Below are 144,179 nucleotides of genomic sequence, written 5' to 3' on the forward strand. Positions count from 1 at the left end.
CTCTGATCCAAACTTGTAACTTTACATGCTGAATAGAATTGCAAAATTTGGAATCAATTTTTCATCCTCCTCTGTAGCCACTTTTTCAATTCCTTGCCTCCTTGAGTGAAAACCAGCTGATGTCTACTCTAACTTTAGCATCTTTCTTTTCAACCAAAGCAGAAAGTGCTTTCAAGTTGGGGTAAATGTTTGCTGACTGACTTCCCTGTGTCCATCTGGTTTGTATTTAGTTGTGTTTCATTTGAAGGAGACTCCCTAGATGACTACAAAGAGAAGCATTTGTCATTCCATGTAAGAATAAGTGCTTTACTTTGGGGCTGTCTTGCTGGTGATTGTTCATCAGTGGGTTCTCCCACTGCCTTGATTACAGCAGAATCCCAATTTAAACACTAGAGCGTGCTGTTTTACCCAAAGATTTGGCCTTGCGAACTTTGATTTTGTGTATAGTGTGATTCTATGCTTTAACAAGGATTGCATCATTTTCTACTTTCAGAAAACATTATAATGGTTGAATTTGCATGAAATGCTTTAAATGTGTGAAAAGTCCACCCAGCTCAAGAATGCTGAGGCATTCCAAAGATATTAACAGGGCAATCAAAGATTATTGGCCTTTCAAAACTACCCAGGTACCAACGACCACAGCAAAGCCAAAGAGGCATGGACATATTTATAATGGTTGTTGTTAACCAAACTGTTCAGATCAGCTCAGCCTCACTGCAGGCAGCATGCTCCTGGTGTCTCTGGTTGGATAAGTCCTCCTGTGATTCCACAGAATTGTAGTCTTCAAAATGGAAAAGATTTTAATTTGTCACTATCTGTACCCTCATAATGGCACTGACTTGTCTGTTGTAATAGGTAAGTGCTCATTGTTGGGGTAGTTTTAAGTGACCAGTGCTTCAGGAGATAATTGCTTTCTGGGACGCCAAACTGAGTTCTAAATTCAATGATCACTTAATCACAATATTCATCTCATTAAGATTACTTCAAATGGGAGCATTGATTGGTCCTATGTTCATAAGTGCTTCTCTTTGGGGTAGTAGTAATGAGGAAATGAAGAGCAGTTAAGGCTTCCCATATTTTCTATTTCTTATAGTTTCCAATCTTGTGATTTTTTTTATTTAATTTTTATTTCTTGTTTTGCAGACATATACCTCTGATCCAAACTTGTAACTTTACATGCTGAATATAATTGCAAAATTTGGAATCAATTTTGCATCCTCCTCTGTAGCCACTTTTTCAATTCCTTGCCTCCTTGAGTGAAAACCAGCTGATGTCTACTCTAACTTTAGCATCTTTCTTTTCAACCAAAGCAGAAAGTGCTTTCAAGTTGGGGTAAATGTTTGCTGACTGACTTCCCTGTGTCCATCTGGTTTGTATTTAGTTGTGTTTCATTTGAAGGAGACTCCCTAGATGACTACAAAGAGAAGCATTTGTGATTCCATGTAAGAATAAGTGCTTTACTTTGGGGCTGTCTTGCTGGTGATTGTTCATCAGTGGGTTTTCCCACTGCCTTGATTACAGCAGAATCCCAATTTAAACACTAGAGCGTGCTGTTTTACCCAAAGATTTGGCCTTGCGAACTTTGATTTTGTGTATAGTGTGATTCTATGCTTTAACAAGGATTGCATCATTTTCTACTTTCAGAAAACATTATAATGGTTGAATTTGCATGAAATGCTTTAAATGTGTGAAAAGTCCACCCAGCTCAAGAATGCTGAGGCATTCCAAAGATATTAACAGGGCAATCAAAGATTATTGGCCTTTCAAAACTACCCAGGTACCAACGACCACAGCAAAGCCAAAGAGGCATGGACATATTTATAATGGTTGTTGTTAACCAAACTGTTCAGATCAGCTCAGCCTCACTGCAGGCAGCATGCTCCTGGTGTCTCTGGTTGGATATGTCCTCCTGTGATTCCACAGAATTGTAGTCTTCAAAATGGAAAAGATTTTAATTTGTCACTATCGGTACCCTCATAATGGCACTGACTTGTCTGTTGTAATAGGTAAGTGCTCATTGTTGGGGTAGTTTTAAGTGACCAGTGCTTCAGGAGATAATTGCTTTCTGGGACGCCAAACTGAGTTCTAAATTCAATGATCACTTAATCACAATATTCATCTCATTAAGATTACTTCAAATGGGAGCATTGATTGGTCCTATGTTCATAAGTGCTTCTCTTTGGGGTAGTAGTAATGAGGAAATGAAGAGCAGTTAAGGCTTCACCTATTTTCTATTTCTTATAGTTTCCAATCTTGTGATTTTTTTTATTTAATTTTTATTTCTTGTTTTGCAGACATATACCTCTGATCCAAACTTGTAACTTTACATGCTGAATAGAATTGCAAAATTTGGAATCAATTTTGCATCCTCCTCTGTAGCCACTTTTTCAATTCCTTGCCTCCTTGAGTGAAAACCAGCTTATGTCTACTCTAACTTTAGCATCTTTCTTTTCAACCAAAGCAGAAAGTGCTTTCAAGTTGGGGTAAATGTTTGCTGACTGACTTCCCTGTGTCCATCTGGTTTGTATTTAGTTGTGTTTCATTTGAAGGAGACTCCCTAGATGACTACAAAGAGAAGCATTTGTGATTCCATGTAAGAATAAGTGCTTTACTTTGGGGCTGTCTTGCTGGTGATTGTTCATCAGTGGGTTCTCCCACTGCCTTGATTACAGCAGAATCCCAATTTAAACACTAGAGCGTGCTGTTTTACCCAAAGATTTGGCCTTGCGAACTTTGATTTTGTGTATAGTGTGATTCTATGCTTTAACAAGGATTGCATCATTTTCTACTTTCAGAAAACATTATAATGGTTGAATTTGCATGAAATGCTTTAAATGTGTGAAAAGTCCACCCAGCTCAAGAATGCTGAGGCATTCCAAAGATATTAACAGGGCAATCAAAGATTAATGGCCTTTCAAAACTACCCAGGAAACAACAACCACAGCAAAGCCAAAGAGGCATGGACATATTTATAATGGTTGTTGTTAACCAAACTGTTCAGATCAGCTCAGCCTGACTGCAGGCAGCATGCTCCTGGTGTCTCTGGTTGGATATGTCCTCCTGTGATTCCACAGAATTGTAGTCTTCAAAATGGAAAAGATTTTAATTTGTCACTATCGGTACCCTCATAATGGCACTGACTTGTCTGTTGTAATAGGTAAGTGCTCATTGTTGGGGTAGTTTTAAGTGACCAGTGCTTCAGGAGATAATTGCTTTCTGGGACGCCAAACTGAGTTCTAAATGCAATGATCATTTAATGACAGTATTCATCTCATTAAGATTACTTCAAATGGGAGCATTGATTGGTCTTATGTTCATAAGTGCTTCTCTTTGGGGTAGTAGTAATGAGGAAATGAAGAGCAGTCAAGGCTTCCCATATTTTCTATTTCTTATAGTTTCCAATCTTGTGATTTTTTTAATTTAATTTTTATTTCTTGTTTTGCAGACATATACCTCTGATCCAAACTTGTAACTTTAAATGAGGAATAAAATTGCAAAATTTGGACACAATTTCTCATCCTCCTCTGTAGCCACTTTTTCAATTCCTTGCCTCCTTGAGTGAAAACCAGCTGATGTCTACTCTAACTTTAGCATCTTTCTTTTCAACCAAAGCAGAAAGTGCTTTCAAGTTGGGGTAAATGTTTGCTGACTGACTTCACTGTGTACATCTGGTTTGTATTTAGTTCTGTTTAATTTGAAGGAGACTCCCTAGATGACTACAAAGAGAAGCGTTCGTGATTCCATGTAAGAATAAGTGCTTTACTTTGGGGCTGTCTTGCTGGTGATTGTTCATCAGTGGGTTCTCCCACTGCCTTGATTACAGCAGAATCCCAATTTAAACACTAGAGCGTGCTGTTTTACCCAAAGATTTGGCCTTGCAAACTTCGATTTTGTGTATAGTGTGATTCTATGCTTTAACAAGGATTGCATCATTTTCTACTTTCAGAAAACATTATAATGGTTGAATTTGCATGAAATGCTTTAAATGTGTGAAAAGTCCACCCATGCTCAAGAATGCTGAGGCATTCCAAAGATATTAACAGGGCAATCAAAGATTAATGGCCTTTCAAAACTACCCAGGTACCAACGACCACAGGAAAGCCAAAGAGGCATGGACATATTTATAATGGTTGCTGTTAACCAAACTGTTCAGATCAGCTCAGCCTGACTGCAGGCAGCATGCTCCTGGTGTCTCTGGTTGGATATGTCCTCCTGTGATTCCACAGAATTGTAGTCTTTAAAATGGAAAAGATTTTAATTTGTCACTATCAGTACCCTCATAATGGCACTGACTTGTCTGTTGTAATAGGTAAGTGCTCATTGTTGGGGTAGTTTCAAGTGACCAGTGCTTCAGGAGATAATTGCTTTCTGAGACACCAAACTGAGTTCTAAATGCAATGATCACTTAATCACAGTATTCATCTCATTAAGATTACTTCAAATGGGAGCATTGATTGGTCCTATGTTCATAAGTGCTTCTCTTTGGGGTAGTAGTAATGAGGAAATGAAGAGCAGTTAAGGCTTCACCTATTTTCTATTTCTTATAGTTTCCAATCTTGTGATTTTTTTTTATTTAATTTTTATTTCTTGTTTTGCAGACATATACCTCTGATCCAAACTTGTAACTTTAAATGCTGAATAGAATTGCAAAATTTGGAATCAATTTTGCATCCTCCTCTGTAGCCACTTTTTCAATTCCTTGCCCCCTTGAGTGAAAACCAGCTGATGTCTACTCTAACTTTAGCATCTTTCTTTTCAACCAAAAAAGAAAGTGCTATCAAGTTGGGGTAAATGTTTGCTGACTGACTTCCCTGTGTCCATCTGGTTTGTATTTAGTTCTGTTTAATTTGAAGGAGACTCCCTAGATGACTACAAAGAGAAGCATTTGTGATTCCATGTAAGAATAAGTGCTTTACTTTGGGGCTGTCTTGCTGGTGATTGTTCATCAGTGGGTTCTCCCACTGCCTTGATTACAGCAGAATCCCAATTTAAACACTAGAGCGTGCTGTTTTACCCAAAGATTTGGCCTTGCAAACTTCGATTTTGTGTATAGTGTGATTCTATGCTTTAACAAGGATTGCATCATTTTCTACTTTCAGAAAACATTATAATGGTTGAATTTGCATGAAATGCTTTAAATGTGTGAAAAGTCCACCCATGCTCAAGAATGCTGAGGCATTCCAAAGATATTAACAGGGCAATCAAAGATTAATGGCCTTTCAAAACTACCCAGGTACCAACGACCACAGGAAAGCCAAAGAGGCATGGACATATTTATAATGGTTGCTGTTAACCAAACTGTTCAGATCAGCTCAGCCTGACTGCAGGCAGCATGCTCCTGGTGTCTCTGGTTGGATATGTCCTCCTGTGATTCCACAGAATTGTAGTCTTTAAAATGGAAAAGATTTTAATTTGTCACTATCGGTACCCTCATAATGGCACTGACTTGTCTGTTGTAATAGGTAAGTGCTCATTGTTGGGGTAGTTTCAAGTGACCAGTGCTTCAGGAGATAATTGCTTTCTGGGACGCCAAACTGAGTTCTAAATGCAATGATCATTTAATGACAGTATTCATCTCATTAAGATTACTTCAAATGGGAGCATTGATTGGTCTTATGTTCATAAGTGCTTCTCTTTGGGGTAGTAGTAATGAGGAAATGAAGAGCAGTCAAGGCTTCCCATATTTTCTATTTCTTATAGTTTCCATTATTGTGATTTTTAATTTAATTTTTATTTCTTATTTTGGAGACATATACCTCTGATCCAAACTTGTAACTTTAAATGCGGAATAAAATTGCAAAATTTGGACACAATTTCTCATCCTCCTCTGTAGCCACTTTTTCAATTCCTTGCCTCCTTGAGTGAAAACCAGCTGATGTCTACTCTAACTTTAGCATCTTTCTTTTCAACCAAAGCAGCAAGTGCTTTCAAGTTGGGGTAAATGTTTGCTGACTGACTTCCCTGTGTCCATCTGGTTTGTATTTAGTTCTGTTTAATTTGAAGGAGACTCCCTAGATGACTACAAAGAGAAGCGTTCGTGATTCCATGTAAGAATAAGTGCTTTACTTTGGGGCTGTCTTGCTGGTGATTGTTCATCAGTGGGTTCTCCCACTGCCTTGATTACAGCAGAATCCCAATTTAAACACTAGAGCGTGCTGTTTTACCCAAAGATTTGGCCTTGCGAACTTTGATTTTGTGTATAGTGTGATTCTATGCTTTAACAAGGATTGCATTATTTTCTACTTTCAGAAAACATTATAATGGTTGAATTTGCATGAAATGCTTTAAATGTGTGAAAAGTCCACCCAGCTCAAGAATGCTGAGGCATTCCAAAGATATTAACAGGGCAATCAAAGATTAATGGCCTTTCAAAACTACCCAGGTACCAACGACCACAGCAAAGCCAAAGAGGCATGGACATATTTATAATGGTTGTTGTTAACCAAACTGTTCAGATCAGCTCAGCCTGACTGCAGGCAGCATGCTCCTGGTGTCTCTGGTTGGATATGTCCTCCTGTGATTCCACAGAATTGTAGTCTTCAAAATGGAAAAGATTTTAATTTGTCACTATCGGTACCCTCATAATGGCACTGACTTGTCTGTTGTAATAGGTAAGTGCTCATTGTTGGGGTAGTTTTAAGTGACCAGTGCTTCAGGAGATAATTGCTTTCTGGGACGCCAAACTGAGTTCTAAATTCAATGATCACTTAATCACAATATTCATCTCATTAAGATTACTTCAAATGGGAGCATTGATTGGTCCTATGTTCATAAGTGCTTCTCTTTGGGGTAGTAGTAATGAGGAAATGAAGAGCAGTTAAGGCTTCACCTATTTTCTATTTCTTATAGTTTCCAATCTTGTGATTTTTTTTATTTAATTTTTATTTCTTGTTTTGCAGACATATACCTCTGATCCAAACTTGTAACTTTACATGCTGAATAGAATTGCAAAATTTGGAATCAATTTTGCATCCTCCTCTGTAGCCACTTTTTCAATTCCTTGCCTCCTTGAGTGAAAACCAGCTGATGTCTACTCTAACTTTAGCATCTTTCTTTTCAACCAAAGCAGAAAGTGCTTTCAAGTTGGGGTAAATGTTTGCTGACTGACTTCCCTGTGTCCATCTGGTTTGTATTTAGTTGTGTTTCATTTGAAGGAGACTCCCTAGATGACTACAAAGAGAAGCATTTGTCATTCCATGTAAGAATAAGTGCTTTACTTTGGGGCTGTTTTGCTGGCGATTGTTCATCAGTGGGTTCTCCCACTGCCTTGATTACAGAAGAATCCCAATTTAAACACTAGAGCGTGCTGTTTTGCCCAAAGATTTGGCCTAGCTAACTTTGATTTTGTGCATAGTGTGATTCTATGCTTTAACAAGTATTGCATCATTTTCTACTTTCAGAAAACATTATAATGGTTCAATTTGCATGAAATGCTTTAAATGTGTGAAATGTCCACCCATGCTCAAGAATGCTGAGGCATTCCAAAGATATTAACAGGGCAATCAAAGACTAATGGCCTTTCAAAACTACCCAGGTACCAACGACCACAGCAAAGCCAAAGAGGCATGGACATATTTATAATGGTTGCTGTTACCCAAACTGTTCAGATCAGCTCAGCCTGACTGCAGGCAGCATGCTCCTGGTGTCTCTGGTTGGATATGTCCTCCTCTGATTCCACAGAATTGTAGTCTTCAAAATGGAAAAGATTTTAATTTGTCACTATCGGTACCCTCATAATGGCACTGACTTGTCTGTTGTAATAGGTAAGTGCTCATTGTTGGGGTAGTTTTAAGTGACCAGTGCTTCAGGAGATAATTGCTTTCTGGGACGCCAAACTGAGTTCTAAATGCAATGATCATTTAATGACAGTATTCATCTCATTAAGATTACTTCAAATGGGAGCATTGATTGGTGTTATGTTCATTAGTGTTCTCTTTGGCGTAGTAATGAGGAAATGAAGAGCAGTCAAGGCTTCCCATATTTTCTATTTCTTATAGTTTCCATTATTGTGATTTTTTTATTTAATTTTTATTTCTTATTTTGCAGACATATACCTCTGATCCAAACTTGTAACTTTAAATGCGGAATAAAATTGCAAAATTTGGACACAATTTCTCATCCTCCTCTGTAGCCACTTTTTCAATTCCTTGCCTCCTTGAGTGAAAACCAGCTGATGTCTACTCTAACTTTAGCATCTTTCTTTTCAACCAAAGCAGAAAGTGCTATCAAGTTGGGGTAAATGTTTGCTGACTGACTTCTCTGTGTCCATCTGGTTTGTATTTAGTTCTGTTTAATTTGAAGGAGACTCCCTAGATGACTACAAAGAGAAGCATTTGTGATTCCATGTAAGAATAAGTGCTTTACTTTGGGGCTGTCTTGCTGGTGATTGTTCATCAGTGGGTTCTCACACTGCCTTGATTACAGAAGAATCCCAATTTAAACATTAGAGCGTGCTGTTTTGCCTAAAGATTTGGCCTTGCGAACTTTGATTTTGTGCATAGTGTGATTCTATGCTTTAACAAGTATTGCATCATTTTCTACTTTCAGAAAACATTGTAATGGTTCAATTTGCATGAAATGCTTTAAATGTGTGAAAAATCCACCCATGCTCAAGAATGCTGAGGCATTCCAAAGATATTAACAGGGCAATCAAAGACTAATGGCCTTTCAAAACTACCCAGGTACCAACGACCACAGCAAAGCCAAAGAGGCATGGACATATTTATAATGGTTGCTGTTAACCAAACTGTTCAGATCAGCTCAGCCTGACTGCAGACAGCATGCTCCTGGTGTCTCTTGTTGGAAATGTCCTCCTCTGATTCCACAGAATTGTAGTCTTCAAAATGGAAAAGATTTTAATTTGTCACTATCGGTACCTTCATAATGGCACTGACTTGTCTGTTGTAATAGGTAAGTGCTCATTGTTGGGGTATTTTTAAGTGACCAGTGCTTCAGGATATAATTGCTTTCTGGGACGCCAAACTGAGCTCTAAATGCAATGATCATTTAATCACAGTATTCATCTCATTCAGATAACTTCAAATGGGAGCATTGATTGGTCCTATGTTCATAAGTGCTTCTCTTTGGGGTAGTAGTAATGAGGAAATGAAGAGCAGTCAAGGCTTCCCATATTTTCTATTTCTTATAGTTTCCATTATTGTGATTTTTTAATTTAATTTGTATTTCTTATTTTGCAGACATATACCTCTGATCCAAACTTGTAACTTTAAATGCGGAATAAAATTGCAAAAATTTGGACACAATTTCTCATCCTCCTCTGTAGCCACTTTTTTAATTCCTTGTCTCCTTGAGTGAAAACCAGCCGATGTCTACTCTAACTTTAGCATCTTTCTTTTCAACCAAAGCAGAAAAAGCTATCAAGTTGGGGTAAATGTTTGCTGACTGACTTCCCTGTGTCCATCTGGTTTGTATTTAGTTGTGTTTCATTTGAAGGAGACTCCCTAGATGACTACAAAAAGAAGCATTTGCGATTCCATGTAAGAATAAGTGCTTTACTTTGGGGCTGTCTTGGTGGTGATTGTTCATCAGTGGGTTTTCCCACTGCCTTGATTACAGCAGAATCCCAATTTAAACACTAGAGCGTGCTGTTTTGCCCAAAGATTTGGCCTTGCGAACTTTGATTTTGTGCATAGTGTGATTCTATGCTTTAACAAGGATTGCATCATTTTCTACTTTCAGAAAACATTATAATGGTTGAATTTGCATGAAATGCTTTAAATGTGTGAAAAGTCCACCCATGCTCAAGAATGCTGAGGCAATCCAAAGATATTAACAGGGCAATCAAAGATTAATGGCCTTTCAAAACTACCCAGGAACCAATGACCACAGGCAAAGCCAAAGAGGCATGGACATATTTATAATGGTTGCTGTTAACCAAACTGCTCAGATCAGCTCAGCCTGACTGCAGGCAGCATGCTCCTGGTGTCTCTGGTTGGATATGTCCTCCTCTGATTCCACAGAATTGTAGTCTTCAAAATGGAAAATATTTTAATTTGTCACTATCGGTACCCTCATAATGGCACTGACTTGTCTGTTGTAATAGGTAAGTGCTCTTTGTTGGGGTAGTTTCAAGTGACCAGTGCTTCAGGAGATAATTGCTTTCTGAGACACCAAACTGAGTTCTAAATGCAATGATCATTTAATCACAGTATTCATCTCATTAAGATTACTTCAAATGGGAGCATTGATTTGTCCTATGTTCATAAGTGCTTCTCTTTGGGGTAGTAGTAATGAGGAAATGAAGAGCAGTTAAGGCTTCACCTACTTTCTATTTCTTATAGTTTCCAATCTTGTGATTTTTTTATTTAATTTTTATTTCTTATTTTGCAGACATATACCTATGATCCAAACTTGTAACATTAAATGCTAAATAGAATTGCAAAATTTGGAACCAATTTTGGATCCTCCTCTGTAGCCACTTTTTCAATTCCTTGCCTCCTTGAGTGAAAACCAGCTGATGTCTACTCTAACTTTAGCATCTTTCTTTTCAACCAAAGCAGAAAGTGCTATCAAGTTGGGGTAAATGTTTGCTGACTGACTTCCCTGTGTCCATCTGGTTTGTATTTAGTTCTGTTTAATTTGAAGGAGACTCCCTAGATGACTACAAAGAGAAGCATTTGTGATTCCATGAAAGAATAAGTGCTTTACTTTGGGGCTGTCTTGCTGGTGATTGTTCATCAGTGGGTTCTCCCACTGCCTTGATTACAGAAGAATCCCAATTTAAACACTAGAGCGTGCTGTTTTGCCCAAAGATTTGGCCTAGCTAACTTTGATTTTGTGCATAGTGTGATTCTATGCTTTAACAAGTATTGCATCATTTTCTACTTTCAGAAAACATTATAATGGTTCAATTTGCATGAAATGCTTTAAATGTGTGAAATGTCCACCCATGCTCAAGAATGCTGAGGCATTCCAAAGATATTAACAGGGCAATCAAAGACTAATGGCCTTTCAAAACTACCCAGGTACCAACGACCACAGCAAAGCCAAAGAGGCATGGACATATTTATAATGGTTGCTGTTACCCAAACTGTTCAGATCAGCTCAGCCTGACTGCAGGCAGCATGCTCCTGGTGTCTCTGGTTGGATATGTCCTCCTCTGATTCCACAGAATTGTAGTCTTCAAAATGGAAAAGATTTTAATTTGTCACTATCGGTACCCTCATAATGGCACTGACTTGTCTGTTGTAATAGGTAAGTGCTCATTGTTGGGGTAGTTTTAAGTGACCAGTGCTTCAGGAGATAATTGCTTTCTGGGACGCCAAACTGAGTTCTAAATGCAATGATCATTTAATGACAGTATTCATCTCATTAAGATTACTTCAAATGGGAGCATTGATTGGTGTTATGTTCATTAGTGTTCTCTTTGGGGTAGTAATGAGGAAATGAAGAGCAGTCAAGGCTTCCCATATTTTCTATTTCTTATAGTTTCCATTATTGTGATTTTTTTATTTAATTTTTATTTCTTATTTTGCAGACATATACCTCTGATCCAAACTTGTAACTTTAAATGCGGAATAAAATTGCAAAATTTGGACACAATTTCTCATCCTCCTCTGTAGCCACTTTTTCAATTCCTTGCCTCCTTGAGTGAAAACCAGCTGATGTCTACTCTAACTTTAGCATCTTTCTTTTCAACCAAAGCAGAAAGTGCTATCAAGTTGGGGTAAATGTTTGCTGACTGACTTCTCTGTGTCCATCTGGTTTGTATTTAGTTCTGTTTAATTTGAAGGAGACTCCCTAGATGACTACAAAGAGAAGCATTTGTGATTCCATGTAAGAATAAGTGCTTTACTTTGGGGCTGTCTTGCTGGTGATTGTTCATCAGTGGGTTCTCACACTGCCTTGATTACAGAAGAATCCCAATTTAAACATTAGAGCGTGCTGTTTTGCCTAAAGATTTGGCCTTGCGAACTTTGATTTTGTGCATAGTGTGATTCTATGCTTTAACAAGTATTGCATCATTTTCTACTTTCAGAAAACATTGTAATGGTTCAATTTGCATGAAATGCTTTAAATGTGTGAAAAATCCACCCATGCTCAAGAATGCTGAGGCATTCCAAAGATATTAACAGGGCAATCAAAGACTAATGGCCTTTCAAAACTACCCAGGTACCAACGACCACAGCAAAGCCAAAGAGGCATGGACATATTTATAATGGTTGCTGTTAACCAAACTGTTCAGATCAGCTCAGCCTGACTGCAGACAGCATGCTCCTGGTGTCTCTTGTTGGAAATGTCCTCCTCTGATTCCACAGAATTGTAGTCTTCAAAATGGAAAAGATTTTAATTTGTCACTATCGGTACCTTCATAATGGCACTGACTTGTCTGTTGTAATAGGTAAGTGCTCATTGTTGGGGTATTTTTAAGTGACCAGTGCTTCAGGATATAATTGCTTTCTGGGACGCCAAACTGAGCTCTAAATGCAATGATCATTTAATCACAGTATTCATCTCATTCAGATAACTTCAAATGGGAGCATTGATTGGTCCTATGTTCATAAGTGCTTCTCTTTGGGGTAGTAGTAATGAGGAAATGAAGAGCAGTCAAGGCTTCCCATATTTTCTATTTCTTATAGTTTCCATTATTGTGATTTTTTAATTTAATTTGTATTTCTTATTTTGCAGACATATACCTCTGATCCAAACTTGTAACTTTAAATGCGGAATAAAATTGCAAAAATTTGGACACAATTTCTCATCCTCCTCTGTAGCCACTTTTTTAATTCCTTGTCTCCTTGAGTGAAAACCAGCCGATGTCTACTCTAACTTTAGCATCTTTCTTTTCAACCAAAGCAGAAAAAGCTATCAAGTTGGGGTAAATGTTTGCTGACTGACTTCCCTGTGTCCATCTGGTTTGTATTTAGTTGTGTTTCATTTGAAGGAGACTCCCTAGATGACTACAAAAAGAAGCATTTGCGATTCCATGTAAGAATAAGTGCTTTACTTTGGGGCTGTCTTGGTGGTGATTGTTCATCAGTGGGTTTTCCCACTGCCTTGATTACAGCAGAATCCCAATTTAAACACTAGAGCGTGCTGTTTTGCCCAAAGATTTGGCCTTGCGAACTTTGATTTTGTGCATAGTGTGATTCTATGCTTTAACAAGGATTGCATCATTTTCTACTTTCAGAAAACATTATAATGGTTGAATTTGCATGAAATGCTTTAAATGTGTGAAAAGTCCACCCATGCTCAAGAATGCTGAGGCAATCCAAAGATATTAACAGGGCAATCAAAGATTAATGGCCTTTCAAAACTACCCAGGAACCAATGACCACAGGCAAAGCCAAAGAGGCATGGACATATTTATAATGGTTGCTGTTAACCAAACTGCTCAGATCAGCTCAGCCTGACTGCAGGCAGCATGCCCCTGGTGTCTCTGGTTGGAAATGTCCTCCTCTGATTCCACAGAATTGTAGTCTTCAAAATGGAAAAGAATTTAATTTGTCACTATCGGTACCCTCATAATGGCACTGACTTGTCTGTTGTAATAGGTAAGTGCTCATTGTTGGGGTAGTTTCAAGTGACCAGTGCTTCAGGAGATAATTGCTTTCTGAGACATCAAACTGAGTTCTAAATGCAATGATCATTTAATCACAGTATTCATCTCATTAAGATTACTTCAAATGGGAGCATTGATTTGTCCTATGTTCATAAGTGCTTCTCTTTGGGGTAGTAGTAATGAGGAAATGAAGAGCAGTTAAGGCTTCACCTACTTTCTATTTCTTATAGTTTCCAATCTTGTGATTTATTTATTTAATTTTTATTTCTTATTTTGCAGACATATACCTATGATCCAAACTTGTAACATTAAATGCTAAATAGAATTGCAAAATTTGGAACCAATTTTGGATCCTCCTCTGTAGCCACTTTTTCAATTCCTTGCCTCCTTGAGTGAAAACCAGCTGATGTCTACTCTAACTTTAGCATCTTTCTTTTCAACCAAAGCAGAAAGTGCTATCAAGTTGGGGTAAATGTTTGCTGACTGACTTCCCTGTGTCCATCTGGTTTGTATTTAGTTCTGTTTAATTTGAAGGAGACTCCCTAGATGACTACAAAGAGAATCATTTGTGATTCCATGAAAGAATAAGTGCTTTACTTTGGGGCTGTCTTGCTGGTGATTGTTCATCAGTGGGTTCTCCCACTGTCTTGATTACAGAAGAAACCCAATTTAAACACTAGAGCGTGCTGTTTTGCCCAAAGATTTGGCCTTGCTAACTTTGATTTTGTGCATAGTGTGATTCTATGCTTTAACAAGTATTGCATCATTTTCTACTTTCAGAAAACATTATAATGGTTCAATTTGCATGAAATGCTTTAAATGTGTGAAATGTCCACCCATGCTCAAGAATGCTGAGGCATTCCAAAGATATTAACAGGGCAATCAAAGACTAATGGCCTTTCAAAACTACCCAGGTACCAACGACCACAGCAAAGCCAAAGAGGCATGGACATATTTATAATGGTTGCTGTTACCCAAACTGTTCAGATCAGCTCAGCCTGACTGCAGGCAGCATGCTCCTGGTGTCTCTGGTTGGATATGTCCTCCTCTGATTCCACAGAATTGTAGTCTTCAAAATGGAAAAGATTTTAATTTGTCACTATCGGTACCCTCATAATGGCACTGACTTGTCTGTTGTAATAGGTAAGTGCTCTTTGTTGGGGTAGTTTCAAGTGACCAGTGCTTCAGGAGATAATTGCTTTCTGAGACACCAAACTGAGTTCTAAATGCAATGATCATTTAATCACAGTATTCATCTCATTAAGATTACTTCAAATGGGAGCATTGATTTGTCCTATGTTCATAAGTGCTTCTCTTTGGGGTAGTAGTAATGAGGAAATGAAGAGCAGTTAAGGCTTCACCTACTTTCTATTTCTTATAGTTTCCAATCTTGTGATTTTTTTATTTAATTTTTATTTCTTATTTTGCAGACATATACCTATGATCCAAACTTGTAACATTAAATGCTAAATAGAATTGCAAAATTTGGAACCAATTTTGGATCCTCCTCTGTAGCCACTTTTTCAATTCCTTGCCTCCTTGAGTGAAAACCAGCTGATGTCTACTCTAACTTTAGCATCTTTCTTTTCAACCAAAGCAGAAAGTGCTATCAAGTTGGGGTAAATGTTTGCTGACTGACTTCCCTGTGTCCATCTGGTTTGTATTTAGTTCTGTTTAATTTGAAGGAGACTCCCTAGATGACTACAAAGAGAAGCATTTGTGATTCCATGAAAGAATAAGTGCTTTACTTTGGGGCTGTCTTGCTGGTGATTGTTCATCAGTGGGTTCTCCCACTGCCTTGATTACAGAAGAATCCCAATTTAAACACTAGAGCGTGCTGTTTTGCCCAAAGATTTGGCCTAGCTAACTTTGATTTTGTGCATAGTGTGATTCTATGCTTTAACAAGTATTGCATCATTTTCTACTTTCAGAAAACATTATAATGGTTCAATTTGCATGAAATGCTTTAAATGTGTGAAATGTCCACCCATGCTCAAGAATGCTGAGGCATTCCAAAGATATTAACAGGGCAATCAAAGACTAATGGCCTTTCAAAACTACCCAGGTACCAACGACCACAGCAAAGCCAAAGAGGCATGGACATATTTATAATGGTTGCTGTTACCCAAACTGTTCAGATCAGCTCAGCCTGACTGCAGGCAGCATGCTCCTGGTGTCTCTGGTTGGATATGTCCTCCTCTGATTCCACAGAATTGTAGTCTTCAAAATGGAAAAGATTTTAATTTGTCACTATCGGTACCCTCATAATGGCACTGACTTGTCTGTTGTAATAGGTAAGTGCTCATTGTTGGGGTAGTTTTAAGTGACCAGTGCTTCAGGAGATAATTGCTTTCTGGGACGCCAAACTGAGTTCTAAATGCAATGATCATTTAATGACAGTATTCATCTCATTAAGATTACTTCAAATGGGAGCATTGATTGGTGTTATGTTCATTAGTGTTCTCTTTGGGGTAGTAATGAGGAAATGAAGAGCAGTCAAGGCTTCCCATATTTTCTATTTCTTATAGTTTCCATTATTGTGATTTTTTTATTTAATTTTTATTTCTTATTTTGCAGACATATACCTCTGATCCAAACTTGTAACTTTAAATGCGGAATAAAATTGCAAAATTTGGACACAATTTCTCATCCTCCTCTGTAGCCACTTTTTCAATTCCTTGCCTCCTTGAGTGAAAACCAGCTGATGTCTACTCTAACTTTAGCATCTTTCTTTTCAACCAAAGCAGAAAGTGCTATCAAGTTGGGGTAAATGTTTGCTGACTGACTTCTCTGTGTCCATCTGGTTTGTATTTAGTTCTGTTTAATTTGAAGGAGACTCCCTAGATGACTACAAAGAGAAGCATTTGTGATTCCATGTAAGAATAAGTGCTTTACTTTGGGGCTGTCTTGCTGGTGATTGTTCATCAGTGGGTTCTCCCACTGCCTTGATTACAGCAGAATCCCAATTTAAACACTAGAGCGTGCTGTTTTACCCAAAGATTTGGCCTTGCGAACTTTGATTTTGTGTATAGTGTGATTCAATGCTTTAACAAGGATTGCATTATTTTCTACTTTCAGAAAACATTATAATGGTTGAATTTGCATGAAATGCTTTAAATGTGTGAAAAGTCCACCCAGCTCAAGAATGCTTGGGCATTCCAAAGATATTAACAGGGCAAACAAAGATTAATGGCCTTTCAAAACTACCCAGGTACCAACGACCACAGCAAAGCCAAAGAGGCATGGACATATTTATAATGGTTGTTGTTAACCAAACTGTTCAGATCAGCTCAGCCTGACTGCAGGCAGAATGCTCCTGGTGTCTCTGGTTGGATATGTCCTCCTGTGATTCCACAGAATTGTAGTCTTCAAAATGGAAAAGATTTTAATTTGTCACTATCGGTACCCTCATAATGGCACTGACTTGTCTGTTGTAATAGGTAAGTGCTCATTGTTGGGGTAGTTTTAAGTGACCAGTGCTTCAGGAGATAATTGCTTTCTGGGACGCCAAACTGAGTTCTAAATTCAATGATCACTTAATCACAATATTCATCTCATTAAGATTACTTCAAATGGGAGCATTGATTGGTCCTATGTTCATAAGTGCTTCTCTTTGGGGTAGTAGTAATGAGGAAATGAAGAGCAGTTAAGGCTTCACCTATTTTCTATTTCTTATAGTTTCCAATCTTGTGATTTTTTTAATTTAATTTTTATTTCTTGTTTTGCAGACATATACCTCTGATCCAAACTTGTAACTTTACATGCTGAATAGAATTGCAAAATTTGGAATCAATTTTGCATCCTCCTCTGTAGCCACTTTTTCAATTCCTTGCCTCCTTGAGTGAAAACCAGCTGATGTCTACTCTAACTTTAGCATCTTTCTTTTCAACCAAAGCAGAAAGTGCTTTCAAGTTGGGGTAAATGTTTGCTGACTGACTTCCCTGTGTCCATCTGGTTTGTATTTAGTTGTGTTTCATTTGAAGGAGACTCCCTAGATGACTACAAAGAGAAGCATTTGTGATTCCATGTAAGAATAAGTGCTTTACTTTGGGGCTGTCTTGCTGGTGATTGTTCATCAGTGGGTTCTCCCACTGCCTTGATTACAGCAGAATCCCAATTTAAACACTAGAGCGTGCTGTTTTACCCAAAGATTTGGCCTTGCAAACTTCGATTTTGTGTATAGTGTGATTCTATGCTTTAACAAGGATTGCATCATTTTCTACTTTCAGAAAACATTATAATGGTTGAATTTGCATGAAATGCTTTAAATGTGTGAAAAGTCCACCCATGCTCAAGAATGCTGAGGCATTCCAAAGATATTAACAGGGCAATCAAAGATTAATGGCCTTTCAAAACTACCCAGGTACCAACGACCACAGGAAAGCCAAAGAGGCATGGACATATTTATAATGGTTGCTGTTAACCAAACTGTTCAGATCAGCTCAGCCTGACTGCAGGCAGCATGCTCCTGGTGTCTCTGGTTGGATATGTCCTCCTGTGATTCCACAGAATTGTAGTCTTTAAAATGGAAAAGATTTTAATTTGTCACTATCGGTACCCTCATAATGGCACTGACTTGTCTGTTGTAATAGGTAAGTGCTCATTGTTGGGGTAGTTTTAAGTGACCAGTGCTTCAGGAGATAATTGCTTTCTGGGACGCCAAACTGAGTTCTAAATGCAATGATCATTTAATGACAGTATTCATCTCATTAAGATTACTTCAAATGGGAGCATTGATTGGTCTTATGTTCATAAGTGCTTCTCTTTGGGGTAGTAGTAATGAGGAAATGAAGAGCAGTCAAGGCTTCCCATATTTTCTATTTCTTATAGTTTCCATTATTGTGATTTTTAATTTAATTTTTATTTCTTATTTTGGAGACATATACCTCTGATCCAAACTTGTAACTTTAAATGCGGAATAAAATTGAAAAATTTGGACACAATTTCTCATCCTCCTCTGTAGCCACTTTTTCAATTCCTTGCCTCCTTGAGTGAAAACCAGCTGATGTCTACTCTAACTTTAGCATCTTTCTTTTCAACCAAAGCAGCAAGTGCTTTCAAGTTGGGGTAAATGTTTGCTGACTGACTTCCCTGTGTCCATCTGGTTTGTATTTAGTTCTGTTTAATTTGAAGGAGACTCCCTAGATGACTACAAAGAGAAGCGTTCGTGATTCCATGTAAGAATAAGTGCTTTACTTTGGGGCTGTCTTGCTGGTGATTGTTCATCAGTGGGTTCTCCCACTGCCTTGATTACAGCAGAATCCCAATTTAAACACTAGAGTGTGCTGTTTTACCCAAAGATTTGGCCTTGAGAACTTTGATTTTGTGTATAGTGTGATTCTATGCTTTAACAAGGATTGCATTATTTTCTACTTTCAGAAAACATTATAATGGTTGAATTTGCATGAAATGCTTTAAATGTGTGAAAAGTCCACCCAGCTCAAGAATGCTGAGGCATTCCAAAGATATTAACAGGGCAATCAAAGATTAATGGCCTTTCAAAACTACCCAGGTACCAACGACCACAGCAAAGCCAAAGAGGCATGGACATATTTATAATGGTTGTTGTTAACCAAACTGTTCAGATCAGCTCAGCCTGACTGCAGGCAGCATGCTCCTGGTGTCTCTGGTTGGATATGTCCTCCTGTGATTCCACAGAATTGTAGTCTTCAAAATGGAAAAGATTTTAATTTGTCACTATCGGTACCCTCATAATGGCACTGACTTGTCTGTTGTAATAGGTAAGTGCTCATTGTTGGGGTAGTTTTAAGTGACCAGTGCTTCAGGAGATAATTGCTTTCTGGGACGCCAAACTGAGTTCTAAATTCAATGATCACTTAATCACAATATTCATCTCATTAAGATTACTTCAAATGGGAGCATTGATTGGTCCTATGTTCATAAGTGCTTCTCTTTGGGGTAGTAGTAATGAGGAAATGAAGAGCAGTTAAGGCTTCACCTATTTTCTATTTCTTATAGTTTCCAATCTTGTGATTTTTTTTATTTAATTTTTATTTCTTGTTTTGCAGACATATACCTCTGATCCAAACTTGTAACTTTACATGCTGAATAGAATTGCAAAATTTGGAATCAATTTTGCATCCTCCTCTGTAGCCACTTTTTCAATTCCTTGCCTCCTTGATTGAAAACCAGCTGATGTCTACTCTAACTTTAGCATCTTTCTTTTCAACCAAAGCAGAAAGTGCTTTCAAGTTGGGGTAAATGTTTGCTGACTGACTTCCCTGTGTCCATCTGGTTTGTATTTAGTTGTGTTTCATTTGAAGGAGACTCCCTAGATGACTACAAAGAGAAGCATTTGTGATTCCATGTAAGAATAAGTGCTTTACTTTGGGGCTGTCTTGCTGGTGATTGTTCATCAGTGGGTTCTCCCACTGCCTTGATTACAGCAGAATCCCAATTTAAACACTAGAGCGTGCTGTTTTACCCAAAGATTTGGCCTTGCGAACTTTGATTTTGTGTATAGTGTGATTCTATGCTTTAACAAGGATTGCATCATTTTCTACTTTCAGAAAACATTATAATGGTTGAATTTGCATGAAATGCTTTAAATGTGTGAAAAGTCCACCCAGCTCAAGAATGCTGAGGCATTCCAAAGATATTAAAAGGGCAATCAAAGATTATTGGCCTTTCAAAACTACCCAGGAAACAACAACCACAGCAAAGCCAAAGAGGCATGGACATATTTATAATGGTTGTTGTTAACCAAACTGTTCAGATCAGCTCAGCCTGACTGCAGGCAGCATGCTCCTGGTGTCTCTGGTTGGATATGTCCTCCTGTGATTCCACAGAATTGTAGTCTTCAAAATGGAAAAGATTTTAATTTGTCACTATCTGTACCCTCATAATGGCACTGACTTGTCTGTTGTAATAGGTAAGTGCTCATTGTTGGGGTAGTTTTAAGTGACCAGTGCTTCAGGAGATAATTGCTTTCTGGGACGCCAAACTGAGTTCTAAATTCAATGATCACTTAATCACAATATTCATCTCATTAAGATTACTTCAAATGGGAGCATTGATTGGTCCTATGTTCATAAGTGCTTCTCTTTGGGGTAGTAGTAATGAGGAAATGAAGAGCAGTTAAGGCTTCCCATATTTTCTATTTCTTATAGTTTCCAATCTTGTGATTTTTTTTATTTAATTTTTTATTTCTTGTTTTGCAGACATATACCTCTGATCCAAACTTGTAACTTTACATGCTGAATATAATTGCAAAATTTGGAATCAATTTTGCATCCTCCTCTGTAGCCACTTTTTCAATTCCTTGCCTCCTTGAGTGAAAACCAGCTGATGTCTACTCTAACTTTAGCATCTTTCTTTTCAACCAAAGCAGAAAGTGCTTTCAAGTTGGGGTAAATGTTTGCTGACTGACTTCCCTGTGTCCATCTGGTTTGTATTTAGTTGTGTTTCATTTGAAGGAGACTCCCTAGATGACTACAAAGAGAAGCATTTGTGATTCCATGTAAGAATAAGTGCTTTACTTTGGGGCTGTCTTGCTGGTGATTGTTCATCAGTGGGTTTTCCCACTGCCTTGATTACAGCAGAATCCCAATTTAAACACTAGAGCGTGCTGTTTTACCCAAAGATTTGGCCTTGCGAACTTTGATTTTGTGTATAGTGTGATTCTATGCTTTAACAAGGATTGCATCATTTTCTACTTTCAGAAAACATTATAATGGTTGAATTTGCATGAAATGCTTTAAATGTGTGAAAAGTCCACCCAGCTCAAGAATGCCGAGGCATTCCAAAGATATTAACAGGGCAATCAAAGATTAATGGCCTTTCAAAACTACCCAGGAAACAACAACCACAGCAAAGCCAAAGAGGCATGGACATATTTATAATGGTTGTTGTTAACCAAACTGTTCAGATCAGCTCAGCCTGACTGCAGGCAGCATGCTCCTGGTGTCTCTGGTTGGATATGTCCTCCTGTGATTCCACAGAATTGTAGTCTTCAAAATGGAAAAGATTTTAATTTGTCACTATCGGTACCCTCATAATGGCACTGACTTGTCTGTCGTAATAGGTAAGTGCTCATTGTTGGGGTATTTTTAAGTGACCAGTGCTTCAGGAGATAATTGCTTTCTGGGACGCCAAACTGAGTTCTAAATTCAATGATCACTTAATCACAATATTCATCTCATTAAGATTACTTCAAATGGGAGCATTGATTGGTCCTATGTTCATAAGTGCTTCTCTTTGGGGTAGTAGTAATGAGGAAATGAAGAGCAGTTAAGGCTTCACCTATTTTCTATTTCTTATAGTTTCCAATCTTGTGATTTTTTTAATTTAATTTTTATTTCTTGTTTTGCAGACATATACCTCTGATCCAAACTTGTAACTTTACATGCTGAATAGAATTGCAAAATTTGGAATCAATTTTTCATCCTCCTCTGTAGCCACTTTTTCAATTCCTTGCCTCCTTGAGTGAAAACCAGCTGATGTCTACTCTAACTTTAGCATCTTTCTTTTCAACCAAAGCAGAAAGTGCTTTCAAGTTGGGGTAAATGTTTGCTGACTGACTTCCCTGTGTCCATCTGGTTTGTATTTAGTTGTGTTTCATTTAAAGGAGACTCCCTAGATGACTACAAAGAGAAGCATTTGTCATTCCATGTAAGAATAAGTGCTTTACTTTGGGGCTGTCTTGCTGGTGATTGTTCATCAGTGGGTTCTCCCACTGCCTTGATTACAGCAGAATCCCAATTTAAACACTAGAGCGTGCTGTTTTACCCAAAGATTTGGCCTTGCGAACTTTGATTTTATGTATAGTGTGATTCTATGCTTTAACAAGGATTGCATCATTTTCTACTTTCAGAAAACATTATAATGGTTGAATTTGCATGAAATGCTTTAAATGTGTGAAAAGTCCACCCAGCTCAAGAATGCTGAGGCATTCCAAAGATATTAACAGGGCAATCAAAGATTATTGGCCTTTCAAAACTACCCAGGTACCAACGACCACAGCAAAGCCAAAGAGGCATGGACATATTTATAATGGTTGTTGTTAACCAAACTGTTCAGATCAGCTCAGCCTCACTGCAGGCAGCATGCTCCTGGTGTCTCTGGTTGGATATGTCCTCCTGTGATTCCACAGAATTGTAGTCTTCAAAATGGAAAAGATTTTAATTTGTCACTATCGGTACCCTCATAATGGCACTGACTTGTCTGTTGTAATAGGTAAGTGCTCATTGTTGGGGTAGTTTTAAGTGACCAGTGCTTCAGGAGATAATTGCTTTCTGGGACGCCAAACTGAGTTCTAAATTCAATGATCACTTAATCACAATATTCATCTCATTAAGATTACTTCAAATGGGAGCATTGATTGGTCCTATGTTCATAAGTGCTTCTCTTTGGGGTAGTAGTAATGAGGAAATGAAGAGCAGTTAAGGCTTCACCTATTTTCTATTTCTTATAGTTTCCAATCTTGTGATTTTTTTTATTTAATTTTTATTTCTTGTTTTGCAGACATATACCTCTGATCCAAACTTGTAACTTTACATGCTGAATAGAATTGCAAAATTTGGAATCAATTTTGCATCCTCCTCTGTAGCCACTTTTTCAATTCCTTGCCTCCTTGAGTGAAAACCAGCTTATGTCTACTCTAACTTTAGCATCTTTCTTTTCAACCAAAGCAGAAAGTGCTTTCAAGTTGGGGTAAATGTTTGCTGACTGACTTCCCTGTGTCCATCTGGTTTGTATTTAGTTGTGTTTCATTTGAAGGAGACTCCCTAGATGACTACAAAGAGAAGCATTTGTGATTCCATGTAAGAATAAGTGCTTTACTTTGGGGCTGTCTTGCTGGTGATTGTTCATCAGTGGGTTCTCCCACTGCCTTGATTACAGCAGAATCCCAATTTAAACACTAGAGCGTGCTGTTTTACCCAAAGATTTGGCCTTGCGAACTTTGATTTTGTGTATAGTGTGATTCTATGCTTTAACAAGGATTGCATCATTTTCTACTTTCAGAAAACATTATAATGGTTGAATTTGCATGAAATGCTTTAAATGTGTGAAAAGTAAACCCAGCTCAAGAATGCTGAGGCATTCCAAAGATATTAACAGGGCAATCAAAGATTAATGGCCTTTCAAAACTACCCAGGAAACAACAACCACAGCAAAGCCAAAGAGGCATGGACATATTTATAATGGTTGTTGTTAACCAAACTGTTCAGATCAGCTCAGCCTGACTGCAGGCAGCATGCTCCTGGTGTCTCTGGTTGGATATGTCCTCCTGTGATTCCACAGAATTGTAGTCTTCAAAATGGAAAAGATTTTAATTTGTCACTATCTGTACCCTCATAATGGCACTGACTTGTCTGTTGTAATAGGTAAGTGCTCATTGTTGGGGTAGTTTTAAGTGACCAGTGCTTCAGGAGATAATTGCTTTCTGGGACGCCAAACTGAGTTCTAAATTCAATGATCACTTAATCACAATATTCATCTCATTAAGATTACTTCAAATGGGAGCATTGATTGGTCCTATGTTCATAAGTGCTTCTCTTTGGGGTAGTAGTAATGAGGAAATGAAGAGCAGTTAAGGCTTCCCATATTTTCTATTTCTTATAGTTTCCAATCTTGTGATTTTTTTTATTTAATTTTTATTTCTTGTTTTGCAGACATATACCTCTGATCCAAACTTGTAACTTTACATGCTGAATATAATTGCAAAATTTGGAATCAATTTTGCATCCTCCTCTGTAGCCACTTTTTCAATTCCTTGCCTCCTTGAGTGAAAACCAGCTGATGTCTACTCTAACTTTAGCATCTTTCTTTTCAACCAAAGCAGAAAGTGCTTTCAAGTTGGGGTAAATGTTTGCTGACTGACTTCCCTGTGTCCATCTGGTTTGTATTTAGTTGTGTTTCATTTGAAGGAGACTCCCTAGATGACTACAAAGAGAAGCATTTGTGATTCCATGTAAGAATAAGTGCTTTACTTTGGGGCTGTCTTGCTGGTGATTGTTCATCAGTGGGTTTTCCCACTGCCTTGATTACAGCAGAATCCCAATTTAAACACTAGAGCGTGCTGTTTTACCCAAAGATTTGGCCTTGCGAACTTTGATTTTGTGTATAGTGTGATTCTATGCTTTAACAAGGATTGCATCATTTTCTACTTTCAGAAAACATTATAATGGTTGAATTTGCATGAAATGCTTTAAATGTGTGAAAAGTCCACCCAGCTCAAGAATGCTGAGGCATTCCAAAGATATTAACAGGGCAATCAAAGATTAATGGCCTTTCAAAACTACCCAGGAAACAACAACCACAGCAAAGCCAAAGAGGCATGGACATATTTATAATGGTTGTTGTTAACCAAACTGTTCAGATCAGCTCAGCCTGACTGCAGGCAGCATGCTCCTGGTGTCTCTGGTTGGATATGTCCTCCTGTGATTCCACAGAATTGTAGTCTTCAAAATGGAAAAGATTTTAATTTGTCACTATCGGTACCCTCATAATGGCACTGACTTGTCTGTCGTAATAGGTAAGTGCTCATTGTTGGGGTATTTTTAAGTGACCAGTGCTTCAGGAGATAATTGCTTTCTGGGACGCCAAACTGAGTTCTAAATTCAATGATCACTTAATCACAATATTCATCTCATTAAGATTACTTCAAATGGGAGCATTGATTGGTCCTATGTTCATAAGTGCTTCTCTTTGGGGTAGTAGTAATGAGGAAATGAAGAGCAGTTAAGGCTTCACCTATTTTCTATTTCTTATAGTTTCCAATCTTGTGATTTTTTTAATTTAATTTTTATTTCTTGTTTTGCAGACATATACCTCTGATCCAAACTTGTAACTTTACATGCTGAATAGAATTGCAAAATTTGGAATCAATTTTTCATCCTCCTCTGTAGCCACTTTTTCAATTCCTTGCCTCCTTGAGTGAAAACCAGCTGATGTCTACTCTAACTTTAGCATCTTTCTTTTCAACCAAAGCAGAAAGTGCTTTCAAGTTGGGGTAAATGTTTGCTGACTGACTTCCCTGTGTCCATCTGGTTTGTATTTAGTTGTGTTTCATTTGAAGGAGACTCCCTAGATGACTACAAAGAGAAGCATTTGTCATTCCATGTAAGAATAAGTGCTTTACTTTGGGGCTGTCTTGCTGGTGATTGTTCATCAGTGGGTTCTCCCACTGCCTTGATTACAGCAGAATCCCAATTTAAACACTAGAGCGTGCTGTTTTACCCAAAGATTTGGCCTTGCGAACTTTGATTTTGTGTATAGTGTGATTCTATGCTTTAACAAGGATTGCATCATTTTCTACTTTCAGAAAACATTATAATGGTTGAATTTGCATGAAATGCTTTAAATGTGTGAAAAGTCCACCCAGCTCAAGAATGCTGAGGCATTCCAAAGATATTAACAGGGCAATCAAAGATTATTGGCCTTTCAAAACTACCCAGGTACCAACGACCACAGCAAAGCCAAAGAGGCATGGACATATTTATAATGGTTGTTGTTAACCAAACTGTTCAGATCAGCTCAGCCTCACTGCAGGCAGCATGCTCCTGGTGTCTCTGGTTGGATAAGTCCTCCTGTGATTCCACAGAATTGTAGTCTTCAAAATGGAAAAGATTTTAATTTGTCACTATCTGTACCCTCATAATGGCACTGACTTGTCTGTTGTAATAGGTAAGTGCTCATTGTTGGGGTAGTTTTAAGTGACCAGTGCTTCAGGAGATAATTGCTTTCTGGGACGCCAAACTGAGTTCTAAATTCAATGATCACTTAATCACAATATTCATCTCATTAAGATTACTTCAAATGGGAGCATTGATTGGTCCTATGTTCATAAGTGCTTCTCTTTGGGGTAGTAGTAATGAGGAAATGAAGAGCAGTTAAGGCTTCCCATATTTTCTATTTCTTATAGTTTCCAATCTTGTGATTTTTTTTATTTAATTTTTATTTCTTGTTTTGCAGACATATACCTCTGATCCAAACTTGTAACTTTACATGCTGAATATAATTGCAAAATTTGGAATCAATTTTGCATCCTCCTCTGTAGCCACTTTTTCAATTCCTTGCCTCCTTGAGTGAAAACCAGCTGATGTCTACTCTAACTTTAGCATCTTTCTTTTCAACCAAAGCAGAAAGTGCTTTCAAGTTGGGGTAAATGTTTGCTGACTGACTTCCCTGTGTCCATCTGGTTTGTATTTAGTTGTGTTTCATTTGAAGGAGACTCCCTAGATGACTACAAAGAGAAGCATTTGTGATTCCATGTAAGAATAAGTGCTTTACTTTGGGGCTGTCTTGCTGGTGATTGTTCATCAGTGGGTTTTCCCACTGCCTTGATTACAGCAGAATCCCAATTTAAACACTAGAGCGTGCTGTTTTACCCAAAGATTTGGCCTTGCGAACTTTGATTTTGTGTATAGTGTGATTCTATGCTTTAACAAGGATTGCATCATTTTCTACTTTCAGAAAACATTATAATGGTTGAATTTGCATGAAATGCTTTAAATGTGTGAAAAGTCCACCCAGCTCAAGAATGCTGAGGCATTCCAAAGATATTAACAGGGCAATCAAAGATTATTGGCCTTTCAAAACTACCCAGGTACCAACGACCACAGCAAAGCCAAAGAGGCATGGACATATTTATAATGGTTGTTGTTAACCAAACTGTTCAGATCAGCTCAGCCTCACTGCAGGCAGCATGCTCCTGGTGTCTCTGGTTGGATATGTCCTCCTGTGATTCCACAGAATTGTAGTCTTCAAAATGGAAAAGATTTTAATTTGTCACTATCGGTACCCTCATAATGGCACTGACTTGTCTGTTGTAATAGGTAAGTGCTCATTGTTGGGGTAGTTTTAAGTGACCAGTGCTTCAGGAGATAATTGCTTTCTGGGACGCCAAACTGAGTTCTAAATTCAATGATCACTTAATCACAATATTCATCTCATTAAGATTACTTCAAATGGGAGCATTGATTGGTCCTATGTTCATAAGTGCTTCTCTTTGGGGTAGTAGTAATGAGGAAATGAAGAGCAGTTAAGGCTTCACCTATTTTCTATTTCTTATAGTTTCCAATCTTGTGATTTTTTTTATTTAATTTTTATTTCTTGTTTTGCAGACATATACCTCTGATCCAAACTTGTAACTTTACATGCTGAATAGAATTGCAAAATTTGGAATCAATTTTGCATCCTCCTCTGTAGCCACTTTTTCAATTCCTTGCCTCCTTGAGTGAAAACCAGCTTATGTCTACTCTAACTTTAGCATCTTTCTTTTCAACCAAAGCAGAAAGTGCTTTCAAGTTGGGGTAAATGTTTGCTGACTGACTTCCCTGTGTCCATCTGGTTTGTATTTAGTTGTGTTTCATTTGAAGGAGACTCCCTAGATGACTACAAAGAGAAGCATTTGTGATTCCATGTAAGAATAAGTGCTTTACTTTGGGGCTGTCTTGCTGGTGATTGTTCATCAGTGGGTTCTCCCACTGCCTTGATTACAGCAGAATCCCAATTTAAACACTAGAGCGTGCTGTTTTACCCAAAGATTTGGCCTTGCGAACTTTGATTTTGTGTATAGTGTGATTCTATGCTTTAACAAGGATTGCATCATTTTCTACTTTCAGAAAACATTATAATGGTTGAATTTGCATGAAATGCTTTAAATGTGTGAAAAGTCCACCCAGCTCAAGAATGCTGAGGCATTCCAAAGATATTAACAGGGCAATCAAAGATTAATGGCCTTTCAAAACTACCCAGGAAACAACAACCACAGCAAAGCCAAAGAGGCATGGACATATTTATAATGGTTGTTGTTAACCAAACTGTTCAGATCAGCTCAGCCTGACTGCAGGCAGCATGCTCCTGGTGTCTCTGGTTGGATATGTCCTCCTGTGATTCCACAGAATTGTAGTCTTCAAAATGGAAAAGATTTTAATTTGTCACTATCGGTACCCTCATAATGGCACTGACTTGTCTGTTGTAATAGGTAAGTGCTCATTGTTGGGGTAGTTTTAAGTGACCAGTGCTTCAGGAGATAATTGCTTTCTGGGACGCCAAACTGAGTTCTAAATGCAATGATCATTTAATGACAGTATTCATCTCATTAAGATTACTTCAAATGGGAGCATTGATTGGTCTTATGTTCATAAGTGCTTCTCTTTGGGGTAGTAGTAATGAGGAAATGAAGAGCAGTCAAGGCTTCCCATATTTTCTATTTCTTATAGTTTCCAATCTTGTGATTTTTTTAATTTAATTTTTATTTCTTGTTTTGCAGACATATACCTCTGATCCAAACTTGTAACTTTAAATGAGGAATAAAATTGCAAAATTTGGACACAATTTCTCATCCTCCTCTGTAGCCACTTTTTCAATTCCTTGCCTCCTTGAGTGAAAACCAGCTGATGTCTACTCTAACTTTAGCATCTTTCTTTTCAACCAAAGCAGAAAGTGCTTTCAAGTTGGGGTAAATGTTTGCTGACTGACTTCACTGTGTACATCTGGTTTGTATTTAGTTCTGTTTAATTTGAAGGAGACTCCCTAGATGACTACAAAGAGAAGCGTTCGTGATTCCATGTAAGAATAAGTGCTTTACTTTGGGGCTGTCTTGCTGGTGATTGTTCATCAGTGGGTTCTCCCACTGCCTTGATTACAGCAGAATCCCAATTTAAACACTAGAGCGTGCTGTTTTACCCAAAGATTTGGCCTTGCGAACTTTGATTTTGTGTATAGTGTGATTCTATGCTTTAACAAGGATTGCATTATTTTCTACTTTCAGAAAACATTATAATGGTTGAATTTGCATGAAATGCTTTAAATGTGTGAAAAGTCCACCCAGCTCAAGAATGCTTGGGCATTCCAAAGATATTAACAGGGCAATCAAAGATTAATGGCCTTTCAAAACTACCCAGGTACCAACGACCACAGCAAAGCCAAAGAGGCATGGACATATTTATAATGGTTGTTGTTAACCAAACTGTTCAGATCAGCTCAGCCTGACTGCAGGCAGAATGCCCCTGGTGTCTCTGGTTGGATATGTCCTCCTCTGATTCCACAGAATTGTAGTCTTCAAAATGGAAAAGATTTTAATTTGTCACTATCGGTACCCTCATAATGGCACTGACTTGTCTGTTGTAATAGGTAAGTGCTCATTGTTGGGGTAGTTTCAAGTGACCAGTGCTTCAGGAGATAATTGCTTTCTGAGACACCAAACTGAGTTCTAAATGCAATGATCACTTAATCACAGTATTCATCTCATTAAGATTACTTCAAATGGGAGCATTGATTGGTCCTATGTTCATAAGTGCTTCTCTTTGGGGTAGTAGTAATGAGGAAATGAAGAGCAGTTAAGGCTTCACCTATTTTCTATTTCTTATAGTTTCCAATCTTGTGATTTTTTTTTATTTAATTTTTATTTCTTGTTTTGCAGACATATACCTCTGATCCAAACTTGTAACTTTAAATGCTGAATAGAATTGCAAAATTTGGAATCAATTTTGCATCCTCCTCTGTAGCCACTTTTTCAATTCCTTGCCCCCTTGAGTGAAAACCAGCTGATGTCTACTCTAACTTTAGCATCTTTCTTTTCAACCAAAAAAGAAAGTGCTATCAAGTTGGGGTAAATGTTTGCTGACTGACTTCCCTGTGTCCATCTGGTTTGTATTTAGTTCTGTTTAATTTGAAGGAGACTCCCTAGATGACTACAAAGAGAAGCATTTGTGATTCCATGTAAGAATAAGTGCTTTACTTTGGGGCTGTCTTGCTGGTGATTGTTCATCAGTGGGTTCTCCCACTGCCTTGATTACAGCAGAATCCCAATTTAAACACTAGAGCGTGCTGTTTTACCCAAAGATTTGGCCTTGCAAACTTCGATTTTGTGTATAGTGTGATTCTATGCTTTAACAAGGATTGCATCATTTTCTACTTTCAGAAAACATTATAATGGTTGAATTTGCATGAAATGCTTTAAATGTGTGAAAAGTCCACCCATGCTCAAGAATGCTGAGGCATTCCAAAGATATTAACAGGGCAATCAAAGATTAATGGCCTTTCAAAACTACCCAGGTACCAACGACCACAGGAAAGCCAAAGAGGCATGGACATATTTATAATGGTTGCTGTTAACCAAACTGTTCAGATCAGCTCAGCCTGACTGCAGGCAGCATGCTCCTGGTGTCTCTGGTTGGATATGTCCTCCTGTGATTCCACAGAATTGTAGTCTTTAAAATGGAAAAGATTTTAATTTGTCACTATCGGTACCCTCATAATGGCACTGACTTGTCTGTTGTAATAGGTAAGTGCTCATTGTTGGGGTAGTTTCAAGTGACCAGTGCTTCAGGAGATAATTGCTTTCTGGGACGCCAAACTGAGTTCTAAATGCAATGATCATTTAATGACAGTATTCATCTCATTAAGATTACTTCAAATGGGAGCATTGATTGGTCTTATGTTCATAAGTGCTTCTCTTTGGGGTAGTAGTAATGAGGAAATGAAGAGCAGTCAAGGCTTCCCATATTTTCTATTTCTTATAGTTTCCATTATTGTGATTTTTAATTTAATTTTTATTTCTTATTTTGGAGACATATACCTCTGATCCAAACTTGTAACTTTAAATGCGGAATAAAATTGCAAAATTTGGACACAATTTCTCATCCTCCTCTGTAGCCACTTTTTCAATTCCTTGCCTCCTTGAGTGAAAACCAGCTGATGTCTACTCTAACTTTAGCATCTTTCTTTTCAACCAAAGCAGCAAGTGCTTTCAAGTTGGGGTAAATGTTTGCTGACTGACTTCCCTGTGTCCATCTGGTTTGTATTTAGTTCTGTTTAATTTGAAGGAGACTCCCTAGATGACTACAAAGAGAAGCGTTCGTGATTCCATGTAAGAATAAGTGCTTTACTTTGGGGCTGTCTTGCTGGTGATTGTTCATCAGTGGGTTCTCCCACTGCCTTGATTACAGCAGAATCCCAATTTAAACACTAGAGCGTGCTGTTTTACCCAAAGATTTGGCCTTGCGAACTTTGATTTTGTGTATAGTGTGATTCTATGCTTTAACAAGGATTGCATTATTTTCTACTTTCAGAAAACATTATAATGGTTGAATTTGCATGAAATGCTTTAAATGTGTGAAAAGTCCACCCAGCTCAAGAATGCTGAGGCATTCCAAAGATATTAACAGGGCAATCAAAGATTAATGGCCTTTCAAAACTACCCAGGTACCAACGACCACAGCAAAGCCAAAGAGGCATGGACATATTTATAATGGTTGTTGTTAACCAAACTGTTCAGATCAGCTCAGCCTGACTGCAGGCAGCATGCTCCTGGTGTCTCTGGTTGGATATGTCCTCCTGTGATTCCACAGAATTGTAGTCTTCAAAATGGAAAAGATTTTAATTTGTCACTATCGGTACCCTCATAATGGCACTGACTTGTCTGTTGTAATAGGTAAGTGCTCATTGTTGGGGTAGTTTTAAGTGACCAGTGCTTCAGGAGATAATTGCTTTCTGGGACGCCAAACTGAGTTCTAAATTCAATGATCACTTAATCACAATATTCATCTCATTAAGATTACTTCAAATGGGAGCATTGATTGGTCCTATGTTCATAAGTGCTTCTCTTTGGGGTAGTAGTAATGAGGAAATGAAGAGCAGTTAAGGCTTCACCTATTTTCTATTTCTTATAGTTTCCAATCTTGTGATTTTTTTTATTTAATTTTTATTTCTTGTTTTGCAGACATATACCTCTGATCCAAACTTGTAACTTTACATGCTGAATAGAATTGCAAAATTTGGAATCAATTTTGCATCCTCCTCTGTAGCCACTTTTTCAATTCCTTGCCTCCTTGAGTGAAAACCAGCTGATGTCTACTCTAACTTTAGCATCTTTCTTTTCAACCAAAGCAGAAAGTGCTTTCAAGTTGGGGTAAATGTTTGCTGACTGACTTCCCTGTGTCCATCTGGTTTGTATTTAGTTGTGTTTCATTTGAAGGAGACTCCCTAGATGACTACAAAGAGAAGCATTTGTCATTCCATGTAAGAATAAGTGCTTTACTTTGGGGCTGTTTTGCTGGCGATTGTTCATCAGTGGGTTCTCCCACTGCCTTGATTACAGCAGAATCCCAATTTAAACACTAGAGCGTGCTGTTTTACCCAAAGATTTGGCCTTGCGAACTTTGATTTTGTGTATAGTGTGATTCTATGCTTTAACAAGGATTGCATCATTTTCTACTTACAGAAAACATTATAATGGTTGAATTTGCATGAAATGCTTTAAATGTGTGAAAAGTCCACCCAGCTCAAGAATGCTGAGGCATTCCAAAGATATTAACAGGGCAATCAAAGATTATTGGCCTTTCAAAACTACCCAGGTACCAACGACCACAGCAAAGCCAAAGAGGCATGGACATATTTATAATGGTTGTTGTTAACCAAACTGTTCAGATCAGCTCAGCCTCACTGCAGGCAGCATGCTCCTGGTGTCTCTGGTTGGATATGTCCTCCTGTGATTCCACAGAATTGTAGTCTTCAAAATGGAAAAGATTTTAATTTGTCACTATCGGTACCCTCATAATGGCACTGACTTGTCTGTTGTAATAGGTAAGTGCTCATTGTTGGGGTAGTTTTAAGTGACCAGTGCTTCAGGAGATAATTGCTTTCTGGGACGCCAAACTGAGTTCTAAATTCAATGATCACTTAATCACAATATTCATCTCATTAAGATTACTTCAAATGGGAGCATTGATTGGTCTTATGTTCATAAGTGCTTCTCTTTGGGGTAGTAGTAATGAGGAAATGAAGAGCAGTCAAGGCTTCCCATATTTTCTATTTCTTATAGTTTCCAATCTTGTGATTTTTTTAATTTAATTTTTATTTCTTGTTTTGCAGACATATACCTCTGATCCAAACTTGTAACTTTAAATGAGGAATAAAATTGCAAAATTTGGACACAATTTCTCATCCTCCTCTGTAGCCACTTTTTCAATTCCTTGCCTCCTTGAGTGAAAACCAGCTGATGTCTACTCTAACTTTAGCATCTTTCTTTTCAACCAAAGCAGAAAGTGCTTTCAAGTTGGGGTAAATGTTTGCTGACTGACTTCACTGTGTACATCTGGTTTGTATTTAGTTCTGTTTAATTTGAAGGAGACTCCCTAGATGACTACAAAGAGAAGCGTTCGTGATTCCATGTAAGAATAAGTGCTTTACTTTGGGGCTGTCTTGCTGGTGATTGTTCATCAGTGGGTTCTCCCACTGCCTTGATTACAGCAGAATCCCAATTTAAACACTAGAGCGTGCTGTTTTACCCAAAGATTTGGCCTTGCGAACTTTGATTTTGTGTATAGTGTGATTCTATGCTTTAACAAGGATTGCATTATTTTCTACTTTCAGAAAACATTATAATGGTTGAATTTGCATGAAATGCTTTAAATGTGTGAAAAGTCCACCCAGCTCAAGAATGCTTGGGCATTCCAAAGATATTAACAGGGCAATCAAAGATTAATGGCCTTTCAAAACTACCCAGGTACCAACGACCACAGCAAAGCCAAAGAGGCATGGACATATTTATAATGGTTGTTGTTAACCAAACTGTTCAGATCAGCTCAGCCTGACTGCAGGCAGAATGCCCCTGGTGTCTCTGGTTGGATATGTCCTCCTCTGATTCCACAGAATTGTAGTCTTCAAAATGGAAAAGATTTTAATTTGTCACTATCGGTACCCTCATAATGGCACTGACTTGTCTGTTGTAATAGGTAAGTGCTCATTGTTGGGGTAGTTTCAAGTGACCAGTGCTTCAGGAGATAATTGCTTTCTGAGACACCAAACTGAGTTCTAAATGCAATGATCACTTAATCACAGTATTCATCTCATTAAGATTACTTCAAATGGGAGCATTGATTGGTCCTATGTTCATAAGTGCTTCTCTTTGGGGTAGTAGTAATGAGGAAATGAAGAGCAGTTAAGGCTTCACCTATTTTCTATTTCTTATAGTTTCCAATCTTGTGATTTTTTTTTATTTAATTTTTATTTCTTGTTTTGCAGACATATACCTCTGATCCAAACTTGTAACTTTAAATGCTGAATAGAATTGCAAAATTTGGAATCAATTTTGCATCCTCCTCTGTAGCCACTTTTTCAATTCCTTGCCTCCTTGAGTGAAAACCAGCTGATGTCTACTCTAACTTTAGCATCTTTCTTTTCAACCAAAAAAGAAAGTGCTATCAAGTTGGGGTAAATGTTTGCTGACTGACTTCCCTGTGTCCATCTGGTTTGTATTTAGTTCTGTTTAATTTGAAGGAGACTCCCTAGATGACTACAAAGAGAAGCATTTGTGATTCCATGTAAGAATAAGTGCTTTACTTTGGGGCTGTCTTGCTGGTGATTGTTCATCAGTGGGTTCTCCCACTGCCTTGATTACAGCAGAATCCCAATTTAAACACTAGAGCGTGCTGTTTTACCCAAAGATTTGGCCTTGCAAACTTCGATTTTGTGTATAGTGTGATTCTATGCTTTAACAAGGATTGCATCATTTTCTACTTTCAGAAAACATTATAATGGTTGAATTTGCATGAAATGCTTTAAATGTGTGAAAAGTCCACCCATGCTCAAGAATGCTGAGGCATTCCAAAGATATTAACAGGGCAATCAAAGATTAATGGCCTTTCAAAACTACCCAGGTACCAACGACCACAGGAAAGCCAAAGAGGCATGGACATATTTATAATGGTTGCTGTTAACCAAACTGTTCAGATCAGCTCAGCCTGACTGCAGGCAGCATGCTCCTGGTGTCTCTGGTTGGATATGTCCTCCTGTGATTCCACAGAATTGTAGTCTTTAAAATGGAAAAGATTTTAATTTGTCACTATCGGTACCCTCATAATGGCACTGACTTGTCTGTTGTAATAGGTAAGTGCTCATTGTTGGGGTAGTTTCAAGTGACCAGTGCTTCAGGAGATAATTGCTTTCTGGGACGCCAAACTGAGTTCTAAATGCAATGATCATTTAATGACAGTATTCATCTCATTAAGATTACTTCAAATGGGAGCATTGATTGGTCTTATGTTCATAAGTGCTTCTCTTTGGGGTAGTAGTAATGAGGAAATGAAGAGCAGTCAAGGCTTCCCATATTTTCTATTTCTTATAGTTTCCATTATTGTGATTTTTAATTTAATTTTTATTTCTTATTTTGGAGACATATACCTCTGATCCAAACTTGTAACTTTAAATGCGGAATAAAATTGCAAAATTTGGACACAATTTCTCATCCTCCTCTGTAGCCACTTTTTCAATTCCTTGCCTCCTTGAGTGAAAACCAGCTGATGTCTACTCTAACTTTAGCATCTTTCTTTTCAACCAAAGCAGCAAGTGCTTTCAAGTTGGGGTAAATGTTTGCTGACTGACTTCCCTGTGTCCATCTGGTTTGTATTTAGTTCTGTTTAATTTGAAGGAGACTCCCTAGATGACTACAAAGAGAAGCGTTCGTGATTCCATGTAAGAATAAGTGCTTTACTTTGGGGCTGTCTTGCTGGTGATTGTTCATCAGTGGGTTCTCCCACTGCCTTGATTACAGCAGAATCCCAATTTAAACACTAGAGCGTGCTGTTTTACCCAAAGATTTGGCCTTGCGAACTTTGATTTTGTGTATAGTGTGATTCTATGCTTTAACAAGGATTGCATTATTTTCTACTTTCAGAAAACATTATAATGGTTGAATTTGCATGAAATGCTTTAAATGTGTGAAAAGTCCACCCAGCTCAAGAATGCTGAGGCATTCCAAAGATATTAACAGGGCAATCAAAGATTAATGGCCTTTCAAAACTACCCAGGTACCAACGACCACAGCAAAGCCAAAGAGGCATGGACATATTTATAATGGTTGTTGTTAACCAAACTGTTCAGATCAGCTCAGCCTGACTGCAGGCAGCATGCTCCTGGTGTCTCTGGTTGGATATGTCCTCCTGTGATTCCACAGAATTGTAGTCTTCAAAATGGAAAAGATTTTAATTTGTCACTATCGGTACCCTCATAATGGCACTGACTTGTCTGTTGTAATAGGTAAGTGCTCATTGTTGGGGTAGTTTTAAGTGACCAGTGCTTCAGGAGATAATTGCTTTCTGGGACGCCAAACTGAGTTCTAAATTCAATGATCACTTAATCACAATATTCATCTCATTAAGATTACTTCAAATGGGAGCATTGATTGGTCCTATGTTCATAAGTGCTTCTCTTTGGGGTAGTAGTAATGAGGAAATGAAGAGCAGTTAAGGCTTCACCTATTTTCTATTTCTTATAGTTTCCAATCTTGTGATTTTTTTTATTTAATTTTTATTTCTTGTTTTGCAGACATATACCTCTGATCCAAACTTGTAACTTTACATGCTGAATAGAATTGCAAAATTTGGAATCAATTTTGCATCCTCCTCTGTAGCCACTTTTTCAATTCCTTGCCTCCTTGAGTGAAAACCAGCTGATGTCTACTCTAACTTTAGCATCTTTCTTTTCAACCAAAGCAGAAAGTGCTTTCAAGTTGGGGTAAATGTTTGCTGACTGACTTCCCTGTGTCCATCTGGTTTGTATTTAGTTGTGTTTCATTTGAAGGAGACTCCCTAGATGACTACAAAGAGAAGCATTTGTCATTCCATGTAAGAATAAGTGCTTTACTTTGGGGCTGTTTTGCTGGCGATTGTTCATCAGTGGGTTCTCCCACTGCCTTGATTACAGCAGAATCCCAATTTAAACACTAGAGCGTGCTGTTTTACCCAAAGATTTGGCCTTGCGAACTTTGATTTTGTGTATAGTGTGATTCTATGCTTTAACAAGGATTGCATCATTTTCTACTTTCAGAAAACATTATAATGGTTGAATTTGCATGAAATGCTTTAAATGTGTGAAAAGTCCACCCAGCTCAAGAATGCTGAGGCATTCCAAAGATATTAACAGGGCAATCAAAGATTATTGGCCTTTCAAAACTACCCAGGTACCAACGACCACAGCAAAGCCAAAGAGGCATGGACATATTTATAATGGTTGTTGTTAACCAAACTGTTCAGATCAGCTCAGCCTCACTGCAGGCAGCATGCTCCTGGTGTCTCTGGTTGGATATGTCCTCCTGTGATTCCACAGAATTGTAGTCTTCAAAATGGAAAAGATTTTAATTTGTCACTATCGGTACCCTCATAATGGCACTGACTTGTCTGTTGTAATAGGTAAGTGCTCATTGTTGGGGTAGTTTTAAGTGACCAGTGCTTCAGGAGATAATTGCTTTCTGGGACGCCAAACTGAGTTCTAAATTCAATGATCACTTAATCACAATATTCATCTCATTAAGATTACTTCAAATGGGAGCATTGATTGGTCCTATGTTCATAAGTGCTTCTATTTGGGGTAGTAGTAATGAGGAAATGAAGAGCAGTTAAGGCTTCACCTATTTTCTATTTCTTATAGTTTCCAATCTTGTGATTTTTTTTATTTAATTTTTATTTCTTGTTTTGCAGACATATACCTCTGATCCAAACTTGTAACTTTACATGCTGAATAGAATTGCAAAATTTGGAATCAATTTTGCATCCTCCTCTGTAGCCACTTTTTCAATTCCTTGCCTCCTTGAGTGAAAACCAGCTGATGTCTACTCTAACTTTAGCATCTTTCTTTTCAACCAAAGCAGAAAGTGCTTTCAAGTTGGGGTAAATGTTTGCTGACTGACTTCCCTGTGTCCATCTGGTTTGTATTTAGTTGTGTTTCATTTGAAGGAGACTCCCTAGATGACTACAAAGAGAAGCATTTGTGATTCCATGTAAGAATAAGTGCTTTACTTTGGGGCTGTCTTGCTGGTGATTGTTCATCAGTGGGTTCTCCCACTGCCTTGATTACAGCAGAATCCCAATTTAAACACTAGAGCGTGCTGTTTTACCTAAAGATTTGGCCTTGCGAACTTTGATTTTGTGTATAGTGTGATTCTATGCTTTAACAAGGATTGCATCATTTTCTACTTTCAGAAAACATTATAATGGTTGAATTTGCATGAAATGCTTTAAATGTGTGAAAAGTCCACCCAGCTCAAGAATGCTGAGGCATTCCAAAGATATTAACAGGGCAATCAAAGATTAATGGCCTTTCAAAACTACCCAGGAAACAACAACCACAGGCAAAGCCAAAGAGGCATGGACATATTTATAATGGTTGCTGTTAACCAAACTGCTCAGATCAGCTCAGCCTGACTGCAGGCAGCATGCCCCTGGTGTCTCTGGTTGGAAATGTCCTCCTCTGATTCCACAGAATTGTAGTCTTTAAAATGGAAAAGATTTTAATTTGTCACTATCGGTACCCTCATAATGGCACTGACTTGTCTGTTGTAATAGGTAAGTGCTCATTGTTGGGGTAGTTTCAAGTGACCAGTTCTTCAGGAGATAATTGCTTTCTGGGACGCCAAACTGAGTTCTAAATTCAATGATCACTTAATCACAATATTCATCTCATTAAGATTACTTCAAATGGGAGTATTGATTGGTCCTATGTTCATAAGTGCTTCTCTTTGGGGTAGTAGTAATGAGGAAATGAAGAGCAGTTAAGGCTTCCCATATTTTCTATTTCTTATAGTTTCCAATCTTGTGATTTTTTTTATTTAATTTTTATTTCTTGTTTTGCAGACATATACCTCTGATCCAAACTTGTAACTTTACATGCTGAATATAATTGCAAAATTTGGAATCAATTTTGCATCCTCCTCTGTAGCCACTTTTTCAATTCCTTGCCTCCTTGAGTGAAAACCAGCTGATGTCTACTCTAACTTTAGCATCTTTCTTTTCAACCAAAGCAGAAAGTGCTTTCAAGTTGGAGTAAATGTTTGCTGACTGACTTCCCTGTGTCCATCTGGTTTGTATTTAGTTCTGTTTAATTTGAAGGAGACTCCCTAGATGACTACAAAGAGAAGCGTTCGTGATTCCATGTAAGAATAAGTGCTTTACTTTGGGGCTGTCTTGCTGGTGATTGTTCATCAGTGGGTTCTCCCACTGCCTTGATTACAGCAGAATCCCAATTTAAACACTAGAGCGTGCTGTTTTACCCAAAGATTTGGCCTTGCGAACTTTGATTTTGTGTATAGTGTGATTCTATGCTTTAACAAGGATTGCATTATTTTCTACTTTCAGAAAACATTATAATGGTTGAATTTGCATGAAATGCTTTAAATGTGTGAAAAGTCCACCCAGCTCAAGAATGCTGAGGCATTCCAAAGATATTAACAGGGCAATCAAAGATTAATGGCCTTTCAAAACTACCCAGGAAACAACAACCACAGCAAAGCCAAAGAGGCATGGACATATTTATAATGGTTGTTTGTCATTCCATGTAAGAATAAGTGCTTTACTTTGGGGCGGTGATTGTTCATCAGTGGGTTCTCCCACTGCCTTGATTACAGCAGAATTCCAATTTAAACACTAGAGCGTGCTGTTTTACCCAAAGATTTGGCCTTGCGAACTTTGATTTTGTGTATAGTGTGATTCTATGCTTTAACAAGGATTGCATCATTTTCTACTTTCAGAAAACATTATAATGGTTGAATTTGCATGAAATGCTTTAAATGTGTGAAAAGTCCACCCAGCTCAAGAATGCTGAGGCATTCCAAAGATATTAACAGGGCAATCAAAGATTAATGGCCTTTCAAAACTACCCAGGAAACAACAACCACAGGCAAAGCCAAAGAGGCATGGACATATTTATAATGGTTGCTGTTAACCAAACTGTTCAGATCAGCTCAGTCTAACTGCAGGCAGCATGCTCCTGGTGTCTCTGGTTGGATATGTCCTCCTCTGATTCCACAGAATTGTAGTCTTCAAAATGGAAAAGATTTTAATTTGTCACTATCAGTACCCTCATAATGGCACTGACTTGTCTGTTGTAATAGGTAAGTGCTCATTGTTGGGGTAGTTTCAAGTGACCAGTGCTTCAGGAGATAATTGCTTTCTGAGACACCAAACTGAGTTCTAAATGCAATGATCATTTAATCACAGTATTCATCTCATTAAGATTACTTCAAATGGGAGCATTGATTTGTCCTATGTTCATAAGTGCTTCTCTTTGGGGTAGTAGTAATGAGGAAATGAAGAGCAGTTAAGGCTTCACCTACTTTCTATTTCTTATAGTTTCCAATCTTGTGATTTTTTTTATTTAATTTTTATTTCTTATTTTTCAGACATATACCTCTGATCCAAACTTGTAACTTTACATGCTGAATATAATTGCAAAATTTGGAATCAATTTCTCATCCTCCTCTGTAGCCACTTTTTCAATTCCTTGCCTCCTTGAGTGAAAACCAGCTGATGTCTACTCTAACTTTAGCATCTTTCTTTTCAACCAAAGCAGAAAGTGCTTTCAAGTTGGGGTAAATGTTTGCTGACTGACTTCCCTGTGTCCATCTGGTTTGTATTTAGTTGTGTTTCATTTGAAGGAGACTCCCTAGATGACTACAAAGAGAAGCATTTGTGATTCCATGTAAGAATAAGTGCTTTACTTTGGGGCTGTCTTGCTGGTGATTGTTCATCAGTGGGTTTTCCCACTGCCTTGATTACAGCAGAATCCCAATTTAAACACTAGAGCGTGCTGTTTTACCCAAAGATTTGGCCTTGCGAACTTTGATTTTGTGTATAGTGTGATTCTATGCTTTAACAAGGATTGCATCATTTTCTACTTTCAGAAAACATTATAATGGTTGAATTTGCATGAAATGCTTTAAATGTGTGAAAAGTCCACCCAGCTCAAGAATGCTGAGGCATTCCAAAGATATTAACAGGGCAATCAAAGATTAATGGCCTTTCAAAACTACCCAGGAAACAACAACCACAGCAAAGCCAAAGAGGCATGGACATATTTATAATGGTTGTTGTTAACCAAACTGTTCAGATCAGCTCAGCCTGACTGCAGGCAGCATGCTCCTGGTGTCTCTGGTTGGATATGTCCTCCTGTGATTCCACAGAATTGTAGTCTTCAAAATGGAAAAGATTTTAATTTGTCACTATCGGTACCCTCATAATGGCACTGACTTGTCTGTCGTAATAGGTAAGTGCTCATTGTTGGGGTATTTTTAAGTGACCAGTGCTTCAGGAGATAATTGCTTTCTGGGACGCCAAACTGAGTTCTAAATTCAATGATCACTTAATCACAATATTCATCTCATTAAGATTACTTCAAATGGGAGCATTGATTGGTCCTATGTTCATAAGTGCTTCTCTTTGGGGTAGTAGTAATGAGGAAATGAAGAGCAGTTAAGGCTTCACCTATTTTCTATTTCTTATAGTTTCCAATCTTGTGATTTTTTTTATTTAATTTTTATTTCTTGTTTTGCAGACATATACCTCTGATCCAAACTTGTAACTTTACATGCTGAATAGAATTGCAAAATTTGGAATCAATTTTGCATCCTCCTCTGTAGCCACTTTTTCAATTCCTTGCCTCCTTGAGTGAAAACCAGCTGATGTCTACTCTAACTTTAGCATCTTTCTTTTCAACCAAAGCAGAAAGTGCTTTCAAGTTGGGGTAAATGTTTGCTGACTGACTTCCCTGTGTCCATCTGGTTTGTATTTAGTTGTGTTTCATTTGAAGGAGACTCCCTAGATGACTACAAAGAGAAGCATTTGTCATTCCATGTAAGAATAAGTGCTTTACTTTGGGGCTGTCTTGCTGGTGATTGTTCATCAGTGGGTTCTCCCACTGCCTTGATTACAGCAGAATCCCAATTTAAACACTAGAGCGTGCTGTTTTACCCAAAGATTTGGCCTTGCGAACTTTGATTTTGTGTATAGTGTGATTCTATGCTTTAACAAGGATTGCATCATTTTCTACTTTCAGAAAACATTATAATGGTTGAATTTGCATGAAATGCTTTAAATGTGTGAAAAGTCCACCCAGCTCAAGAATGCTGAGGCATTCCAAAGATATTAACAGGGCAATCAAAGATTAATGGCCTTTCAAAACTACCCAGGAAACAACAACCACAGGCAAAGCCAAAGAGGCATGGACATATTTATAATGGTTGCTGTTAACCAAACTGCTCAGATCAGCTCAGCCTGACTGCAGGCAGCATGCCCCTGGTGTCTCTGGTTGGAAATGTCCTCCTCTGATTCCACAGAATTGTAGTCTTTAAAATGGAAAAGATTTTAATTTGTCACTATCGGTACCCTCATAATGGCACTGACTTGTCTGTTGTAATAGGTAAGTGCTCATTGTTGGGGTAGTTTCAAGTGACCAGTTCTTCAGGAGATAATTGCTTTCTGGGACGCCAAACTGAGTTCTAAATTCAATGATCACTTAATCACAATATTCATCTCATTAAGATTACTTCAAATGGGAGCATTGATTGGTCCTATGTTCATAAGTGCTTCTCTTTGGGGTAGTAGTAATGAGGAAATGAAGAGCAGTTAAGGCTTCACCTATTTTCTATTTCTTATAGTTTCCAATCTTGTGATTTTTTTTATTTAATTTTTATTTCTTGTTTTGCAGACATATACCTCTGATCCAAACTTGTAACTTTACATGCTGAATAGAATTGCAAAATTTGGAATCAATTTTGCATCCTCCTCTGTAGCCACTTTTTCAATTCCTTGCCTCCTTGAGTGAAAACCAGCTAATGTCTACTCTAACTTTAGCATCTTTCTTTTCAACCAAAGCAGAAAGTGCTTTCAAGTTGGGGTAAATGTTTGCTGACTGACTTCCCTGTGTCCATCTGGTTTGTATTTAGTTGTGTTTCATTTGAAGGAGACTCCCTAGATGACTACAAAGAGAAGCATTTGTGATTCCATGTAAGAATAAGTGCTTTACTTTGGGGCTGTCTTGCTGGTGATTGTTCATCAGTGGGTTCTCCCACTGCCTTGATTACAGCAGAATCCCAATTTAAACACTAGAGCGTGCTGTTTTACCCAAAGATTTGGCCTTGCGAACTTTGATTTTGTGTATAGTGTGATTCTATGCTTTAACAAGGATTGCATCATTTTCTACTTTCAGAAAACATTATAATGGTTGAATTTGCATGAAATGCTTTAAATGTGTGAAAAGTCCACCCAGCTCAAGAATGCTGAGGCATTTCCAAAGATATTAACAGGGCAATCAAAGATTAATGGCCTTTCAAAACTACCCAGGAAACAACAACCACAGGCAAAGCCAAAGAGGCATGGACATATTTATAATGGTTGCTGTTAACCAAACTGCTCAGATCAGCTCAGCCTGACTGCAGGCAGCATGCCCCTGGTGTCTCTGGTTGGAAATGTCCTCCTCTGATTCCACAGAATTGTAGTCTTTAAAATGGAAAAGATTTTAATTTGTCACTATCGGTACCCTCATAATGGCACTGACTTGTCTGTTGTAATAGGTAAGTGCTCATTGTTGGGGTAGTTTCAAGTGACCAGTTCTTCAGGAGATAATTGCTTTCTGGGACGCCAAACTGAGTTCTAAATTCAATGATCACTTAATCACAATATTCATCTCATTAAGATTACTTCAAATGGGAGCATTGATTGGTCCTATGTTCATAAGTGCTTCTCTTTGGGGTAGTAGTAATGAGGAAATGAAGAGCAGTTAAGGCTTCCCATATTTTCTATTTCTTATAGTTTCCATTATTGTGATTTTTTTATTTAATTTTTATTTCTTATTTTGGAGACATATACCTCTGATCCAAACTTGTAACTTTAAATGCGGAATAAAATTGCAAAATTTGGACACAATTTCTCATCCTCCTCTGTAGCCACTTTTTCAATTCCTTGCCTCCTTGAGTGAAAACCAGCTGATGTCTACTCTAACTTTAGCATCTTTCTTTTCAACCAAAGCAGAAAGTGCTTTCAAGTTGGAGTAAATGTTTGCTGACTGACTTCCCTGTGTCCATCTGGTTTGTATTTAGTTCTGTTTAATTTGAAGGAGACTCCCTAGATGACTACAAAGAGAAGCGTTCGTGATTCCATGTAAGAATAAGTGCTTTACTTTGGGGCTGTCTTGCTGGTGATTGTTCATCAGTGGGTTCTCCCACTGCCTTGATTACAGCAGAATCCCAATTTAAACACTAGAGCGTGCTGTTTTACCCAAAGATTTGGCCTTGCGAACTTTGATTTTGTGTATAGTGTGATTCTATGCTTTAACAAGGATTGCATTATTTTCTACTTTCAGAAAACATTATAATGGTTGAATTTGCATGAAATGCTTTAAATGTGTGAAAAGTCCACCCAGCTCAAGAATGCTGAGGCATTCCAAAGATATTAACAGGGCAATCAAAGATTAATGGCCTTTCAAAACTACCCAGGAAACAACAACCACAGCAAAGCCAAAGAGGCATGGACATATTTATAATGGTTGTTTGTCATTCCATGTAAGAATAAGTGCTTTACTTTGGGGCGGTGATTGTTCATCAGTGGGTTCTCCCACTGCCTTGATTACAGCAGAATCCCAATTTAAACACTAGAGCGTGCTGTTTTACCCAAAGATTTGGCCTTGCGAACTTTGATTTTGTGTATAGTGTGATTCTATGCTTTAACAAGGATTGCATCATTTTCTACTTTCAGAAAACATTATAATGGTTGAATTTGCATGAAATGCTTTAAATGTGTGAAAAGTCCACCCAGCTCAAGAATGCTGAGGCATTCCAAAGATATTAACAGGGCAATCAAAGATTAATGGCCTTTCAAAACTACCCAGGAAACAACAACCACAGGCAAAGCCAAAGAGGCATGGACATATTTATAATGGTTGCTGTTAACCAAACTGTTCAGATCAGCTCAGTCTAACTGCAGGCAGCATGCTCCTGGTGTCTCTGGTTGGATATGTCCTCCTCTGATTCCACAGAATTGTAGTCTTCAAAATGGAAAAGATTTTAATTTGTCACTATCAGTACCCTCATAATGGCACTGACTTGTCTGTTGTAATAGGTAAGTGCTCATTGTTGGGGTAGTTTCAAGTGACCAGTGCTTCAGGAGATAATTGCTTTCTGAGACACCAAACTGAGTTCTAAATGCAATGATCATTTAATCACAGTATTCATCTCATTAAGATTACTTCAAATGGGAGCATTGATTTGTCCTATGTTCATAAGTGCTTCTCTTTGGGGTAGTAGTAATGAGGAAATGAAGAGCAGTTAAGGCTTAACCTACTTTCTATTTCTTATAGTTTCCAATCTTGTGATTTTTTTTATTTAATTTTTATTTCTTATTTTTCAGACATATACCTCTGATCCAAACTTGTAACTTTAAATGCGGAATAAAATTACAAAATTTGGACACAATTTCTCATCCTCCTCTGTAGCCACTTTTTCAATTCCTTGCCTCCTTGAGTGAAAACCAGCTGATGTCTACTCTAACTTTAGCATCTTTCTTTTCAACCAAAGCAGAAAGTGCTTTCAAGTTGGGATAAATGTTTGCTGACTGACTTCCCTGTGTCCATCTGGTTTGTATTTAGTTCTGTTTAATTTGAAGGAGACTCCCTAGATGACTACAAAGAGAAGCATTTGTGATTCCATGTAAGAATAAGTGCTTTACTTTGGGGCTGTCTTGCTGGTGATTGTTCATCAGTGGGTTCTCCCACTGCCTTGATTACAGCAGAATCCCAATTTAAACACTAGAGCGTGCTGTTTTACCCAAGGATTTGGCCTTGCGAACTTTGATTTTGTGTATAGTGTGATTCTATGCTTTAACAAGGATTGCATCATTTTCTACTTTCAGAAAACATTATAATGGTTGAATTTGCATGAAATGCTTTAAATGTGTGAAAAGTCCACCCAGCTCAAGAATGCTGAGGCATTCCAAATATATTAACAGGGCAATCAAAGATTAATGGCCTTTCAAAACTACCCAGGTACCAACGACCACAGCAAAGCCAAAGAGGCATGGACAAAATTATAATGGTTGTTGTTAACCAAACTGTTCAAATCAGCTCAGCCTGACTGCAGGCAGCATGCTCCTGGTGTCTCTGGTTGGATATGTCCTCCTGTGATTCCACAGAATTGTAGTCTTCAAAATGGAAAAGATTTTAATTTGTCACTATCGGTACCCTCATAATGGCACTGACTTGTCTGTTGTAATAGGTAAGTGCTCATTGTTGGGGTAGTTTTAAGTGACCAGTGCTTCAGGAGATAATTGCTTTCTGAGACGCCAAACTGAGTTCTAAATGCAATGATCATTTAATGACACTATTCATCTCATTAAGATTACTTCAAATGGGAGCATTGATTGGTCCTATGTTCATAAGTGCTTCTCTTTGGGGTAGTAGTAATGAGGAAATGAAGAGCAGTTAAGGCTTCACCTATTTTCTATTTCTTATAGTTTCCAATCTTGTGATTTGTTTTTTTTTTTTATTTCTTGTTTTGCAGACATATACCTCTGATCCAAACTTGTAACTTTACATGCTGAATAGAATTGCAAAATTTGGAATCAATTTTGCATCCTCCTCTGTAGCCACTTTTTCAATTCCTTGCCTCCTTGAGTGAAAACCAGCTGATGTCTACTCTAACTTTAGCATCTTTCTTTTCAACCAAAGCAGAAAGTGCTTTCAAGTTGGGGTAAATGTTTGCTGACTGACTTCCCTGTGTCCATCTGGTTTGTATTTAGTTGTGTTTCATTTGAAGGAGACTCCCTAGATGACTACAAAGAGAAGCATTTGTGATTCCATGTAAGAATAAGTGCTTTACTTTGGGGCTGTCTTGCTGGTGATTGTTCATCAGTGGGTTCTCCCACTGCCTTGATTACAGCAGAATCCCAATTTAAACACTAGAGCGTGCTGTTTTACCCAAAGATTTGGCCTTGCGAACTTTGATTTTGTGTATAGTGTGATTCTATGCTTTAACAAGGATTGCATCATTTTCTACTTTCAGAAAACATCATAATGGTTGAATTTGCATGAAATGCTTTAAATGTGTGAAAAGTCCACCCAGCTCAAGAATGCTGAGGCATTCCAAAGATATTAACAGGGCAATCAAAGATTAATGGCCTTTCAAAACTACACAGGTAACAACGACCACAACAAAGCCAAAGAGGCATGGACATATTTATAATGGTTGCTGTTAACCAAACTGTTCAGATCAGCTCAACCTGACTGCAGGCAGAATGCCCCTGGTGTCTCTGGTTGGAAATGTCCTGGTCTGATTCCACAGAATTGTAGTCTTCAAAATGGAAAAGATTTTAATTTGTCACTATCGGTACCCTCATAATGGCACTGACTTGTCTGTTGTAATAGGTAAGTGCTCATTGTTGGGGTAGTTTCAAGTGACCAGTGCTTCAGGAGATAATTGCTTTCTGAGACACCAAACTGAGTTCTAAATTCAATGATCACTTAATCACAGTATTCATCTCATTAAGATTACTTCAAATGGGAGCATTGATTGGTCCTATGTTCATAAGTGCTTCTCTTTGGGGTAGTAGTAATGATGAAATGAAGAGGAGTTAAGGCTTCACCTATTTTCTATTTCTCATAGTTTCCAATCTTGTGATTTTTTTAATTTAATTTTTACTTCTTGTTTTGCAGACATATACCTCTGATCCAAACTTGTAACTTTAAATGCTGAATAGAATTGCAAAATTTGGAATCAATTTTGCATCCTCCTCTGTAGCCACTTATTCAATTCCTTGCCTCCTTGAGTGAAAACCAGCTGATGTCTACTCTAACTTTAGCATCTTTCTTTTCAACCAAAGCAGAAAGTGCTTTCAAGTTGGGGTAAATGTTTGCTGACTGACTTCCCTGTGTCCATCTGGTTTGTATTTAGTTGTGTTTCATTTGAAGGAGACTCCCTAGATGACTACAAAGAGAAGCATTTGTCATTCCATGTAAGAATAAGTGCTTTACTTTGGGGCTGTCTTGCTGGTGATTGTTCATCAGTGGGTTCTCCCACTGCCTTGATTACAGCAGAATCCCAATTTAAACACTAGAGCGTGCTGTTTTACCCAAAGATTTGGCCTTGCGAACTTTGATTTTGTGTATAGTGTGATTCTATGCTTTAACAAGGATTGCATCATTTTCTACTTTCAGAAAACATTATAATGGTTGAATTTGCATGAAATGCTTTAAATGTGTGAAAATCCACCCAGCTCAAGAATGCTGAGGCATTCCAAAGATATTAACAGGGCAATCAAAGATTAATGGCCTTTCAAAACTACACAGGTAACAACGACCACAACAAAGCCAAAGAGGCATGGACATATTTATAATGGTTGCTGTTAACCAAACTGTTCAGATCAGCTCAGCCTGACTGCAGGCAGAATGCCCCTGGTGTCTCTGGTTGGAAATGTCCTGCTCTGATTCCACAGAATTGTAGTCTTCAAAATGGAAAAGATTTTAATTTGTCACTATCGGTACCCTCATAATGGCACTGACTTGTCTGTTGTAATAGGTAAGTGCTCATTGTTGGGGTAGTTTCAAGTGACCAGTGCTTCAGGAGATAATTGCTTTCTGGGACGCCAAACTGAGTTCTAAATTCAATGATCACTTAATCACAATATTCATCTCATTAAGATTACTTCAAATGGGAGCATTGATTGGTCCTATGTTCATAAGTGCTTCTCTTTGGGGTAGTAGTAATGAGGAAATGAAGAGCAGTTAAGGCTTCACCTATTTTCTATTTCTTATAGTTTCCAATCTTGTGATTTTTTTTATTTAATTTTTATTTCTTGTTTTGCAGACATATACCTCTGATCCAAACTTGTAACTTTACATGCTGAATAGAATTGCAAAATTTGGAATCAATTTTGCATCCTCCTCTGTAGCCACTTTTTCAATTCCTTGCCTCCTTGAGTGAAAACCAGCTGATGTCTACTCTAACTTTAGCATCTTTCTTTTCAACCAAAGCAGAAAGTGCTTTCAAGTTGGGGTAAATGTTTGCTGACTGACTTTCCTGTGTCCATCTGGTTTGTATTTAGTTGTGTTTCATTTGAAGGAGACTCCCTAGATGACTACAAAGAGAAGCATTTGTGATTCCATGTAAGAATAAGTGCTTTACTTTGGGGCTGTCTTGCTGGTGATTGTTCATCAGTGGGTTCTCCCACTGCCTTGATTACAGCAGAATCCCAATTTAAACACTAGAGCGTGCTGTTTTACCCAAAGATTTGGCCTTGCGAACTTTGATTTTGTGTATAGTGTGATTCTATGCTTTAACAAGGATTGCATCATTTTCTACTTTCAGAAAACATTATAATGGTTGAATTTGCATGAAATGCTTTAAATGTGTGAAAAGTCCACCCAGCTCAAGAATGCTGAGGCATTCCAAAGATATTAACAGGGCAATCAAAGATTAATGGCCTTTCAAAACTACCCAGGTACCAACGACCACAGCAAAGCCAAAGAGGCATGGACATATTTATAATGGTTGCTGTTAACCAAACTGTTCAGATCAGCTCAACCTGACTGCAGACAGCATGCTCCTGGTGTCTCTTGTTGGAAATGTCCTCCTCTGATTCCACAGAATTGTAGTCTTCAAAATGGAAAAGATTTTAATTTGTCACTATCGGTACCTTCATAATGGCACTGACTTGTCTGTTGTAATAGGTAAGTGCTCATTGTTGGGGTAGTTTTAAGTGACCAGTGCTTCAGGATATAATTGCTTTCTGGGACGCCAAACTGAGTTCTAAATGCAATGATCATTTAATCACAGTATTCATCTCATTAAGATAACTTCAAATGGGAGCATTGATTGGTCCTATGTTCATAAGTGCTTCTCTTTGGGGTAGTAGTAATGAGGAAATGAAGAGCAGTCAAGGCTTCCCATATTTTCTATTTCTTATAGTTTCCATTATTGTGATTTTTTTAATTTAATTTGTATTTCTTATTTTGCAGACATGTACCTCTGATCCAAACTTGTAACTTTAAATGCGGAATAAAATTGCAAAATTTGGAACCAATTTTGGATCCTCCTCTGTAGCCACTTTTTCAATTCCTTGCCTCCTTGAGTGAAAACCAGCTGATTTCTACTCTAACTTTAGCATCTTTCTTTTCAACCAAAGCAGAAAGTGCTATCAAGTTGGGGTAAATGTTTGCTGACTGACTTCCCTGTGTCCATCTGGTTTGTATTTAGTTGTGTTTTATTTGAAGGAGACTCCCTAGATGACTACAAAGAGAAGCATTTGCGATTCCATGTAAGAATAAGTGCTTTACTTTGGGGCTGTCTTGGTGGTGATTGTTCATCAGTGGGTTTTCCCACTGCCTTGATTACAGCAGAATCCCAATTTAAACACTAGAGCGTGCTGTTTTGCCCAAAGATTTGGCCCTGCGAACTTTGATTTTGTGCATAGTGTGATTCTATGCTTTAACAAGGATTGCATCATTTTTTACTTTCAGAAAACATTATAATGGTTGAATTTGCATGAAATGCTTTAAATGTGTGAAAAGTCCACCCATGCTCAAGAATGCTAAGGCATTCCAAAGATATTAACAGGGCAATCAAAGATTAATGGCCTTTCAAAACTACCCAGGTACCAACGACCACAGCAAAGCCAAAGAGGCATGGACATATTTATAATGGTTGTTGTTAACCAAACTGTTCAGATCAGCTCAGCCTGACTGCAGACAGCATGCTCCTGGTGTCTCTTGTTGGAAATGTCCTCCTCTGATTCCACAGAATTGTAGTCTTCAAAATGGAAAAGATTTTAATTTGTCACCAGCGGTACCTTCATAATGGCACTGACTTGTCTGTTGTAATAGGTAAGTGCTCATTGTTGGGGTAGTTTTAAGTGACCAGTGCTTCAGGAGATAATTGCTTTCTGGGACACCAAACTGAGTTCTAAATGCAATGATCATTTAATCACAGTATTCATCTCATTAAGATAACTTCAAATGGGAGCATTGATTGGTCCTATGTTCATAAGTGCTTCTCTTTGGGGTAGTAGTAATGAGGAAATGAAGAGCAGTCAAGGCTTCCCATATTTTCTATATCTTATAGTTTCCATTATTGTGATTTTTTAATTTAATTTTTATTTCTTATTTTGCAGACATATACCTCTGATCCAAACTTGTAACTTTAAATGCGGAATAAAATTGCAAAATTTGGACACAATTTCTCATCCTCCTCTGTAGCCACTTTTTTAATTCCTTGCCTCCTTGAGTGAAAACCAGCTGATGTCTACTCTAACTTTAGCATCTTTCTTTTCAACCAAAGCAGAAAGTGCTTTCAAGTTGGGTAAATGTTTGCTGACTGACTTCCCTGTGTCCATCTGGTTTGTATTTAGTTCTGTTTAATTTGAAGGAGACTCCCTAGATGACTACAAAGAGAAGCATTTGTGATTCCATGTAAGAATAAGTGCTTTACTTTGGGGCTGTCTTGCTGGTGATTGTTCATCAGTGGGTTCTCCCACTGCCTTGATTACAGCAGAATCCCAATTTAAACACTAAAGCGTGCTGTTTTACCCAAGGATTTGGCCTTGCGAACTTTGATTTTGTGTATAGTGTGATTCTATGCTTTAACAAGGATTGCATCATTTTCTACTTTCAGAAAACATTATAATGGTTGAATTTGCATGCAATGCTTTAAATGTGTGAAAAGTCCACCCATGCTCAAGAATGCTGAGGCATTCCAAAGATATTAACAGGGTAATCAAATATTAATGGCCTTTCAAAACTACCCAGGTACCAATGACCACAGCAAAGCCAAAGAGGCATGGACATATTTATAATGGTTGCTGTTAACCAAACTGTTCAGATCAGCTCAGTCTAACTGCAGGCAGCATGCTCCTGGTGTCTCTGGTTGGATATGTCCTCCTCTGATTCCACAGAATTGTAGTCTTCAAAATGGAAAAGATTTTAATTTGTCACTATCAGTACCCTCATAATGGCACTGACTTGTCTGTTGTAATAGGTAAGTGCTCATTGTTGGGTAGTTTCAAGTGACCAGTGCTTCAGGAGATAATTGCTTTCTGAGACACCAAACTGAGTTCTAAATGCAATGATCATTTAATCACAGTATTCATCTCATTAAGATTACTTCAAATGGGAGCATTGATTTGTCCTATGTTCATAAGTGCTTCTCTTTGGGGTAGTAGTAATGAGGAAATGAAGAGCAGTTAAGGCTTCACCTACTTTCTATTTCTTATAGTTTCCAATCTTGTGATTTTTTTTATTTAATTTTTATTTCTTATTTTTCAGACATATACCTCTGATCCAAACTTGTAACTTTAAATGCGGAATAAAATTACAAAATTTGGACACAATTTCTCATCCTCCTCTGTAGCCACTTTTTCAATTCCTTGCCTCCTTGAGTGAAATCCAGCTGATGTCTACTCTAACTTTAGCATCTTTCTTTTCAACCAAAGCAGAAAGTGCTTTCAAGTTGGGATAAATGTTTGCTGACTGACTTCCCTGTGTCCATCTGGTTTGTATTTAGTTCTGTTTAATTTGAAGGAGACTCCCTAGATGACTACAAAGAGAAGCATTTGTGATTCCATGTAAGAATAAGTGCTTTACTTTGGGGCTGTCTTGCTGGTGATTGTTCATCAGTGGGTTCTCCCACTGCCTTGATTACAGCAGAATCCCAATTTAAACACTAGAGCGTGCTGTTTTACCCAAGGATTTGGCCTTGCGAACTTTGATTTTGTGTATAGTGTGATTCTATGCTTTAACAAGGATTGCATCATTTTCTACTTTCAGAAAACATTATAATGGTTGAATTTGCATGAAATGCTTTAAATGTGTGAAAAGTCCACCCAGCTCAAGAATGCTGAGGCATTCCAAAGATATTAACAGGGCAATCAAAGATTAATGGCCTTTCAAAACTACCCAGGTACCAACGACCACAGCAAAGCCAAAGAGGCATGGACAAAATTATAATGGTTGTTGTTAACCAAACTGTTCAAATCAGCTCAGCCTGACTGCAGGCAGCATGCTCCTGGTGTCTCTGGTTGGATATGTCCTCCTGTGATTCCACAGAATTGTAGTCTTCAAAATGGAAAAGATTTTAATTTGTCACTATCGGTACCCTCATAATGGCACTGACTTGTCTGTTGTAATAGGTAAGTGCTCATTGTTGGGGTAGTTTTAAGTGACCAGTGCTTCAGGAGATAATTGCTTTCTGAGACGCCAAACTGAGTTCTAAATGCAATGATCATTTAATGACACTATTCATCTCATTAAGATTACTTCAAATGGGAGCATTGATTGGTCCTATGTTCATAAGTGCTTCTCTTTGGGGTAGTAGTAATGAGGAAATGAAGAGCAGTTAAGGCTTCACCTATTTTCTATTTCTTATAGTTTCCAATCTTGTGATTTTTTTTATTTAATTTTTATTTCTTGTTTTGCAGACATATACCTCTGCTCCAAACTTGTAACTTTAAATGCTGAATAGGATTGCAAAATTTGGAATCAATTTTGCATCCTCCTCTGTAGCCACTTTTTCAATTCCTTGCCTCCTTGAGTGAAAACCAGCTGATGTCTACTCTAACTTTAGCATCTTTCTTTTCAACCAAAGCAGAAAGTGCTATCAAGTTGGGGTAAATGTTTGCTGACTGACTTCCTTGTGTCCATCTGGTTTGTATTTAGTTGTGTTTCATTTGAAGGAGACTCCCTAGATGACTACAAAGAGAAGCATTTGCATTCCATGTAAGAATAAGTGCTTTACTTTGGGGCTGTCTTGCTGGTGATTGTTCATCAGTGGTTTCTCCCACTGCCTTGATTACAGCAGAATCCCAATTTAAACACTAGAGCGTGCTGTTTTACCCAAAGATTTGGCCTTGCAAACTTCGATTTTGTGTATAGTGTGATTCTATGCTTTAACAAGGATTGCATCATTTTCTACTTTCAGAAAACATTATAATGGTTGAATTTGCATGAAATGCTTTAAATGTGTGAAAAGTCCACCCATGCTCAAGAATGCTGAGGCATTCCAAAGATATTAACAGGGCAATCAAAGATTAATGGCCTTTCAAAACTACCCAGGTACCAACGACCACAGGAAAGCCAAAGAGGCATGGACATATTTATAATGGTTGCTGTTAACCAAACTGTTCAGATCAGCTCAGCCTGACTGCAGGCAGCATGCTCCTGGTGTCTCTGGTTTGGATATGTCCTCCTCTGATTCCACAGAATTGTAGTCTTCAAAATGGAAAAGATTTTAATTTGTCACTATCGGTACCCTCATAATGGCACTGACTTGTCTGTTGTAATAGGTAAGTGCTCATTGTTGGGGTAGTTTTAAGTGACCAGTGCTTCAGGAGATAATTGCTTTCTGGGACGCCAAACTGAGTTCTAAATGCAATGATCATTTAATGACAGTATTCATCTCATTAAGATTACTTCAAATGGGAGCATTGATTGGTCTTATGTTCATAAGTGCTTCTCTTTGGGGTAGTAGTAATGAGGAAATGAAGAGCAGTCAAGGCTTCCCATATTTTCTATTTCTTATAGTTTCCAATCTTGTGATTTTTTTTATTTAATTTTTATTTCTTGTTTTGCAGACATATACCTCTGATCCAAACTTGTAACTTTAAATGCGGAATAAAATTGCAAAATTTGGACACAATTTCTCATCCTCCTCTGTAGCCACTTTTTCAATTCCTTGCCTCCTTGAGTGAAAACCAGCTGATGTCTACTCTAACTTTAGCATCTTTCTTTTCAACCAAAGCAGAAAGTGCTTTCAAGTTGGGGTAAATGTTTGCTGACTGACTTCACTGTGTCCATCTGGTTTGTATTTAGTTCTGTTTAATTTGAAGGAGACTCCCTAGATGACTACAAAGAGAAGCGTTCGTGATTCCATGTAAGAATAAGTGCTTTACTTTGGGGCTGTCTTGCTGGTGATTGTTCATCAGTGGGTTCTCCCACTGCCTTGATTACAGCAGAATCCCAATTTAAACACTAGAGCGTGCTGTTTTACCCAAAGATTTGGCCTTGCGAACTTTGATTTTGTGTATAGTGTGATTCTATGCTTTAACAAGGATTGCATTATTTTCTACTTTCAGAAAACATTATAATGGTTGAATTTGCATGAAATGCTTTAAATGTGTGAAAAGTCCACCCAGCTCAAGAATGCTTGGGCATTCCAAAGATATTAACAGGGCAAACAAAGATTAATGGCCTTTCAAAACTACCCAGGTACCAACGACCACAGCAAAGCCAAAGAGGCATGGACATATTTATAATGGTTGTTGTTAACCAAACTGTTCAGATCAGCTCAGCCTGACTGCAGGCAGAATGCCCCTGGTGTCTCTGGTTGGATATGTCCTCCTCTGATTCCACAGAATTGTAGTCTTCAAAATGGAAAAGATTTTAATTTGTCACTATCGGTACCCTCATAATGGCACTGACTTGTCTGTTGTAATAGGTAAGTGCTCATTGTTGGGGTAGTTTCAAGTGACCAGTGCTTCAGGAGATAATTGCTTTCTGAGACACCAAACTGAGTTCTAAATTCAATGATCACTTAATCACAGTATTCATCTCATTAAGATTACTTCAAATGGGAGCATTGATTGGTCCTATGTTCATAAGTGCTTCTCTTTGGGGTAGTAGTAATGAGGAAATGAAGAGCAGTTAAGGCTTCACCTATTTTCTATTTCTTATAGTTTCCAATCTTGTGATTTTTTTATTTAATTTTTATTTCTTGTTTTGCAGACATATACCTCTGATCCAAACTTGTAACTTTAAATGCTGAATAGAATTGCAAAATTTGGAATCAATTTTGCATCCTCCTCTGTAGCCACTTTTTCAATTCCTTGCCTCCTTGAGTGAAAACCAGCTGATGTCTACTCTAACTTTAGCATCTTTCTTTTCAACCAAAGCAGAAAGTGCTTTCAAGTTGGGGTAAATGTTTGCTGACTGACTTTCCTGTGTCCATCTGGTTTGTATTTAGTTGTGTTTCATTTGAAGGAGACTCCCTAGATGACTACAAAGAGAAGCATTTGTGATTCCATGTAAGAATAAGTGCTTTACTTTGGGGCTGTCTTGCTGGTGATTGTTCATCAGTGGGTTCTCCCACTGCCTTGATTACAGCAGAATCCCAATTTAAACACTAGAGCGTGCTGTTTTACCCAAAGATTTGGCCTTGCGAACTTTGATTTTGTGTATAGTGTGATTCTATGCTTTAACAAGGATTGCATCATTTTCTACTTTCAGAAAACATTATAATGGTTGAATTTGCATGAAATGCTTTAAATGTGTGAAAAGTCCACCCAGCTCAAGAATGCTGAGGCATTCCAAAGATATTAACAGGGCAATCAAAGATTAATGGCCTTTCAAAACTACCCAGGTACCAACGACCACAGCAAAGCCAAAGAGGCATGGACATATTTATAATGGTTGCTGTTAACCAAACTGTTCAGATCAGCTCAACCTGACTGCAGACAGCATGCTCCTGGTGTCTCTTGTTGGAAATGTCCTCCTCTGATTCCACAGAATTGTAGTCTTCAAAATGGAAAAGATTTTAATTTGTCACTATCGGTACCTTCATAATGGCACTGACTTGTCTGTTGTAATAGGTAAGTGCTCATTGTTGGGGTAGTTTTAAGTGACCAGTGCTTCAGGATATAATTGCTTTCTGGGACGCCAAACTGAGTTCTAAATGCAATGATCATTTAATCACAGTATTCATCTCATTAAGATAACTTCAAATGGGAGCATTGATTGGTCCTATGTTCATAAGTGCTTCTCTTTGGGGTAGTAGTAATGAGGAAATGAAGAGCAGTCAAGGCTTCCCATATTTTCTATTTCTTATAGTTTCCATTAATGTGATTTTTTTAATTTAATTTGTATTTCTTATTTTGCAGACATATACCTCTGATCCAAACTTGTAACTTTAAATGCGGAATAAAATTGCAAAATTTGGAACCAATTTTGGATCCTCCTCTGTAGCCACTTTTTCAATTCCTTGCCTCCTTGAGTGAAAACCAGCTGATTTCTACTCTAACTTTAGCATCTTTCTTTTCAACCAAAGCAGAAAGTGCTATCAAGTTGGGGTAAATGTTTGCTGACTGACTTCCCTGTGTCCATCTGGTTTGTATTTAGTTGTGTTTTATTTGAAGGAGACTCCCTAGATGACTACAAAGAGAAGCATTTGCGATTCCATGTAAGAATAAGTGCTTTACTTTGGGGCTGTCTTGGTGGTGATTGTTCATCAGTGGGTTTTCCCACTGCCTTGATTACAGCAGAATCCCAATTTAAACACTAGAGCGTGCTGTTTTGCCCAAAGATTTGGCCCTGCGAACTTTGATTTTGTGCATAGTGTGATTCTATGCTTTAACAAGGATTGCATCATTTTCTACTTTCAGAAAACATTATAATGGTTGAATTTGCATGAAATGCTTTAAATGTGTGAAAAGTCCACCCATGCTCAAGAATGCTAAGGCATTCCAAAGATATTAACAGGGCAATCAAAGATTAATGGCCTTTCAAAACTACCCAGGTACCAACGACCACAGCAAAGCCAAAGAGGCATGGACATATTTATAATGGTTGCTGTTAACCAAACTGTTCAGATCAGCTCAGCCTGACTGCAGACAGCATGCTCCTGGTGTCTCTTGTTGGAAATGTCCTCCTCTGATTCCACAGAATTGTAGTCTTCAAAATGGAAAAGATTTTAATTTGTCACCAGCGGTACCTTCATAATGGCACTGACTTGTCTGTTGTAATAGGTAAGTGCTCATTGTTGGGGTAGTTTTAAGTGACCAGTGCTTCAGGAGATAATTGCTTTCTGAGACACCAAACTGAGTTCTAAATGCAATGATCATTTAATCACAGTATTCATCTCATTAAGATTACTTCAAATGGGAGCATTGATTTGTCCTATGTTCATAAGTGCTTCTCTTTGGGGTAGTAGTAATTAGGAAATGAAGAGCAGTTAAGGCTTCACCTACTTTCTATTTCTTATAGTTTCCAATCTTGTGATTTTTTTTATTTAATTTTTATTTCTTATTTTTCAGACATATACCTCTGATCCAAACTTGTAACTTTAAATGCGGAATAAAATTACAAAATTTGGACACAATTTCTCATCCTCCTCTGTAGCCACTTTTCAATTCCTTGCCTCCTTGAGTGAAAACCAGCTGATGTCTACTCTAACTTTAGCATCTTTCTTTTCAACCAAAGCAGAAAGTGCTTTCAAGTTGGGATAAATGTTTGCTGACTGACTTCCCTGTGTCCATCTGGTTTGTATTTAGTTCTGTTTAATTTGAAGGAGACTCCCTAGATGACTACAAATAGAAGCATTTGTGATTCCATGTAAGAATAAGTGCTTTACTTTGGGGCTGTCTTGCTGGTGATTGTTCATCAGTGGGTTCTCCCACTGCCTTGATTACAGCAGAATCCCAATTTAAACACTAGAGCGTGCTGTTTTACCCAAGGATTTGGCCTTGCGAACTTTGATTTTGTGTATAGTGTGATTCTATGCTTTAACAAGGATTGCATCATTTTCTACTTTCAGAAAACATTATAATGGTTGAATTTGCATGAAATGCTTTAAATGTGTGAAAAGTCCACCCAGCTCAAGAATGCTGAGGCATTCCAAAGATATTAACAGGGCAATCAAAGATTAATGGCCTTTCAAAACTATCCAGGTACCAACGACCACAGCAAAGCCAAAGAGGCATGGACAAAATTATAATGGTTGTTGTTAACCAAACTGTTCAAATCAGCTCAGCCTGACTGCAGGCAGCATGCTCCTGGTGTCTCTGGTTGGATATGTCCTCCTGTGATTCCACAGAATTGTAGTCTTCAAAATGGAAAAGATTTTAATTTGTCACTATCGGTACCCTCATAATGGCACTGACTTGTCTGTTGTAATAGGTAAGTGCTCATTGTTGGGGTAGTTTTAAGTGACCAGTGCTTCAGGAGATAATTGCTTTCTGAGACGCCAAACTGAGTTCTAAATGCAATGATCATTTAATGACACTATTCATCTCATTAAGATTACTTCAAATGGGAGCATTGATTGGTCCTATGTTCATAAGTGCTTCTCTTTGGGGTAGTAGTAATGAGGAAATGAAGAGCAGTTAAGGCTTCACCTATTTTCTATTTCTTATAGTTTCCAATCTTGTGATTTTTTTTATTTAATTTTTATTTCTTGTTTTGCAGACATATACCTCTGCTCCAAACTTGTAACTTTAAATGCTGAATAGAATTGCAAAATTTGGAATCAATTTTGCATCCTCCTCTGTAGCCACTTTTTCAATTCCTTGCCTCCTTGAGTGAAAACCAGCTGATGTCTACTCTAACTTTAGCATCTTTCTTTTCAACCAAAGCAGAAAGTGCTATCAAGTTGGGGTAAATGTTTGCTGACTGACTTCCCTGTGTCCATCTGGTTTGTATTTAGTTGTGTTTCATTTGAAGGAGACTCCCTAGATGACTACAAAGAGAAGCATTTGCATTCCATGTAAGAATAAGTACTTTACTTTGGGGCTGTCTTGCTGGTGATTGTTCATCAGTGGTTTCTCCCACTGCCTTGATTACAGCAGAATCCCAATTTAAACACTAGAGCGTGCTGTTTTACCCAAAGATTTGGCCTTGCAAACTTAGATTTTGTGTATAGTGTGATTCTATGCTTTAACAAGGATTGCATCATTTTCTACTTTCAGAAAACATTATAATGGTTGAATTTGCATGAAATGCTTTAAATGTGTGAAAAGTCCACCCATGCTCAAGAATGCTGAGGCATTCCAAAGATATTAACAGGGCAATCAAAGATTAATGGCCTTTCAAAACTACCCAGGTACCAACGACCACAGGAAAGCCAAAGAGGCATGGACATATTTATAATGGTTGCTGTTAACCAAACTGTTCAGATCAGCTCAGCCTGACTGCAGGCAGCATGCTCCTGGTGTCTCTGGTTTGGATATGTCCTCCTGTGATTCCACAGAATTGTAGTCTTCAAAATGGAAAAGATTTTAATTTGTCACTATCGGTACCCTCATAATGGCACTGACTTGTCTGTTGTAATAGGTAAGTGCTCATTGTTGGGGTAGTTTTAAGTGACCAGTGCTTCAGGAGATAATTGCTTTCTGGGACGCCAAACTTAGTTCTAAATGCAATGATCATTTAATGACAGTATTCATCTCATTAAGATTACTTCAAATGGGAGCATTGATTGGTCTTATGTTCATAAGTGCTTCTCTTTGGGGTAGTAGTAATGAGGAAATGAAGAGCAGTCAAGGCTTCCCATATTTTCTATTTCTTATAGTTTCCAATCTTGTGATTTTTTTATTTAATTTTTATTTCTTGTTTTGCAGACATATACGTCTGATCCAAACTTGTAACTTTAAATGCGGAATAAAATTGCAAAATTTGGACACAATTTCTCATCCTCCTCTGTAGCCACTTTTTCAATTCCTTGCCTCCTTGAGTGAAAACCAGCTGATGTCTACTCTAACTTTAGCATCTTTCTTTTCAACCAAAGCAGAAAGTGCTTTCAAGTTGGGGTAAATGTTTGCTGACTGACTTCACTGTGTCCATCTGGTTTGTATTTAGTTCTGTTTAATTTGAAGGAGACTCCCTAGATGACTACAAAGAGAAGCGTTCGTGATTCCATGTAAGAATAAGTGCTTTACTTTGGGGCTGTCTTGCTGGTGATTGTTCATCAGTGGGTTCTCCCACTGCCTTGATTACAGCAGAATCCCAATTTAAACACTAGAGCGTGCTGTTTTACCCAAAGATTTGGCCTTGCGAACTTTGATTTTGTGTATAGTGTGATTCTATGCTTTAACAAGGATTGCATTATTTTCTACTTTCAGAAAACATTATAATGGTTGAATTTGCATGAAATGCTTTAAATGTGTGAAAAGTCCACCCAGCTCAAGAATGCTTGGGCATTCCAAAGATATTAACAGGGCAAACAAAGATTAATGGCCTTTCAAAACTACCCAGGTACCAACCACCACAGCAAAGCCAAAGAGGCATGGACATATTTATAATGGTTGTTGTTAACCAAACTGTTCAGATCAGCTCAGCCTGACTGCAGGCAGAATGCCCCTGGTGTCTCTGGTTGGATATGTCCTCCTCTGATTCCACAGAATTGTAGTCTTCAAAATGGAAAAGATTTTAATTTGTCACTATCGGTACCCTCATAATGGCACTGACTTGTCTGTTGTAATAGGTAAGTGCTCATTGTTGGGGTAGTTTCAAGTGACCAGTGCTTCAGGAGATAATTGCTTTCTGAGACACCAAACTGAGTTCTAAATTCAATGATCACTTAATCACAGTATTCATCTCATTAAGATTACTTCAAATGGGAGCATTGATTGGTCCTATGTTCATAAGTGCTTCTCTTTGGGGTAGTAGTAATGAGGAAATGAAGAGCAGTTAAGGCTTCACCTATTTTCTATTTCTTATAGTTTCCAATCTTGTGATTTTTTTTATTTAATTTTTATTTCTTGTTTTGCAGACATATACCTCTGATCCAAACTTGTAACTTTAAATGCTGAATAGAATTGCAAAATTTGGAATCAATTTTGCATCCTCCTCTGTAGCCACTTTTTCAATTCCTTGCCTCCTTGAGTGAAAACCAGCTGATGTCTACTCTAACTTTAGCATCTTTCTTTTCAACCAAAGCAGAAAGTGCTATCAAGTTGGGGTAAATGTTTGCTGACTGACTTCCCTGTGTCCATCTGGTTTGTATTTAGTTCTGTTTGAAGGAGACTCCCTAGATGACTACAAAGAGAAGCATTTGTGATTCCATGTAAGAATAAGTGCTTTACTTTGGGGCTGTCTTGCTGGTGATTGTTCATCAGTGGGTTCTCCCACTGCCTTGATTACAGCAGAATCCCAATTTAAACACTAGAGCGTGCTGTTTTACCCAAAGATTTGGCCTTGCGAACTTTGATTTTGTGTATAGTGTCATTCTATGCTTTAACAAGGATTGCATTATTTTCTACTTTCAGAAAACATTATAATGGTTGAATTTGCATGAAATGCTTTAAATGTGTGAAAAGTCCACCCAGCTCAAGAATGCTTGGGCATTCCAAAGATATTAACAGGGCAAACAAAGATTAATGGCCTTTCAAAACTACCCAGGTACCAACGACCACAGCAAAGCCAAAGAGGCATGGACATATTTATAATGGTTGTTGTTAACCAAACTGTTCAGATCAGCTCAGCCTGACTGCAGGCAGAATGCCCCTGGTGTCTCTGGTTGGATATGTCCTCCTGTGATTCCACAGAATTGTAGTCTTCAAAATGGAAAAGATTTTAATTTGTCACTATCGGTACCCTCATAATGGCACTGACTTGTCTGTTGTAATAGGTAAGTGCTCATTGTTGGGGTAGTTTTAAGTGACCAGTGCTTCAGGAGATAATTGCTTTCTGGGACGCCAAACTGAGTTCTAAATTCAATGATCACTTAATCACAATATTCATCTCATTAAGATTACTTCAAATGGGAGCATTGATTGGTCCTATGTTCATAAGTGCTTCTCTTTGGGGTAGCAGTAATGAGGAAATGAAGAGCAGTTAAGGCTTCACCTATTTTCTATTTCTTATAGTTTCCAATCTTGTGATTTTTTTTATTTAATTTTTATTTCTTGTTTTGCAGACATATACCTCTGATCCAAACTTGTAACTTTACATGCTGAATAGAATTGCAAAATTTGGAATCAATTTTGCATCCTCCTCTGTAGCTACTTTTTCAATTCCTTGCCTCCTTGAGTGAAAACCAGCTGATGTCTACTCTAACTTTAGCATCTTTCTTTTCAACCAAAGCAGAAAGTGCTATCAAGTTGGGGTAAATGTTTGCTGACTGACTTCCCTGTGTCCATCTGGTTTGTATTTAGTTGTGTTTCATTTGAAGGAGACTCCCTAGATGACTACAAAGAGAAGCATTTGCATTCCATGTAAGAATAAGTACTTTACTTTGGGGCTGTCTTGCTGGTGATTGTTCATCAGTGGTTTCTCCCACTGCCTTGATTACAGCAGAATCCCAATTTAAACACTAGAGCGTGCTGTTTTACCCAAAGATTTGGCCTTGCAAACTTCGATTTTGTGTATAGTGTGATTCTATGCTTTAACAAGGATTGCATCATTTTCTACTTTCAGAAAACATTATAATGGTTGAATTTGCATGAAATGCTTTAAATGTGTGAAAAGTCCACCCATGCTCAAGAATGCTGAGGCATTCCAAAGATATTAACAGGGCAATCAAAGATTAATGGCCTTTCAAAACTACCCAGGTACCAACGACCACAGGAAAGCCAAAGAGGCATGGACATATTTATAATGGTTGCTGTTAACCAAACTGTTCAGATCAGCTCAGCCTGACTGCAGGCAGCATGCTCCTGGTGTCTCTGGTTTGGATATGTCCTCCTGTGATTCCACAGAATTGTAGTCTTCAAAATGGAAAAGATTTTAATTTGTCACTATCGGTACCCTCATAATGGCACTGACTTGTCTGTTGTAATAGGTAAGTGCTCATTGTTGGTGTAGTTTTAAGTGACCAGTGCTTCAGGAGATAATTGCTTTCTGGGACGCCAAACTGAGTTCTAAATGCAATGATCATTTAATGACAGTATTCATCTCATTAAGATTACTTCAAATGGGAGCATTGATTGGTCTTATGTTCATAAGTGCTTCTCTTTGGGGTAGTAGTAATGAGGAAATGAAGAGCAGTCAAGGCTTCCCATATTTTCTATTTCTTATAGTTTCCAATCTTGTGATTTTTTAATTTAATTTTTATTTCTTGTTTTGCAGACATATACCTCTGATCCAAACTTGTAACTTTAAATGCGGAATAAAATAGCAAAATTTGGACACAATTTCTCATCCTCCTCTGTAGCCACTTTTTCAATTCCTTGCCTCCTTGAGTGAAAACCAGCTGATGTCTACTCTAACTTTAGCATCTTTCTTTTCAACCAAAGCAGAAAGTGCTTTCAAGTTGGGGTAAATGTTTGCTGACTGACTTCACTGTGTCCATCTGGTTTGTATTTAGGTAAGAATAAGTGCTTTACTTTTGGCTGTCTTGGTGGTGATTGTTCATCAGTGGGTTCTCCCACTGCCTTGATTACAGCATAATCCCAATTTATACACTAGGGCGTGCTGTTTTGCCCAAAGATTTGGCCTTGCAAACTTTGATTTTGTGCATAGTGTGATTCTATGCTTTAACAAGTAATGCATCATTTTCTACTTTCAGAAAACATTATAATGGTTCAATTTGCATGAAATGCTTTAAATGTGTGAAAGGTCCACCCATGCTCAAGAATGCTGAGGCATTCCAAAGATATTAACAGGGCAATCAAAGACTAATGGCCTTTCAAAACTACCCAGGTACCAACGACCACAGCAAAGCCAAAGAGGCATGGACAAATTTATAATGGTTCCTGTTAACCAAACTGTTCAGATCAGCTCAGCCTGACTGCAGGCAGCATGCTTGGTGTCTCTAGTTGGAAATGTCCTCCTCTGATTCCACAGAATTGTAGTCTTCAAAATGGAAAAGATTTTAATTTGTCACTATCGGTACCCTCATAATGGCACTGACTTGTCTGTTGTAATAGGTAAGTGCTCATTGTTGGGGTAGTTTTAAGTGACCAGTGCTTCAGGAGATAATTGCTTTCTGGGACGCCAAACTGAGTTCTAAATGCAATGATCATTTAATCACAGTATTCATCTCATTAAGGTAACTTCAAATGGGAGCATTGATTGGTCCTATGTTCATAAGTGCTTCTCTTTGGGGTAGTAGTAATGAGGAAATGAAGAGCAGTCAAGGCTTCCCATATTTTCTATTTCTTATAGTTTCCATTATTGTGCTTTTTTAATTTAATTTTTATTTCTTATTTTGCAGACATATACCTCTGATCCAAACTTGTAACTTTAAATGCGGAATAAAATTGCAAAATTTGGACACAATTTCTCATCCTCCTCTGTAGCCACTTTTTTAATTCCTTGCCTCCTTGAGTGAAAACCAGCCGATGTCTACTCTAACTTTAGCATTTTTCTTTTCAACCAAAGCAGAAAATGTTATCAAGTTGGGGTAAATGTTTGCTGACTGACATCCATGTGTCCATCTGGTTTGTATTTAGTTGTGTTTCATTTGAAGGAGACTCCCTAGATGACTACAAAGACAAGCATTTGCGATTCCATGTAAGAATAAGTGCTTTACTTTGGGGCTGTCTTGATGGTGATTGTTCATCAGTGGGTTCTCCCACTGCCTTGATTACAGCAGAATCCCAATTTAAACACTAGAGCGTGCTGTTTTGCCCAAAGATTTGGCCTTGCAAACCTTGATTTTGTGCATAGTTTGATTCTATGCTTTAACAAGTATTGCATCATTTTCTACTTTCAGAAAACATTATAATGGTTCAATTTGCATGAAATGCTTTAAATGTGTGAAAAGTCCACCCATGCTCAAGAATGCTGAGGCAATCCAAAGATATTAACAGGGCAATCAAAGACTAATGGCCTTTCAAAACTACCCAGGTACCAACGACCACAGCAAAGCCAAAGAGGCATGGACATATTTATAATAGTTGCTGTTAACCAAACTGCTCAGATCAGCTCAGCCTGACTGCAGGCAGCATGCCCCTGGTGTCTCTGGTTGGAAATGTCCTCCTCTGATTCCACAGAATTGTAGTCTTCAAAATGGAAAAGATTTTAATTTGTCACTATCGGTACCCTCATAATGGCACTGACTTGTCTGTTGTAATAGGTAAGTGCTCATTGTTGGGGTAGTTTCAAGTGACCAGTGTAACTTGTAACTTTGTAACTTTAAATGCTGAATAGAATTGCAAAATTTGGAACCAATTTTGCATCCTCCTCTGTAGCCACTTTTTCAATTCCTTGCCTCCTTGAGTGAAAACCAGCTGATGTCTACTCTAACTTTAGCATCTTTCTTTTCAACCAAAGCAGAAAGTGCTATCAAGTTGGGGTAAATGTTTGCTGACTGACTTCCCTGTGTCCATCTGGTTTGTATTTAGTTGTGTTTCATTTGAAGGAGACTCCCTAGATGACTACAAAGAGAAGCATTTGCGATTCCATGTAAGAATAAGTGCTTTACTTTGGGGCTGTCTTGCTGGTGATTGTTCATCAGTGCTTCTCTTTGGGGTAGTAGTAATGAGGAAATGAAGAGCAGTTAAGGCTTCACCTATTTTCTATTTCTTATAGTTTCCAATCTTGTGATTTTTTTTATTTAATTTTTATTTCTTGTTTTGCAGACATATACCTCTGATCCAAACTTGTAACTTTAAATGCTGAATAGAATTGCAAAATTTGGAATCAATTTTGCATCCTCCTCTGTAGCCACTTTTTCAATTCCTTGCCTCCTTGAGTGAAAACCAGCTGATGTCTACTCTAACTTTAGCATCTTTCTTTTCAACCAAAGCAGAAAGTGCTATCAAGTTGGGGTAAATGTTTGCTGACTGACTTCCCTGTGTCCATCTGGTTTGTATTTAGTTCTGTTTGAAGGAGACTCCCTAGATGACTACAAAGAGAAGCATTTGTGATTCCATGTAAGAATAAGTGCTTTACTTTGGGGCTGTCTTGCTGGTGATTGTTCATCAGTGGGTTCTCCCACTGCCTTGATTACAGCAGAATCCCAATTTAAACACTAGAGCGTGCTGTTTTACCCAAAGATTTGGCCTTGCGAACTTTGATTTTGTGTATAGTGTGATTCTATGCTTTAACAAGGATTGCATTATTTTCTACTTTCAGAAAACATTATAATGGTTGAATTTGCATGAAATGCTTTAAATGTGTGAAAAGTCCACCCAGCTCAAGAATGCTTGGGCATTCCAAAGATATTAACAGGGCAAACAAAGATTAATGGCCTTTCAAAACTACCCAGGTACCAACGACCACAGCAAAGCCAAAGAGGCATGGACATATTTATAATGGTTGTTGTTAACCAAACTGTTCAGATCAGCTCAGCCTGACTGCAGGCAGAATGCCCCTGGTGTCTCTGGTTGGATATGTCCTCCTGTGATTCCACAGAATTGTAGTCTTCAAAATGGAAAAGATTTTAATTTGTCACTATCGGTACCCTCATAATGGCACTGACTTGTCTGTTGTAATAGGTAAGTGCTCATTGTTGGGGTAGTTTTAAGTGACCAGTGCTTCAGGAGATAATTGCTTTCTGGGACGCCAAACTGAGTTCTAAATTCAATGATCACTTAATCACAATATTCATCTCATTAAGATTACTTCAAATGGGAGCATTGATTGGTCCTATGTTCATAAGTGCTTCTCTTTGGGGTAGCAGTAATGAGGAAATGAAGAGCAGTTAAGGCTTCACCTATTTTCTATTTCTTATAGTTTCCAATCTTGTGATTTTTTTTATTTAATTTTTATTTCTTGTTTTGCAGACATATACCTCTGATCCAAACTTGTAACTTTACATGCTGAATAGAATTGCAAAATTTGGAATCAATTTTGCATCCTCCTCTGTAGCTACTTTTTCAATTCCTTGCCTCCTTGAGTGAAAACCAGCTGATGTCTACTCTAACTTTAGCATCTTTCTTTTCAACCAAAGCAGAAAGTGCTATCAAGTTGGGGTAAATGTTTGCTGACTGACTTCCCTGTGTCCATCTGGTTTGTATTTAGTTGTGTTTCATTTGAAGGAGACTCCCTAGATGACTACAAAGAGAAGCATTTGCATTCCATGTAAGAATAAGTACTTTACTTTGGGGCTGTCTTGCTGGTGATTGTTCATCAGTGGTTTCTCCCACTGCCTTGATTACAGCAGAATCCCAATTTAAACACTAGAGCGTGCTGTTTTACCCAAAGATTTGGCCTTGCAAACTTCGATTTTGTGTATAGTGTGATTCTATGCTTTAACAAGGATTGCATCATTTTCTACTTTCAGAAAACATTATAATGGTTGAATTTGCATGAAATGCTTTAAATGTGTGAAAAGTCCACCCATGCTCAAGAATGCTGAGGCATTCCAAAGATATTAACAGGGCAATCAAAGATTAATGGCCTTTCAAAACTACCCAGGTACCAACGACCACAGGAAAGCCAAAGAGGCATGGACATATTTATAATGGTTGCTGTTAACCAAACTGTTCAGATCAGCTCAGCCTGACTGCAGGCAGCATGCTCCTGGTGTCTCTGGTTTGGATATGTCCTCCTGTGATTCCACAGAATTGTAGTCTTCAAAATGGAAAAGATTTTAATTTGTCACTATCGGTACCCTCATAATGGCACTGACTTGTCTGTTGTAATAGGTAAGTGCTCATTGTTGGTGTAGTTTTAAGTGACCAGTGCTTCAGGAGATAATTGCTTTCTGGGACGCCAAACTGAGTTCTAAATGCAATGATCATTTAATGACAGTATTCATCTCATTAAGATTACTTCAAATGGGAGCATTGATTGGTCTTATGTTCATAAGTGCTTCTCTTTGGGGTAGTAGTAATGAGGAAATGAAGAGCAGTCAAGGCTTCCCATATTTTCTATTTCTTATAGTTTCCAATCTTGTGATTTTTTAATTTAATTTTTATTTCTTGTTTTGCAGACATATACCTCTGATCCAAACTTGTAACTTTAAATGCGGAATAAAATTGCAAAATTTGGACACAATTTCTCATCCTCCTCTGTAGCCACTTTTTCAATTCCTTGTCTCCTTGAGTGAAAACCAGCTGATGTCTACTCTAACTTTAGCATCTTTCTTTTCAACCAAAGCAGAAAGTGCTTTCAAGTTGGGGTAAATGTTTGCTGACTGACTTCACTGTGTCCATCTGGTTTGTATTTAGGTAAGAATAAGTGCTTTACTTTTGGCTGTCTTGGTGGTGATTGTTCATCAGTGGGTTCTCCCACTGCCTTGATTACAGCATAATCCCAATTTATACACTAGGGCGTGCTGTTTTGCCCAAAGATTTGGCCTTGCAAACTTTGATTTTGTGCATAGTGTGATTCTATGCTTTAACAAGTAATGCATCATTTTCTACTTTCAGAAAACATTATAATGGTTCAATTTGCATGAAATGCTTTAAATGTGTGAAAGGTCCACCCATGCTCAAGAATGCTGAGGCATTCCAAAGATATTAACAGGGCAATCAAAGACTAATGGCCTTTCAAAACTACCCAGGTACCAACGACCACAGCAAAGCCAAAGAGGCATGGACAAATTTATAATGGTTCCTGTTAACCAAACTGTTCAGATCAGCTCAGCCTGACTGCAGGCAGCATGCTTGGTGTCTCTAGTTGGAAATGTCCTCCTCTGATTCCACAGAATTGTAGTCTTCAAAATGGAAAAGATTTTAATTTGTCACTATCGGTACCCTCATAATGGCACTGACTTGTCTGTTGTAATAGGTAAGTGCTCATTGTTGGGGTAGTTTTAAGTGACCAGTGCTTCAGGAGATAATTGCTTTCTGGGACGCCAAACTGAGTTCTAAATGCAATGATCATTTAATCACAGTATTCATCTCATTAAGGTAACTTCAAATGGGAGCATTGATTGGTCCTATGTTCATAAGTGCTTCTCTTTGGGGTAGTAGTAATGAGGAAATGAAGAGCAGTCAAGGCTTCCCATATTTTCTATTTCTTATAGTTTCCATTATTGTGCTTTTTTAATTTAATTTTTATTTCTTATTTTGCAGACATATACCTCTGATCCAAACTTGTAACTTTAAATGCGGAATAAAATTGCAAAATTTGGACACAATTTCTCATCCTCCTCTGTAGCCACTTTTTTAATTCCTTGCCTCCTTGAGTGAAAACCAGCCGATGTCTACTCTAACTTTAGCATTTTTCTTTTCAACCAAAGCAGAAAATGTTATCAAGTTGGGGTAAATGTTTGCTGACTGACATCCATGTGTCCATCTGGTTTGTATTTAGTTGTGTTTCATTTGAAGGAGACTCCCTAGATGACTACAAAGACAAGCATTTGCGATTCCATGTAAGAATAAGTGCTTTACTTTGGGGCTGTCTTGATGGTGATTGTTCATCAGTGGGTTCTCCCACTGCCTTGATTACAGCAGAATCCCAATTTAAACACTAGAGCGTGCTGTTTTGCCCAAAGATTTGGCCTTGCAAACCTTGATTTTGTGCATAGTTTGATTCTATGCTTTAACAAGTATTGCATCATTTTCTACTTTCAGAAAACATTATAATGGTTCAATTTGCATGAAATGCTTTAAATGTGTGAAAAGTCCACCCATGCTCAAGAATGCTGAGGCAATCCAAAGATATTAACAGGGCAATCAAAGACTAATGGCCTTTCAAAACTACCCAGGTACCAACGACCACAGCAAAGCCAAAGAGGCATGGACATATTTATAATAGTTGCTGTTAACCAAACTGCTCAGATCAGCTCAGCCTGACTGCAGGCAGCATGCCCCTGGTGTCTCTGGTTGGAAATGTCCTCCTCTGATTCCACAGAATTGTAGTCTTCAAAATGGAAAAGATTTTAATTTGTCACTATCGGTACCCTCATAATGGCACTGACTTGTCTGTTGTAATAGGTAAGTGCTCATTGTTGGGGTAGTTTCAAGTGACCAGTGTAACTTGTAACTTTGTAACTTTAAATGCTGAATAGAATTGCAAAATTTGGAACCAATTTTGCATCCTCCTCTGTAGCCACTTTTTCAATTCCTTGCCTCCTTGAGTGAAAACCAGCTGATGTCTACTCTAACTTTAGCATCTTTCTTTTCAACCAAAGCAGAAAGTGCTATCAAGTTGGGGTAAATGTTTGCTGACTGACTTCCCTGTGTCCATCTGGTTTGTATTTAGTTGTGTTTCATTTGAAGGAGACTCCCTAGATGACTACAAAGAGAAGCATTTGCGATTCCATGTAAGAATAAGTGCTTTACTTTGGGGCTGTCTTGCTGGTGATTGTTCATCAGTGCTTCTCTTTGGGGTAGTAGTAATGAGGAAATGAAGAGCAGTTAAGGCTTCACCTATTTTCTATTTCTTATAGTTTCCAATCTTGTGATTTTTTTTATTTAATTTTTATTTCTTGTTTTGCAGACATATACCTCTGATCCAAACTTGTAACTTTAAATGCTGAATAGAATTGCAAAATTTGGAATCAATTTTGCATCCTCCTCTGTAGCCACTTTTTCAATTCCTTGCCTCCTTGAGTGAAAACCAGCTGATGTCTACTCTAACTTTAGCATCTTTCTTTTCAACCAAAGCAGAAAGTGCTATCAAGTTGGGGTAAATGTTTGCTGACTGACTTCCCTGTGTCCATCTGGTTTGTATTTAGTTCTGTTTGAAGGAGACTCCCTAGATGACTACAAAGAGAAGCATTTGTGATTCCATGTAAGAATAAGTGCTTTACTTTGGGGCTGTCTTGCTGGTGATTGTTCATCAGTGGGTTCTCCCACTGCCTTGATTACAGCAGAATCCCAATTTAAACACTAGAGCGTGCTGTTTTACCCAAAGATTTGGCCTTGCGAACTTTGATTTTGTGTATAGTGTGATTCTATGCTTTAACAAGGATTGCATTATTTTCTACTTTCAGAAAACATTATAATGGTTGAATTTGCATGAAATGCTTTAAATGTGTGAAAAGTCCACCCAGCTCAAGAATGCTTGGGCATTCCAAAGATATTAACAGGGCAAACAAAGATTAATGGCCTTTCAAAACTACCCAGGTACCAACGACCACAGCAAAGCCAAAGAGGCATGGACATATTTATAATGGTTGTTGTTAACCAAACTGTTCAGATCAGCTCAGCCTGACTGCAGGCAGAATGCCCCTGGTGTCTCTGGTTGGATATGTCCTCCTGTGATTCCACAGAATTGTAGTCTTCAAAATGGAAAAGATTTTAATTTGTCACTATCGGTACCCTCATAATGGCACTGACTTGTCTGTTGTAATAGGTAAGTGCTCATTGTTGGGGTAGTTTTAAGTGACCAGTGCTTCAGGAGATAATTGCTTTCTGGGACGCCAAACTGAGTTCTAAATTCAATGATCACTTAATCACAATATTCATCTCATTAAGATTACTTCAAATGGGAGCATTGATTGGTCCTATGTTCATAAGTGCTTCTCTTTGGGGTAGCAGTAATGAGGAAATGAAGAGCAGTTAAGGCTTCACCTATTTTCTATTTCTTATAGTTTCCAATCTTGTGATTTTTTTTATTTAATTTTTATTTCTTGTTTTGCAGACATATACCTCTGATCCAAACTTGTAACTTTACATGCTGAATAGAATTGCAAAATTTGGAATCAATTTTGCATCCTCCTCTGTAGCTACTTTTTCAATTCCTTGCCTCCTTGAGTGAAAACCAGCTGATGTCTACTCTAACTTTAGCATCTTTCTTTTCAACCAAAGCAGAAAGTGCTATCAAGTTGGGGTAAATGTTTGCTGACTGACTTCCCTGTGTCCATCTGGTTTGTATTTAGTTGTGTTTCATTTGAAGGAGACTCCCTAGATGACTACAAAGAGAAGCATTTGCATTCCATGTAAGAATAAGTACTTTACTTTGGGGCTGTCTTGCTGGTGATTGTTCATCAGTGGTTTCTCCCACTGCCTTGATTACAGCAGAATCCCAATTTAAACACTAGAGCGTGCTGTTTTACCCAAAGATTTGGCCTTGCAAACTTCGATTTTGTGTATAGTGTGATTCTATGCTTTAACAAGGATTGCATCATTTTCTACTTTCAGAAAACATTATAATGGTTGAATTTGCATGAAATGCTTTAAATGTGTGAAAAGTCCACCCATGCTCAAGAATGCTGAGGCATTCCAAAGATATTAACAGGGCAATCAAAGATTAATGGCCTTTCAAAACTACCCAGGTACCAACGACCACAGGAAAGCCAAAGAGGCATGGACATATTTATAATGGTTGCTGTTAACCAAACTGTTCAGATCAGCTCAGCCTGACTGCAGGCAGCATGCTCCTGGTGTCTCTGGTTTGGATATGTCCTCCTGTGATTCCACAGAATTGTAGTCTTCAAAATGGAAAAGATTTTAATTTGTCACTATCGGTACCCTCATAATGGCACTGACTTGTCTGTTGTAATAGGTAAGTGCTCATTGTTGGTGTAGTTTCAAGTGACCAGTGCTTCAGGAGATAATTGCTTTCTGGGACGCCAAACTGAGTTCTAAATGCAATGATCATTTAATGACAGTATTCATCTCATTAAGATTACTTCAAATGGGAGCATTGATTGGTCTTATGTTCATAAGTGCTTCTCTTTGGGGTAGTAGTAATGAGGAAATGAAGAGCAGTCAAGGCTTCCCATATTTTCTATTTCTTATAGTTTCCAATCTTGTGATTTTTTAATTTAATTTTTATTTCTTGTTTTGCAGACATATACCTCTGATCCAAACTTGTAACTTTAAATGCGGAATAAAATTGCAAAATTTGGACACAATTTCTCATCCTCCTCTGTAGCCACTTTTTCAATTCCTTGCCTCCTTGAGTGAAAACCAGCTGATGTCTACTCTAACTTTAGCATCTTTCTTTTCAACCAAAGCAGAAAGTGCTTTCAAGTTGGGGTAAATGTTTGCTGACTGACTTCACTGTGTCCATCTGGTTTGTATTTAGGTAAGAATAAGTGCTTTACTTTTGGCTGTCTTGGTGGTGATTGTTCATCAGTGGGTTCTCCCACTGCCTTGATTACAGCATAATCCCAATTTATACACTAGGGCGTGCTGTTTTGCCCAAAGATTTGGCCTTGCAAACTTTGATTTTGTGCATAGTGTGATTCTATGCTTTAACAAGTAATGCATCATTTTCTACTTTCAGAAAACATTATAATGGTTCAATTTGCATGAAATGCTTTAAATGTGTGAAAGGTCCACCCATGCTCAAGAATGCTGAGGCATTCCAAAGATATTAACAGGGCAATCAAAGACTAATGGCCTTTCAAAACTACCCAGGTACCAACGACCACAGCAAAGCCAAAGAGGCATGGACAAATTTATAATGGTTCCTGTTAACCAAACTGTTCAGATCAGCTCAGCCTGACTGCAGGCAGCATGCTTGGTGTCTCTAGTTGGAAATGTCCTCCTCTGATTCCACAGAATTGTAGTCTTCAAAATGGAAAAGATTTTAATTTGTCACTATCGGTACCCTCATAATGGCACTGACTTGTCTGTTGTAATAGGTAAGTGCTCATTGTTGGGGTAGTTTTAAGTGACCAGTGCTTCAGGAGATAATTGCTTTCTGGGACGCCAAACTGAGTTCTAAATGCAATGATCATTTAATCACAGTATTCATCTCATTAAGGTAACTTCAAATGGGAGCATTGATTGGTCCTATGTTCATAAGTGCTTCTCTTTGGGGTAGTAGTAATGAGGAAATGAAGAGCAGTCAAGGCTTCCCATATTTTCTATTTCTTATAGTTTCCATTATTGTGCTTTTTTAATTTAATTTTTATTTCTTATTTTGCAGACATATACCTCTGATCAAAACTTGTAACTTTAAATGCGGAATAAAATTGCAAAATTTGGACACAATTTCTCATCCTCCTCTGTAGCCACTTTTTTAATTCCTTGCCTCCTTGAGTGAAAACCAGCCGATGTCTACTCTAACTTTAGCATTTTTCTTTTCAACCAAAGCAGAAAATGTTATCAAGTTGGGGTAAATGTTTGCTGACTGACATCCATGTGTCCATCTGGTTTGTATTTAGTTGTGTTTCATTTGAAGGAGACTCCCTAGATGACTACAAAGACAAGCATTTGCGATTCCATGTAAGAATAAGTGCTTTACTTTGGGGCTGTCTTGATGGTGATTGTTCATCAGTGGGTTCTCCCACTGCCTTGATTACAGCAGAATCCCAATTTAAACACTAGAGCGTGCTGTTTTGCCCAAAGATTTGGCCTTGCAAACCTTGATTTTGTGCATAGTTTGATTCTATGCTTTAACAAGTATTGCATCATTTTCTACTTTCAGAAAACATTATAATGGTTCAATTTGCATGAAATGCTTTAAATGTGTGAAAAGTCCACCCATGCTCAAGAATGCTGAGGCAATCCAAAGATATTAACAGGGCAATCAAAGACTAATGGCCTTTCAAAACTACCCAGGTACCAACGACCACAGCAAAGCCAAAGAGGCATGGACATATTTATGATAGTTGCTGTTAACCAAACTGCTCAGATCAGCTCAGCCTGACTGCAGGCAGCATGCCCCTGGTGTCTCTGGTTGGAAATGTCCTCCTCTGATTCCACAGAATTGTAGTCTTCAAAATGGAAAAGATTTTAATTTGTCACTATCGGTACCCTCATAATGGCACTGACTTGTCTGTTGTAATAGGTAAGTGCTCATTGTTGGGGTAGTTTCAAGTGACCAGTGTAACTTGTAACTTTGTAACTTTAAATGCTGAATAGAATTGCAAAATTTGGAACCAATTTTGCATCCTCCTCTGTAGCCACTTTTTCAATTCCTTGCCTCCTTGAGTGAAAACCAGCTGATGTCTACTCTAACTTTAGCATCTTTCTTTTCAACCAAAGCAGAAAGTGCTATCAAGTTGGGGTAAATGTTTGCTGACTGACTTCCCTGTGTCCATCTGGTTTGTATTTAGTTGTGTTTCATTTGAAGGAGACTCCCTAGATGACTACAAAGAGAAGCATTTGCGATTCCATGTAAGAATAAGTGCTTTACTTTGGGGCTGTCTTGGTGGTGATTGTTCATCAGTGGGATCTCCCACTGCCTTGATTACAGCAGAATCGCAATTTAAACACTAGAGCGTGCTGTTTTTGCCCAAAGATTTGGCCTTGCGAACTTTGATTTTGTGCATAATGTGATTCTATGCTTTAACAAGTATTGCATCATTTTCTACTTTCAGAAAACATTATAATGGTTCAATTTGCATGAAATGCTTTAAATGTGTGAAAAGTCCACCCATGCTCAAGAATGCTGAGGCATTCCAAAGATATTAACAGGGCAATCAAAGACTAATGGCCTTTCAAAACTACCCAGGTACCAACGACCACAGCAAAGCCAAAGAGGCATGGACATATTTATAATGGTTCCTGTTAACCAAACTGCTCAGATCAGCTCAGCCTGACTGCAGGCAGCATGCTCCTGGTGTCTCTGTTTGGAAATGTCCTCCTCTGATTCCACAGAATTGTAGTCTTCAAAATGGAAAAGATTTTAATTTGTCACTATCGGTACCCTCATAATGGCACTGACTTGTCTGTTGTAATAGGTAAGTGCTCATTGTTGGGGTAGTTTTAAGTGACCAGTGCTTCAGGAGATAATTGCTTTCTGGGACGCCAAACTGAGTTCTAAATGCAATGATCATTTAATCACAGTATTCATCTCATTAAGGTAACTTCAAATGGGAGCATTGATTGGTCCTATGTTCATAAGTGCTTCTCTTTGCGGTAGTAGTAATGACGAAATGAAGAGCAGTCAAGGCTTCCCATATTTTCTATTTCTGATAGTTTCCGTTATTGTGATTTTTTAATTAATTTTTTATTTCTTATTTTGCAGACATATACCTCTGATCCAAACTTGAATGTTTAAATGCGGAATAAAATTGCAAAATTTGGACACAATTTCTCATCCTCCTCTGTAGCCACTTTTTTAATTCCTTGCCTCCTTGAGTGAAAACCAGCCGATGTCTACTCTAACTTTAGCATCTTTCTTTTCAACCAAAGCAGAAAGTGCTATCAAGTTGGGGAAAATGTTTGCTGACTGACTTCCCTGTGTCCATCTGGTTTGTATTTAGTTGTGTTTCATTTGAAGGAGACTCCCTAGATGACTACAAAGAGAAGCATTTGCGATTCCATGTAAGAATAAGTGCTTTACTTTGGGGCTGTCTTGGTGGTGATTGTTCATCAGTGGGTTCTCCCACTGCCTTGATTACAGCAGAATCCCAATTTAAACACTAGAGCGTGCTGTTTTTGCCCAAAGATTTGGCCTTGCAAACTTTCATTTTGTGCATAATGTGATTCTATGCTTTAACAAGTATTGCATCATTTTCTACTTTCAGAAAACATTATAATGGTTCAATTTGCATGAAATGCTTTAAATGTGTGAAAAGTCCACCCATGCTCAAGAATGCTGAGGCATTCCAAAGATATTAACAGGGCAATCAAAGACTAATGGCCTTTCAAAACTACCCAGGTACCAACGACCACAGCAAAGCCAAAGAGGCATGGACATATTTATAATGGTTGCTGTTAACCAAACTGCTCAGATCAGCTCAGCCTGACTGCAGGCAGCATGCTCCTGGTGTCTCTGTTTGGAAATGTCCTCCTCTGATTCCACAGAATTGTAGTCTTCAAATTGGAAAATATTTTAATTTGTCACTATCGGTACCCTCATAATGGCACTGACTTGTCTGTTGTAATAGGTAAGTGCTCATTGTTGGGGTAGTTTCAAGTGACCAGTGCTTCAGGAGATAATTGCTTTCTGAGACACCAAACTGAGTTCTTAATGCAATGATCGTTTAATCACAGTATTCATCTCATTAAGATTACTTCAAATGGGAGCATCGATTTGTCCTATGTTCATAAGTGCTTCTCTTTGGGGTAGTAGTAATGAGGAAATGAAGAGCAATTAAGGCTTCACCTATTTTCTATTTCTTATAGTTTCCAATCTTGTGATTTTTTTATTTAATTTTTATTTCTTATTTTGCAGACATATACCTCTGATCCAAACTTGTAACTTTAAATGCTGAATAGAATTGCAAAATTTGGAACCAATTTTGCATCCTCCTCTGTAGCCACTTTTTCAATTCCTTGCCTCCTTGAGTGAAAACCAGCTGATGTCTACTCTAACTTTAGCATCTTTCTTTTCAACCAAAGCAGAAAGTGCTATCAAGTTGGGGTAAATGTTTGCTGACTGACTTTCCTGTGTCCATCTGGTTTGTATTTAGTTCTGTTTAATTTGAAGGAGACTCCCTAGATGACTACAAAGAGAAGCATTTGCGATTCCATGTAAGAATAAGTGCTTTACTTTTGGCTGTCTTGGTGGTGATGGTTCATCAGTGGGTTCTCCCACTGCCTTGATTACAGCATAATCCCAATTTAAACACTAGGGCGTGCTGTTTTGCCCAAAGATTTGGCCTTGCAAACTTTGATTTTGTGCATAGTGTGATTCTATGCTTTAACAAGTATTGCATCATTTTCTACTTTCAGAAAACATTATAATGGTTCAATTTGCATGAAATGCTTTAAATGTGTGAAAAGTCCACCCATGCTCAAGAATGCTGAGGCAATCCAAAGATATTAACAGGGCAATCAAAGACTAATGGCCTTTCAAAACTACCCAGGTTCTAACGACCACAGCAAAGCCAAAGAGGCATGGACATATTTATAATGGTTCCTGTTAACCAGACTGCTCAGATCAGCTCAGCCTGACTGCAGGCAGCATGCCCCTGGTGTCTCTGGTTGGAAATGTCCTCCTCTGATTCCACAGAATTGTAGTCTTCAAAATGGAAAAGATTTTAATTTGTCACTATCGGTACCCTCATAATGGCACTGACTTGTCTGTTGTAATAGGTAAGTGCTCATTGTTGGGGTAGTTTCAAGTGACCAGTGTAACTTGTAACTTTGTAACTTTAAATGCTGAATAGAATTGCAAAATTTGGAACCAATTTTGCATCCTCCTCTGTAGCCACTTTTTCAATTCCTTGCCTCCTTGAGTGAAAACCAGCTGATCTCTACTCTAACTTTAGCATCTTTCTTTTCAACCAAAGCAGAAAGTGCTATCAAGTTGGGGTAAATGTTTGCTGACTGACTTCCCTGTGTCCATCTGGTTTGTATTTAGTTGTTTCATTTGAAGGAGACTCCCTAGATGACTACAAAGAGAAGCATTTGCGATTCCATGTAAGAATAAGTGCTTTACTTTGGGGCTGTTTTGCTGGTGATTGTTCATCAGTGGGTTCTCCCACTGCCTTGATTACAGCAAAATCCCAATTTAAAACTAGAGCGTGCTGTTTTGCCCAAAGATTTGGCCTTGCGAACTTTGATTTTGTGCATAGTGTGATTCTATGCTTTAACAAGGATTGCATCATTTTCTACTTTCAGAAAACATTATAATGGTTGAATTTGCATGAAATGCTTTAAATGTGTGAAAAGTCCACCCATGCTCAAGAATGCTGAGGCATTCCAAAGATATTAACAGGGCAATCAAAGATTAATGGCCTTTCAAAACTACCCAGGTACCAACGACCACAGGAAAGCCAAAGAGGCATGGACATATTTATAATGGTTGCTGTTAACCAAACTGTTCAGATCAGCTCAGCCTGACTGCAGGCAGCATGCTCCTGGTGTCTCTGGTTTGGATATGTCCTCCTGTGATTCCACAGAATTGTAGTCTTCAAAATGGAAAAGATTTTAATTTGTCACTATCGGTACCCTCATAATGGCACTGACTTGTCTGTTGTAATAGGTAAGTGCTCATTGTTGGTGTAGTTTTAAGTGACCAGTGCTTCAGGAGATAATTGCTTTCTGGGACGCCAAACTGAGTTCTAAATGCAATGATCATTTAATGACAGTATTCATCTCATTAAGATTACTTCAAATGGGAGCATTGATTGGTCTTATGTTCATAAGTGCTTCTCTTTGGGGTAGTAGTAATGAGGAAATGAAGAGCAGTCAAGGCTTCCCATATTTTCTATTTCTTATAGTTTCCAATCTTGTGATTTTTTAATTTAATTTTTATTTCTTGTTTTGCAGACATATACCTCTGATCCAAACTTGTAACTTTAAATGCGGAATAAAATTGCAAAATTTGGACACAATTTCTCATCCTCCTCTGTAGCCACTTTTTCAATTCCTTGCCTCCTTGAGTGAAAACCAGCTGATGTCTACTCTAACTTTAGCATCTTTCTTTTCAACCAAAGCAGAAAGTGCTTTCAAGTTGGGGTAAATGTTTGCTGACTGACTTCACTGTGTCCATCTGGTTTGTATTTAGGTAAGAATAAGTGCTTTACTTTTGGCTGTCTTGGTGGTGATTGTTCATCAGTGGGTTCTCCCACTGCCTTGATTACAGCATAATCCCAATTTATACACTAGGGTGTGCTGTTTTGCCCAAAGATTTGGCCTTGCAAACTTTGATTTTGTGCATAGTGTGATTCTATGCTTTAACAAGTAATGCATCATTTTCTACTTTCAGAAAACATTATAATGGTTCAATTTGCATGAAATGCTTTAAATGTGTGAAAGGTCCACCCATGCTCAAGAATGCTGAGGCATTCCAAAGATATTAACAGGGCAATCAAAGACTAATGGCCTTTCAAAACTACCCAGGTACCAACGACCACAGCAAAGCCAAAGAGGCATGGACAAATTTATAATGGTTCCTGTTAACCAAACTGTTCAGATCAGCTCAGCCTGACTGCAGGCAGCATGCTTGGTGTCTCTAGTTGGAAATGTCCTCCTCTGATTCCACAGAATTGTAGTCTTCAAAATGGAAAAGATTTTAATTTGTCACTATCGGTACCCTCATAATGGCACTGACTTGTCTGTTGTAATAGGTAAGTGCTCATTGTTGGGGTAGTTTTAAGTGACCAGTGCTTCAGGAGATAATTGCTTTCTGGGACGCCAAACTGAGTTCTAAATGCAATGATCATTTAATCACAGTATTCATCTCATTAAGGTAACTTCAAATGGGAGCATTGATTGGTCCTATGTTCATAAGTGCTTCTCTTTGGGGTAGTAGTAATGAGGAAATGAAGAGCAGTCAAGGCTTCCCATATTTTCTATTTCTTATAGTTTCCATTATTGTGCTTTTTTAATTTAATTTTTATTTCTTATTTTGCAGACATATACCTCTGATCCAAACTTGTAACTTTAAATGCGGAATAAAATTGCAAAATTTGGACACAATTTCTCATCCTCCTCTGTAGCCACTTTTTTAATTCCTTGCCTCCTTGAGTGAAAACCAGCCGATGTCTACTCTAACTTTAGCATTTTTCTTTTCAACCAAAGCAGAAAATGTTATCAAGTTGGGGTAAATGTTTGCTGACTGACATCCATGTGTCCATCTGGTTTGTATTTAGTTGTGTTTCATTTGAAGGAGACTCCCTAGATGACTACAAAGACAAGCATTTGCGATTCCATGTAAGAATAAGTGCTTTACTTTGGGGCTGTCTTGATGGTGATTGTTCATCAGTGGGTTCTCCCACTGCCTTGATTACAGCAGAATCCCAATTTAAACACTAGAGCGTGCTGTTTTGCCCAAAGATTTGGCCTTGCAAACCTTGATTTTGTGCATAGTTTGATTCTATGCTTTAACAAGTATTGCATCATTTTCTACTTTCAGAAAACATTATAATGGTTCAATTTGCATGAAATGCTTTAAATGTGTGAAAAGTCCACCCATGCTCAAGAATGCTGAGGCAATCCAAAGATATTAACAGGGCAATCAAAGACTAATGGCCTTTCAAAACTACCCAGGTACCAACGACCACAGCAAAGCCAAAGAGGCATGGACATATTTATAATAGTTGCTGTTAACCAAACTGCTCAGATCAGCTCAGCCTGACTGCAGGCAGCATGCCCCTGGTGTCTCTGGTTGGAAATGTCCTCCTCTGATTCCACAGAATTGTAGTCTTCAAAATGGAAAAGATTTTAATTTGTCACTATCGGTACCCTCATAATGGCACTGACTTGTCTGTTGTAATAGGTAAGTGCTCATTGTTGGGGTAGTTTCAAGTGACCAGTGTAACTTGTAACTTTGTAACTTTAAATGCTGAATAGAATTGCAAAATTTGGAACCAATTTTGCATCCTCCTCTGTAGCCACTTTTTCAATTCCTTGCCTCCTTGAGTGAAAACCAGCTGATGTCTACTCTAACTTTAGCATCTTTCTTTTCAACCAAAGCAGAAAGTGCTATCAAGTTGGGGTAAATGTTTGCTGACTGACTTCCCTGTGTCCATCTGGTTTGTATTTAGTTGTGTTTCATTTGAAGGAGACTCCCTAGATGACTACAAAGAGAAGCATTTGCGATTCCATGTAAGAATAAGTGCTTTACTTTGGGGCTGTCTTGGTGGTGATTGTTCATCAGTGGGTTCTCCCACTGCCTTGATTACAGCAGAATCCCAATTTAAACACTAGAGCGTGCTGTTTTTGCCCAAAGATTTGGCCTTGCGAACTTTGATTTTGTGCATAATGTGATTCTATGCTTTAACAAGTATTGCATCATTTTCTACTTTCAGAAAACATTATAATGGTTCAATTTGCATGAAATGCTTTAAATGTGTGAAAAGTCCACCCATGCTCAAGAATGCTGAGGCATTCCAAAGATATTAACAGGGCAATCAAAGACTAATGGCCTTTCAAAACTACCCAGGTACCAACGACCACAGCAAAGCCAAAGAGGCATGGACATATTTATAATGGTTCCTGTTAACCAAACTGCTCAGATCAGCTCAGCCTGACTGCAGGCAGCATGCTCCTGGTGTCTCTGTTTGGAAATGTCCTCCTCTGATTCCACAGAATTGTAGTCTTCAAAATGGAAAAGATTTTAATTTGTCACTATCGGTACCCTCATAATGGCACTGACTTGTCTGTTGTAATAGGTAAGTGCTCATTGTTGGGGTAGTTTTAAGTGACCAGTGCTTCAGGAGATAATTGCTTTCTGGGACGCCAAACTGAGTTCTAAATGCAATGATCATTTAATCACAGTATTCATCTCATTAAGGTAACTTCAAATGGGAGCATTGATTGGTCCTATGTTCATAAGTGCTTCTCTTTGCGGTAGTAGTAATGACGAAATGAAGAGCAGTCAAGGCTTCCCATATTTTCTATTTCTGATAGTTTCCGTTATTGTGATTTTTTAATTAATTTTTTATTTCTTATTTTGCAGACATATACCTCTGATCCAAACTTGAACGTTTAAATGCGGAATAAAATTGCAAAATTTGGACACAATTTCTCATCCTCCTCTGTAGCCACTTTTTTAATTCCTTGCCTCCTTGAGTGAAAACCAGCCGATGTCTACTCTAACTTTAGCATCTTTCTTTTCAACCAAAGCAGAAAGTGCTATCAAGTTGGGGAAAATGTTTGCTGACTGACTTCCCTGTGTCCATCTGGTTTGTATTTAGTTGTGTTTCATTTGAAGGAGACTCCCTAGATGACTACAAAGAGAAGCATTTGCGATTCCATGTAAGAATAAGTGCTTTACTTTGGGGCTGTCTTGGTGGTGATTGTTCATCAGTGGGTTCTCCCACTGCCTTGATTACAGCAGAATCCCAATTTAAACACTAGAGCGTGCTGTTTTTGCCCAAAGATTTGGCCTTGCAAACTTTCATTTTGTGCATAATGTGATTCTATGCTTTAACAAGTATTGCATCATTTTCTACTTTCAGAAAACATTATAATGGTTCAATTTGCATGAAATGCTTTAAATGTGTGAAAAGTCCACCCATGCTCAAGAATGCTGAGGCATTCCAAAGATATTAACAGGGCAATCAAAGACTAATGGCCTTTCAAAACTACCCAGGTACCAACGACCACAGCAAAGCCAAAGAGGCATGGACATATTTATAATGGTTGCTGTTAACCAAACTGCTCAGATCAGCTCAGCCTGACTGCAGGCAGCATGCTCCTGGTGTCTCTGTTTGGAAATGTCCTCCTCTGATTCCACAGAATTGTAGTCTTCAAATTGGAAAATATTTTAATTTGTCACTATCGGTACCCTCATAATGGCACTGACTTGTCTGTTGTAATAGGTAAGTGCTCATTGTTGGGGTAGTTTCAAGTGACCAGTGCTTCAGGAGATAATTGCTTTCTGAGACACCAAACTGAGTTCTTAATGCAATGATCGTTTAATCACAGTATTCATCTCATTAAGATTACTTCAAATGGGAGCATCGATTTGTCCTATGTTCATAAGTGCTTCTCTTTGGGGTAGTAGTAATGAGGAAATGAAGAGCAATTAAGGCTTCACCTATTTTCTATTTCTTATAGTTTCCAATCTTGTGATTTTTTTATTTAATTTTTATTTCTTATTTTGCAGACATATACCTCTGATCCAAACTTGTAACTTTAAATGCTGAATAGAATTGCAAAATTTGGAACCAATTTTGCATCCTCCTCTGTAGCCACTTTTTCAATTCCTTGCCTCCTTGAGTGAAAACCAGCTGATGTCTACTCTAACTTTAGCATCTTTCTTTTCAACCAAAGCAGAAAGTGCTATCAAGTTGGGGTAAATGTTTGCTGACTGACTTTCCTGTGTCCATCTGGTTTGTATTTAGTTCTGTTTAATTTGAAGGAGACTCCCTAGATGACTACAAAGAGAAGCATTTGCGATTCCATGTAAGAATAAGTGCTTTACTTTTGGCTGTCTTGGTGGTGATGGTTCATCAGTGGGTTCTCCCACTGCCTTGATTACAGCATAATCCCAATTTAAACACTAGGGCGTGCTGTTTTGCCCAAAGATTTGGCCTTGCAAACTTTGATTTTGTGCATAGTGTGATTCTATGCTTTAACAAGTATTGCATCATTTTCTACTTTCAGAAAACATTATAATGGTTCAATTTGCATGAAATGCTTTAAATGTGTGAAAAGTCCACCCATGCTCAAGAATGCTGAGGCAATCCAAAGATATTAACAGGGCAATCAAAGACTAATGGCCTTTCAAAACTACCCAGGTTCTAACGACCACAGCAAAGCCAAAGAGGCATGGACATATTTATAATGGTTCCTGTTAACCAGACTGCTCAGATCAGCTCAGCCTGACTGCAGGCAGCATGCCCCTGGTGTCTCTGGTTGGAAATGTCCTCCTCTGATTCCACAGAATTGTAGTCTTCAAAATGGAAAAGATTTTAATTTGTCACTATCGGTACCCTCATAATGGCACTGACTTGTCTGTTGTAATAGGTAAGTGCTCATTGTTGGGGTAGTTTCAAGTGACCAGTGTAACTTGTAACTTTGTAACTTTAAATGCTGAATAGAATTGCAAAATTTGGAACCAATTTTGCATCCTCCTCTGTAGCCACTTTTTCAATTCCTTGCCTCCTTGAGTGAAAACCAGCTGATCTCTACTCTAACTTTAGCATCTTTCTTTTCAACCAAAGCAGAAAGTGCTATCAAGTTGGGGTAAATGTTTGCTGACTGACTTCCCTGTGTCCATCTGGTTTGTATTTAGTTGTTTCATTTGAAGGAGACTCCCTAGATGACTACAAAGAGAAGCATTTGCGATTCCATGTAAGAATAAGTGCTTTACTTTGGGGCTGTTTTGCTGGTGATTGTTCATCAGTGGGTTCTCCCACTGCCTTGATTACAGCAAAATCCCAATTTAAAACTAGAGCGTGCTGTTTTGCCCAAAGATTTGGCCTTGCGAACTTTGATTTTGTGCATAGTGTGATTCTATGCTTTAACAAGGATTGCATCATTTTCTACTTTCAGAAAACATTATAATGGTTGAATTTGCATGAAATGCTTTAAATGTGTGAAAAGTCCACCCATGCTCAAGAATGCTGAGGCATTCCAAAGATATTAACAGGGCAATCAAAGATTAATGGCCTTTCAAAACTACCCAGGTACCAACGACCACAGGAAAGCCAAAGAGGCATGGACATATTTATAATGGTTGCTGTTAACCAAACTGTTCAGATCAGCTCAGCCTGACTGCAGGCAGCATGCTCCTGGTGTCTCTGGTTTGGATATGTCCTCCTGTGATTCCACAGAATTGTAGTCTTCAAAATGGAAAAGATTTTAATTTGTCACTATCGGTACCCTCATAATGGCACTGACTTGTCTGTTGTAATAGGTAAGTGCTCATTGTTGGTGTAGTTTTAAGTGACCAGTGCTTCAGGAGATAATTGCTTTCTGGGACGCCAAACTGAGTTCTAAATGCAATGATCATTTAATGACAGTATTCATCTCATTAAGATTACTTCAAATGGGAGCATTGATTGGTCTTATGTTCATAAGTGCTTCTCTTTGGGGTAGTAGTAATGAGGAAATGAAGAGCAGTCAAGGCTTCCCATATTTTCTATTTCTTATAGTTTCCAATCTTGTGATTTTTTAATTTAATTTTTATTTCTTGTTTTGCAGACATATACCTCTGATCCAAACTTGTAACTTTAAATGCGGAATAAAATTGCAAAATTTGGACACAATTTCTCATCCTCCTCTGTAGCCACTTTTTCAATTCCTTGCCTCCTTGAGTGAAAACCAGCTGATGTCTACTCTAACTTTAGCATCTTTCTTTTCAACCAAAGCAGAAAGTGCTTTCAAGTTGGGGTAAATGTTTGCTGACTGACTTCACTGTGTCCATCTGGTTTGTATTTAGGTAAGAATAAGTGCTTTACTTTTGGCTGTCTTGGTGGTGATTGTTCATCAGTGGGTTCTCCCACTGCCTTGATTACAGCATAATCCCAATTTATACACTAGGGTGTGCTGTTTTGCCCAAAGATTTGGCCTTGCAAACTTTGATTTTGTGCATAGTGTGATTCTATGCTTTAACAAGTAATGCATCATTTTCTACTTTCAGAAAACATTATAATGGTTCAATTTGCATGAAATGCTTTAAATGTGTGAAAGGTCCACCCATGCTCAAGAATGCTGAGGCATTCCAAAGATATTAACAGGGCAATCAAAGACTAATGGCCTTTCAAAACTACCCAGGTACCAACGACCACAGCAAAGCCAAAGAGGCATGGACAAATTTATAATGGTTCCTGTTAACCAAACTGTTCAGATCAGCTCAGCCTGACTGCAGGCAGCATGCTTGGTGTCTCTAGTTGGAAATGTCCTCCTCTGATTCCACAGAATTGTAGTCTTCAAAATGGAAAAGATTTTAATTTGTCACTATCGGTACCCTCATAATGGCACTGACTTGTCTGTTGTAATAGGTAAGTGCTCATTGTTGGGGTAGTTTTAAGTGACCAGTGCTTCAGGAGATAATTGCTTTCTGGGACGCCAAACTGAGTTCTAAATGCAATGATCATTTAATCACAGTATTCATCTCATTAAGGTAACTTCAAATGGGAGCATTGATTGGTCCTATGTTCATAAGTGCTTCTCTTTGGGGTAGTAGTAATGAGGAAATGAAGAGCAGTCAAGGCTTCCCATATTTTCTATTTCTTATAGTTTCCATTATTGTGCTTTTTTAATTTAATTTTTATTTCTTATTTTGCAGACATATACCTCTGATCCAAACTTGTAACTTTAAATGCGGAATAAAATTGCAAAATTTGGACACAATTTCTCATCCTCCTCTGTAGCCACTTTTTTAATTCCTTGCCTCCTTGAGTGAAAACCAGCCGATGTCTACTCTAACTTTAGCATTTTTCTTTTCAACCAAAGCAGAAAATGTTATCAAGTTGGGGTAAATGTTTGCTGACTGACATCCATGTGTCCATCTGGTTTGTATTTAGTTGTGTTTCATTTGAAGGAGACTCCCTAGATGACTACAAAGACAAGCATTTGCGATTCCATGTAAGAATAAGTGCTTTACTTTGGGGCTGTCTTGATGGTGATTGTTCATCAGTGGGTTCTCCCACTGCCTTGATTACAGCAGAATCCCAATTTAAACACTAGAGCGTGCTGTTTTGCCCAAAGATTTGGCCTTGCAAACCTTGATTTTGTGCATAGTTTGATTCTATGCTTTAACAAGTATTGCATCATTTTCTACTTTCAGAAAACATTATAATGGTTCAATTTGCATGAAATGCTTTAAATGTGTGAAAAGTCCACCCATGCTCAAGAATGCTGAGGCAATCCAAAGATATTAACAGGGCAATCAAAGACTAATGGCCTTTCAAAACTACCCAGGTACCAACGACCACAGCAAAGCCAAAGAGGCATGGACATATTTATAATAGTTGCTGTTAACCAAACTGCTCAGATCAGCTCAGCCTGACTGCAGGCAGCATGCCCCTGGTGTTTCTGGTTGGAAATGTCCTCCTCTGATTCCACAGAATTGTAGTCTTCAAAATGGAAAAGATTTTAATTTGTCACTATCGGTACCCTCATAATGGCACTGACTTGTCTGTTGTAATAGGTAAGTGCTCATTGTTGGGGTAGTTTCAAGTGACCAGTGTAACTTGTAACTTTGTAACTTTAAATGCTGAATAGAATTGCAAAATTTGGAACCAATTTTGCATCCTCCTCTGTAGCCACTTTTTCAATTCCTTGCCTCCTTGAGTGAAAACCAGCTGATGTCTACTCTAACTTTAGCATCTTTCTTTTCAACCAAAGCAGAAAGTGCTATCAAGTTGGGGTAAATGTTTGCTGACTGACTTCCCTGTGTCCATCTGGTTTGTATTTAGTTGTGTTTCATTTGAAGGAGACTCCCTAGATGACTACAAAGAGAAGCATTTGCGATTCCATGTAAGAATAAGTGCTTTACTTTGGGGCTGTCTTGGTGGTGATTGTTCATCAGTGGGTTCTCCCACTGCCTTGATTACAGCAGAATCCCAATTTAAACACTAGAGCGTGCTGTTTTTGCCCAAAGATTTGGCCTTGCGAACTTTGATTTTGTGCATAATGTGATTCTATGCTTTAACAAGTATTGCATCATTTTCTACTTTCAGAAAACATTATAATGGTTCAATTTGCATGAAATGCTTTAAATGTGTGAAAAGTCCACCCATGCTCAAGAATGCTGAGGCATTCCAAAGATATTAACAGGGCAATCAAAGACTAATGGCCTTTCAAAACTACCCAGGTACCAACGACCACAGCAAAGCCAAAGAGGCATGGACATATTTATAATGGTTCCTGTTAACCAAACTGCTCAGATCAGCTCAGCCTGACTGCAGGCAGCATGCTCCTGGTGTCTCTGTTTGGAAATGTCCTCCTCTGATTCCACAGAATTGTAGTCTTCAAAATGGAAAAGATTTTAATTTGTCACTATCGGTACCCTCATAATGGCACTGACTTGTCTGTTGTAATAGGTAAGTGCTCATTGTTGGGGTAGTTTTAAGTGACCAGTGCTTCAGGAGATAATTGCTTTCTGGGACGCCAAACTGAGTTCTAAATGCAATGATCATTTAATCACAGTATTCATCTCATTAAGGTAACTTCAAATGGGAGCATTGATTGGTCCTATGTTCATAAGTGCTTCTCTTTGCGGTAGTAGTAATGACGAAATGAAGAGCAGTCAAGGCTTCCCATATTTTCTATTTCTGATAGTTTCCGTTATTGTGATTTTTTAATTAATTTTTTATTTCTTATTTTGCAGACATATACCTCTGATCCAAACTTGAACGTTTAAATGCGGAATAAAATTGCAAAATTTGGACACAATTTCTCATCCTCCTCTGTAGCCACTTTTTTAATTCCTTGCCTCCTTGAGTGAAAACCAGCCGATGTCTACTCTAACTTTAGCATCTTTCTTTTCAACCAAAGCAGAAAGTGCTATCAAGTTGGGGAAAATGTTTGCTGACTGACTTCCCTGTGTCCATCTGGTTTGTATTTAGTTGTGTTTCATTTGAAGGAGACTCCCTAGATGACTACAAAGAGAAGCATTTGCGATTCCATGTAAGAATAAGTGCTTTACTTTGGGGCTGTCTTGGTGGTGATTGTTCATCAGTGGGTTCTCCCACTGCCTTGATTACAGCAGAATCCCAATTTAAACACTAGAGCGTGCTGTTTTTGCCCAAAGATTTGGCCTTGCAAACTTTCATTTTGTGCATAATGTGATTCTATGCTTTAACAAGTATTGCATCATTTTCTACTTTCAGAAAACATTATAATGGTTCAATTTGCATGAAATGCTTTAAATGTGTGAAAAGTCCACCCATGCTCAAGAATGCTGAGGCATTCCAAAGATATTAACAGGGCAATCAAAGACTAATGGCCTTTCAAAACTACCCAGGTACCAACGACCACAGCAAAGCCAAAGAGGCATGGACATATTTATAATGGTTGCTGTTAACCAAACTGCTCAGATCAGCTCAGCCTGACTGCAGGCAGCATGCTCCTGGTGTCTCTGTTTGGAAATGTCCTCCTCTGATTCCACAGAATTGTAGTCTTCAAATTGGAAAATATTTTAATTTGTCACTATCGGTACCCTCATAATGGCACTGACTTGTCTGTTGTAATAGGTAAGTGCTCATTGTTGGGGTAGTTTCAAGTGACCAGTGCTTCAGGAGATAATTGCTTTCTGAGACACCAAACTGAGTTCTTAATGCAATGATCGTTTAATCACAGTATTCATCTCATTAAGATTACTTCAAATGGGAGCATCGATTTGTCCTATGTTCATAAGTGCTTCTCTTTGGGGTAGTAGTAATGAGGAAATGAAGAGCAATTAAGGCTTCACCTATTTTCTATTTCTTATAGTTTCCAATCTTGTGATTTTTTTATTTAATTTTTATTTCTTATTTTGCAGACATATACCTCTGATCCAAACTTGTAACTTTAAATGCTGAATAGAATTGCAAAATTTGGAACCAATTTTGCATCCTCCTCTGTAGCCACTTTTTCAATTCCTTGCCTCCTTGAGTGAAAACCAGCTGATGTCTACTCTAACTTTAGCATCTTTCTTTTCAACCAAAGCAGAAAGTGCTATCAAGTTGGGGTAAATGTTTGCTGACTGACTTTCCTGTGTCCATCTGGTTTGTATTTAGTTCTGTTTAATTTGAAGGAGACTCCCTAGATGACTACAAAGAGAAGCATTTGCGATTCCATGTAAGAATAAGTGCTTTACTTTTGGCTGTCTTGGTGGTGATGGTTCATCAGTGGGTTCTCCCACTGCCTTGATTACAGCAGAATCCCAATTTAAACACTAGAGCGTGCTGTTTTACCCAAGGATTTGGCCTTGCGAACTTTGATTTTGTGTATAGTGTGATTCTATGCTTTAACAAGGATTGCATCATTTTCTACTTTCAGAAAACATTATAATGGTTGAATTTGCATGAAATGCTTTAAATGTGTGAAAAGTCCACCCAGCTCAAGAATGCTGAGGCATTCCAAAGATATTAACAGGGCAATCAAAGATTAATGGCCTTTCAAAACTATCCAGGTACCAACGACCACAGCAAAGCCAAAGAGGCATGGACAAAATTATAATGGTTGTTGTTAACCAAACTGTTCAAATCAGCTCAGCCTGACTGCAGGCAGCATGCTCCTGGTGTCTCTGGTTGGATATGTCCTCCTGTGATTCCACAGAATTGTAGTCTTCAAAATGGAAAAGATTTTAATTTGTCACTATCGGTACCCTCATAATGGCACTGACTTGTCTGTTGTAATAGGTAAGTGCTCATTGTTGGGGTAGTTTTAAGTGACCAGTGCTTCAGGAGATAATTGCTTTCTGAGACGCCAAACTGAGTTCTAAATGCAATGATCATTTAATGACACTATTCATCTCATTAAGATTACTTCAAATGGGAGCATTGATTGGTCCTATGTTCATAAGTGCTTCTCTTTGGGGTAGTAGTAATGAGGAAATGAAGAGCAGTTAAGGCTTCACCTATTTTCTATTTCTTATAGTTTCCAATCTTGTGATTTTTTTTATTTAATTTTTATTTCTTGTTTTGCAGACATATACCTCTGCTCCAAACTTGTAACTTTAAATGCTGAATAGAATTGCAAAATTTGGAATCAATTTTGCATCCTCCTCTGTAGCCACTTTTTCAATTCCTTGCCTCCTTGAGTGAAAACCAGCTGATGTCTACTCTAACTTTAGCATCTTTCTTTTCAACCAAAGCAGAAAGTGCTATCAAGTTGGGGTAAATGTTTGCTGACTGACTTCCCTGTGTCCATCTGGTTTGTATTTAGTTGTGTTTCATTTGAAGGAGACTCCCTAGATGACTACAAAGAGAAGCATTTGCATTCCATGTAAGAATAAGTACTTTACTTTGGGGCTGTCTTGCTGGTGATTGTTCATCAGTGGTTTCTCCCACTGCCTTGATTACAGCAGAATCCCAATTTAAACACTAGAGCGTGCTGTTTTACCCAAAGATTTGGCCTTGCAAACTTAGATTTTGTGTATAGTGTGATTCTATGCTTTAACAAGGATTGCATCATTTTCTACTTTCAGAAAACATTATAATGGTTGAATTTGCATGAAATGCTTTAAATGTGTGAAAAGTCCACCCATGCTCAAGAATGCTGAGGCATTCCAAAGATATTAACAGGGCAATCAAAGATTAATGGCCTTTCAAAACTACCCAGGTACCAACGACCACAGGAAAGCCAAAGAGGCATGGACATATTTATAATGGTTGCTGTTAACCAAACTGTTCAGATCAGCTCAGCCTGACTGCAGGCAGCATGCTCCTGGTGTCTCTGGTTTGGATATGTCCTCCTGTGATTCCACAGAATTGTAGTCTTCAAAATGGAAAAGATTTTAATTTGTCACTATCGGTACCCTCATAATGGCACTGACTTGTCTGTTGTAATAGGTAAGTGCTCATTGTTGGGGTAGTTTTAAGTGACCAGTGCTTCAGGAGATAATTGCTTTCTGGGACGCCAAACTTAGTTCTAAATGCAATGATCATTTAATGACAGTATTCATCTCATTAAGATTACTTCAAATGGGAGCATTGATTGGTCTTATGTTCATAAGTGCTTCTCTTTGGGGTAGTAGTAATGAGGAAATGAAGAGCAGTCAAGGCTTCCCATATTTTCTATTTCTTATAGTTTCCAATCTTGTGATTTTTTTATTTAATTTTTATTTCTTGTTTTGCAGACATATACGTCTGATCCAAACTTGTAACTTTAAATGCGGAATAAAATTGCAAAATTTGGACACAATTTCTCATCCTCCTCTGTAGCCACTTTTTCAATTCCTTGCCTCCTTGAGTGAAAACCAGCTGATGTCTACTCTAACTTTAGCATCTTTCTTTTCAACCAAAGCAGAAAGTGCTTTCAAGTTGGGGTAAATGTTTGCTGACTGACTTCACTGTGTCCATCTGGTTTGTATTTAGTTCTGTTTAATTTGAAGGAGACTCCCTAGATGACTACAAAGAGAAGCGTTCGTGATTCCATGTAAGAATAAGTGCTTTACTTTGGGGCTGTCTTGCTGGTGATTGTTCATCAGTGGGTTCTCCCACTGCCTTGATTACAGCAGAATCCCAATTTAAACACTAGAGCGTGCTGTTTTACCCAAAGATTTGGCCTTGCGAACTTTGATTTTGTGTATAGTGTGATTCTATGCTTTAACAAGGATTGCATTATTTTCTACTTTCAGAAAACATTATAATGGTTGAATTTGCATGAAATGCTTTAAATGTGTGAAAAGTCCACCCAGCTCAAGAATGCTTGGGCATTCCAAAGATATTAACAGGGCAAACAAAGATTAATGGCCTTTCAAAACTACCCAGGTACCAACCACCACAGCAAAGCCAAAGAGGCATGGACATATTTATAATGGTTGTTGTTAACCAAACTGTTCAGATCAGCTCAGCCTGACTGCAGGCAGAATGCCCCTGGTGTCTCTGGTTGGATATGTCCTCCTCTGATTCCACAGAATTGTAGTCTTCAAAATGGAAAAGATTTTAATTTGTCACTATCGGTACCCTCATAATGGCACTGACTTGTCTGTTGTAATAGGTAAGTGCTCATTGTTGGGGTAGTTTCAAGTGACCAGTGCTTCAGGAGATAATTGCTTTCTGAGACACCAAACTGAGTTCTAAATTCAATGATCACTTAATCACAGTATTCATCTCATTAAGATTACTTCAAATGGGAGCATTGATTGGTCCTATGTTCATAAGTGCTTCTCTTTGGGGTAGTAGTAATGAGGAAATGAAGAGCAGTTAAGGCTTCACCTATTTTCTATTTCTTATAGTTTCCAATCTTGTGATTTTTTTTATTTAATTTTTATTTCTTGTTTTGCAGACATATACCTCTGATCCAAACTTGTAACTTTAAATGCTGAATAGAATTGCAAAATTTGGAATCAATTTTGCATCCTCCTCTGTAGCCACTTTTTCAATTCCTTGCCTCCTTGAGTGAAAACCAGCTGATGTCTACTCTAACTTTAGCATCTTTCTTTTCAACCAAAGCAGAAAGTGCTATCAAGTTGGGGTAAATGTTTGCTGACTGACTTCCCTGTGTCCATCTGGTTTGTATTTAGTTCTGTTTGAAGGAGACTCCCTAGATGACTACAAAGAGAAGCATTTGTGATTCCATGTAAGAATAAGTGCTTTACTTTGGGGCTGTCTTGCTGGTGATTGTTCATCAGTGGGTTCTCCCACTGCCTTGATTACAGCAGAATCCCAATTTAAACACTAGAGCGTGCTGTTTTACCCAAAGATTTGGCCTTGCGAACTTTGATTTTGTGTATAGTGTCATTCTATGCTTTAACAAGGATTGCATTATTTTCTACTTTCAGAAAACATTATAATGGTTGAATTTGCATGAAATGCTTTAAATGTGTGAAAAGTCCACCCAGCTCAAGAATGCTTGGGCATTCCAAAGATATTAACAGGGCAAACAAAGATTAATGGCCTTTCAAAACTACCCAGGTACCAACGACCACAGCAAAGCCAAAGAGGCATGGACATATTTATAATGGTTGTTGTTAACCAAACTGTTCAGATCAGCTCAGCCTGACTGCAGGCAGAATGCCCCTGGTGTCTCTGGTTGGATATGTCCTCCTGTGATTCCACAGAATTGTAGTCTTCAAAATGGAAAAGATTTTAATTTGTCACTATCGGTACCCTCATAATGGCACTGACTTGTCTGTTGTAATAGGTAAGTGCTCATTGTTGGGGTAGTTTTAAGTGACCAGTGCTTCAGGAGATAATTGCTTTCTGGGACGCCAAACTGAGTTCTAAATTCAATGATCACTTAATCACAATATTCATCTCATTAAGATTACTTCAAATGGGAGCATTGATTGGTCCTATGTTCATAAGTGCTTCTCTTTGGGGTAGCAGTAATGAGGAAATGAAGAGCAGTTAAGGCTTCACCTATTTTCTATTTCTTATAGTTTCCAATCTTGTGATTTTTTTTATTTAATTTTTATTTCTTGTTTTGCAGACATATACCTCTGATCCAAACTTGTAACTTTACATGCTGAATAGAATTGCAAAATTTGGAATCAATTTTGCATCCTCCTCTGTAGCTACTTTTTCAATTCCTTGCCTCCTTGAGTGAAAACCAGCTGATGTCTACTCTAACTTTAGCATCTTTCTTTTCAACCAAAGCAGAAAGTGCTATCAAGTTGGGGTAAATGTTTGCTGACTGACTTCCCTGTGTCCATCTGGTTTGTATTTAGTTGTGTTTCATTTGAAGGAGACTCCCTAGATGACTACAAAGAGAAGCATTTGCATTCCATGTAAGAATAAGTACTTTACTTTGGGGCTGTCTTGCTGGTGATTGTTCATCAGTGGTTTCTCCCACTGCCTTGATTACAGCAGAATCCCAATTTAAACACTAGAGCGTGCTGTTTTACCCAAAGATTTGGCCTTGCAAACTTCGATTTTGTGTATAGTGTGATTCTATGCTTTAACAAGGATTGCATCATTTTCTACTTTCAGAAAACATTATAATGGTTGAATTTGCATGAAATGCTTTAAATGTGTGAAAAGTCCACCCATGCTCAAGAATGCTGAGGCATTCCAAAGATATTAACAGGGCAATCAAAGATTAATGGCCTTTCAAAACTACCCAGGTACCAACGACCACAGGAAAGCCAAAGAGGCATGGACATATTTATAATGGTTGCTGTTAACCAAACTGTTCAGATCAGCTCAGCCTGACTGCAGGCAGCATGCTCCTGGTGTCTCTGGTTTGGATATGTCCTCCTGTGATTCCACAGAATTGTAGTCTTCAAAATGGAAAAGATTTTAATTTGTCACTATCGGTACCCTCATAATGGCACTGACTTGTCTGTTGTAATAGGTAAGTGCTCATTGTTGGTGTAGTTTTAAGTGACCAGTGCTTCAGGAGATAATTGCTTTCTGGGACGCCAAACTGAGTTCTAAATGCAATGATCATTTAATGACAGTATTCATCTCATTAAGATTACTTCAAATGGGAGCATTGATTGGTCTTATGTTCATAAGTGCTTCTCTTTGGGGTAGTAGTAATGAGGAAATGAAGAGCAGTCAAGGCTTCCCATATTTTCTATTTCTTATAGTTTCCAATCTTGTGATTTTTTAATTTAATTTTTATTTCTTGTTTTGCAGACATATACCTCTGATCCAAACTTGTAACTTTAAATGCGGAATAAAATAGCAAAATTTGGACACAATTTCTCATCCTCCTCTGTAGCCACTTTTTCAATTCCTTGCCTCCTTGAGTGAAAACCAGCTGATGTCTACTCTAACTTTAGCATCTTTCTTTTCAACCAAAGCAGAAAGTGCTTTCAAGTTGGGGTAAATGTTTGCTGACTGACTTCACTGTGTCCATCTGGTTTGTATTTAGGTAAGAATAAGTGCTTTACTTTTGGCTGTCTTGGTGGTGATTGTTCATCAGTGGGTTCTCCCACTGCCTTGATTACAGCATAATCCCAATTTATACACTAGGGCGTGCTGTTTTGCCCAAAGATTTGGCCTTGCAAACTTTGATTTTGTGCATAGTGTGATTCTATGCTTTAACAAGTAATGCATCATTTTCTACTTTCAGAAAACATTATAATGGTTCAATTTGCATGAAATGCTTTAAATGTGTGAAAGGTCCACCCATGCTCAAGAATGCTGAGGCATTCCAAAGATATTAACAGGGCAATCAAAGACTAATGGCCTTTCAAAACTACCCAGGTACCAACGACCACAGCAAAGCCAAAGAGGCATGGACAAATTTATAATGGTTCCTGTTAACCAAACTGTTCAGATCAGCTCAGCCTGACTGCAGGCAGCATGCTTGGTGTCTCTAGTTGGAAATGTCCTCCTCTGATTCCACAGAATTGTAGTCTTCAAAATGGAAAAGATTTTAATTTGTCACTATCGGTACCCTCATAATGGCACTGACTTGTCTGTTGTAATAGGTAAGTGCTCATTGTTGGGGTAGTTTTAAGTGACCAGTGCTTCAGGAGATAATTGCTTTCTGGGACGCCAAACTGAGTTCTAAATGCAATGATCATTTAATCACAGTATTCATCTCATTAAGGTAACTTCAAATGGGAGCATTGATTGGTCCTATGTTCATAAGTGCTTCTCTTTGGGGTAGTAGTAATGAGGAAATGAAGAGCAGTCAAGGCTTCCCATATTTTCTATTTCTTATAGTTTCCATTATTGTGCTTTTTTAATTTAATTTTTATTTCTTATTTTGCAGACATATACCTCTGATCCAAACTTGTAACTTTAAATGCGGAATAAAATTGCAAAATTTGGACACAATTTCTCATCCTCCTCTGTAGCCACTTTTTTAATTCCTTGCCTCCTTGAGTGAAAACCAGCCGATGTCTACTCTAACTTTAGCATTTTTCTTTTCAACCAAAGCAGAAAATGTTATCAAGTTGGGGTAAATGTTTGCTGACTGACATCCATGTGTCCATCTGGTTTGTATTTAGTTGTGTTTCATTTGAAGGAGACTCCCTAGATGACTACAAAGACAAGCATTTGCGATTCCATGTAAGAATAAGTGCTTTACTTTGGGGCTGTCTTGATGGTGATTGTTCATCAGTGGGTTCTCCCACTGCCTTGATTACAGCAGAATCCCAATTTAAACACTAGAGCGTGCTGTTTTGCCCAAAGATTTGGCCTTGCAAACCTTGATTTTGTGCATAGTTTGATTCTATGCTTTAACAAGTATTGCATCATTTTCTACTTTCAGAAAACATTATAATGGTTCAATTTGCATGAAATGCTTTAAATGTGTGAAAAGTCCACCCATGCTCAAGAATGCTGAGGCAATCCAAAGATATTAACAGGGCAATCAAAGACTAATGGCCTTTCAAAACTACCCAGGTACCAACGACCACAGCAAAGCCAAAGAGGCATGGACATATTTATAATAGTTGCTGTTAACCAAACTGCTCAGATCAGCTCAGCCTGACTGCAGGCAGCATGCCCCTGGTGTCTCTGGTTGGAAATGTCCTCCTCTGATTCCACAGAATTGTAGTCTTCAAAATGGAAAAGATTTTAATTTGTCACTATCGGTACCCTCATAATGGCACTGACTTGTCTGTTGTAATAGGTAAGTGCTCATTGTTGGGGTAGTTTCAAGTGACCAGTGTAACTTGTAACTTTGTAACTTTAAATGCTGAATAGAATTGCAAAATTTGGAACCAATTTTGCATCCTCCTCTGTAGCCACTTTTTCAATTCCTTGCCTCCTTGAGTGAAAACCAGCTGATGTCTACTCTAACTTTAGCATCTTTCTTTTCAACCAAAGCAGAAAGTGCTATCAAGTTGGGGTAAATGTTTGCTGACTGACTTCCCTGTGTCCATCTGGTTTGTATTTAGTTGTGTTTCATTTGAAGGAGACTCCCTAGATGACTACAAAGAGAAGCATTTGCGATTCCATGTAAGAATAAGTGCTTTACTTTGGGGCTGTCTTGCTGGTGATTGTTCATCAGTGCTTCTCTTTGGGGTAGTAGTAATGAGGAAATGAAGAGCAGTTAAGGCTTCACCTATTTTCTATTTCTTATAGTTTCCAATCTTGTGATTTTTTTTATTTAATTTTTATTTCTTGTTTTGCAGACATATACCTCTGATCCAAACTTGTAACTTTAAATGCTGAATAGAATTGCAAAATTTGGAATCAATTTTGCATCCTCCTCTGTAGCCACTTTTTCAATTCCTTGCCTCCTTGAGTGAAAACCAGCTGATGTCTACTCTAACTTTAGCATCTTTCTTTTCAACCAAAGCAGAAAGTGCTATCAAGTTGGGGTAAATGTTTGCTGACTGACTTCCCTGTGTCCATCTGGTTTGTATTTAGTTCTGTTTGAAGGAGACTCCCTAGATGACTACAAAGAGAAGCATTTGTGATTCCATGTAAGAATAAGTGCTTTACTTTGGGGCTGTCTTGCTGGTGATTGTTCATCAGTGGGTTCTCCCACTGCCTTGATTACAGCAGAATCCCAATTTAAACACTAGAGCGTGCTGTTTTACCCAAAGATTTGGCCTTGCGAACTTTGATTTTGTGTATAGTGTGATTCTATGCTTTAACAAGGATTGCATTATTTTCTACTTTCAGAAAACATTATAATGGTTGAATTTGCATGAAATGCTTTAAATGTGTGAAAAGTCCACCCAGCTCAAGAATGCTTGGGCATTCCAAAGATATTAACAGGGCAAACAAAGATTAATGGCCTTTCAAAACTACCCAGGTACCAACGACCACAGCAAAGCCAAAGAGGCATGGACATATTTATAATGGTTGTTGTTAACCAAACTGTTCAGATCAGCTCAGCCTGACTGCAGGCAGAATGCCCCTGGTGTCTCTGGTTGGATATGTCCTCCTGTGATTCCACAGAATTGTAGTCTTCAAAATGGAAAAGATTTTAATTTGTCACTATCGGTACCCTCATAATGGCACTGACTTGTCTGTTGTAATAGGTAAGTGCTCATTGTTGGGGTAGTTTTAAGTGACCAGTGCTTCAGGAGATAATTGCTTTCTGGGACGCCAAACTGAGTTCTAAATTCAATGATCACTTAATCACAATATTCATCTCATTAAGATTACTTCAAATGGGAGCATTGATTGGTCCTATGTTCATAAGTGCTTCTCTTTGGGGTAGCAGTAATGAGGAAATGAAGAGCAGTTAAGGCTTCACCTATTTTCTATTTCTTATAGTTTCCAATCTTGTGATTTTTTTTATTTAATTTTTATTTCTTGTTTTGCAGACATATACCTCTGATCCAAACTTGTAACTTTACATGCTGAATAGAATTGCAAAATTTGGAATCAATTTTGCATCCTCCTCTGTAGCTACTTTTTCAATTCCTTGCCTCCTTGAGTGAAAACCAGCTGATGTCTACTCTAACTTTAGCATCTTTCTTTTCAACCAAAGCAGAAAGTGCTATCAAGTTGGGGTAAATGTTTGCTGACTGACTTCCCTGTGTCCATCTGGTTTGTATTTAGTTGTGTTTCATTTGAAGGAGACTCCCTAGATGACTACAAAGAGAAGCATTTGCATTCCATGTAAGAATAAGTACTTTACTTTGGGGCTGTCTTGCTGGTGATTGTTCATCAGTGGTTTCTCCCACTGCCTTGATTACAGCAGAATCCCAATTTAAACACTAGAGCGTGCTGTTTTACCCAAAGATTTGGCCTTGCAAACTTCGATTTTGTGTATAGTGTGATTCTATGCTTTAACAAGGATTGCATCATTTTCTACTTTCAGAAAACATTATAATGGTTGAATTTGCATGAAATGCTTTAAATGTGTGAAAAGTCCACCCATGCTCAAGAATGCTGAGGCATTCCAAAGATATTAACAGGGCAATCAAAGATTAATGGCCTTTCAAAACTACCCAGGTACCAACGACCACAGGAAAGCCAAAGAGGCATGGACATATTTATAATGGTTGCTGTTAACCAAACTGTTCAGATCAGCTCAGCCTGACTGCAGGCAGCATGCTCCTGGTGTCTCTGGTTTGGATATGTCCTCCTGTGATTCCACAGAATTGTAGTCTTCAAAATGGAAAAGATTTTAATTTGTCACTATCGGTACCCTCATAATGGCACTGACTTGTCTGTTGTAATAGGTAAGTGCTCATTGTTGGTGTAGTTTTAAGTGACCAGTGCTTCAGGAGATAATTGCTTTCTGGGACGCCAAACTGAGTTCTAAATGCAATGATCATTTAATGACAGTATTCATCTCATTAAGATTACTTCAAATGGGAGCATTGATTGGTCTTATGTTCATAAGTGCTTCTCTTTGGGGTAGTAGTAATGAGGAAATGAAGAGCAGTCAAGGCTTCCCATATTTTCTATTTCTTATAGTTTCCAATCTTGTGATTTTTTAATTTAATTTTTATTTCTTGTTTTGCAGACATATACCTCTGATCCAAACTTGTAACTTTAAATGCGGAATAAAATTGCAAAATTTGGACACAATTTCTCATCCTCCTCTGTAGCCACTTTTTCAATTCCTTGTCTCCTTGAGTGAAAACCAGCTGATGTCTACTCTAACTTTAGCATCTTTCTTTTCAACCAAAGCAGAAAGTGCTTTCAAGTTGGGGTAAATGTTTGCTGACTGACTTCACTGTGTCCATCTGGTTTGTATTTAGGTAAGAATAAGTGCTTTACTTTTGGCTGTCTTGGTGGTGATTGTTCATCAGTGGGTTCTCCCACTGCCTTGATTACAGCATAATCCCAATTTATACACTAGGGCGTGCTGTTTTGCCCAAAGATTTGGCCTTGCAAACTTTGATTTTGTGCATAGTGTGATTCTATGCTTTAACAAGTAATGCATCATTTTCTACTTTCAGAAAACATTATAATGGTTCAATTTGCATGAAATGCTTTAAATGTGTGAAAGGTCCACCCATGCTCAAGAATGCTGAGGCATTCCAAAGATATTAACAGGGCAATCAAAGACTAATGGCCTTTCAAAACTACCCAGGTACCAACGACCACAGCAAAGCCAAAGAGGCATGGACAAATTTATAATGGTTCCTGTTAACCAAACTGTTCAGATCAGCTCAGCCTGACTGCAGGCAGCATGCTTGGTGTCTCTAGTTGGAAATGTCCTCCTCTGATTCCACAGAATTGTAGTCTTCAAAATGGAAAAGATTTTAATTTGTCACTATCGGTACCCTCATAATGGCACTGACTTGTCTGTTGTAATAGGTAAGTGCTCATTGTTGGGGTAGTTTTAAGTGACCAGTGCTTCAGGAGATAATTGCTTTCTGGGACGCCAAACTGAGTTCTAAATGCAATGATCATTTAATCACAGTATTCATCTCATTAAGGTAACTTCAAATGGGAGCATTGATTGGTCCTATGTTCATAAGTGCTTCTCTTTGGGGTAGTAGTAATGAGGAAATGAAGAGCAGTCAAGGCTTCCCATATTTTCTATTTCTTATAGTTTCCATTATTGTGCTTTTTTAATTTAATTTTTATTTCTTATTTTGCAGACATATACCTCTGATCCAAACTTGTAACTTTAAATGCGGAATAAAATTGCAAAATTTGGACACAATTTCTCATCCTCCTCTGTAGCCACTTTTTTAATTCCTTGCCTCCTTGAGTGAAAACCAGCCGATGTCTACTCTAACTTTAGCATTTTTCTTTTCAACCAAAGCAGAAAATGTTATCAAGTTGGGGTAAATGTTTGCTGACTGACATCCATGTGTCCATCTGGTTTGTATTTAGTTGTGTTTCATTTGAAGGAGACTCCCTAGATGACTACAAAGACAAGCATTTGCGATTCCATGTAAGAATAAGTGCTTTACTTTGGGGCTGTCTTGATGGTGATTGTTCATCAGTGGGTTCTCCCACTGCCTTGATTACAGCAGAATCCCAATTTAAACACTAGAGCGTGCTGTTTTGCCCAAAGATTTGGCCTTGCAAACCTTGATTTTGTGCATAGTTTGATTCTATGCTTTAACAAGTATTGCATCATTTTCTACTTTCAGAAAACATTATAATGGTTCAATTTGCATGAAATGCTTTAAATGTGTGAAAAGTCCACCCATGCTCAAGAATGCTGAGGCAATCCAAAGATATTAACAGGGCAATCAAAGACTAATGGCCTTTCAAAACTACCCAGGTACCAACGACCACAGCAAAGCCAAAGAGGCATGGACATATTTATAATAGTTGCTGTTAACCAAACTGCTCAGATCAGCTCAGCCTGACTGCAGGCAGCATGCCCCTGGTGTCTCTGGTTGGAAATGTCCTCCTCTGATTCCACAGAATTGTAGTCTTCAAAATGGAAAAGATTTTAATTTGTCACTATCGGTACCCTCATAATGGCACTGACTTGTCTGTTGTAATAGGTAAGTGCTCATTGTTGGGGTAGTTTCAAGTGACCAGTGTAACTTGTAACTTTGTAACTTTAAATGCTGAATAGAATTGCAAAATTTGGAACCAATTTTGCATCCTCCTCTGTAGCCACTTTTTCAATTCCTTGCCTCCTTGAGTGAAAACCAGCTGATGTCTACTCTAACTTTAGCATCTTTCTTTTCAACCAAAGCAGAAAGTGCTATCAAGTTGGGGTAAATGTTTGCTGACTGACTTCCCTGTGTCCATCTGGTTTGTATTTAGTTGTGTTTCATTTGAAGGAGACTCCCTAGATGACTACAAAGAGAAGCATTTGCGATTCCATGTAAGAATAAGTGCTTTACTTTGGGGCTGTCTTGCTGGTGATTGTTCATCAGTGCTTCTCTTTGGGGTAGTAGTAATGAGGAAATGAAGAGCAGTTAAGGCTTCACCTATTTTCTATTTCTTATAGTTTCCAATCTTGTGATTTTTTTTATTTAATTTTTATTTCTTGTTTTGCAGACATATACCTCTGATCCAAACTTGTAACTTTAAATGCTGAATAGAATTGCAAAATTTGGAATCAATTTTGCATCCTCCTCTGTAGCCACTTTTTCAATTCCTTGCCTCCTTGAGTGAAAACCAGCTGATGTCTACTCTAACTTTAGCATCTTTCTTTTCAACCAAAGCAGAAAGTGCTATCAAGTTGGGGTAAATGTTTGCTGACTGACTTCCCTGTGTCCATCTGGTTTGTATTTAGTTCTGTTTGAAGGAGACTCCCTAGATGACTACAAAGAGAAGCATTTGTGATTCCATGTAAGAATAAGTGCTTTACTTTGGGGCTGTCTTGCTGGTGATTGTTCATCAGTGGGTTCTCCCACTGCCTTGATTACAGCAGAATCCCAATTTAAACACTAGAGCGTGCTGTTTTACCCAAAGATTTGGCCTTGCGAACTTTGATTTTGTGTATAGTGTGATTCTATGCTTTAACAAGGATTGCATTATTTTCTACTTTCAGAAAACATTATAATGGTTGAATTTGCATGAAATGCTTTAAATGTGTGAAAAGTCCACCCAGCTCAAGAATGCTTGGGCATTCCAAAGATATTAACAGGGCAAACAAAGATTAATGGCCTTTCAAAACTACCCAGGTACCAACGACCACAGCAAAGCCAAAGAGGCATGGACATATTTATAATGGTTGTTGTTAACCAAACTGTTCAGATCAGCTCAGCCTGACTGCAGGCAGAATGCCCCTGGTGTCTCTGGTTGGATATGTCCTCCTGTGATTCCACAGAATTGTAGTCTTCAAAATGGAAAAGATTTTAATTTGTCACTATCGGTACCCTCATAATGGCACTGACTTGTCTGTTGTAATAGGTAAGTGCTCATTGTTGGGGTAGTTTTAAGTGACCAGTGCTTCAGGAGATAATTGCTTTCTGGGACGCCAAACTGAGTTCTAAATTCAATGATCACTTAATCACAATATTCATCTCATTAAGATTACTTCAAATGGGAGCATTGATTGGTCCTATGTTCATAAGTGCTTCTCTTTGGGGTAGCAGTAATGAGGAAATGAAGAGCAGTTAAGGCTTCACCTATTTTCTATTTCTTATAGTTTCCAATCTTGTGATTTTTTTTATTTAATTTTTATTTCTTGTTTTGCAGACATATACCTCTGATCCAAACTTGTAACTTTACATGCTGAATAGAATTGCAAAATTTGGAATCAATTTTGCATCCTCCTCTGTAGCTACTTTTTCAATTCCTTGCCTCCTTGAGTGAAAACCAGCTGATGTCTACTCTAACTTTAGCATCTTTCTTTTCAACCAAAGCAGAAAGTGCTATCAAGTTGGGGTAAATGTTTGCTGACTGACTTCCCTGTGTCCATCTGGTTTGTATTTAGTTGTGTTTCATTTGAAGGAGACTCCCTAGATGACTACAAAGAGAAGCATTTGCATTCCATGTAAGAATAAGTACTTTACTTTGGGGCTGTCTTGCTGGTGATTGTTCATCAGTGGTTTCTCCCACTGCCTTGATTACAGCAGAATCCCAATTTAAACACTAGAGCGTGCTGTTTTACCCAAAGATTTGGCCTTGCAAACTTCGATTTTGTGTATAGTGTGATTCTATGCTTTAACAAGGATTGCATCATTTTCTACTTTCAGAAAACATTATAATGGTTGAATTTGCATGAAATGCTTTAAATGTGTGAAAAGTCCACCCATGCTCAAGAATGCTGAGGCATTCCAAAGATATTAACAGGGCAATCAAAGATTAATGGCCTTTCAAAACTACCCAGGTACCAACGACCACAGGAAAGCCAAAGAGGCATGGACATATTTATAATGGTTGCTGTTAACCAAACTGTTCAGATCAGCTCAGCCTGACTGCAGGCAGCATGCTCCTGGTGTCTCTGGTTTGGATATGTCCTCCTGTGATTCCACAGAATTGTAGTCTTCAAAATGGAAAAGATTTTAATTTGTCACTATCGGTACCCTCATAATGGCACTGACTTGTCTGTTGTAATAGGTAAGTGCTCATTGTTGGTGTAGTTTTAAGTGACCAGTGCTTCAGGAGATAATTGCTTTCTGGGACGCCAAACTGAGTTCTAAATGCAATGATCATTTAATGACAGTATTCATCTCATTAAGATTACTTCAAATGGGAGCATTGATTGGTCTTATGTTCATAAGTGCTTCTCTTTGGGGTAGTAGTAATGAGGAAATGAAGAGCAGTCAAGGCTTCCCATATTTTCTATTTCTTATAGTTTCCAATCTTGTGATTTTTTAATTTAATTTTTATTTCTTGTTTTGCAGACATATACCTCTGATCCAAACTTGTAACTTTAAATGCGGAATAAAATTGCAAAATTTGGACACAATTTCTCATCCTCCTCTGTAGCCACTTTTTCAATTCCTTGCCTCCTTGAGTGAAAACCAGCTGATGTCTACTCTAACTTTAGCATCTTTCTTTTCAACCAAAGCAGAAAGTGCTTTCAAGTTGGGGTAAATGTTTGCTGACTGACTTCACTGTGTCCATCTGGTTTGTATTTAGGTAAGAATAAGTGCTTTACTTTTGGCTGTCTTGGTGGTGATTGTTCATCAGTGGGTTCTCCCACTGCCTTGATTACAGCATAATCCCAATTTATACACTAGGGCGTGCTGTTTTGCCCAAAGATTTGGCCTTGCAAACTTTGATTTTGTGCATAGTGTGATTCTATGCTTTAACAAGTAATGCATCATTTTCTACTTTCAGAAAACATTATAATGGTTCAATTTGCATGAAATGCTTTAAATGTGTGAAAGGTCCACCCATGCTCAAGAATGCTGAGGCATTCCAAAGATATTAACAGGGCAATCAAAGACTAATGGCCTTTCAAAACTACCCAGGTACCAACGACCACAGCAAAGCCAAAGAGGCATGGACAAATTTATAATGGTTCCTGTTAACCAAACTGTTCAGATCAGCTCAGCCTGACTGCAGGCAGCATGCTTGGTGTCTCTAGTTGGAAATGTCCTCCTCTGATTCCACAGAATTGTAGTCTTCAAAATGGAAAAGATTTTAATTTGTCACTATCGGTACCCTCATAATGGCACTGACTTGTCTGTTGTAATAGGTAAGTGCTCATTGTTGGGGTAGTTTTAAGTGACCAGTGCTTCAGGAGATAATTGCTTTCTGGGACGCCAAACTGAGTTCTAAATGCAATGATCATTTAATCACAGTATTCATCTCATTAAGGTAACTTCAAATGGGAGCATTGATTGGTCCTATGTTCATAAGTGCTTCTCTTTGGGGTAGTAGTAATGAGGAAATGAAGAGCAGTCAAGGCTTCCCATATTTTCTATTTCTTATAGTTTCCATTATTGTGCTTTTTTAATTTAATTTTTATTTCTTATTTTGCAGACATATACCTCTGATCAAAACTTGTAACTTTAAATGCGGAATAAAATTGCAAAATTTGGACACAATTTCTCATCCTCCTCTGTAGCCACTTTTTTAATTCCTTGCCTCCTTGAGTGAAAACCAGCCGATGTCTACTCTAACTTTAGCATTTTTCTTTTCAACCAAAGCAGAAAATGTTATCAAGTTGGGGTAAATGTTTGCTGACTGACATCCATGTGTCCATCTGGTTTGTATTTAGTTGTGTTTCATTTGAAGGAGACTCCCTAGATGACTACAAAGACAAGCATTTGCGATTCCATGTAAGAATAAGTGCTTTACTTTGGGGCTGTCTTGATGGTGATTGTTCATCAGTGGGTTCTCCCACTGCCTTGATTACAGCAGAATCCCAATTTAAACACTAGAGCGTGCTGTTTTGCCCAAAGATTTGGCCTTGCAAACCTTGATTTTGTGCATAGTTTGATTCTATGCTTTAACAAGTATTGCATCATTTTCTACTTTCAGAAAACATTATAATGGTTCAATTTGCATGAAATGCTTTAAATGTGTGAAAAGTCCACCCATGCTCAAGAATGCTGAGGCAATCCAAAGATATTAACAGGGCAATCAAAGACTAATGGCCTTTCAAAACTACCCAGGTACCAACGACCACAGCAAAGCCAAAGAGGCATGGACATATTTATGATAGTTGCTGTTAACCAAACTGCTCAGATCAGCTCAGCCTGACTGCAGGCAGCATGCCCCTGGTGTCTCTGGTTGGAAATGTCCTCCTCTGATTCCACAGAATTGTAGTCTTCAAAATGGAAAAGATTTTAATTTGTCACTATCGGTACCCTCATAATGGCACTGACTTGTCTGTTGTAATAGGTAAGTGCTCATTGTTGGGGTAGTTTCAAGTGACCAGTGTAACTTGTAACTTTGTAACTTTAAATGCTGAATAGAATTGCAAAATTTGGAACCAATTTTGCATCCTCCTCTGTAGCCACTTTTTCAATTCCTTGCCTCCTTGAGTGAAAACCAGCTGATGTCTACTCTAACTTTAGCATCTTTCTTTTCAACCAAAGCAGAAAGTGCTATCAAGTTGGGGTAAATGTTTGCTGACTGACTTCCCTGTGTCCATCTGGTTTGTATTTAGTTGTGTTTCATTTGAAGGAGACTCCCTAGATGACTACAAAGAGAAGCATTTGCGATTCCATGTAAGAATAAGTGCTTTACTTTGGGGCTGTCTTGGTGGTGATTGTTCATCAGTGGGATCTCCCACTGCCTTGATTACAGCAGAATCGCAATTTAAACACTAGAGCGTGCTGTTTTTGCCCAAAGATTTGGCCTTGCGAACTTTGATTTTGTGCATAATGTGATTCTATGCTTTAACAAGTATTGCATCATTTTCTACTTTCAGAAAACATTATAATGGTTCAATTTGCATGAAATGCTTTAAATGTGTGAAAAGTCCACCCATGCTCAAGAATGCTGAGGCATTCCAAAGATATTAACAGGGCAATCAAAGACTAATGGCCTTTCAAAACTACCCAGGTACCAACGACCACAGCAAAGCCAAAGAGGCATGGACATATTTATAATGGTTCCTGTTAACCAAACTGCTCAGATCAGCTCAGCCTGACTGCAGGCAGCATGCTCCTGGTGTCTCTGTTTGGAAATGTCCTCCTCTGATTCCACAGAATTGTAGTCTTCAAAATGGAAAAGATTTTAATTTGTCACTATCGGTACCCTCATAATGGCACTGACTTGTCTGTTGTAATAGGTAAGTGCTCATTGTTGGGGTAGTTTTAAGTGACCAGTGCTTCAGGAGATAATTGCTTTCTGGGACGCCAAACTGAGTTCTAAATGCAATGATCATTTAATCACAGTATTCATCTCATTAAGGTAACTTCAAATGGGAGCATTGATTGGTCCTATGTTCATAAGTGCTTCTCTTTGCGGTAGTAGTAATGACGAAATGAAGAGCAGTCAAGGCTTCCCATATTTTCTATTTCTGATAGTTTCCGTTATTGTGATTTTTTAATTAATTTTTTATTTCTTATTTTGCAGACATATACCTCTGATCCAAACTTGAACGTTTAAATGCGGAATAAAATTGCAAAATTTGGACACAATTTCTCATCCTCCTCTGTAGCCACTTTTTTAATTCCTTGCCTCCTTGAGTGAAAACCAGCCGATGTCTACTCTAACTTTAGCATCTTTCTTTTCAACCAAAGCAGAAAGTGCTATCAAGTTGGGGAAAATGTTTGCTGACTGACTTCCCTGTGTCCATCTGGTTTGTATTTAGTTGTGTTTCATTTGAAGGAGACTCCCTAGATGACTACAAAGAGAAGCATTTGCGATTCCATGTAAGAATAAGTGCTTTACTTTGGGGCTGTCTTGGTGGTGATTGTTCATCAGTGGGTTCTCCCACTGCCTTGATTACAGCAGAATCCCAATTTAAACACTAGAGCGTGCTGTTTTTGCCCAAAGATTTGGCCTTGCAAACTTTCATTTTGTGCATAATGTGATTCTATGCTTTAACAAGTATTGCATCATTTTCTACTTTCAGAAAACATTATAATGGTTCAATTTGCATGAAATGCTTTAAATGTGTGAAAAGTCCACCCATGCTCAAGAATGCTGAGGCATTCCAAAGATATTAACAGGGCAATCAAAGACTAATGGCCTTTCAAAACTACCCAGGTACCAACGACCACAGCAAAGCCAAAGAGGCATGGACATATTTATAATGGTTGCTGTTAACCAAACTGCTCAGATCAGCTCAGCCTGACTGCAGGCAGCATGCTCCTGGTGTCTCTGTTTGGAAATGTCCTCCTCTGATTCCACAGAATTGTAGTCTTCAAATTGGAAAATATTTTAATTTGTCACTATCGGTACCCTCATAATGGCACTGACTTGTCTGTTGTAATAGGTAAGTGCTCATTGTTGGGGTAGTTTCAAGTGACCAGTGCTTCAGGAGATAATTGCTTTCTGAGACACCAAACTGAGTTCTTAATGCAATGATCGTTTAATCACAGTATTCATCTCATTAAGATTACTTCAAATGGGAGCATCGATTTGTCCTATGTTCATAAGTGCTTCTCTTTGGGGTAGTAGTAATGAGGAAATGAAGAGCAATTAAGGCTTCACCTATTTTCTATTTCTTATAGTTTCCAATCTTGTGATTTTTTTATTTAATTTTTATTTCTTATTTTGCAGACATATACCTCTGATCCAAACTTGTAACTTTAAATGCTGAATAGAATTGCAAAATTTGGAACCAATTTTGCATCCTCCTCTGTAGCCACTTTTTCAATTCCTTGCCTCCTTGAGTGAAAACCAGCTGATGTCTACTCTAACTTTAGCATCTTTCTTTTCAACCAAAGCAGAAAGTGCTATCAAGTTGGGGTAAATGTTTGCTGACTGACTTTCCTGTGTCCATCTGGTTTGTATTTAGTTCTGTTTAATTTGAAGGAGACTCCCTAGATGACTACAAAGAGAAGCATTTGCGATTCCATGTAAGAATAAGTGCTTTACTTTTGGCTGTCTTGGTGGTGATGGTTCATCAGTGGGTTCTCCCACTGCCTTGATTACAGCATAATCCCAATTTAAACACTAGGGCGTGCTGTTTTGCCCAAAGATTTGGCCTTGCAAACTTTGATTTTGTGCATAGTGTGATTCTATGCTTTAACAAGTATTGCATCATTTTCTACTTTCAGAAAACATTATAATGGTTCAATTTGCATGAAATGCTTTAAATGTGTGAAAAGTCCACCCATGCTCAAGAATGCTGAGGCAATCCAAAGATATTAACAGGGCAATCAAAGACTAATGGCCTTTCAAAACTACCCAGGTTCTAACGACCACAGCAAAGCCAAAGAGGCATGGACATATTTATAATGGTTCCTGTTAACCAGACTGCTCAGATCAGCTCAGCCTGACTGCAGGCAGCATGCCCCTGGTGTCTCTGGTTGGAAATGTCCTCCTCTGATTCCACAGAATTGTAGTCTTCAAAATGGAAAAGATTTTAATTTGTCACTATCGGTACCCTCATAATGGCACTGACTTGTCTGTTGTAATAGGTAAGTGCTCATTGTTGGGGTAGTTTCAAGTGACCAGTGTAACTTGTAACTTTGTAACTTTAAATGCTGAATAGAATTGCAAAATTTGGAACCAATTTTGCATCCTCCTCTGTAGCCACTTTTTCAATTCCTTGCCTCCTTGAGTGAAAACCAGCTGATCTCTACTCTAACTTTAGCATCTTTCTTTTCAACCAAAGCAGAAAGTGCTATCAAGTTGGGGTAAATGTTTGCTGACTGACTTCCCTGTGTCCATCTGGTTTGTATTTAGTTGTTTCATTTGAAGGAGACTCCCTAGATGACTACAAAGAGAAGCATTTGCGATTCCATGTAAGAATAAGTGCTTTACTTTGGGGCTGTTTTGCTGGTGATTGTTCATCAGTGGGTTCTCCCACTGCCTTGATTACAGCAAAATCCCAATTTAAAACTAGAGCGTGCTGTTTTGCCCAAAGATTTGGCCTTGCGAACTTTGATTTTGTGCATAGTGTGATTCTATGCTTTAACAAGGATTGCATCATTTTCTACTTTCAGAAAACATTATAATGGTTGAATTTGCATGAAATGCTTTAAATGTGTGAAAAGTCCACCCATGCTCAAGAATGCTGAGGCATTCCAAAGATATTAACAGGGCAATCAAAGATTAATGGCCTTTCAAAACTACCCAGGTACCAACGACCACAGGAAAGCCAAAGAGGCATGGACATATTTATAATGGTTGCTGTTAACCAAACTGTTCAGATCAGCTCAGCCTGACTGCAGGCAGCATGCTCCTGGTGTCTCTGGTTTGGATATGTCCTCCTGTGATTCCACAGAATTGTAGTCTTCAAAATGGAAAAGATTTTAATTTGTCACTATCGGTACCCTCATAATGGCACTGACTTGTCTGTTGTAATAGGTAAGTGCTCATTGTTGGTGTAGTTTTAAGTGACCAGTGCTTCAGGAGATAATTGCTTTCTGGGACGCCAAACTGAGTTCTAAATGCAATGATCATTTAATGACAGTATTCATCTCATTAAGATTACTTCAAATGGGAGCATTGATTGGTCTTATGTTCATAAGTGCTTCTCTTTGGGGTAGTAGTAATGAGGAAATGAAGAGCAGTCAAGGCTTCCCATATTTTCTATTTCTTATAGTTTCCAATCTTGTGATTTTTTAATTTAATTTTTATTTCTTGTTTTGCAGACATATACCTCTGATCCAAACTTGTAACTTTAAATGCGGAATAAAATTGCAAAATTTGGACACAATTTCTCATCCTCCTCTGTAGCCACTTTTTCAATTCCTTGCCTCCTTGAGTGAAAACCAGCTGATGTCTACTCTAACTTTAGCATCTTTCTTTTCAACCAAAGCAGAAAGTGCTTTCAAGTTGGGGTAAATGTTTGCTGACTGACTTCACTGTGTCCATCTGGTTTGTATTTAGGTAAGAATAAGTGCTTTACTTTTGGCTGTCTTGGTGGTGATTGTTCATCAGTGGGTTCTCCCACTGCCTTGATTACAGCATAATCCCAATTTATACACTAGGGTGTGCTGTTTTGCCCAAAGATTTGGCCTTGCAAACTTTGATTTTGTGCATAGTGTGATTCTATGCTTTAACAAGTAATGCATCATTTTCTACTTTCAGAAAACATTATAATGGTTCAATTTGCATGAAATGCTTTAAATGTGTGAAAGGTCCACCCATGCTCAAGAATGCTGAGGCATTCCAAAGATATTAACAGGGCAATCAAAGACTAATGGCCTTTCAAAACTACCCAGGTACCAACGACCACAGCAAAGCCAAAGAGGCATGGACAAATTTATAATGGTTCCTGTTAACCAAACTGTTCAGATCAGCTCAGCCTGACTGCAGGCAGCATGCTTGGTGTCTCTAGTTGGAAATGTCCTCCTCTGATTCCACAGAATTGTAGTCTTCAAAATGGAAAAGATTTTAATTTGTCACTATCGGTACCCTCATAATGGCACTGACTTGTCTGTTGTAATAGGTAAGTGCTCATTGTTGGGGTAGTTTTAAGTGACCAGTGCTTCAGGAGATAATTGCTTTCTGGGACGCCAAACTGAGTTCTAAATGCAATGATCATTTAATCACAGTATTCATCTCATTAAGGTAACTTCAAATGGGAGCATTGATTGGTCCTATGTTCATAAGTGCTTCTCTTTGGGGTAGTAGTAATGAGGAAATGAAGAGCAGTCAAGGCTTCCCATATTTTCTATTTCTTATAGTTTCCATTATTGTGCTTTTTTAATTTAATTTTTATTTCTTATTTTGCAGACATATACCTCTGATCCAAACTTGTAACTTTAAATGCGGAATAAAATTGCAAAATTTGGACACAATTTCTCATCCTCCTCTGTAGCCACTTTTTTAATTCCTTGCCTCCTTGAGTGAAAACCAGCCGATGTCTACTCTAACTTTAGCATTTTTCTTTTCAACCAAAGCAGAAAATGTTATCAAGTTGGGGTAAATGTTTGCTGACTGACATCCATGTGTCCATCTGGTTTGTATTTAGTTGTGTTTCATTTGAAGGAGACTCCCTAGATGACTACAAAGACAAGCATTTGCGATTCCATGTAAGAATAAGTGCTTTACTTTGGGGCTGTCTTGATGGTGATTGTTCATCAGTGGGTTCTCCCACTGCCTTGATTACAGCAGAATCCCAATTTAAACACTAGAGCGTGCTGTTTTGCCCAAAGATTTGGCCTTGCAAACCTTGATTTTGTGCATAGTTTGATTCTATGCTTTAACAAGTATTGCATCATTTTCTACTTTCAGAAAACATTATAATGGTTCAATTTGCATGAAATGCTTTAAATGTGTGAAAAGTCCACCCATGCTCAAGAATGCTGAGGCAATCCAAAGATATTAACAGGGCAATCAAAGACTAATGGCCTTTCAAAACTACCCAGGTACCAACGACCACAGCAAAGCCAAAGAGGCATGGACATATTTATAATAGTTGCTGTTAACCAAACTGCTCAGATCAGCTCAGCCTGACTGCAGGCAGCATGCCCCTGGTGTCTCTGGTTGGAAATGTCCTCCTCTGATTCCACAGAATTGTAGTCTTCAAAATGGAAAAGATTTTAATTTGTCACTATCGGTACCCTCATAATGGCACTGACTTGTCTGTTGTAATAGGTAAGTGCTCATTGTTGGGGTAGTTTCAAGTGACCAGTGTAACTTGTAACTTTGTAACTTTAAATGCTGAATAGAATTGCAAAATTTGGAACCAATTTTGCATCCTCCTCTGTAGCCACTTTTTCAATTCCTTGCCTCCTTGAGTGAAAACCAGCTGATGTCTACTCTAACTTTAGCATCTTTCTTTTCAACCAAAGCAGAAAGTGCTATCAAGTTGGGGTAAATGTTTGCTGACTGACTTCCCTGTGTCCATCTGGTTTGTATTTAGTTGTGTTTCATTTGAAGGAGACTCCCTAGATGACTACAAAGAGAAGCATTTGCGATTCCATGTAAGAATAAGTGCTTTACTTTGGGGCTGTCTTGGTGGTGATTGTTCATCAGTGGGTTCTCCCACTGCCTTGATTACAGCAGAATCCCAATTTAAACACTAGAGCGTGCTGTTTTTGCCCAAAGATTTGGCCTTGCGAACTTTGATTTTGTGCATAATGTGATTCTATGCTTTAACAAGTATTGCATCATTTTCTACTTTCAGAAAACATTATAATGGTTCAATTTGCATGAAATGCTTTAAATGTGTGAAAAGTCCACCCATGCTCAAGAATGCTGAGGCATTCCAAAGATATTAACAGGGCAATCAAAGACTAATGGCCTTTCAAAACTACCCAGGTACCAACGACCACAGCAAAGCCAAAGAGGCATGGACATATTTATAATGGTTCCTGTTAACCAAACTGCTCAGATCAGCTCAGCCTGACTGCAGGCAGCATGCTCCTGGTGTCTCTGTTTGGAAATGTCCTCCTCTGATTCCACAGAATTGTAGTCTTCAAAATGGAAAAGATTTTAATTTGTCACTATCGGTACCCTCATAATGGCACTGACTTGTCTGTTGTAATAGGTAAGTGCTCATTGTTGGGGTAGTTTTAAGTGACCAGTGCTTCAGGAGATAATTGCTTTCTGGGACGCCAAACTGAGTTCTAAATGCAATGATCATTTAATCACAGTATTCATCTCATTAAGGTAACTTCAAATGGGAGCATTGATTGGTCCTATGTTCATAAGTGCTTCTCTTTGCGGTAGTAGTAATGACGAAATGAAGAGCAGTCAAGGCTTCCCATATTTTCTATTTCTGATAGTTTCCGTTATTGTGATTTTTTAATTAATTTTTTATTTCTTATTTTGCAGACATATACCTCTGATCCAAACTTGAACGTTTAAATGCGGAATAAAATTGCAAAATTTGGACACAATTTCTCATCCTCCTCTGTAGCCACTTTTTTAATTCCTTGCCTCCTTGAGTGAAAACCAGCCGATGTCTACTCTAACTTTAGCATCTTTCTTTTCAACCAAAGCAGAAAGTGCTATCAAGTTGGGGAAAATGTTTGCTGACTGACTTCCCTGTGTCCATCTGGTTTGTATTTAGTTGTGTTTCATTTGAAGGAGACTCCCTAGATGACTACAAAGAGAAGCATTTGCGATTCCATGTAAGAATAAGTGCTTTACTTTGGGGCTGTCTTGGTGGTGATTGTTCATCAGTGGGTTCTCCCACTGCCTTGATTACAGCAGAATCCCAATTTAAACACTAGAGCGTGCTGTTTTTGCCCAAAGATTTGGCCTTGCAAACTTTCATTTTGTGCATAATGTGATTCTATGCTTTAACAAGTATTGCATCATTTTCTACTTTCAGAAAACATTATAATGGTTCAATTTGCATGAAATGCTTTAAATGTGTGAAAAGTCCACCCATGCTCAAGAATGCTGAGGCATTCCAAAGATATTAACAGGGCAATCAAAGACTAATGGCCTTTCAAAACTACCCAGGTACCAACGACCACAGCAAAGCCAAAGAGGCATGGACATATTTATAATGGTTGCTGTTAACCAAACTGCTCAGATCAGCTCAGCCTGACTGCAGGCAGCATGCTCCTGGTGTCTCTGTTTGGAAATGTCCTCCTCTGATTCCACAGAATTGTAGTCTTCAAATTGGAAAATATTTTAATTTGTCACTATCGGTACCCTCATAATGGCACTGACTTGTCTGTTGTAATAGGTAAGTGCTCATTGTTGGGGTAGTTTCAAGTGACCAGTGCTTCAGGAGATAATTGCTTTCTGAGACACCAAACTGAGTTCTTAATGCAATGATCGTTTAATCACAGTATTCATCTCATTAAGATTACTTCAAATGGGAGCATCGATTTGTCCTATGTTCATAAGTGCTTCTCTTTGGGGTAGTAGTAATGAGGAAATGAAGAGCAATTAAGGCTTCACCTATTTTCTATTTCTTATAGTTTCCAATCTTGTGATTTTTTTATTTAATTTTTATTTCTTATTTTGCAGACATATACCTCTGATCCAAACTTGTAACTTTAAATGCTGAATAGAATTGCAAAATTTGGAACCAATTTTGCATCCTCCTCTGTAGCCACTTTTTCAATTCCTTGCCTCCTTGAGTGAAAACCAGCTGATGTCTACTCTAACTTTAGCATCTTTCTTTTCAACCAAAGCAGAAAGTGCTATCAAGTTGGGGTAAATGTTTGCTGACTGACTTTCCTGTGTCCATCTGGTTTGTATTTAGTTCTGTTTAATTTGAAGGAGACTCCCTAGATGACTACAAAGAGAAGCATTTGCGATTCCATGTAAGAATAAGTGCTTTACTTTTGGCTGTCTTGGTGGTGATGGTTCATCAGTGGGTTCTCCCACTGCCTTGATTACAGCATAATCCCAATTTAAACACTAGGGCGTGCTGTTTTGCCCAAAGATTTGGCCTTGCAAACTTTGATTTTGTGCATAGTGTGATTCTATGCTTTAACAAGTATTGCATCATTTTCTACTTTCAGAAAACATTATAATGGTTCAATTTGCATGAAATGCTTTAAATGTGTGAAAAGTCCACCCATGCTCAAGAATGCTGAGGCAATCCAAAGATATTAACAGGGCAATCAAAGACTAATGGCCTTTCAAAACTACCCAGGTTCTAACGACCACAGCAAAGCCAAAGAGGCATGGACATATTTATAATGGTTCCTGTTAACCAGACTGCTCAGATCAGCTCAGCCTGACTGCAGGCAGCATGCCCCTGGTGTCTCTGGTTGGAAATGTCCTCCTCTGATTCCACAGAATTGTAGTCTTCAAAATGGAAAAGATTTTAATTTGTCACTATCGGTACCCTCATAATGGCACTGACTTGTCTGTTGTAATAGGTAAGTGCTCATTGTTGGGGTAGTTTCAAGTGACCAGTGTAACTTGTAACTTTGTAACTTTAAATGCTGAATAGAATTGCAAAATTTGGAACCAATTTTGCATCCTCCTCTGTAGCCACTTTTTCAATTCCTTGCCTCCTTGAGTGAAAACCAGCTGATCTCTACTCTAACTTTAGCATCTTTCTTTTCAACCAAAGCAGAAAGTGCTATCAAGTTGGGGTAAATGTTTGCTGACTGACTTCCCTGTGTCCATCTGGTTTGTATTTAGTTGTTTCATTTGAAGGAGACTCCCTAGATGACTACAAAGAGAAGCATTTGCGATTCCATGTAAGAATAAGTGCTTTACTTTGGGGCTGTTTTGCTGGTGATTGTTCATCAGTGGGTTCTCCCACTGCCTTGATTACAGCAAAATCCCAATTTAAAACTAGAGCGTGCTGTTTTGCCCAAAGATTTGGCCTTGCGAACTTTGATTTTGTGCATAGTGTGATTCTATGCTTTAACAAGGATTGCATCATTTTCTACTTTCAGAAAACATTATAATGGTTGAATTTGCATGAAATGCTTTAAATGTGTGAAAAGTCCACCCATGCTCAAGAATGCTGAGGCATTCCAAAGATATTAACAGGGCAATCAAAGATTAATGGCCTTTCAAAACTACCCAGGTACCAACGACCACAGGAAAGCCAAAGAGGCATGGACATATTTATAATGGTTGCTGTTAACCAAACTGTTCAGATCAGCTCAGCCTGACTGCAGGCAGCATGCTCCTGGTGTCTCTGGTTTGGATATGTCCTCCTGTGATTCCACAGAATTGTAGTCTTCAAAATGGAAAAGATTTTAATTTGTCACTATCGGTACCCTCATAATGGCACTGACTTGTCTGTTGTAATAGGTAAGTGCTCATTGTTGGTGTAGTTTTAAGTGACCAGTGCTTCAGGAGATAATTGCTTTCTGGGACGCCAAACTGAGTTCTAAATGCAATGATCATTTAATGACAGTATTCATCTCATTAAGATTACTTCAAATGGGAGCATTGATTGGTCTTATGTTCATAAGTGCTTCTCTTTGGGGTAGTAGTAATGAGGAAATGAAGAGCAGTCAAGGCTTCCCATATTTTCTATTTCTTATAGTTTCCAATCTTGTGATTTTTTAATTTAATTTTTATTTCTTGTTTTGCAGACATATACCTCTGATCCAAACTTGTAACTTTAAATGCGGAATAAAATTGCAAAATTTGGACACAATTTCTCATCCTCCTCTGTAGCCACTTTTTCAATTCCTTGCCTCCTTGAGTGAAAACCAGCTGATGTCTACTCTAACTTTAGCATCTTTCTTTTCAACCAAAGCAGAAAGTGCTTTCAAGTTGGGGTAAATGTTTGCTGACTGACTTCACTGTGTCCATCTGGTTTGTATTTAGGTAAGAATAAGTGCTTTACTTTTGGCTGTCTTGGTGGTGATTGTTCATCAGTGGGTTCTCCCACTGCCTTGATTACAGCATAATCCCAATTTATACACTAGGGTGTGCTGTTTTGCCCAAAGATTTGGCCTTGCAAACTTTGATTTTGTGCATAGTGTGATTCTATGCTTTAACAAGTAATGCATCATTTTCTACTTTCAGAAAACATTATAATGGTTCAATTTGCATGAAATGCTTTAAATGTGTGAAAGGTCCACCCATGCTCAAGAATGCTGAGGCATTCCAAAGATATTAACAGGGCAATCAAAGACTAATGGCCTTTCAAAACTACCCAGGTACCAACGACCACAGCAAAGCCAAAGAGGCATGGACAAATTTATAATGGTTCCTGTTAACCAAACTGTTCAGATCAGCTCAGCCTGACTGCAGGCAGCATGCTTGGTGTCTCTAGTTGGAAATGTCCTCCTCTGATTCCACAGAATTGTAGTCTTCAAAATGGAAAAGATTTTAATTTGTCACTATCGGTACCCTCATAATGGCACTGACTTGTCTGTTGTAATAGGTAAGTGCTCATTGTTGGGGTAGTTTTAAGTGACCAGTGCTTCAGGAGATAATTGCTTTCTGGGACGCCAAACTGAGTTCTAAATGCAATGATCATTTAATCACAGTATTCATCTCATTAAGGTAACTTCAAATGGGAGCATTGATTGGTCCTATGTTCATAAGTGCTTCTCTTTGGGGTAGTAGTAATGAGGAAATGAAGAGCAGTCAAGGCTTCCCATATTTTCTATTTCTTATAGTTTCCATTATTGTGCTTTTTTAATTTAATTTTTATTTCTTATTTTGCAGACATATACCTCTGATCCAAACTTGTAACTTTAAATGCGGAATAAAATTGCAAAATTTGGACACAATTTCTCATCCTCCTCTGTAGCCACTTTTTTAATTCCTTGCCTCCTTGAGTGAAAACCAGCCGATGTCTACTCTAACTTTAGCATTTTTCTTTTCAACCAAAGCAGAAAATGTTATCAAGTTGGGGTAAATGTTTGCTGACTGACATCCATGTGTCCATCTGGTTTGTATTTAGTTGTGTTTCATTTGAAGGAGACTCCCTAGATGACTACAAAGACAAGCATTTGCGATTCCATGTAAGAATAAGTGCTTTACTTTGGGGCTGTCTTGATGGTGATTGTTCATCAGTGGGTTCTCCCACTGCCTTGATTACAGCAGAATCCCAATTTAAACACTAGAGCGTGCTGTTTTGCCCAAAGATTTGGCCTTGCAAACCTTGATTTTGTGCATAGTTTGATTCTATGCTTTAACAAGTATTGCATCATTTTCTACTTTCAGAAAACATTATAATGGTTCAATTTGCATGAAATGCTTTAAATGTGTGAAAAGTCCACCCATGCTCAAGAATGCTGAGGCAATCCAAAGATATTAACAGGGCAATCAAAGACTAATGGCCTTTCAAAACTACCCAGGTACCAACGACCACAGCAAAGCCAAAGAGGCATGGACATATTTATAATAGTTGCTGTTAACCAAACTGCTCAGATCAGCTCAGCCTGACTGCAGGCAGCATGCCCCTGGTGTTTCTGGTTGGAAATGTCCTCCTCTGATTCCACAGAATTGTAGTCTTCAAAATGGAAAAGATTTTAATTTGTCACTATCGGTACCCTCATAATGGCACTGACTTGTCTGTTGTAATAGGTAAGTGCTCATTGTTGGGGTAGTTTCAAGTGACCAGTGTAACTTGTAACTTTGTAACTTTAAATGCTGAATAGAATTGCAAAATTTGGAACCAATTTTGCATCCTCCTCTGTAGCCACTTTTTCAATTCCTTGCCTCCTTGAGTGAAAACCAGCTGATGTCTACTCTAACTTTAGCATCTTTCTTTTCAACCAAAGCAGAAAGTGCTATCAAGTTGGGGTAAATGTTTGCTGACTGACTTCCCTGTGTCCATCTGGTTTGTATTTAGTTGTGTTTCATTTGAAGGAGACTCCCTAGATGACTACAAAGAGAAGCATTTGCGATTCCATGTAAGAATAAGTGCTTTACTTTGGGGCTGTCTTGGTGGTGATTGTTCATCAGTGGGTTCTCCCACTGCCTTGATTACAGCAGAATCCCAATTTAAACACTAGAGCGTGCTGTTTTTGCCCAAAGATTTGGCCTTGCGAACTTTGATTTTGTGCATAATGTGATTCTATGCTTTAACAAGTATTGCATCATTTTCTACTTTCAGAAAACATTATAATGGTTCAATTTGCATGAAATGCTTTAAATGTGTGAAAAGTCCACCCATGCTCAAGAATGCTGAGGCATTCCAAAGATATTAACAGGGCAATCAAAGACTAATGGCCTTTCAAAACTACCCAGGTACCAACGACCACAGCAAAGCCAAAGAGGCATGGACATATTTATAATGGTTCCTGTTAACCAAACTGCTCAGATCAGCTCAGCCTGACTGCAGGCAGCATGCTCCTGGTGTCTCTGTTTGGAAATGTCCTCCTCTGATTCCACAGAATTGTAGTCTTCAAAATGGAAAAGATTTTAATTTGTCACTATCGGTACCCTCATAATGGCACTGACTTGTCTGTTGTAATAGGTAAGTGCTCATTGTTGGGGTAGTTTTAAGTGACCAGTGCTTCAGGAGATAATTGCTTTCTGGGACGCCAAACTGAGTTCTAAATGCAATGATCATTTAATCACAGTATTCATCTCATTAAGGTAACTTCAAATGGGAGCATTGATTGGTCCTATGTTCATAAGTGCTTCTCTTTGCGGTAGTAGTAATGACGAAATGAAGAGCAGTCAAGGCTTCCCATATTTTCTATTTCTGATAGTTTCCGTTATTGTGATTTTTTAATTAATTTTTTATTTCTTATTTTGCAGACATATACCTCTGATCCAAACTTGAACGTTTAAATGCGGAATAAAATTGCAAAATTTGGACACAATTTCTCATCCTCCTCTGTAGCCACTTTTTTAATTCCTTGCCTCCTTGAGTGAAAACCAGCCGATGTCTACTCTAACTTTAGCATCTTTCTTTTCAACCAAAGCAGAAAGTGCTATCAAGTTGGGGAAAATGTTTGCTGACTGACTTCCCTGTGTCCATCTGGTTTGTATTTAGTTGTGTTTCATTTGAAGGAGACTCCCTAGATGACTACAAAGAGAAGCATTTGCGATTCCATGTAAGAATAAGTGCTTTACTTTGGGGCTGTCTTGGTGGTGATTGTTCATCAGTGGGTTCTCCCACTGCCTTGATTACAGCAGAATCCCAATTTAAACACTAGAGCGTGCTGTTTTTGCCCAAAGATTTGGCCTTGCAAACTTTCATTTTGTGCATAATGTGATTCTATGCTTTAACAAGTATTGCATCATTTTCTACTTTCAGAAAACATTATAATGGTTCAATTTGCATGAAATGCTTTAAATGTGTGAAAAGTCCACCCATGCTCAAGAATGCTGAGGCATTCCAAAGATATTAACAGGGCAATCAAAGACTAATGGCCTTTCAAAACTACCCAGGTACCAACGACCACAGCAAAGCCAAAGAGGCATGGACATATTTATAATGGTTGCTGTTAACCAAACTGCTCAGATCAGCTCAGCCTGACTGCAGGCAGCATGCTCCTGGTGTCTCTGTTTGGAAATGTCCTCCTCTGATTCCACAGAATTGTAGTCTTCAAATTGGAAAATATTTTAATTTGTCACTATCGGTACCCTCATAATGGCACTGACTTGTCTGTTGTAATAGGTAAGTGCTCATTGTTGGGGTAGTTTCAAGTGACCAGTGCTTCAGGAGATAATTGCTTTCTGAGACACCAAACTGAGTTCTTAATGCAATGATCGTTTAATCACAGTATTCATCTCATTAAGATTACTTCAAATGGGAGCATCGATTTGTCCTATGTTCATAAGTGCTTCTCTTTGGGGTAGTAGTAATGAGGAAATGAAGAGCAATTAAGGCTTCACCTATTTTCTATTTCTTATAGTTTCCAATCTTGTGATTTTTTTATTTAATTTTTATTTCTTATTTTGCAGACATATACCTCTGATCCAAACTTGTAACTTTAAATGCTGAATAGAATTGCAAAATTTGGAACCAATTTTGCATCCTCCTCTGTAGCCACTTTTTCAATTCCTTGCCTCCTTGAGTGAAAACCAGCTGATGTCTACTCTAACTTTAGCATCTTTCTTTTCAACCAAAGCAGAAAGTGCTATCAAGTTGGGGTAAATGTTTGCTGACTGACTTTCCTGTGTCCATCTGGTTTGTATTTAGTTCTGTTTAATTTGAAGGAGACTCCCTAGATGACTACAAAGAGAAGCATTTGCGATTCCATGTAAGAATAAGTGCTTTACTTTTGGCTGTCTTGGTGGTGATGGTTCATCAGTGGGTTCTCCCACTGCCTTGATTACAGCATAATCCCAATTTAAACACTAGGGCGTGCTGTTTTGCCCAAAGATTTGGCCTTGCAAACTTTGATTTTGTGCATAGTGTGATTCTATGCTTTAACAAGTATTGCATCATTTTCTACTTTCAGAAAACATTATAATGGTTCAATTTGCATGAAATGCTTTAAATGTGTGAAAAGTCCACCCATGCTCAAGAATGCTGAGGCAATCCAAAGATATTAACAGGGCAATCAAAGACTAATGGCCTTTCAAAACTACCCAGGTTCTAACGACCACAGCAAAGCCAAAGAGGCATGGACATATTTATAATGGTTCCTGTTAACCAGACTGCTCAGATCAGCTCAGCCTGACTGCAGGCAGCATGCCCCTGGTGTCTCTGGTTGGAAATGTCCTCCTCTGATTCCACAGAATTGTAGTCTTCAAAATGGAAAAGATTTTAATTTGTCACTATCGGTACCCTCATAATGGCACTGACTTGTCTGTTGTAATAGGTAAGTGCTCATTGTTGGGGTAGTTTCAAGTGACCAGTGTAACTTGTAACTTTGTAACTTTAAATGCTGAATAGAATTGCAAAATTTGGAACCAATTTTGCATCCTCCTCTGTAGCCACTTTTTCAATTCCTTGCCTCCTTGAGTGAAAACCAGCTGATCTCTACTCTAACTTTAGCATCTTTCTTTTCAACCAAAGCAGAAAGTGCTATCAAGTTGGGGTAAATGTTTGCTGACTGACTTCCCTGTGTCCATCTGGTTTGTATTTAGTTGTTTCATTTGAAGGAGACTCCCTAGATGACTACAAAGAGAAGCATTTGCGATTCCATGTAAGAATAAGTGCTTTACTTTGGGGCTGTTTTGCTGGTGATTGTTCATCAGTGGGTTCTCCCACTGCCTTGATTACAGCAAAATCCCAATTTAAAACTAGAGCGTGCTGTTTTGCCCAAAGATTTGGCCTTGCGAACTTTGATTTTGTGCATAGTGTGATTCTATGCTTTAACAAGGATTGCATCATTTTCTACTTTCAGAAAACATTATAATGGTTGAATTTGCATGAAATGCTTTAAATGTGTGAAAAGTCCACCCATGCTCAAGAATGCTGAGGCATTCCAAAGATATTAACAGGGCAATCAAAGATTAATGGCCTTTCAAAACTACCCAGGTACCAACGACCACAGGAAAGCCAAAGAGGCATGGACATATTTATAATGGTTGCTGTTAACCAAACTGTTCAGATCAGCTCAGCCTGACTGCAGGCAGCATGCTCCTGGTGTCTCTGGTTTGGATATGTCCTCCTGTGATTCCACAGAATTGTAGTCTTCAAAATGGAAAAGATTTTAATTTGTCACTATCGGTACCCTCATAATGGCACTGACTTGTCTGTTGTAATAGGTAAGTGCTCATTGTTGGTGTAGTTTTAAGTGACCAGTGCTTCAGGAGATAATTGCTTTCTGGGACGCCAAACTGAGTTCTAAATGCAATGATCATTTAATGACAGTATTCATCTCATTAAGATTACTTCAAATGGGAGCATTGATTGGTCTTATGTTCATAAGTGCTTCTCTTTGGGGTAGTAGTAATGAGGAAATGAAGAGCAGTCAAGGCTTCCCATATTTTCTATTTCTTATAGTTTCCAATCTTGTGATTTTTTAATTTAATTTTTATTTCTTGTTTTGCAGACATATACCTCTGATCCAAACTTGTAACTTTAAATGCGGAATAAAATTGCAAAATTTGGACACAATTTCTCATCCTCCTCTGTAGCCACTTTTTCAATTCCTTGCCTCCTTGAGTGAAAACCAGCTGATGTCTACTCTAACTTTAGCATCTTTCTTTTCAACCAAAGCAGAAAGTGCTTTCAAGTTGGGGTAAATGTTTGCTGACTGACTTCACTGTGTCCATCTGGTTTGTATTTAGGTAAGAATAAGTGCTTTACTTTTGGCTGTCTTGGTGGTGATTGTTCATCAGTGGGTTCTCCCACTGCCTTGATTACAGCATAATCCCAATTTATACACTAGGGTGTGCTGTTTTGCCCAAAGATTTGGCCTTGCAAACTTTGATTTTGTGCATAGTGTGATTCTATGCTTTAACAAGTAATGCATCATTTTCTACTTTCAGAAAACATTATAATGGTTCAATTTGCATGAAATGCTTTAAATGTGTGAAAGGTCCACCCATGCTCAAGAATGCTGAGGCATTCCAAAGATATTAACAGGGCAATCAAAGACTAATGGCCTTTCAAAACTACCCAGGTACCAACGACCACAGCAAAGCCAAAGAGGCATGGACAAATTTATAATGGTTCCTGTTAACCAAACTGTTCAGATCAGCTCAGCCTGACTGCAGGCAGCATGCTTGGTGTCTCTAGTTGGAAATGTCCTCCTCTGATTCCACAGAATTGTAGTCTTCAAAATGGAAAAGATTTTAATTTGTCACTATCGGTACCCTCATAATGGCACTGACTTGTCTGTTGTAATAGGTAAGTGCTCATTGTTGGGGTAGTTTTAAGTGACCAGTGCTTCAGGAGATAATTGCTTTCTGGGACGCCAAACTGAGTTCTAAATGCAATGATCATTTAATCACAGTATTCATCTCATTAAGGTAACTTCAAATGGGAGCATTGATTGGTCCTATGTTCATAAGTGCTTCTCTTTGGGGTAGTAGTAATGAGGAAATGAAGAGCAGTCAAGGCTTCCCATATTTTCTATTTCTTATAGTTTCCATTATTGTGCTTTTTTAATTTAATTTTTATTTCTTATTTTGCAGACATATACCTCTGATCCAAACTTGTAACTTTAAATGCGGAATAAAATTGCAAAATTTGGACACAATTTCTCATCCTCCTCTGTAGCCACTTTTTTAATTCCTTGCCTCCTTGAGTGAAAACCAGCCGATGTCTACTCTAACTTTAGCATTTTTCTTTTCAACCAAAGCAGAAAATGTTATCAAGTTGGGGTAAATGTTTGCTGACTGACATCCATGTGTCCATCTGGTTTGTATTTAGTTGTGTTTCATTTGAAGGAGACTCCCTAGATGACTACAAAGACAAGCATTTGCGATTCCATGTAAGAATAAGTGCTTTACTTTGGGGCTGTCTTGATGGTGATTGTTCATCAGTGGGTTCTCCCACTGCCTTGATTACAGCAGAATCCCAATTTAAACACTAGAGCGTGCTGTTTTGCCCAAAGATTTGGCCTTGCAAACCTTGATTTTGTGCATAGTTTGATTCTATGCTTTAACAAGTATTGCATCATTTTCTACTTTCAGAAAACATTATAATGGTTCAATTTGCATGAAATGCTTTAAATGTGTGAAAAGTCCACCCATGCTCAAGAATGCTGAGGCAATCCAAAGATATTAACAGGGCAATCAAAGACTAATGGCCTTTCAAAACTACCCAGGTACCAACGACCACAGCAAAGCCAAAGAGGCATGGACATATTTATAATAGTTGCTGTTAACCAAACTGCTCAGATCAGCTCAGCCTGACTGCAGGCAGCATGCCCCTGGTGTCTCTGGTTGGAAATGTCCTCCTCTGATTCCACAGAATTGTAGTCTTCAAAATGGAAAAGATTTTAATTTGTCACTATCGGTACCCTCATAATGGCACTGACTTGTCTGTTGTAATAGGTAAGTGCTCATTGTTGGGGTAGTTTCAAGTGACCAGTGTAACTTGTAACTTTGTAACTTTAAATGCTGAATAGAATTGCAAAATTTGGAACCAATTTTGCATCCTCCTCTGTAGCCAATTTTTCAATTCCTTGCCTCCTTGAGTGAAAACCAGCTGATGTCTACTCTAACTTTAGCATCTTTCTTTTCAACCAAAGCAGAAAGTGCTATCAAGTTGGGGTAAATGTTTGCTGACTGACTTCCCTGTGTCCATCTGGTTTGTATTTAGTTGTGTTTCATTTGAAGGAGACTCCCTAGATGACTACAAAGAGAAGCATTTGCGATTCCATGTAAGAATAAGTGCTTTACTTTGGGGCTGTCTTGGTGGTGATTGTTCATCAGTGGGTTCTCCCACTGCCTTGATTACAGCAGAATCCCAATTTAAACACTAGAGCGTGCTGTTTTTGCCCAAAGATTTGGCCTTGCGAACTTTGATTTTGTGCATAATGTGATTCTATGCTTTAACAAGTATTGCATCATTTTCTACTTTCAGAAAACATTATAATGGTTCAATTTGCATGAAATGCTTTAAATGTGTGAAAAGTCCACCCATGCTCAAGAATGCTGAGGCATTCCAAAGATATTAACAGGGCAATCAAAGACTAATGGCCTTTCAAAACTACCCAGGTACCAACGACCACAGCAAAGCCAAAGAGGCATGGACATATTTATAATGGTTCCTGTTAACCAAACTGCTCAGATCAGCTCAGCCTGACTGCAGGCAGCATGCTCCTGGTGTCTCTGTTTGGAAATGTCCTCCTCTGATTCCACAGAATTGTAGTCTTCAAAATGGAAAAGATTTTAATTTGTCACTATCGGTACCCTCATAATGGCACTGACTTGTCTGTTGTAATAGGTAAGTGCTCATTGTTGGGGTAGTTTTAAGTGACCAGTGCTTCAGGAGATAATTGCTTTCTGGGACGCCAAACTGAGTTCTAAATGCAATGATCATTTAATCACAGTATTCATCTCATTAAGGTAACTTCAAATGGGAGCATTGATTGGTCCTATGTTCATAAGTGCTTCTCTTTGCGGTAGTAGTAATGACGAAATGAAGAGCAGTCAAGGCTTCCCATATTTTCTATTTCTGATAGTTTCCGTTATTGTGATTTTTTAATTAATTTTTTATTTCTTATTTTGCAGACATATACCTCTGATCCAAACTTGAACGTTTAAATGCGGAATAAAATTGCAAAATTTGGACACAATTTCTCATCCTCCTCTGTAGCCACTTTTTTAATTCCTTGCCTCCTTGAGTGAAAACCAGCCGATGTCTACTCTAACTTTAGCATCTTTCTTTTCAACCAAAGCAGAAAGTGCTATCAAGTTGGGGAAAATGTTTGCTGACTGACTTCCCTGTGTCCATCTGGTTTGTATTTAGTTGTGTTTCATTTGAAGGAGACTCCCTAGATGACTACAAAGAGAAGCATTTGCGATTCCATGTAAGAATAAGTGCTTTACTTTGGGGCTGTCTTGGTGGTGATTGTTCATCAGTGGGTTCTCCCACTGCCTTGATTACAGCAGAATCCCAATTTAAACACTAGAGCGTGCTGTTTTTGCCCAAAGATTTGGCCTTGCAAACTTTCATTTTGTGCATAATGTGATTCTATGCTTTAACAAGTATTGCATCATTTTCTACTTTCAGAAAACATTATAATGGTTCAATTTGCATGAAATGCTTTAAATGTGTGAAAAGTCCACCCATGCTCAAGAATGCTGAGGCATTCCAAAGATATTAACAGGGCAATCAAAGACTAATGGCCTTTCAAAACTACCCAGGTACCAACGACCACAGCAAAGCCAAAGAGGCATGGACATATTTATAATGGTTGCTGTTAACCAAACTGCTCAGATCAGCTCAGCCTGACTGCAGGCAGCATGCTCCTGGTGTCTCTGTTTGGAAATGTCCTCCTCTGATTCCACAGAATTGTAGTCTTCAAATTGGAAAATATTTTAATTTGTCACTATCGGTACCCTCATAATGGCACTGACTTGTCTGTTGTAATAGGTAAGTGCTCATTGTTGGGGTAGTTTCAAGTGACCAGTGCTTCAGGAGATAATTGCTTTCTGAGACACCAAACTGAGTTCTTAATGCAATGATCGTTTAATCACAGTATTCATCTCATTAAGATTACTTCAAATGGGAGCATCGATTTGTCCTATGTTCATAAGTGCTTCTCTTTGGGGTAGTAGTAATGAGGAAATGAAGAGCAATTAAGGCTTCACCTATTTTCTATTTCTTATAGTTTCCAATCTTGTGATTTTTTTATTTAATTTTTATTTCTTATTTTGCAGACATATACCTCTGATCCAAACTTGTAACTTTAAATGCTGAATAGAATTGCAAAATTTGGAACCAATTTTGCATCCTCCTCTGTAGCCACTTTTTCAATTCCTTGCCTCCTTGAGTGAAAACCAGCTGATGTCTACTCTAACTTTAGCATCTTTCTTTTCAACCAAAGCAGAAAGTGCTATCAAGTTGGGGTAAATGTTTGCTGACTGACTTTCCTGTGTCCATCTGGTTTGTATTTAGTTCTGTTTAATTTGAAGGAGACTCCCTAGATGACTACAAAGAGAAGCATTTGCGATTCCATGTAAGAATAAGTGCTTTACTTTTGGCTGTCTTGGTGGTGATGGTTCATCAGTGGGTTCTCCCACTGCCTTGATTACAGCATAATCCCAATTTAAACACTAGGGCGTGCTGTTTTGCCCAAAGATTTGGCCTTGCAAACTTTGATTTTGTGCATAGTGTGATTCTATGCTTTAACAAGTATTGCATCATTTTCTACTTTCAGAAAACATTATAATGGTTCAATTTGCATGAAATGCTTTAAATGTGTGAAAAGTCCACCCATGCTCAAGAATGCTGAGGCAATCCAAAGATATTAACAGGGCAATCAAAGACTAATGGCCTTTCAAAACTACCCAGGTTCTAACGACCACAGCAAAGCCAAAGAGGCATGGACATATTTATAATGGTTCCTGTTAACCAGACTGCTCAGATCAGCTCAGCCTGACTGCAGGCAGCATGCCCCTGGTGTCTCTGGTTGGAAATGTCCTCCTCTGATTCCACAGAATTGTAGTCTTCAAAATGGAAAAGATTTTAATTTGTCACTATCGGTACCCTCATAATGGCACTGACTTGTCTGTTGTAATAGGTAAGTGCTCATTGTTGGGGTAGTTTCAAGTGACCAGTGTAACTTGTAACTTTGTAACTTTAAATGCTGAATAGAATTGCAAAATTTGGAACCAATTTTGCATCCTCCTCTGTAGCCACTTTTTCAATTCCTTGCCTCCTTGAGTGAAAACCAGCTGATCTCTACTCTAACTTTAGCATCTTTCTTTTCAACCAAAGCAGAAAGTGCTATCAAGTTGGGGTAAATGTTTGCTGACTGACTTCCCTGTGTCCATCTGGTTTGTATTTAGTTGTTTCATTTGAAGGAGACTCCCTAGATGACTACAAAGAGAAGCATTTGCGATTCCATGTAAGAATAAGTGCTTTACTTTGGGGCTGTTTTGCTGGTGATTGTTCATCAGTGGGTTCTCCCACTGCCTTGATTACAGCAAAATCCCAATTTAAAACTAGAGCGTGCTGTTTTGCCCAAAGATTTGGCCTTGCGAACTTTGATTTTGTGCATAGTGTGATTCTATGCTTTAACAAGTATTGCATCATTTTCTACTTTCAGAAAACATTATAATGGTTCAATCTGCATGAAATGCCTTAAATGTGTGTAAAGTCCACCCATGCTCAAGAATGCTGAGGCATTCCAAAGATATTAACAGGGCAATCAAAGACTAATGGCCTTTCAAAACTACCCAGGTACCAACGACCACAGCAAAGCCAAAGAGGCATGGACATATTTATAATGGTTGCTGTTAACCAAACTGTTCAGATCAGCTCAGCCTGACTGCAGGCAGCATGCTCCTGGTGTCTCTGGTTGGAAATGTCCTCCTCTGATTCCACAGAATTGTAGTCTTCAAAATGGAAAAGATTTTAATTTGTCACTATCGGTACCCTCATAATGGCACTGACTTGTCTGTTGAAATAGGTAAGTGCTCATTGTTGGGGTAGTTTTAAGTGACCAGTGCTTCAGGAGATAATTGCTTTCTGAGACACCAAACTGAGTTCTAAATGCAATGATCATTTAATCACAGTATTCATCTCATTAAGATAACTTCAAATGGGAGCATTGATTGGTCCTATGTTCATAAGTGCTTCTCTTTGGGGTAGTAGTAATGACGAAATGAAGAGCAGTCAAGGCTTCCCATATTTTCTATTTCTTATAGTTTCCATTATTGTGATTTTTTAATTAAATTTTTATTTCTTATTTTGCAGACATATACCTCTGATCCAAACTTGAACGTTTAAATGCGGAATAAAATTGCAAAATTTGGACACAATTTCTCATCCTCCTCTGTAGCCACTTTTTTAATTTCTTGCCTCCTTGAGTGAAAACCAGCCGATGTCTACTCTAACTTTAGCATCTTTCTTTTCAACCAAAGCAGAAAGTGCTATCAAGTTGGGGAAAATGTTTGCTGACTGACTTCCCTGTGTCCATCTGGTTTGTATTTAGTTGTGTTTCATTTGAAGGAGACTCCCTAGATGACTACAAAGAGAAGCATTTGCGATTCCATGTAAGAATAAGTGCTTTACTTTGGGGCTGTCTTGGTGGTGATTGTTCATCAGTGGGTTCTCCCACTGCCTTGATTACAGCAGAATCCCAATTTAAACACTAGAGCGTGCTGTTTTTGCCCAAAGATTTGGCCTTGCGAACTTTCATTTTGTGCATAATGTGATTCTATGCTTTAACAAGTATTGCATCATTTTCTACTTTCAGAAAACATTATAATGGTTCAATTTGCATGAAATGCTTTAAATGTGTGAAAAGTCCACCCATGCTCAAGAATGCTGAGGCATTCCAAAGATATTAACAGGGCAATCAAAGACTAATGGCCTTTCAAAACTACCCAGGTACCAACGACCACAGCAAAGCCAAAGAGGCATGGACATATTTATAATGGTTGCTGTTAACCAAACTGCTCAGATCAGCTCAGCCTGACTGCAGGCAGCATGCTCCTGGTGTCTCTGGTTGGAAATGTCCTCCTCTGATTCCACAGAATTGTAGTCTTCTAAATGGAAAAGATTTTAATTTGTCACTATCAGTACCCTCATAATGGCACTGACTTGTCTGTTGTAATAGGTAAGTGCTCATTGTTGGGGTAGTTTTAAGTGACCAGTGCTTCAGGAGATAATTGCTTTCTGGGACGCCAAACTGAGTTCTAAATGCAATGATCATTTAATCACAGTATTCATCTCATTAAGATAACTTCAAATGGGAGCGTTGATTGGTCCTATGTTCATAAGTGCTTCTCTTTGGGGTAGTAGTAATGAGGAAATGAAGAGCAGTCAAGGCTTCACCTATTTTCTATTTCTTATAGTTTCCAATCTTGTGATTTTTTAATTTAATTTTTATTTCTTATTTTGCAGAAATATACCTCTGATCCAAACTTGTAACTTTAAATGCTGAATAGAATTGCAAAATTTGGAACCAATTTTGCATCCACCTCTGTAGCCACTTTTTCAATTCCTTGCCTCCTTGAGTGAAAACCAGCTGATGTCTACTCTAACTTTAGCATCTTTCTTTTCAACCAAAGCAGAAAGTGCTATCAAGTTGAGGTAAATGTTTGCTGACTGACTTCCCTGTGTCCATCTGGTTTGTATTTAGTTGTGTTTCATTTGAAGGAGACTCCCTAGATGACTACAAAGAGAAGCATTTGCGATTCCATGTAAGAATAAGTGCTTTACTTTGGGGCTGTCTTGGTGGTGATTGTTCATCAGTGGGTTCTCCCACTGCCTTGATTACAGCAGAATCCCAATTTAAACACTAGAGCGTGCTGTTTTTGCCCAAAGATTTGGCCTTGCGAACTTTGATTTTGTGCATAATGTGATTCTATGCTTTAACAAGTATTGCATCATTTTCTACTTTCAGAAAACATTATAATGGTTCAATTTGCATGAAATGCTTTAAATGTGTGAAAAGTCCACCCATGCTCAAGAATGCTGAGGCATTCCAAAGATATTAACAGGGCAATCAAAGACTAATGGCCTTTCAAAACTACCCAGGTACCAACGACCACAGCAAAGCCAAAGAGGCATGGACATATTTATAATGGTTCCTGTTAACCAAACTGCTCAGATCAGCTCAGCCTGACTGCAGGCAGCATGCTCCTGGTGTCTCTGTTTGGAAATGTCCTCCTCTGATTCCACAGAATTGTAGTCTTCAAAATGGAAAAGATTTTAATTTGTCACTATCGGTACCCTCATAATGGCACTGACTTGTCTGTTGTAATAGGTAAGTGCTCATTGTTGGGGTAGTTTTAAGTGACCAGTGCTTCAGGAGATAATTGCTTTCTGGGACGCCAAACTGAGTTCTAAATGCAATGATCATTTAATCACAGTATTCATCTCATTAAGGTAACTTCAAATGGGAGCATTGATTGGTCCTATGTTCATAAGTGCTTCTCTTTGCGGTAGTAGTAATGACGAAATGAAGAGCAGTCAAGGCTTCCCATATTTTCTATTTCTGATAGTTTCCGTTATTGTGATTTTTTAATTAATTTTTTATTTCTTATTTTGCAGACATATACCTCTGATCCAAACTTGAACGTTTAAATGCGGAATAAAATTGCAAAATTTGGACACAATTTCTCATCCTCCTCTGTAGCCACTTTTTTAATTCCTTGCCTCCTTGAGTGAAAACCAGCCGATGTCTACTCTAACTTTAGCATCTTTCTTTTCAACCAAAGCAGAAAGTGCTATCAAGTTGGGGAAAATGTTTGCTGACTGACTTCCCTGTGTCCATCTGGTTTGTATTTAGTTGTGTTTCATTTGAAGGAGACTCCCTAGATGACTACAAAGAGAAGCATTTGCGATTCCATGTAAGAATAAGTGCTTTACTTTGGGGCTGTCTTGGTGGTGATTGTTCATCAGTGGGTTCTCCCACTGCCTTGATTACAGCAGAATCCCAATTTAAACACTAGAGCGTGCTGTTTTTGCCCAAAGATTTGGCCTTGCAAACTTTCATTTTGTGCATAATGTGATTCTATGCTTTAACAAGTATTGCATCATTTTCTACTTTCAGAAAACATTATAATGGTTCAATTTGCATGAAATGCTTTAAATGTGTGAAAAGTCCACCCATGCTCAAGAATGCTGAGGCATTCCAAAGATATTAACAGGGCAATCAAAGACTAATGGCCTTTCAAAACTACCCAGGTACCAACGACCACAGCAAAGCCAAAGAGGCATGGACATATTTATAATGGTTGCTGTTAACCAAACTGCTCAGATCAGCTCAGCCTGACTGCAGGCAGCATGCTCCTGGTGTCTCTGTTTGGAAATGTCCTCCTCTGATTCCACAGAATTGTAGTCTTCAAATTGGAAAATATTTTAATTTGTCACTATCGGTACCCTCATAATGGCACTGACTTGTCTGTTGTAATAGGTAAGTGCTCATTGTTGGGGTAGTTTCAAGTGACCAGTGCTTCAGGAGATAATTGCTTTCTGAGACACCAAACTGAGTTCTTAATGCAATGATCGTTTAATCACAGTATTCATCTCATTAAGATTACTTCAAATGGGAGCATCGATTTGTCCTATGTTCATAAGTGCTTCTCTTTGGGGTAGTAGTAATGAGGAAATGAAGAGCAATTAAGGCTTCACCTATTTTCTATTTCTTATAGTTTCCAATCTTGTGATTTTTTTATTTAATTTTTATTTCTTATTTTGCAGACATATACCTCTGATCCAAACTTGTAACTTTAAATGCTGAATAGAATTGCAAAATTTGGAACCAATTTTGCATCCTCCTCTGTAGCCACTTTTTCAATTCCTTGCCTCCTTGAGTGAAAACCAGCTGATGTCTACTCTAACTTTAGCATCTTTCTTTTCAACCAAAGCAGAAAGTGCTATCAAGTTGGGGTAAATGTTTGCTGACTGACTTTCCTGTGTCCATCTGGTTTGTATTTAGTTCTGTTTAATTTGAAGGAGACTCCCTAGATGACTACAAAGAGAAGCATTTGCGATTCCATGTAAGAATAAGTGCTTTACTTTTGGCTGTCTTGGTGGTGATGGTTCATCAGTGGGTTCTCCCACTGCCTTGATTACAGCATAATCCCAATTTAAACACTAGGGCGTGCTGTTTTGCCCAAAGATTTGGCCTTGCAAACTTTGATTTTGTGCATAGTGTGATTCTATGCTTTAACAAGTATTGCATCATTTTCTACTTTCAGAAAACATTATAATGGTTCAATTTGCATGAAATGCTTTAAATGTGTGAAAAGTCCACCCATGCTCAAGAATGCTGAGGCAATCCAAAGATATTAACAGGGCAATCAAAGACTAATGGCCTTTCAAAACTACCCAGGTTCTAACGACCACAGCAAAGCCAAAGAGGCATGGACATATTTATAATGGTTCCTGTTAACCAGACTGCTCAGATCAGCTCAGCCTGACTGCAGGCAGCATGCCCCTGGTGTCTCTGGTTGGAAATGTCCTCCTCTGATTCCACAGAATTGTAGTCTTCAAAATGGAAAAGATTTTAATTTGTCACTATCGGTACCCTCATAATGGCACTGACTTGTCTGTTGTAATAGGTAAGTGCTCATTGTTGGGGTAGTTTCAAGTGACCAGTGTAACTTGTAACTTTGTAACTTTAAATGCTGAATAGAATTGCAAAATTTGGAACCAATTTTGCATCCTCCTCTGTAGCCACTTTTTCAATTCCTTGCCTCCTTGAGTGAAAACCAGCTGATCTCTACTCTAACTTTAGCATCTTTCTTTTCAACCAAAGCAGAAAGTGCTATCAAGTTGGGGTAAATGTTTGCTGACTGACTTCCCTGTGTCCATCTGGTTTGTATTTAGTTGTTTCATTTGAAGGAGACTCCCTAGATGACTACAAAGAGAAGCATTTGCGATTCCATGTAAGAATAAGTGCTTTACTTTGGGGCTGTTTTGCTGGTGATTGTTCATCAGTGGGTTCTCCCACTGCCTTGATTACAGCAAAATCCCAATTTAAAACTAGAGCGTGCTGTTTTGCCCAAAGATTTGGCCTTGCGAACTTTGATTTTGTGCATAGTGTGATTCTATGCTTTAACAAGTATTGCATCATTTTCTACTTTCAGAAAACATTATAATGGTTCAATCTGCATGAAATGCCTTAAATGTGTGTAAAGTCCACCCATGCTCAAGAATGCTGAGGCATTCCAAAGATATTAACAGGGCAATCAAAGACTAATGGCCTTTCAAAACTACCCAGGTACCAACGACCACAGCAAAGCCAAAGAGGCATGGACATATTTATAATGGTTGCTGTTAACCAAACTGTTCAGATCAGCTCAGCCTGACTGCAGGCAGCATGCTCCTGGTGTCTCTGGTTGGAAATGTCCTCCTCTGATTCCACAGAATTGTAGTCTTCAAAATGGAAAAGATTTTAATTTGTCACTATCGGTACCCTCATAATGGCACTGACTTGTCTGTTGAAATAGGTAAGTGCTCATTGTTGGGGTAGTTTTAAGTGACCAGTGCTTCAGGAGATAATTGCTTTCTGAGACACCAAACTGAGTTCTAAATGCAATGATCATTTAATCACAGTATTCATCTCATTAAGATAACTTCAAATGGGAGCATTGATTGGTCCTATGTTCATAAGTGCTTCTCTTTGGGGTAGTAGTAATGACGAAATGAAGAGCAGTCAAGGCTTCCCATATTTTCTATTTCTTATAGTTTCCATTATTGTGATTTTTTAATTAAATTTTTATTTCTTATTTTGCAGACATATACCTCTGATCCAAACTTGAACGTTTAAATGCGGAATAAAATTGCAAAATTTGGACACAATTTCTCATCCTCCTCTGTAGCCACTTTTTTAATTTCTTGCCTCCTTGAGTGAAAACCAGCCGATGTCTACTCTAACTTTAGCATCTTTCTTTTCAACCAAAGCAGAAAGTGCTATCAAGTTGGGGAAAATGTTTGCTGACTGACTTCCCTGTGTCCATCTGGTTTGTATTTAGTTGTGTTTCATTTGAAGGAGACTCCCTAGATGACTACAAAGAGAAGCATTTGCGATTCCATGTAAGAATAAGTGCTTTACTTTGGGGCTGTCTTGGTGGTGATTGTTCATCAGTGGGTTCTCCCACTGCCTTGATTACAGCAGAATCCCAATTTAAACACTAGAGCGTGCTGTTTTTGCCCAAAGATTTGGCCTTGCGAACTTTCATTTTGTGCATAATGTGATTCTATGCTTTAACAAGTATTGCATCATTTTCTACTTTCAGAAAACATTATAATGGTTCAATTTGCATGAAATGCTTTAAATGTGTGAAAAGTCCACCCATGCTCAAGAATGCTGAGGCATTCCAAAGATATTAACAGGGCAATCAAAGACTAATGGCCTTTCAAAACTACCCAGGTACCAACGACCACAGCAAAGCCAAAGAGGCATGGACATATTTATAATGGTTGCTGTTAACCAAACTGCTCAGATCAGCTCAGCCTGACTGCAGGCAGCATGCTCCTGGTGTCTCTGGTTGGAAATGTCCTCCTCTGATTCCACAGAATTGTAGTCTTCTAAATGGAAAAGATTTTAATTTGTCACTATCAGTACCCTCATAATGGCACTGACTTGTCTGTTGTAATAGGTAAGTGCTCATTGTTGGGGTAGTTTTAAGTGACCAGTGCTTCAGGAGATAATTGCTTTCTGGGACGCCAAACTGAGTTCTAAATGCAATGATCATTTAATCACAGTATTCATCTCATTAAGATAACTTCAAATGGGAGCGTTGATTGGTCCTATGTTCATAAGTGCTTCTCTTTGGGGTAGTAGTAATGAGGAAATGAAGAGCAGTCAAGGCTTCACCTATTTTCTATTTCTTATAGTTTCCAATCTTGTGATTTTTTAATTTAATTTTTATTTCTTATTTTGCAGAAATATACCTCTGATCCAAACTTGTAACTTTAAATGCTGAATAGAATTGCAAAATTTGGAACCAATTTTGCATCCACCTCTGTAGCCACTTTTTCAATTCCTTGCCTCCTTGAGTGAAAACCAGCTGATGTCTACTCTAACTTTAGCATCTTTCTTTTCAACCAAAGCAGAAAGTGCTATCAAGTTGAGGTAAATGTTTGCTGACTGACTTCCCTGTGTCCATCTGGTTTGTATTTAGTTGTGTTTCATTTGAAGGAGACTCCCTAGATGACTATAAAGAGAAGCATTTGCGATTCCATGTCCATAGCCACTTTTTCAATTCCTTGCCTCCTTGAGTGAAAACCAGCTGATGTCTACTCTAACTTTAGCATCTTTCTTTTTAACCAAAGCAGAAAGTGCTATCAAGTTGGGGTAAATGTTTGCTGACTGACTTTCCTGTGTCCATCTGGTTTGTATTTAGTTGTGTTTCATTTGAAGGAGACTCCCTAGATGACTACAAAGAGAAGCATTTGCGATTCCATGTAAGAATAAGTGCTTTACTTTGGGGCTGTTTTGGTGGTGATTGTTCATCAGTGGGTTCTCCCACTGCCTTGATTACAGCAGAATCCCATTTTAAACACTAGAGCGTGCTGTTTTGCCCAAAGATTTGGCCTTGCGAACTTTGATTTTGTGCATAGTGTGATTGTCACGTCTGGTGGTTCAAGAAACACGGAGAGATCCAAGTGCAGGTATGTGACTTTATTAAAGGGGCAATCCAAAGAATAAACAGTCCAGGCAGGGTCAAAACCAGAATATCCAAACAACATGAAAACAGACAATAACACACGGCAAGGGCAAGACTACGGAAAGCATGAAACATACACAAGGACTCCGTGACACAGACTCAGACAGACCGGGTATAAATACACAAAAGGATGATGGGGAAACAGGAGACAGGTGGGGAACAATCAATTACCTAAACAAGGAGGAAGGTGACCAAATAAGGAGACAGGAAGTGATAAGGTGACAGACACCGTGAGAAAGGAGGACATCTAGTGGAAACCCAGGGACACAACCCAGACACTGTGACAGAACCCCCCCTCTACGGAGCGGCTCCCAGACGCTCCACGACAGACACAAAACAGACCAGGAGGGAGGCGGACAGGTGGAGGCTCAGGGGGAGGGATGGAGGGCCAGAAAAGAAAGACATTGGAAACAGGCACCAGAAAGTAACCACAAAACAGGAAGACCAGGAGGGAGGAGGACTGGAGGAGGTTCAGGGGGAGGGATGGAGGGCCAGACTACAGAGAGGAACAGGGACAGGAGTAAATACAAAAACAACAAACAAAAAACAACATGAAGCCCCCCAGGGCGGGGCAGAAGACCACCACGTCCTTGTGGTCGAGGCCAGAGTCCTCCAGGGCGGGGCAGAAGACCACCACAACTGTGTAGTCAGGGCAAGCGCCCCCCAGGGCGGAGCAGAAGACCACCACGTCCGTGTGGTCAGAGCAGAAACCCCCCAGGGCGGAGCAGAAGACCACCACGTCCTCGTGTTCAGAGCGGACGCCCCCCAGGGCGGAATGGAAGACCACCACGTCCGTGTGGTCAGAACGGAAGCCCCCCAGGGCGGAGCAGAGGACCACCATGTCCTCGTGGTCAGAGCGGAAGCCCCCCAGGGCGGAGCGGAGGACCACCACGTCCTCGTGGTCAGAGCGGAAGCCCCCCAGGGCGGAGCGGAGGACCACCACGTCCTCGTGGTCGACGCCAGAGTCCCCCAGGGCGGAGCGGATGACCACCACCCCCCTGTGGTCGATGCCGGAGTCCAACAGGCCCGAGCAGCAGCCCACCCAGTGACTTGACTTGACTCTGAACGTCCAACGGTGACCCGCCCTGACTCTGGAAGGTCATCAGTGACTGGCCCTGACTCTGGAGAGTCCACTGGGACCTGACTCGACTCTGGACGGTCAACAGGAACTAGCCCTGACTCTAGACCGGTCTTGGGCACCGAATCGGGAACGGCATCGGGCACCGCCTCGGCCTCCGGAACAGCATCGGGCACCGCCTCGGCCTCCGGAACCGCATCTCCCTCCGGAACAGCATCGGCCTCGGGCACCGCCTCGGCCTCCGGAACCGCATCGGGCACCGCCTCGCCCTCCGGAACCGCATCTCCCTCCGGAACAGCATCGGCCTCGGGCACCGCCTCGGCCTCCGGAACGGCATCGGGCACCGCCTCGGCCTCCGGAACAGCATCGGCATCGGGCACCGCCTCGGCCTCCGGAACAGCCTCGGCATCGGGCACCGCCTCTGCATCGGGCACCGCCTCGGCCTCCGGAACAGCATCGGGCACCGCCTCGGCCTCCGGAACAGCATCGGGCACCGCCTCGGCCTCCGGAACAGCATCGGGCACCGCCTCGGCATCGGGCACCGCCTCGGCCTCCGGAACAGCATCGGGCACCGCCTCGGCCTCGGGCACCGCCTCGGCCTCCGGAACAGCATCGGGCACCGCCTCGGCCTCCGGAACAGCATCGGGCACCGCCTCGGCATCGGGCACCGCCTCGGCATAGGGCACCGCCTCGGCATAGGGCACCGCCTCGGCATAGGGCACCGCCTCGGCATAGGGCACCGCCTCGGCATAGGGCACCGCCTCGGCCTCCGGAACAGCATCGGGCACCGCCTCGGCATCGGGCACCGCCTCGGCATCGGCCACCGCCTCGGCATCGGCCACCGCCTCGGCATCGGCCACCGCCTCGGCATCGGCCACCGCCTCGGCATCGGCCTCGGGCACCGCCTCGGCCTCGGGCACCGCCTCGGCATCGGGCACCGCCTCGGCCTCGGGCACCGCCTCGGCATCGGGCACCGCCTCGGCCTCCGGAACAGCATCGGGCACCGCCTCGGCATCGGGCACCGCCTCGGCCTCCGGAACAGCATCGGGCACCGCCTCGGCATCGGGCACCGCCTCGGCCTCCGGAACAGCATCGGGCACCGCCTCGGCATCGGGCACCGCCTCGGCCTCCGGAACAGCATCGGGCACCGCCTCGGCATCGGGCACCGCCTCGGCCTCCGGAACAGCATCGGCCACCGCCTCGGCTTCGGGCACCGCCTCGGCCTCCGGAACAGCATCGGGCACCGCCTCGGGAACATCCTCTGGGCCTTGAGGAACGGTAGACGCCTGTCTCCTCCTCCTCCGCCCTCTATGTTGGCGAACCGGTGATACCTTGTCTGGAGACTCAGGCGTTGAGTCGGCCATCTTGTGCTGTGGCGCTGGGCTGGCGGCCATCTTGTGCTGTGGCTCTGGGCTGGCGGCCATCTTGTGCTGTGGCTCTGGGCTGGCGGCCATCCTGTGCTGTGGCTCTGGGCTGGCGGCCATCCTGTGCTGTGGCTCTGGGCTGGCGGCCATCTTGTGCTGTGGCTCTGGGCTGGTGGCCATTTTGTGCTGTGGTGCTGGCTCAGCAGCCATGACATGAACAGTCTTGGGAATCTCTAGGATCTTAGATAACATCTCGAAGTAATCGAGAAAGGTGTCAGCGGTCATCTTAGGCGTTCGTGTTGAGCTGGCAGCCATCTTGCATTGTGGTGTGAGGCCTTCCATCTGGCCTCGTGGTGCGGGGTTGGTGGCCATGCACCGCAGCGGCGCTGGGTTGGCGGCCATCTTGTGCTGTGGTGCTGGACCAGCGGCCATCATGGGCAGTGTCGCTGGCTTCTTTCTTCTGCCCTGGTGAAACGGCGGCTCTGGTCCCTCCCACGTGAGCCCCGAGTCGAAGGGGGGCCATGGTGGAGAGCGATGCTGAGCTTCCTCTCGCCCACCTCCTCCTCGGCGACCTCCCCTGGTCCCGCGAAACACGACCAGGCGGGTTCCCTCAAACCGATTGCTCCTCTCCCGCTCTGTGGCTGGGGAAGAAGCGTTAATTGACATACCGCTGGATCTCAAGGTGACGGAGTCCTTCTGTCACGTCTGGTGGTTCAAGAAACACGGAGAGATCCAAGTGCAGGTATGTGACTTTATTAAAGGGGCAATCCAAAGAATAAACAGTCCAGGCAGGGTCAAAACCAGAATATCCAAACAACATGAAAACAGACAATAACACACGGCAAGGGCAAGACTACGGAAAGCATGAAACATACACAAGGACTCCGTGACACAGACTCAGACAGACCGGGTATAAATACACAAAAGGATGATGGGGAAACAGGAGACAGGTGGGGAACAATCAATTACCTAAACAAGGAGGAAGGTGACCAAATAAGGAGACAGGAAGTGATAAGGTGACAGACACCGTGAGAAAGGAGGACATCTAGTGGAAACCCAGGGACACAACCCAGACACTGTGACAGTGATTCTATGCTTTAACACGGATTGCATCATTTTCTACTTTCAGAAAACATTATAATGGTTGAATTTGCATGAAATGCTTTAAATGTGTGAAAAGTCCACCCATGCTCAAGAATGCTGAGGCATTCAAAAGATATTAACAGGGCAATCAAAGATTAATGGCCTTTCAAAACTACCCAGGAACCAACGACCACAGGCAAAGCCAAAGAGGCATGGACATATGTATAATGGTTGCTGTTAACCAAACTGCTCAGATCAGCTCAGCCTGACTGCAGGCAGCATGCCCCTGGTGTCTCTGGTTGGAAATATCCTCCTCTGATTCCACAGAATTGTAGTCTTCAAAATGGAAAAGATTTTAATTTGTTACTATCGGTACCCTCATAATGGCACTGACTTGTCTGTTGTAATAGGTAAGTGCTCATTGTTGGGGTAGTTTCAAGTGACCAGTGCTTCAGGAGATAATTGCATAGTGTGATTCTATGCTTTAACAAGTATTGCATCATTTTCTACTTTCAGAAAACATTATAATGGTTCAATTTGCATGAAATGCTTTAAATGTGTGAAAAGTCCACCCATGCTCAAGAATGCTGAGGCATTCCAAAAATATTAACAGGGCAATCAAAGACTAATGGCCTTTCAAAACTACCCAGGTACCAACGACCACAGCAAAGCCAAAGAGGCATGGACATATTTATAATGGTTGCTGTTAACCAAACTGTTCAGATCAGCTCAGTCTGACTGCAGGCAGCATGCTCCTGGTGTCTCTGGTTGGAAATGTCCTCCTCTGATTCCACAGAATTGTAGTCTTCTAAATGGAAAAGATTGTAATTTGTCACTATCGGTACCCTCATAATGGCACTGACTTGTCTGTTGTAATAGGTAAGTGCTCATTGTTGGGGTAGTTTTAAGTGACCAGTTCTTCAGGAGATAATTGCTTTCTGGGACGCCAAACTGAGTTCTAAATGCAATGATCATTTAATCACAGTATTCATCTCATTAAGATTATTTCAAATGGGAGCATTGATTGGTCTTATGTTCAATAGTGCTTCTCTTTGGGGTAGTAGTAATGAGGAAATGAAGAGCAGTCAAGGCTTCCCATATTTTCTATTTCTTATAGTTTCCAATCTTGTGATTTTTTTATTTAATTTTTATTTCTTATTTTGCAGACATATACCTCTGATCCAAACTTGTAACTTTAAATGCTGAATAGAATTGCAAAATTTGGAACCAATTTTGCATCCACCTCTGTAGCCACTTTTTCAATTCCTTGCCTCCTTGAGTGAAAACCAGCTGATGTCTACTCTAACTTTAGCATCTTTCTTTTCAACCAAAGCAGAAAGTGCTATCAAGTTGGGGTAAATGTTTGCTGACTGACTTCCCTGTGTCCATCTGGTTTGTATTTAGTTGTGTTTCATTTAAAGGAGACTCCCTAGATGACTACAAAGAGAAGCATTTGCGATTCCATGTAAGAATAAGTGCTTTACTTTGGGGCTGTCTTGGTGGTGATTGTTCATCAGTGGGTTCTCCCACTGCCTTGATTACAGCAGAATCCCAATTTAAACACTAGAGCGTGCTGTTTTGCCCAAAGATTTGGCCTTGCGAACTTTGATTTTGTGCATAGTGTGATTCTATACTTTAACAAGGATTGCATCATTTTCTCCTTTCAGAAAACATTATAATGGTTGAATTTGCATGAAATGCTTTAAATGTGTGAAAAGTCCACCCATGCTCAAGAATGCTGAGGCATTCCAAAGATATTAACAGGGCAATCAAAGATTAATGGCCTTTCAAAACTACCCAGGTACCAACGACCACAGCAAAGCCAAAGAGGCATGGACACATTTATAATGGTTGCTGTTAACCAAACTTTTCAGATCAGCTCAGCCTGACTGCAGGCAGCATGCTCCTGGTGTCTCTGGTTGGAAATGTCCTCCTCTGATTCCACAGAATTGTAGTCTTCAAAATGGAAAAGATTTTAATTTGTCACTATCGGTACCCTCATAATGGCACTGACTTGTCTGTTGTAATAGGTAAGTGCTGATTGTTGGGGTAGCTTCAGGAGATAATTGCTTTCTGAGACACCAAACTGAGTTCTAAATGCAATGATCATTTAATCACAGTATTCATCTCATTAAGATTATTTCA

This window comes from Carassius carassius, chromosome 35 (genome assembly GCF_963082965.1).
Source record: "Carassius carassius chromosome 35, fCarCar2.1, whole genome shotgun sequence".
Lineage (NCBI taxonomy): Eukaryota > Metazoa > Chordata > Actinopteri > Cypriniformes > Cyprinidae > Carassius > Carassius carassius.